The following is a 143,364-nucleotide window of genomic DNA, read 5'->3' on the forward strand; positions in this document are numbered from 1 at the left end:
ACTTTGCTATACAGTAGAAATTGATGGAACATTGTAAAGCAGCTGTAATAAAAAATTTTTTAAATTTAAAAAAAGATAATCCTGATCCTAAGTGGCCCACATAAGCAAATAAAGAGATTTTTTTTTTTAATATTGGGGGGAAAAGGGAGATGAATATTGGGAATAATTAGCAGACTTACCCCGTAATTTAAATTCCAGCGATGAAACCCAACCTCCTAGACACCAGTACTCACATAAAAGATCTAGCAGGCTGAAATTAAAGTAACTGAAATGGGGGCTTAAAAGTATTTCTTACAGTGTCGAGGTAAGTATTGAGAATTTCTCTGGTATTTTTGGTTTTTCCCACCCCATTAATCATTATGTCCTGCTGATTGTACTTAACATATGAAAAATATCTAACATTTTTCTACCATCAGAGCTGTAGTGGATCTTCCTTATGTCCAATCTGGATTATTGCAATAACTAAAAATATTGCACGGGTATTTTCCATTCAGCTTTTTTCTGATACCTCTCTCATCCCCACACTACATCCAATATTATCTGTATTTCTATCAGATAGAACTTTCTAAGGCACAGGGTTAGTATGACTGAATAATTAAATTTTTAATTTTATCTAGTTTTAATTAATTTAAATCTGAATTTTAAAAAACTGAAGCAATGTCAAATATTTTCCTGTTACTGACAACTTTATTGTTTTGGTAAGGGTACATTTCACTTTAGTCACTGCATTGCATAGATATAATTTTTTTATTTTACTGTGCATATTGTGTATATGTTGTGTTTAGCATCACACATAAACACATCACTGATCTAGTTGGTATCAAGAAATTGATATGTCGGAGTTTACTGATGGCTCAGTGGGTCAAGGATCTGGCATTGTCATTGCTGTGGCTCAGGTCACAGCTGTGGTATGGGTTTGATCCCTGACTCAGGAATTTCTATGTGCCATGGGTGTGGCAAAAAATAGGTATGTTTATTTGAATATTTTATGAAGACCATGAGTTACACTGATATGAAGGAAATAATAATTGGTAATTAAAATAATTATATTAGTATTCTAGGTTTAAAAATATTTACAGATTTTTTTTAACTTAACATGGAAGCATACTACTGATGCAGAATCAATGTAGATAAGTACTACGGCCAGAATAGCAACGAGTAAGAGACTAGAAGAAAATATTCTGTGAATTTCATGACAAATGGCAATTGCAATTTGCTATATCAGAACAACAACAACAAAAAGCTGTTTGAGTACATAAAAAGTATACTTAATTATTTAATAAAGTGGAAAATGTGAGATATTTTCATCAAAAATTCTAGTAAATTCAGTAAGAAATTTCATCTTGATAAGCAAATAAGAATAGATAAAATTAGTTGCCTAAAATCTGAATTAAATAGGCAATGAAAACTTTACGTAAAATTTTAAACATAATCTGAACTTATAACTTTGGCTATAAAATGGCTTTGGGTCTTGCACAAAAGAGAAATCAAATTTTAGGTGAAAAGAGAGCAAGATAAATGGTTATTTTAATTATGGAGATTTTATTATGAGAAAGAACTAAAAGTTATATTTTATAAAAAGCAAAAAATTAATTAAGCCACCTAACAACTGCCTTTAGAATATAAGATCTTTCTGGAGTTCCTGTTGTGGCTCAGCAGTAATGAATCCAAAAAATATCCCTGAGGACACAGGTTCAATCCCTGGCCTTGCTTAGTGGGTTAAGGATCCAGTGTTGCCATAAGCTGTGGTGTACATCACAGACATGACTCAGATCCCATGATGCTGTGGCTGAGGTGTAGGCTGGCAGCTGTAGCTCCAATTTGACCCCTAGCCTGGGAGCTTCCATATGCCATGGGTACAGCCCTAAAAAGCAAATATATGTATATGTATTCAATCACGATTACTTTATGGAACTTTTGAAAGAGAAAAACAATACATTTATCTTATGTTCTTTGCCAATGCTCATTGGTTGAATGATGAAAGAGTTTTACAAAGATTTACCATATTTTGAACTTTGAGACAAAAAACCTTGCCAAATATTTCATAATCAAAGCCCCCCGCATATCAACTGATTTATGTTTTCTCACCAATATCACGCTGCATTTGCAAAAACAGAATCTGAAACTTTAAGGAAAGGAAAGCCGTTTTCTCTGACCTAGATAAAAGGGTAGGAACATTTGTTGAAATTTTTAATAAGTTAATAAAAATAGTTTTACATATTTTCTAGGTAAATCAACATAGAAAATATTTTCACTGCAATCAATACCATTGCAAAAATATGCTTTCAATGAAGAAATAGGAAATCTTAGTAAAGAAATAGAAAGTATTAAAAAGTACTAAATAAAAACTCTAGAATTGAGAAACACAGTATCTCAAAATAAACATTTGATATATTAGCTTAACAGCAGAACTGAGAGGACAGAAAATAGAATCAGCGAACTTGAAGACAGAGCAATAGCAATTATCCAATCTCAAAAACTGAAAAAAAAAAAAAAGATTGAAGATAAATAACAGAGCCAGTGACCAGTAGGACAGTATCAAAAGATTTAACATATGAATGCCTGGAGTCCCAGAAGGAGAAGAGCAGAAAAAAAAAAAACATTTGAAGATATAAAGGCCACATTTTTCTGAAATTTAGTGAAAGGTATAAGTGTACAGATTTCAGAGGCTCAGCGAACCCCAGAAAGTATGAACACAAAACTTTACCTAGACACATCATATTCAAAATGAAAACTAAAGATAATGAGAAAATCTTGAAAGCACAAAGAGGGAAATGACACATTATGCACAGAGGAAAAATAATTCACATGACTTCTCATAACCTATGGAGGCCAGAAATCAGTGACATATTATCTTTTTTAAAATATATATATATATAAAATCCAGCATTCTATAGCAAGAAAAAAAATCCTTTGAGAATAGGGATTTCAGTAAAAAAACAGACCAACAAACAAAAAAAAAAAACTATGAAAATTCATCACCAGCAGATATGAACTCCAAGAAATCCTAAATAATTCTTCAAGTTGAAGGGAAGTAGTTCCAGATGGAAATTTAGATCATTGAGAAGGAGTGAAGATCATGTGAAAGGATAAATATATGAGTAATATAAAAGATAAGGGTTTTTTGGTCTTAATTTCTTTAAAAATACACAAGACTATTTAAATTTCCAAGTGGAGTGATGGTGTGGCTTTCCCTGGATGACTTCTTAATTGAAAAAAAAAAAAAGTACAGTACAGTGGAGAGAGCTGGTGGTAGTTAATACATGAATCAAGAGATAAAACCTAGCTTCACTTGTGTGCCACCTGTTCTTTTATAATATTGAGTACACAATATTATCTTTGAAGTTATCTTGTCAAAAATGTTTAATCAGAAACGTAATCAATCCTCTAGACATAAGACCCAGTTCTCAATAAATATGAAGGATACAGAAACATGTTAGGCCCATCTGGAGAAAAATTAGGACAATGCAGAATGTGCAACATTATATGAGTTACTTCTCCTGAGTCTTCAAAAAGTTTAAGTCACAAAACAGGTGGAGGATAAGTTCTTGATCAGAAGAGACTCAATAGCCATAACCATATAGAATGTATGAGCTTAGTTTGGTTTTGGCCTTTTAAAAAAGCCAGCACTTTAAACAACTAGAGAAATCTGTGAATGGACTGAATATTAGAACATTATAAGTGTATTGTTAATGTTTTTTAGGTGACAGTATCTTAGTGGTCATGTAGAAGATAATCTTTAGGAAGTCTAGGAGTTGTGTGTGTGTGTGTGTGTGTGTATATATATATAATGTACATGTATATGTATATATACACACAGTTTCATATATATGTATGTATATATGCATACATGTGTATACATACACAATGTGGTAATTATGATACATGTAAATCTTTATATATATATTTTCATATGAGAGCAGGAGAGAGGATATACTGAATCTAGGTAGAAGGCAAACAAACCTTCATTGCACCACTGTTATACCTTTTTTTTTTTTTTTTGTCTTTTTGCCATCTCTTGGGCCACTCCCACAGCATATGGAGGTTCCCAGGCTAGGGGTCTAATCGGAGCTGTAGCTGCCAGCCTACACCAGAGCCACAGCAACGCAGGATCCGAGCTGCATCTGCGACCTACACCACAGCTCACAGCTACGCCAGATCATTAACCCACTGAGCAAGGGCAGGGATCAAACCCACAACCTCATGGTTCCTAGTCGGATTCATTAACCACTGCGCCATGACGGGAACTCCTGTTATACCTTTTATGTAAACTTGCAATTTTTCAAAAACATAAAGAAAACTTTTCCAATTCAACACCTGTCTTTGGCTACCCAATTGTTAATCTCTAATTTCCATGAATTGTATGGAATGTAGATGGTACATTATCTGTATTAAAGAAATTACTGTCAGAAAATTTCTTCCAACCACTTTCTAGTTTTTCAATAGCTACACTCTCAATATGCAACAAAGGCATAGGGTTTCTTCCCATTATTAATCTTCAAGGGGATGAGCTTTGAATTTGTTTCTTGTTTAATATATGCTATGGAATTTTGTCCAGAATGAATTATCTGAAATGAAATATGGATGAGTGATGATAGAAAGATTTTTAGTATATGCTCTTAGGGTCTTTACCATAACATCATTAGGTGGTAGAAGAATGACAATGTTAAAGGATATGCCATAGCTAAAGACTTTCTGACTCTCATTACATTAAGAATTTCTCACCAATGTGGAATCTTTGATGTTGAGTAAGTTGATAGCAACGAGTAAAGGCCTTCCCGCATTCCTTACATTTGTGTGGCTTCACACCAGTATGAATTCTCTGATGTTGAGTAAGTCGATCACTACGGTTAAAGGCCTTACCACATTCTTTACATTTATAAGGTTTTTCACCAGTATGAATTCTCTTATGTTGAGAAAGACCTGAGATAGAACGAAAGGCCTTCTTACATTCCTTACATATATATGGTTTCAAACCAGTATGGATTGTCTGATGATAAATTAGTTGAGAATTAAGTCTAAAGGTTTTTCCACATTCCTTACATTCATAAGGTTTCTCCCCCGCATGAATTGACTGATGTGTTTTAAGGTCTCCAACACGACTGAAGGCTTTCCCACATTGTTTACATTCATATGGTTTCAAATCACTGTGAATGATTTGATGTTGAATAAGGTATGAATGGAGCTTAAAAGTCTTCCCACATTCTTTGCATTCATGGGGCTTCTCACCAGTATGAATTCTCTGATGTTGGGTAAGTTGAGAGCCTCTGCAGAAGGCCTTCCCACATTCCTTACAATCATAGAGTTTCTCACTACTATGAATTCTCTTGTGTTTAAGAAGGCTTGAGCCCCTACTAAAGGCCTTTCCACATTCCTTACATTCATGAGGCTTCTCACCAGTGTGACTTCTCTGATGTTCAATAAGTAGATAGCTGCGAACAAAGGCCTTTCCACATTGTTTACATTTATATGGTTTCTCACCAGAATGAATTTTCTTATGTTGATAGAGACTTGAACGATGACCAAAGGCCTTTCCACATTCCTTACAGATATAGGGTTTCACACCATGATGAATTTTCTGATGTAGACACATATGCCGGTACAATCGAAAAGTTTCCCCACATTCCTTACATTCATAGGGTTTCAAACCAATATGAATTTTCTGATGTTCAGTAAGGTGAGAATAACGTCTAAAGGCCTTTCCACACTGCTTACATTCATAGGGTTTCATACCAGTATGAATTATCTGATGCTGAATAAGCTGTGAATAAAACCGAAAGGCCTTCTCACATCCATTACATTCATAGGGTTTCAAGTCAGTGTGACTTTTTTTATGTCTAATAAAATGCTGGAGAACTACAAAGGCCTTTCCACATTCCTTACATTCATAGGGTCTCACATCAATGTGGTCTCTCAAATGTTCAGTAAGGTGTGAATATTTCTTAAAGCCTTTCCTACATTCCTTACATTCATATGACTTCTCTCTAGTATGAATCCTCTGATATAGAGGATGTGATATATGTTTTTTGAATATCATTTGACTAAAATATCCCACATTAGGTGCCTGTTTTCTCTCCAATTCAATTCTGCTCTCTGAATGACTTCTGAAAATAAACCTCATAAGGTTGAAGGTTTTGCTTCTTTTTGTTGTCTCCCAGTGGTATGAATTTACTTCATAATTGCTTTTTTCTGAAGATAATTTGTTGCTCTCAGTTGTGAAATCAAAGTCTGAAAGATAATGAGAAAACAAACAAATGCTGTTTTTCTTGGAACAGAGAAAATGTAGTAAGAATAATGATAAATTCACAAGTATATCCATTAGAAGTAACAGGGTCATAAAATTGTAAAATAAATACTGATGAAGTTTTTTAAAAGCAAGAAGGCTTCAGAAAATTATGAAAGTTCACATGAAAATGTAAGGTTTGTGAGCAGGCAAAGAAAAAAAATCAGTAGTTTTCATATTTAGTTGTGGATCAGGATTACCAAGGAAATTTACATATACTACTCTTCAGGACAGCCACTGAGACTGAGTGAATCAGAATATACGAGTAGGTCCTGGTCATCCACCTTTTTAATATTCTCTTCCAGATGACTCTCTATGTAAATTTTCTGATTTTTGTGGAAATTCATTCCATCATTTATTCATTTATGTACTTCAGAGCCAATGATTTTTCTCCCCAGATCTCAAACATGTTTGTGGACCCCAGAATCTCTAGTGGACACAGCCAATGGCCTATGGTGCCCAGGGAATGCAGCAGCCCTGGCTGAGGTGTGTCCTGGGCCACAAGGAACAGAGGGGCCTGGACTCCCAACCTCCCTCACTGTCTGCACCTGAACATACTGGGGTCACAGACAAGTCCTAACTCTGCTTTTTTTTTTTAAGTCAATGAATTTTATTACATTTATATTTGTACAACAATCATCACAACCCAATTTTATAGCATTTCCATCCCAAACCCCCAGCCCATCCCTCCTCAACGTAAAATTTCAACAGTCTGCCTTTATCTTAGAATGAAATTCAAGTGCATAACAATGAATAAGAAGACTGTCCTATTTCTACAAATTCAGTTCAACCCCTTGACCTCTTTGTTCCCTATATCCGATCACACTGCATCTTTTCAGCTACTAGAACATATCACAACTTTTTCCATTGCTGGGGCTTCACACAGATGCCCTACCTTTCAGGAATCCTCTTAGGTGGCTTCTCTAAATGACTATCTCCAGGTGTTGCAGGTTAGAAGTCAGTTCCTTAGAAAGGCTGGCTCTGCTAAGTAAATTCATATCCTTTATTTTGTATTCCAACACCTAATTCTTTGTCTTCCTGGTGCTTTTCTCTATTACATATTTACTGTCTCATTTGTTTTACTACTTATTTTCTTACTCTAAAACTCAAGTATGTATTTAAAATTTCTTTCAACCATCACTGGAAAACAAGTTTAGCACAAGGGTAGTATTAAACAATTAGCTATAGAATAAAATATTGAATTAAAAAGATAACTTGGATAAAAAAGGTAAATAGGATGAAAATCAAAGTCACTGGAGAAGGGAACTGAGTAAAAAACCATCTACTTTCTAAAAATTATGTAACAATTACCAACCATCTCTAACTTTAATCTCCCACATCTTATTATAGCAAAATATGCTTTCCTCTGTCATTTACCTTACAGATGAAAAAAAGGCTCATCTAGACCAATTCAGTCAAAAATATGAATGGAAAAATTGATGCCTGATCATTCTGTAATTGCTTGTCCCCTTAAAACTATACATGTCTTTACCACTATTGTGTAATGCATCCTGTGCATGATTGTTTCTGTTTTGAATCTCAAAGTTATGTTTTTCTACCTTCATCAGGGTAATTTTACTATTATTCATCCACCGTACAGATGCTCAATCTGTTTTGTTTCTAAGTGCATTTCCCAAATTCTCCCCTTGATTCCTTTATAGCCAAGGCCAATCATTCTTGAATTTCTCAGAAATATATCTCAGTAATTTTTCAGAAATTATATCAGATGGTATCATTTTTAAAAATTTTTTATTTTTTCTTCTTACGGCCACACATGTGGCATATGGAAGTTCCAAGCTAGAGGTCAAATCGGAATTGTAGCTGCTGGCCTATGCCACAGCCATAGCAACACGGGCCCTGAGCCGCATCTGTGACCTACACTGTAGCTCCAATTCGACCCCTAGCCTGGGAACCTCCATATGCCGTGGGTGCGGCCCTTAAAAAAAAAAAAAAAAGGCAAAAAACCCCAAGGATATTAAAAGAGCTATTATATATGTACTCTATATTTTCAAGTCTTTTTCTAGTCATCTCTTACTTTTCTTTGTTAGACTCAAAATATAAGAGGTCATGGGGAAATTTTCCCCCAAATTCTTTTATTTTCCCCTTCAGTATTTAATTTACTTTTTTTTTATTTTTGAAGTTTTACTGAAGTATAGTTGGTTTACAAGGTTGTGATAACTTCTGCTGTACAACAAAGTGATTCAGTTATACACACCCCAGATTCTTACATGTTCAAACTTTTGCACTTATACTGTAATGACAAACCATCCTGGCCTGAATCTTCCAATTTGTGGGAAGATTCCTAATGACAAATACAGTTTCTTTAGCGCTTGTGAGACTTTTCACATTTTCATTTTCCTTGAGTGGAGAATTTTGTAGAATAAAATTTTATAAGTTATTGCATTTGATTCTTCAGTTTTTGGCATAATGTTTATCAAAATAGCATCATATTTTTAAGGTTTAATGGTTTGTAATTAGGTCTCATTTTTTTTCCTTACATAGATTTTTTTTTCTTGATTTGTGTTGCCAGAGTTGCACCAATTTTATTACTTCTTTGAAATAACCAAACTTATAGTTGTGACTTGCTCTTGTATAGGTTTGGTTTTTATTTCATTAATTTCTGTTCTGTACTTTTTTATTTAATTCCTTCCATTTCCTTTAAGTCTACTATGCTCCTCTTTTCCTAACCTATCAAATGGATGATTAGCTTATTAATTTACAGCATTTCTTCTGGAAATAAAATAATCATTGGGAGAGGAAGTTTAAAATCAAAATGGATAGGCCAAGAGCCATTAAAGAATTAATGGACTGGCCCTGAGGATCTACCACCATGTTTTCACTAGAGAAACTCACTGATTCTGAGGACAGTGATAAAAAGCTGTTACCAAAACTGAAAACCAGCAGTGACCCAGCTTAATCTCTGCTATTCTGTTAGATTCATGGAGGAAAATAAATACTCTCTGGTAGAAGATACCATTATCTGGACTCTTTTCAGTTCTTTTATACACAAAGTCCAGGACACAATCACTATTACTAGAAAATTGAAGAGGCATTAATATATGACAAATAACAAGAGAAAAAAAGAAACAAAAGAAGTAGCCCCTTAGATGATACCAAAAAAAAAAAAAAAATGAAGGCATATAGGAATTCTAAAATAACTATTGATTAAAATGCTCAAGTAAACAGGAGTTCCCGGTGTGGCTTAGCGGAAACAAATCTGATTAGTATCCATGAGGATGCAGGTTTGATCCCTGGCCTCGCTCAAGGGGTTAAAGATCTGGCATTGCTGTGGCTCTGGTGTAGGCCAGTGGCTACAGCTCCGATTTGACCCCTAGCCTGGGAACCTCCATGTGCCATGGGTGAGGACCTAAAAAGACAAAAAAAAAAAAAGTTTAAGAAAATAGATGAAAAAACAGTTATAAAAAGACAGTGAATAAAAGAATGAAGAGTACAACAGATAACTGGAAGTTATAAAGACAATCAAACTGAATAAAACAATATGTGATATGAAGAACCCTTCTTTAAAAGCAGACACATCACAGAAGAATAAAAGTGAGCTGCAATACAGATCAACAGAAAATAACGCAATGTATACATCTAAGGATAACCTGACCCCCTTGCTGTACAGTGGGAAAATAAAAAAAAAAAAGAAAAGAAAATAACAGAATAGAAAATTAATACATGATAAAACTGTGAGATAGGATCAAAAGATCTAACATATGTATAACTGGAATCCCAGAAGAAAGGAGAGAATGGTCTAGTATTTAATAAAAACTGAACAAAGACCTCTGAGTAGAATCTATCAAATCACTGAAAGCCAACATTTCCACTATTATAAATGCAAAAAAATACTCAGAAACAAAATAATCTTGATTCTTTCTACCACTGTAAATATTACAAAGGCTCTTTGTAATAAAGAGAAAACCAGGACTTTATGTTATCTGTTTTCCATGTAGGTGGATCAGCAATTAAAATATGATATTTACATACATTCTGAACATACATATGAAATTTAGGGTTTGGGGTTTTTTTTTGCCAGTAGTTATGCAGTAAAAGTCCCAGAATTCAATCCTGTGGTTATTTCGAAAAGCTATAGGAGGATGGAACAAAGGGAAAATGGAAGGTAGATTAAGGGTAGGAAAGACTTAAGTGCGGAATGGAGATGCCCACTTCAGTCTCACCAAGCTCAAACTAGTCCTTGGAGAATATGGAGCAGAAATGTAGCTGGTTTCTTGGCACAGAGCATAAAATATATAGTAGAGAAAGTGGATATTCCAGATAGCAGATTCTACATCCTGTCAGGCAGATGTCCTTACCCAGTGATACCAAGTTAGTATAATTCTCCAACATCACATCTCTGTATAGATTCCTCTGATCTGAGTTTAGGCATTCCCATTCCTCCTGAGAGAAGTCTATGGCAACATCACTGAATGTCAGTGGCACCTGAAATGACAAATCCACGTATTATTTGTAAAGGTAAACAAAAAAAGTTCAAGGCAGTATATTGAGTTGCAGTAGGGGATGATATATAGAAACAAGTAGCTATAGTTAAAGATTATGACATAGTTAGATTAAAAAATTAGCATATCTGAAGTAGAATGCCTATGTGGTCTTGAAGCATCCTATGGGAGCACAGAATTTCTTTAATGATATAGAAAAGCTGAAGTATCCAAATGTATGAATGAAGGAAGTAATGACTGACCCAGTTAAGTGAAATAGTACATATAAGCACATTACCTCCTGCTAAGTATTTAAATCATAGACTTTTTTTTTTTTTTTTTTTTTTTTAGGGCTGCACCTACAGCATATGAAAATTCCCAGGCTAGGGACGGAGTCAGAGCTGCAGCTGCCAGCCAACATCACAGCCAGAGCAATGCCAGGTCCAAACTGTGTCTGCAATCTATACCACAGCTCATGGCAATGCCAGATCCTTAACCCACTAAGCAAGGCCAGGTATCAAACCTGCATTTTCATGTATACTAGTCAGGTTCATTACTGCTACAACAGGAACCCCTAAATCACAGACCGTTAATAAATGTAAGTCCTTACATCTTTTCACTTTGAGGAATTGATTTCTTCCTGAAAAATGAATTATAAAATCTCTTCCAGCCAAAATGAAATAATAGGGCTTAGATATACCTTCATAATGATGAAAAATAACTAAAAGCCTGGACAAAATTTTATGAAACATGGTTTGTTTTCATATTTGGCTGCACCCTGGCACATGGAGTTCCCGGGCCAGAGATCAGATCTAAGCCACATTTGTCACCTATGCGGCAACAGCCAGAGCCTTTAACCCACGGTGTCGGGCTGGGGATCGAACCTGCGTCTGGTGCTGCAGAGACACCACCCATCCTGTGGCGCTGCATCAGGAACGCCTAAAATATGATTTTCAAGACAGAAAACACTGGGCAGTGGAAAACTGTGATCCCTGAGGCAAGTAACAACTGAAGTGATCTTTGTAATCGCCCTAGATTACCTCCAAAAGTAAACTTCCTAATAAACTAAAAACTGACCATTTTAAATGTTGATGAGGATGAGGGAAAAAATGGAACACTCATACAGTGCTGGTGGTAATGTAAAATGATACAATCGCTTTAAAAATAGTTCACTGGTTTGTTAAAAAGTTAAGCATCCATATGGCCCAGCCATTCTCCCCCTAGTGCTTCCCCAAGAGAAATGAAAATATGTTCACACAAAGATTTGAACATGAAGGTTCATGGCAGCTTTATTTGTAAATTCCAAAAGTGGAAGGAACCCAAATGCCCATCAACAGAGGAAGAGATAAACACATTGCAGTATATCCTGAGAGCAGAATACCAGTCAGCCATAAAATAGAATGCATGGCATAGGTGAATCTCAAAATAAATACACTGAATGAAATAAGACAGACCAAAAAAGAGTATATAATGTATGGTTCCATTTACGTAAATTATGGGAAGGGAGAATCAAATATAAAGAGGAACGAGAAAGATTTTGGAGTGATAGATATGTTCATTATCTTTTTTTTTTTTTTTTTTTTTTTGCCACACCTACGACATAAGGAAGTTCCCAGGCCAAGGATCAGACCCACACCACAGCGGTGGCCTGAGCCACAGCAGTGGCAATGCCTGATCTTAATCTGCAGAGCCACCAGGGAACACCAGTATGTTCATTTTGTTGACTGTGGTGATGGTTTCACATGTCAGAACCTATCAAATTCTATACTTCAAATATGAGTAATTTATTGCCAGTTATATTTCAATACAGCTGCTTTGAAAAGACAAAATATATACATTTAATGATATGTCAAATATACCTCAAAAAAGCTTATGAAGTTTCTTAGAGTTTGTATAAAATTAATTTTATCACTATTCTCATTGTGGCTCAGCAGATTAAGGACCTAACATAGGGTCAGTAGGGAGGCGGCTCAGGTCCAGTGTTGCTGTGGCTGTGGTGTAGGCCAGCAGCTGCAGCTCCAGTTCAACCCCTGAGCCTGGAAACTTTCATATGCCATGGGTGAGGCCAAAAAGAAAAATTTTACTTTTTTTTTTTATCTTTTTGCCTTTTCTAGGGCTGCTCCCATGGCATATGGAGGTTCCCAGGCGAGGGGTCCAATCGGAGCTATAGCCGCTGGCCTATACCACAGCCACAGCAACGCAGGATCCTTAACCCACTGAGCAAGGCCAGGGATCGAACCCGTAACCTCATGGTTCCCAGTCGCATTCGTTACCACTGAGCCACGAAGGGAACTCCAAGAAAATAATTTTATTGAGACAAGTTTATTACATGTCAGATTATATCATAAGTATTTCCTTTATTCTGACAAATTTGTTTTCATTTAGTCCCTAGGGCCATTAGACATCAGGTTTAATCTTTCCCAAAGTATTAAAATACTACTTATAATAACACAAATATGTAGAGTATTATACTATTATAGTATTTAGGCTGGACACAAATCCTAACTTCTTCCCCACGGTTCAGTATTAACCGGAGGTGGTTCTAAATGACCTTCTTTTCTACAGTCTCTTACTGAACTTCTGGTTCTTGAGTTAGAACACACTCATGTAAGATGATCCAAAACAACAATGAATCACTCAAGACCAGAAATTCACTTCCACTACAAAATGGACCTCAGAAACCTATTCATTTCTCAGTGATTCCTTAGCTGGAAACCCCCCTCTCTCTAGACAGGTATCAATCCCATTTCAGCCCAAACTTAAAAGCTTTTCTTTCACTTAGTATGAGAATCTCTACTTCCATCCATGTTGCTGCAGATGGCATTATTTTGTTCTTTTTTATGGCTTAGTAGTATTCCATTGTGTATATGTACCATTTCTTCTTAATCCATTCATCTGTCTGTGGACATTTAGGTTGTTTCTGTGTCTTGGCTATTGTAAGTGATGCTGCAATGAACATAGGGGTGCATGTATCTTTTTGAATGAAAGTTTTGTCTGGATATATGTCCAGGAGTGGGATTGTTGGATCATATGGTAGTTCTATATTTAGTTTTCTTAGGTACCTCCATATTGTTTTCCATAGTGGTTATATATTTGTGTTGTATCTTTTTTTTGTCTTTTTTAGGGCCACACACATGGCATATGGGGTTCCAGGCTAGGGGTCAAATTGAGCTACAGCTGCAGGCCTACACCACAGCCACAGCAATGTGGGATCTGAGCTGCATCTGCAACCTACACCACAGCTCAAGGCAATGCCAGATCCTTAATCCACTGAGCGAGGCCAGGGATTGAACTTGCATCCTCATGGATGATGTCGGGTTTGTTAACCGCTGAGCCACGACAGGAACTCCTGTGTTGTATTTTAGATTCCACATATAAGTGATATCATATGGTATTTGTCTTTCTCTTTCTGCCTGACTTCACTTAGCATGATAATTTCTAGGTCCATCCATGTTGCTGCAAGTGGCATTATTTTGTTCTGTTTTATGGCTGAGTAGTATTCCATTGCATGTATATACCACATCTTCTTTATCCATTCATTTGTTGGATAAAAGCTTTTTAAAGCTGAAGTCTCATGCCACTAAGACCATTTATCACCAAATTCTCCCTTATCTACCTGGAAAACTGAAGAAAGTTCTCTTTTCTTGGGTCAAATAGGACCACCATTTCTATATAATGAAACTAAAAACCTAACAAGGGAAGCTCAAATACTTCCTTCATGGAACTTCACCCATTCACTGCTCCAACACTGCCCTCAAGAGAAGACTGAATAAGTAATTTAACAAAAAAGTGAAAAATCAGTTCAAAAATAGGGAGCAAATATGGAGTTCCCATACTGGCTCAGTGGAAACAAACCCAGCTAGTATCCATAAGGATTTGGGTTCAATTCCTGGTCTTGCTCAGTGGGTTAAGGATTTGGCATTGCCACAAGCTGTAGTGTAGGTCGCAGATGCAGCTTGGATCTGGCGTTGCTGTGGCTGTGGTGTAGGCCAGCAGCTACAGCTCCAATTTGACCCCTAGTCTGGGAACTTCCATATGCTGCAGGTGCAGCCCTAAAAAGACACACACACACACACACACACACACACACACACACACACGAAAGGAGCAACTAGGGAGGGCACCAACCTCTAAAAGGGGATAAACTGACATAGGTTCAGAGTTACAGCTTTCCTAGGAAGGAGGGTTCAGGATAAAGAATGAAAATATAACCTGAATTAAAAATCATAATATTTCAGGATAAAGGAAAAGACATCCACTTACCTGGGCCATGGCTTTAGAACTGCTAATCCTTCTAAGAAGTTGAGTCCAGAGAAGCCAGAGCTGAGGGAGGAAAAAGAATCCTTGAGACCAAGTGTAGCTCAGAACTCCAAAAATTCTTGAAGGTAAGAGAGGCTTTCTTTTTTCTTTTCTTGTCTTTTTTTTTTTTTTTTCTTTTTTCTTTTTTTGGCCACACCTGTGGCATGCAGAAGTTCCCAGGCCTGGGATCAAGTCTGCACTACAGTAGTAACCAGAGCCATAGCAGTGACAATGCCAAGTCCTTAACCTGCTGCCCCACGAGGGAACTCCAGCCTTTCTTTTCTCTTATTTATTCCTGCTTCCTGCCATCCTTGCCCACCCTCTGCCCTTTCAAACACACAAACACATGCCAGGAGATATGAGACGGAATCCAGGCAAATCCATGCAAGCTACACAGTGTGGATACAGAACAGAGGCTCTCTTACAAACAAAGCAGGATACAGACAGGCCCCTCTGGCCTACCTCTCCTTCTGACTGGGCCAGATGTACCCAGCCTGGGCTGTCGTCCTGAGTAGATCCCAATCCTGCCCTACCTTCCAAGGTTGAGACCAGGCCATGCAACACAAACCTCAACAACCTTCACGGCCTTAAGGTGAACCTGGGTTCTGCTAGATAAAAGGCAGACAACAGTAGAGACCAACCTAGAGATCTCGACCACCGTAAAACTGCCTGCCCGTGGGAAGCCTGAACTTGACTCCCAAGATCCTCTGGGCTGACCAACCTGGGCTTCCCTATCAGGATCCATTTTTGCTTGTTGGCACGAATCACTGCTTCTTACCCCTCTCCTGGGCTTCCCACCCATCCAGTATCCACAAGAGAGGAGTGAATTCATGCTCACTGAGGCTATAAAGCAACACATAGATTTTTGCAAACTTCTATGGGATAGGTGCCTTATACACACTAACATTTAATCCTGAAATCTACTTATTAACTCAGTTCAACAGATGAGGAAATAGAAGCTTAAAAAAGTAAAGATATTTTTCTGTGTCACAAACAATAAGTAAGAGTGATGTGTTTTGAAAAACGTTTTTATTATGATAAAGTCAACTTTTTTTTTTTTTTTTGTCTTTTGTCTTTTGAGGGCTGCACTCGTGGCATATGGAGGTTCCCAGGCTAGGGTCCAATCAGAGCTACAGCTGCTGGCCTACACCACAGCCACAGCAATGCCAGATCCGAGCCGTGTGTGCAACCTACACCACAGCTCACGGCAGTGCCAGATCCTTAACCCACTGAGTGAGGCCAGGGATCAAACCCATGACCTCATGCTTCCTAGTCGGATTTGTTTCCACTGCACCACGATGGGAACTCCAACTTTTTTTTGAACTGTTGTCTCTGACCCCCCCAGTTTTGCTCTATTGTGTGAAACCTGAGTATAAGTAATTAAGACATCAACATGGATGCAGCTAGAGATTCTCATACTAAGTGAAGTAAGTCAGAAAGAGAAAGACAAATACCATACGACATCACTTATATGTGGAACTAAAATATGACACAAATGAACCCATCTACAAAACAGAAGCTGACTCACAGACACAGAGAACAGAATTGTGGTTGCCAGGGGGCAGGAGGGAGGGAGTGGGATGGACTTGGAGTCTGGGGTTAGTAGATGCCAACTATTACATTTAGAATGGATAAGCAATGAGGTCCTGCTCTATAGCACAGGGAACTATATACAGTCTCTTGGGGTAGAACATGATGGAAGATAATACGAGGAAGAGTGTGTGTGTATATAGATGTATGACTGGCTCACCTTGTACAGCAGAAATTGGCACAACACTGTAAATCAACTATACTTAAATTTTTTTAAAAAGAAAATATTAAAAAAAGACATCATCTGTCACAAGATTTACTAAAGAAATGTTTTAAAGCAATAAAGACTTATCATCAAACTATTGCATTTGGAATGGGTAAGCAATGAGATCCTGCTGTATAGCACAGGGAACTATATCTAGTCACTTGTGATGCAGCAGGATGGAGGATAATGTGAGAAGAAGAATATGTGTGTGTGTGTGTGTGTGTGTGTGTGTGTGAGACTGGGTCACTTTGCTGTACAGTACAAAACTGACAGAACTGTAAACCAACTACAATGGAAAAAATAAAAATCATTAAATAAAGAAGAAAAAAGATGTATCATTTTTATAGCTATACAGCTGTTAGGGTTTTTTTTCTTTCTGCACCCATAGCATGCATAAGTTCCTGCCCTGGGGACTGAATCCCCATCACATCAGTGACAACGCCGGATCCTTAACCCGCTGAGCCGCAAGGGAACTCCAGCTGCCAGATTTCAAAATGTTGATGCACCACGTATGGGTAAGGGAGAAGCACATTCCCATGCTGTCCTATAGACCTGTGAAAACTGCATGCAACGGAGACATTTGCATAAGAGGAAAAATTAAGCATAAGAAGATTTTAATGATGAAAGGCTATTTCTGAGACTCCATTCAAAGGAAATTAACTATAAAACGTGCCTACAGGTGTGTAAAGGAATGTGATGACAGACACTCAATATAATAGGAAATAAAGTAGATGCTAAAAATGATTGTGCAGATTACTGGTTCCAAACAGGGGGTGATTGTGCCCCGGAGGGCACGCCCGGTAATATCTGGAGACATGTCTGGGTGTCAGAGTGTGTGCAGGGGTACGCCTGTATCTAGTGGGAAGAGATGGGGAGGGGCGCTGACCATCCTGCAGTGCACAGGAAAGCCCCCCACAAAGAATTACCAAGACAAAAAGTGCCGCAGCCCCAAGGTTGAGAAGCCCTGATATGGACTTGCCAAAGGACAATAACATAATCCAGAGTCTCTATAATATATTATCCGCACTGCCAGTATACGATTAAACCTGACAAGGCTTTCTCTGTTGCATAAACCTGACAAGGACACTACAAAAAAGGAAAATTAGAGCATAACTCTCTCATGAACCCAGAGTCAAGCATATTAAAATATCAGCAAGGAGAGACCAGTGGCATCAATGACCACGAGAGTTATTCTAGAAATGCGAAGGCCACTTAATTTTCAAAAGGCCATCAATGTTATCGTCCAACTTTAAACATAAAGGAGAAAACCATTCAATCATTATATTAGATAGAGAACAACCATTTGATAATATTCAACATCAGTTTGTGATAAAAATTCACGGCAACCTAGGAAAGCTTCTTTATGGGAGTTCCTGTTGTGGCTGAGCAGTGACGACCTGCACTAGATCCATGAGAACTCGAGTCCGGTCCCTGGCCTCGCTCAGTGGGTTAAGGATTCAGTGTTGCCATGAGCTGTGGTGCAGCTCACAGATGCTGCTCGGATCTGGCTTGCTGTGGCTGTGGTGAAGGTGGGCAACTGTAGCCCCAATTTGACCCCTAGCCTGGGAACTTCCATAGGCTGTGGGTGTGGCCCTAAAAAGACACCCCCCCCCCAAAAAAAGAAGGAAACTTCTTTAATCTGGTGAAAGAGATTTACAGAATAAAACTGAGAGGTGAAGTATGGACCACATCCTTCTGAGGTCAGGAACAGGCAGGTGTCTACGTTTACCACTTCCAATCAACTTTATGCTAGAAGACCTGTCCAATATCATAAGAGAAAAAAGCGAAATGAAAGCTATGAAGATTGGAAAGAGAGAGGTAAAGCCTGATTTTGTACATAGAAAAAAATTCAGTTCTACAAGCTATGAGAATTAGTATATGAATTTATTAACAAGTTTGTTGAATAAAAGGTCACAGTATAAAACAAATAATTATATGAAAGCAAAGCTATTGAAAAAGGAAGTTTTAAAAATCTCAACAGGGAGTTCCCTTGTGGCTCAGCCAGTTAAGGATCCTGCATTGTCATTGCAGTGGCTCTGGTCGCTGCTGTGGCCTAGGAACTTCTACATGCTGCAGGTACAGACAAAATAAAAAAAAAAAAAAAAAAGAGGGTGTTCTCGTCGTGGCTCAGTGGTTAACGAATCCGACTAGGAAGCATGAGGTTTTGGGTTCGATCCCTGGCCTTGCTCGGTGAGTTAAGGATCCGGCGTTGCCATGAGCTGTAGTGTAGGTTGTAGATGCGGCTTGGATCTGGAGTTGCTGTGGCTGTGGTGTAGGCCGATGGCTACAGCTCCGAGTTGACCTCTAGCCTGGGAACCTCCATATGCCATGGGTACAGCCCTAAAAGGACAAAAAACAAAAGACAAAAAACAAAACAAAACAAAAAAGAATCCCAATGGCTTATAAAAAACATAAAAAATATAAAACACTATGGAATAAATCTAACAAAAGAGGTGCAAGACTTTTAGACCAAAAACAGTAAAACAATGAAAAACTATTTAAGAAGAATTCAGTGCATGGGAACATATTTCATGTTCATGAATTAGAAGAGTCAGTTTTAAGATTACCAATTCTCTCTAAATTGACCTGCTGATTCTGTGCATCTCCAAACAATATCAGCAGCTTTTAAGAGAATTAACAAACTCATTCAAAAATTATATGCCCAGGAAGAGCCAGGGCAATCTTGAAGGAAGAAGGTGTTGAATGCATATCACCAGATATCGAGACATAATAATAAAGCTACTGTAATTAAAACAGTGGGACTGACACAAGACTGACAAACAGACCAACAAAACAGAGAGCCCAGAAAGAGATCTGTACATATAGTCACTTTTTTTTTTTGTTACAATAAAAATGTGACTGCAGCTTAGAGCAGAAAGAATAGTCTTTTCAACAAAGGGTGCCTTGGCTAGCTGTGTGGAAAAAAAAAAGTTTTGACCCTGATCCACCAATACAGATATACATTCAAGATGGATCATAGCCTAAATGTGAAAACTAAAACCATACAGGTGCTAGAAGAAGAAACAGGAAAATATCTTCATGATATTGGGGTAAGCAAAACTTTCCTTTTTTTTTGGTTTAATTTTTATTTCCATTTACTTTAGACTGAGAGAAAAGTTGTAAGAGTAGTACAGCGAGTTCTGTATATCTCTCAGCCTATTGTGAACACCTTGGCAATGATCAAAAACAGGAAATTAACATGGGTACAGTACTACAAACACCATATCCTGTGGAAATAGCACCAGTTCAGCCCATTAAAGTGGATCCAGGATCCTATACCTGACCCCACATGCATTGGGCTGTTATTTCTTAGTCTCTTCCAATTTCCACAGTCTTTCTTATGGTAACAGTTTTCAATTGCTGCCATAACAAATTACCACAAAATTTAGCTTAAAACACACATTTGTTATCTTACAGTTTCTGTGGACCCGGAGGCCAGACACAGTTTCACTGGGTGCTCTCCTCAGGCTGGTCTCGTAAGTTGCCAACAACATTCAGAGGCTCAGCCAGGGAAGAATCCACTTCCAGGTTCATTCAGATTGTTGGCAGAATTCATTTCCTTGCGGCTACATGACTGAGGGCCCCAGCTTTTTGCTGACTGTCAGCTGGAGGGTGCCTTTAGATCCCAGAGGCTGCCGGCAGTTTCTTGCAATATGGGCTTCTCCAATATTGCTGCTTACTTCCTGAAGCCCTCAAGGAGAGTCTCCAGGTGGCCATGATGAAGTCTTAAATGACATCATGTAAGCCCAGTGGTGATGTCCCATTATTTTTGCCATATCAAGTAACCTAATCACAGCGGTGACATCTCCTCACCTTTACTGTCCTCTATTGGTTAGGAGCAAATGACAGGTCCTGCCTGCCCGCCAAGGGAAAGGACCATACAATGGCATAGACACAAGCAGGCAGGAGTCAGGGGAGGTCACCCCACAGTCTGTCCACCACACCTATCTTCATGACCGCCCCACTTTGGAAGAGTACTAGTCATTTATATTGTGCAACATCCCTCCGCTCAGTTTGTCTGATGTTTTCACAACTGGAAAGAGGCTCTGCAGTACCGCAGTGATGCGACGTCCTCACTGCATCACAGGGAAGGGCTCACGATGTCCGTGCTCTCTCACTGATCACGTTAACCTCGTCACTTGCTGCCGCCGCTTTCCGATGGGTTTCCCTGCGAGAAAGATACTGCCTTTCCCTCTGTAGTTAATAAGAATGGTGGGTGGTGGGAAATACTTTGACACTTGGCAAATCCTTTTTCTCTTCAAACTTTCACCCTCTGATTTTAGCATCTATCAGTGGATCTTGTCTGAAGCAACTATTACTGTGGTGTTTGCCCAATGGCCATTTTCTGTGTCCCTCTTCTATATTTAACAACTGGACTTTTACTGTAAGGAAGTTCTGTCCCTTCTTCCCCAGGAAAAGATGTTTTAAACGGAACAAAAATACAATAACCATAAAAGAAAAAGATTGGTAAATGAGCTCTGTTGAAGTTAAGGTCGTCTCTTCATTATAAGATACCGTTAAGAAAGTGAATGAGAAGCTACAGGCTAATAAAAGATACTCCCTTTGTCTGTCTCTCTCTCCTCTCTCTCTCTCTCTCTCTCTCTCACACACACACACACACAAAGAACACAAAGAACTTTTCAAAATACACCTAAAATTCCTACAAATCAAGAGGAAAAAGCCAGGCTAAAAAATGGACAAAAGATCTGAATAGACACTTCATAAGAGAATGTCAAAATGGACAGTATTATATGAAAAGATGCTCACACCATTATGTACCAGAAAAATGCAAATTAAAATCACAATGAGAAACTCCCACACATGCATCAGAATGGCTAAATCTAAGATGACTGACAAGATTAAGTGTTGGCCAGTTCAAGAAGTAACTAGACCTTGCGTACATTGCAGAGTGTAAATTAGGTTAACCACTTCCACCCCCGAGTATATTCCCAGGAAAAACAAGAACAGGTATCCACAGAAAGACGTGTACAAGAATTTTCATAGATGGTTTATTCATAACAGTCAAATACTGGAAACAACTCATTACAAGAAGCCATCAACAAACTGTGGATTGTGGTAAGGTGATGCAATGGAATACTACCCAACATTTGGGTGGGGGGACCTACTGATTGACAAAAAAAACCCATGAATGAATCTCAAAAGTACAATTTTGGACAAAAAGGGTAGCAGATACAAAAGATTCCATTTATGTGAAGTTCAAGAACAGGCGAATCTCATCTTGAGGGACAGAAGTCAGAATAATGCTGACTTCTTGGAGGGGAGGGTGGTTCTAACTGGGAGAGGACACAAGCACATCTTCCGGGGGCTGAGGGGGGGGATAGAAATGCTCTGTGTCTTGGTCTGGGTGGTGTTTTCAAATGTAAAGATTCATTAGACTAGGAGTTCCCATGGTGGTGCAGCAGAAACAAATCTGACTGGTATCCATGAGGGTGCAGGTTTGATCCCTGGCCTTGTTCAGTGGGTTAAGGATCTGGCATTGCTGTGAGCTGTGGTGTAGGGTGTAGATGCGGTTCAGATCTGGTATTACTGTGGCTGTGGTGTAGGCCCACAGCTGTAGGTCTGATTCAACCCCTAGCCTGGGAAACTCCATATGCTTCGGGTGCAGCCCTGAAGAGACAAAAACAACGAAAAGATTCATTACACCATATACACAGCTAAGATATATGTATTTCATTATATATGTAATATAAGTTCCAACCAAAAAATGATAGAGACCTTTATTTGATGATGAGTAAAAGCATTATATTTCAAAATGTTCTCCTGGTATAGCAAGTAAAACATGTATAAATATATGCATGTGCACGGAGGGAATGGATAAAAAAATCTATAGTAAAATGATTACATAATTGTCTCTTCATTTTGAGCTTTTCTATATTTTCTGAATTTTTTTCTTTTTTAAAATGTATTTATTTTTGGCTGCACCTACGGCACATGGAATTTCCCAGGCTAGGGATCAAACCTGTGCCATGGTGCCAATGGCAGCACCAAATCCTTAAGCTGCTGTGCCACCAGGGAACTTCCAATTTTCTGAATTATTGTATGAGAATGTATTACTTTAATGACAAAAATTATACTAGACTCATCACTCTCTTTGAGATTGAGGGTGAAAAAAAAGAGATCTGAATATGGTGATATTTGGGGTATGATGAGATTTTTTTTTCCTCCAAGGGCTTAAGGTCTTTGAGTTGACCATCTCAAATTGGAACGTCAAGGTTCTGTGTCCTTTTTTTTTGGCTTTTTTGTAGGGTCACAGCTGTGGCATATGGAAGTTCCCAGGCTAGGGATCCAATCAGAGCTACAGCTGCCATCCTATGCCACAGCCACAGCAACGTGGGATCCAAGCTGTGTCTGCGACCTATACCACAGCTCATGGCAACACCGGATCCTTAACCCATTGAGCGAGGCCAGGGACTGAGATACTAGTCGGCTTCATTACTGCTAAGCTACGACAGGAACTCCCGCTTCTGTGATTTTTGAGTATTACATCCCTATATAAGTTCCTCTGAGAGAGCATGGTTGTCAATACTGAACCAGTAAAGGGCTGTTGCCATATTCCCAAACAGCACTACCCCTGAAATTACAAGAACCTGAGTTCCCATATGGCCCTGAGAAATTGAAAGAAGTGAAGTGGATCAAGACATGGCAGTGGAAAAGCATGGAGAGCAGGCATGTTCAGCATTCTGAGCTCAGTAATTAGTTAAATGTGTAACAGAACATCCATGTGATGGAAGATTTTTTTGAACCATTTTTTAAAAGCGGAAGTATAGTTAATTTACAGTGTCACCTTAGCTTCAAGTGTATAGCAAAGTGATTCATTTGTACGTGTATTCTTTTTCAGATACCATTCCATTACAGGTTATTACAAGACACTGATATACATCCCTGGGCTATACAGTAGGTTCTTGTTATTTACCTGTTTTATACATAGTAGTGTGTATCTGTTAATCCCAAACTCTTCATTTTACTCCCCTCTTTCCCCTACGGTAACCATAAGTTTGTTTTCTATGTGAGTCTGTTGCTGTTTTGTATATAAGCTCATTTATCATGTGATGAAATACTAAGCAGCCATTAAATGCTAAGTTTGAGAAACTGTTAAGGGAATGAAAATATTCAAAATATTGTGTCAGTTAAAAAAATAAGTTGGAGTTCCCGTGGTGGCTCAGTGGTTAATGAATCCAACCAGGAACCAGGAGGTTGCGGGTTCGATCCCTGGCCTTGCTCAGTGGGTTAAGGATCTGGTGTTGCCATGAGCTGTGGTGTAGTTTGCAGACGTGGCTCGGATACCGCGTTGCTGTAGCTCTGGCATAGGCTGGTGGCTACAGCTCCCATTCAACCCCTAGCCTGGGAACCTCCATATGCCACAGGAGCAGCCCCCAAAATGGCAAAAAGACAAAAAAAAAATAGGTTACAGGGAGTTCCTGTTGTGGTGCAGTGGGTTTAGAATCTGACTGCAGTAGCCTAGGTGTGGGTTTGATCCCCGGCCTGGATCAGTGGGTTAAAGGATCCAGTACCGCCACAGCTGTGGTGTAGAGGTCACAGCTGCAGCTTGGATTCAATCCCTGGCCTGTGAATCTGTTTCTGTTTTGTAATAAAGTTCATTTGTATCATTTAAAATTAGATTCCATATATAAGTGGTATCACATGATATTTATCTTTCCTTGTCTGACTTATTTCACTTAGTATGATATCTCTAGGTCCATCCGTGTTGCTGCAAATGGCACTGTTTCATTCTTTTTTTATGGCTGAGTAACATGCCATTGTAGGAGTTTCCGTCATGGCTCAGCAGTCATGAACCCAACTAGTATCCAAGAGGACGTGGGTAGGATCCCTAGCCTCACTTAGTGGGTTAAGGATACAGTGTTGCTGTGAGCTGTGGTGTAGGTCAAAGATGTGGCTTGGATCCTGCATTGCTGTGGCTATGGTGTAGGCCAGCAGCTACAGCTCCAATTAGACCCCTAGCTTGGAATGTCCATATGCCGTGGGTACAGCCCTAAAAAAACAACAAAAAAAATGCCATTGTATATATATACCACATATTTTTCTATCCATTCCTCTTCTGATGGACAATTAGGTAGCAAACTGTTTTTGAACAAGGCCAGCAGGTGATGCACCTGCCATTTGAGAACCAACGTGGTCCTTTTAAAAATAGCTGCTGTGGGGTTTTTTGGTTTTGTTTTTATTTCTCTTCTAGCCACACTCACAATACATGGAAGTTCCCAGGCCAGGGATCCAATACCAGATCCTTCAACCCACTGCACCAGCCATGGATTGAACCCACACCTCCATAGTGACCTGAGCCGCTGCAGTCAGGTTCTTGCCACTGTGCCACAGCAGGAACTCCAACAGTTGCTGTGTTTTTACTGAAAGGTTTGATTTCATTTTGATCAGTGCCCAGTACCTGAACCAACCCTAATTTGTTTGCCTATAGAAATGTGTGTCTGTGTAAACTAGAGACTTTGATGCTCTGTGTGTATTAATGGGAGTCTCAAGGCTGCTTCCTAGTATATGTTCCCAATCGATAGGTTTATTTTGCTTCTTCTTCTTCTTCTTTTTTTTTTTTTTTTTTTTTTTTTTTTTTTTTTTGTCTTTTTGCCTTTTCTAGGGCCGCTCCTGTGGCATATGGAGGTTCCCAGGCTAGGGGTTTAATCGGAGCTGTAGCCGCCGCCTACACCACAGCCGCAGCAACATGGGATCCAAGCCACATCTGCAACCTACACCACAGCTCACGGCATCGCCAGATCCTTAACCCACTGAGCAAGGCCAGGGATCAAACCTGCAACCTCATGGTTCCTAGTTGGATTCATTAAGCACTGCACCACAATGGGAACTCCAGGTTTATTTTGCTTCTGAATCTGTCCTTCTAGCCACAATGTCCTGCAAACAGCTGTTGAGACATTTTGTCACATTTAATGTTATTATGCATTTACCATCATTAGAATAAAACCTCTAAGGTGTAAAATCCATTTTCCTTCACAGGGTTCTCATAATTTGATCATATTGAGGCATCACTGCTCTAGACAGAATAATATCTCTTCTCTCAATTCCCAAGGCAGCTCACCTCAATTTCCCGAGTGGAATTTGAGATCCTCTATCTTGCTTATTCCTGTTTTTTTCATGTCTTTACTGGATAACAAGTCATTTGAAGATAGCAACTACACCTTTTCATCATTATATGCCAATGAGTACAAGTATAAATGTCTGGTATTTGACTCAAATTTCAAACTAGTAAGTTCATCCTTAGCTTAGGACTGTAAAAGGACATAAAGACCTATGCATAATGATGTTCATTAAAGACTAGTTTAGTACATTAGTTTTTAGCCAACAATAGAAACATAATAGCTAATCGTAGAACATGGGTTAAATTAATTATGGAGAGAAGGGCTTGGGGACCCTGATAAGGGTGATTCATCTGCATGGCCCTGCAATTTATAGATATGTCACTATTAGGCAGGACATTTCAGCAGAAGGAAAAGATGGATTCATGCCTTTAAAATTAAAGTGTGTTTTATGAATAATGAGGAAACAACTCACCTGAACTTAAACTTTTAGATGTGTAACAAAAATTCTTTCCTCTCTCAGGATCCTTTTTTAAATTTAAGAGACCAGCAGCACTGGGAAAAAAGAAGGCAATCATGAGCCATCAGGATTTTCTTGGACTGCATATTCATTTACAAAACACCCTCCCTCCATGACCAGACCCTCTCACCCAGGCCATCACACACAACCAGATGGGAGTAGAAAGGGGAGTGGAACAGTGTTGACTTTCCCCAGTATAAGAGAGGCCAGGGTCATTGATGTCTAGTTCACAGTAGGTTCCTAGGGCCAGAAATGCTGTGGTTGTGAAACATACAGCCGGACCCCTTGGAACTTTCAAGGGGGGTCCTTCCAAGGAGGGAATCCTACTCCTGGGACCTCATCATCAAGTCTTCCCAAAGGCCTGTCTTGGGGCTTCAACCAACTTCAGGAAATCTCATCTCATGATCGAATCTGTGTCTTCTCGCTGGGATCCTCCATTATTTCATTCTAAACCTCAGCATCTGGCTTTCACCCTTTACCGGGTTCAGACCCCAAGTGGCTGTGAGGCGAGAGGGCTGAGGAATCTGCCGAGCTAGAGCCTGGAGTTCCAGTGACAGCCCTCACGGCCACACAAACTTCGCTCATCCATATGCCATGCAGTTAAATAACAACCTCCCAGTTAAATAATGACGGGCACATCGTCAAGAAGACACGTCTACACACACCCACACACTCTCCGCAGGCATAAAAATCTCTGCTGCTCAGGCAGACAAGGGCCCGAGGCTCGAGGCCCGACACGCCCTGTCCGCTCCCAAAGCATCCTCGCCTTGAGCACCTGTCCCCCCAACCGCGGGTTCCTGTCAGCTGCAGTCGGGGATTGTGGAAGCCTTCGCCGATTTTTATCTATGGATATGATCTACTTACCACGTAGGTACCACAGCTGCTCGGCCACCGGAAGAGGACCCGGGGACCGAGGTTGCTGTCAGCCCGGTGCCTTCTGGGAAATGCAGTCCCGCCCGCAAGGGCCTGGCGCCGGAGACCCGCGGTGCGCAGGCGCAGGCGTGTGGCTGCGCTTCGCGGAGAAAGACCAGAATTCGGGAGGGTGGTGGTTTCCGGTGGTCCCGCGTGGAAGGGCGAGTGGGATCTGAGTCCAGGCGGTAGGAGGCCGAGCAGGCGCTGAGGAACTTGAGAGTCTCAAACCTGCGTGCAGGAGGAGGCGGCAGGCTCCTGGGTGCGGCGGTCCCCTGGGTATGAGCTCTGTGGACTTGAATCTTTCATTCCCCACCAAGGTAGCATCAGCACCTGCAGTAGCGCCGGGAGCACAGCTGGCGTTAAGTGTGCATTTGTTTAAAGAAAGGACGCCTGGGCGTGTGTAGGTGTTGGCGTTTTCATTCTCGGTGACATTGTGGGACCCATTATAGGTCTGTAACCATGTAGATGGGGTTGTGTTTTTGCTTGTGGTTTGTTTCCTAGTGTGGATATGAAAATGGTTAATGTTTCAGATTTTGAGATATGATAAAACTTGTTAAGCACCCTTCCTCCCCACTCCTCCATCCCCACCTGAAATTCTTGTGCCGTCACTTGTCTTTCTCTCCTTTGGAGGCCAGGTGTGGCAAACTTTTGCCAAAGGCATATTAGAGAAGCCGACTCATCCAGTAGACACAGTAGGAAAAATGTCTAGGGCCCACAGTACTTTTAGGGGCCCATAAAAAAGTCTTTTTTTTTTTTTTTTCCTTTCTAGGGTCGCACCTAAGGCATGTGGAAATTCCTGGGCTGGGGGTGGAATGGTTCTTTCCCTGGCTGTCTGGGCACCTTGGGAATGAAGTTTGAATATGTGTTTTAGTCTCCTAATAAAATTTTCTTTCCCAGACTCTTTGGGAATAGGTAGTAAAAAGTTTGAGTGTTTTTGTGACTATTGAATTATGTAATAATACATTTTTGAGGTCCACGAGACTCTGACTTTAGTTATGAGATTATATGTTTTTATCTGTGAGTATGACTTAAAATTAAGGTGAGGTTTTGGAAGATATGCTTTTCTTATGTGTGCTTTCTGTGGATATTGTGAATGTGGATCACTGTGTGAACAGGCTTATTGACTGAGAAACTGCATGACTCTGAACTGAATATGTGTGATTTTAATTATATGAATATAGAACCCTGTGATAGTATATCATTGCATATGTTTGTGAGTGACTATAAGCCACTTTACTCCTCTCAACAGTGAAAGAGAGAAATGTTGCATCTTTTTGGAGCAGTGACTTCAAGATTTGGATAAAAAGGATTTCTATTTATCTGGCAAATCATTTGTGTTTTTTGTTTTGTTTTGCTTTGCTTTGCTTTGTTTTGTTTTGTTTGTTTTTTGCACCTGCAGTGTATTGAAGTTCCAAACTCATAGGCACTTTCCCACCCCAGAGGTAGCCATTACTGCAACTTCTGTTATAGATCAATTTTACCATTTTTTTTTTTTTGGTCTATTTTTTTAGGGCCACAGGTGTGGCATATGGAGGTTTCCAGGCTAGGGGCTGAATTAGAGCTACAGCTGCTGTTCTATGCCACAGCCACAGCAACACAGGATCCAAGCCGCGTCTGCGACCTACACCACAGCTCACGGCAGTGCCAGATCCCCGACCCACTGAGCGAGGCCAGGGATCGAACCCACATCCTCATGGATGCTAGTCAGATTTGCTTCCACTGAGGCGCAATGGGAACTCCATCATTTGTGTATTTTATATTTGATCGGATAGGTGTTTTTTTTTTAATAGGAATTTTATTTTATTTTTTATTTATTTTTTGGTCTTTTTGCTATTTCTTTGGGCCGCTCCCGTGGCATATGGAGGTTCCTGGGCTAGGGGTCGAATCGGAGCTGTAGCCACCGGCCTACGCCAGAGCCACAGCAATGCAGGATCCAAGCCGCGTCTGCAACCTACACCACAGCTCACGGCAACGCCAGATCGTTAACCCACTGAGCAAGGGCAGGGACCGAACCCGCAACCTCATGGTTCCTAGTCGGATTCGTTAACCACTGCGCCACGACGGGGTTTTTTTTCTTTTAAAGGAGAATACAAATGATCTTTTATTTTTTTTCAAATAAGAAAGAATTCAAAGCCATATGTTCTATATGCAAAAGTTTGCCACTTTTGTATTCATCTTAGACACCCAGAGGTAAGCTTCCATTCTTCTGTGCCGTGAAGGAATTTTTAGTGGATAAGTTTGGAAAGCCTTTAGCTACAGACATGATTTACACCTGGACAAGCTTTTTGGCTTAGGGCAGAGACTAAAGAGTCATGTCCTGATTTCTGCATCAAGCAATATTATTACTTCGGTCTCTGGAGAGAAAACTGTGACTCAGAGAATACTTGTTTAGATCTGTTGAATTTGTCCATCAGAGAACTACCTGCCAAACTTCAAATTATAGGTAATTAATACATTGTTTTATGTATATTTCAATGAAATGCAAAATTAGATTTATATTTCCTATGTAAGACTTACTGCTGTTAAAATATAGCAATTTTGAATGGCAGAGTGGCCATTGTCAGTAATAATAGTTATATCTTTGGTGTTCCCATTTTCACATTGACTTTAAATTTTTTTCCATTTTAAATAAAATACTAAATATTAAATATATATCTAATATATAACTAAATACTTTAGTATGCATCTCCTAAAAAATAAGGATATATGTATTTATAAATAAATTCCTAATAGAATTACTAGGGCAGAGGTTATATACAACTTTTAGAATCTTTCCTCAAGAAAACTTTGGGGGAGTTCCTGTCGTGGTGCAGTGGTTAACGAATCCGACTAGGAACCATGAGGTTGCGGGTTCGATCCCTGCCCTTGCTCAGTGGGTTAATGATCCGGCGTTGCCGTGAACTGTGGTGTAGGTCACAGATGCGGCTCGGATCCCGCATTGCTGTGGCTCTGGCGTAGGCTGGCGGCTACAGCTCCTATTAGACCCCTAGCCTGGGAACCTCCCATATGCCACAGGAGCGGCCCAAGAAATGGCAAAAAGACAAAAAAAAAAAAAAAAAAAAAAAAAAAAAAGAAAACTTTGGAAAAACAGTTGTATAACATAAGCAGAGAGATGGAAACTCTAAGAAAGATTCCAAGGGAAATGGTAGACATCCATATTCATAGCCACATTATTTACAATAGTAACATAGTGGAAGCAACCCAAGTGTCCATTGGTAGATGAAGAGAAAAGCAAAATGGTACCTATGCATATGGTGGACTTTATTATTTAGCCTTAAAAAGAGGAAATTCTGACACCTGCTATAACATGGATGAATCTAGAGGACATAAGACTAAGTGAAATAATTCCATCACAAAAGGTAAATACTGTATAAATCCACTCATATGAGGTACCTCAAGTAGTCAGATTTATAGAGACACAAAGTTGAGTGGTGGTTGCCAGGTCTATGGGAAGGAGGAATGAGAGGTTATTATTTGATGGGCATATTCTCAGTTTTGTAAGATGAAAAGAGTTCTGGAGATGGATGGTGATACTGGTTGTACAGCAGTGTGAATATACTTAACATCACTGAACTGTACACTTAAAACGGTGAATTTTGGAGTCCCTGCTGTGGCACAGTGGGTTAAGGACCTGGTATTGCCACACCTGTGGCATAGGTCCAGCAGTGACTCAGATTGAATCCTTAGACCTGGATCTTCCATATGCCACAGGTGCAGTATAAATAAACAAACAAATAAATAAATAAATAAGTTGTATGTAATGTGCATTTTACCACAGTTCGGAAAAATAATAATGAAAACAAATGCCTGAAATGAAAAACACTGTGATGGAAGTAAAGAATGCCATTGATGGGATCACCAATGGACTGGACATGGCCAAGGAAAGAATCCCTGAGCTTCAAGGTATGTCAGTAGTAACTTTGTAAACTGAAATCCAGAGAAAAACAATGACAAAAAGATAAGTGGAGGAGTTCCCATTGTGGCGCAGTGGTTAACAAATCCGACTAGGAACCGTAAGGTTGCGGGTTCGGTCCCTGCCCTTGCTCAGTGGGTTAATGATCAGGCATTGCCATGGGCTGTGGTGTGGGTTGCAGACGCGGCTCGGATCCCGCGTTGCTGTGGCTCTGGCGTAGGCCGGTGGCTGCAGCTCCGATTGGACCCCTAGCCTGGGAACCTCCATGTGCCGCGGGAGCGGCCCAAAGAAATAGCAAAAAGACAAAAAAAAAAAAAAAAAAAAGATAAGTGGAACAATATTTTAAAAACTTGGGGATAAATATAAAAAGTGTAACATATGTAAATAAGATTATAGGGAGGAGAAGAAGAAAGAGAAAAAAATTAATTACTACTGCCTAGGGATTTTCCACAATTAATGACAGACACAAAACTACAGATCCAGAAAGCTTAGGATAAATGTCAAATACGACACCTAGGCATATCATATTCAAACTTCAGGAAACCAAAGAAAGAGAGAACTTTGAAAAAGGAGCTAGAGGGTGTGAATAGCAACTGACCTATGGAGATGCAAGGATAAAAGTTAAATCAGGCTTCAGAAAACATGCAAGAAGAAAATGGAGTGAAATATTTAAGTGTTGAAGGAAAAAATTACAAACCTAGAATCCTATATCCAGTGAAATTATCCTTCGAAAATGAAGGTGACTTCCTCAGACTTCCTCAAATAAGCAAAAATGAAGAGACTTTGTTGTCAGGAAATCTACCTTGCAAGAAATATTAAAAGTAATTTATAGATAAATAATATAGGTGACGGAGTTCCCGTCGTGGCGCAGTGGTTAACGAATCCGACTAGGAACCATGAGGTTGCGGGTTCGGTCCCTGCCCTTGCTCAGTGGGTTAAGGATCCGGCGTTGCCGTGAGCTGTGGTGTAGGTTGCAGACGCGGCTCGGATCCCGCATTGCTGTGGCTCTGGCGTAGGCCGGTGGCTACAGCTCCGATTGGACCCCTAGCCTGGGAACCTCCATATGCCGTGGGAGCGGCCCAAGAAATAGCAACAACAACAAAAAAGACAAAAAGAAAAAAAAGAAAAATAGGTGACAAATTCTAATCTCTATGAAGAAAAGAAGGAATAAATGAAGATAAACTAAAATCTTTTATTTTCTTACTCCAATTTATCTAATATATAACTTTATTCAAAGTAATAATAACAGTGTGATTATAACATACCAATAAATGAAATGAATGACAATATTGTTATAAGAGTGAGAGGGAAGAATTGGGAATACTGCATTATAAGGTACCTGCACTACCTGCCATTGAGTTTGATACTGAGGCTTCTGGACACAAATGTTCAGGACATCAGTATTTATAATAGCCAAAAAGTGGAGACAAACCAAATATGCATCAAATGAAGTTACGTATCTATACAATGGAATATTATTCAATGCTAAAAAAGAAATGAAATACTGATACATGCCATAACATGGACAAAACTTGAAAACATTATGCTGGGTGAAAGAAGCCAGTCACAAAAAAATCACATGTTATATGATTCCATTTATATGAAATATCTAGAATATGTAAATCCATAGAGCTAGATAGATTATTGATTGCTTGGGACTGTGGTTGGGCGGGGTGGGAATATAACTAATGAGTTTGGGACTTTGAGGAAGATGAAAATTTCACAGTTAGATTGTGGATGCACAGTTCTGTGGATATATTAAAAACTATTGTCCACTTTAAGTGGGTGTATGGTATGGTATGTTAATATAATCAAGCTGTTTTTTTAAAAGAAATTCATTAAATATAAAAAAGAAGATAGAATCGATGAAACCAAAACCTGGTTCTTTGATAAGATCAGTTAATTGATAAACTAATCAACAAACTGGGACAGGAAAAAAAGGAAAAGACATAAATTACCAATATCAAGATAGAGTTCCTAAAAAAAAAAAAAAAAACAGGAGTTCCCATTGTGGTGCAAAGGAAATGAATCCAACTAGAGGCCATGAGGTTGCGAGTTTGATCCCTGGCCTCACTCAGTGGGTTGAGGATCCACCGTTGCCGTGAGCTGTGGTGTATGTAGGTCACAGATATGGCTCAGATCCTGCGCGGCTGTGGCATAGGCTGGCAGCTATAGCTCCAATTGGACTCCTAGCCTGGGAATATCCATGTGCTACTGGTGCAGCCCTTAAAAAAAAAAAAAGGATGGAGTTCCTGTTGTGGCTCAGCACTAACAAACCTAACTAGTACCCATGAGGACAAGGGTTTGATCCCTGGCTTTGCTCAGTGAGTTAAGGATCCAGCGTTGCGGTGAGTTGTATAAGTCACAGATACGGCTCAGATCCTGCATTGCTGTTGCTGTGGCATAGGCTGGCAGCTGTAGCTCCAACTCAATCCCTATGCCACAGGTGTGGCTCTGAAAAGCAAAAAAAAAAAAAAAAAAAAAAAAAAAGACTGGCAGAAATGACATCAGTACAGATTGAACAGATATTGAAAGAATCGTAAGGAAATATTATGTAAAACTTCATGGTAATATATAATCTGACAACTCAGTTAAAATGGACTGATTCCTTAAAAAGAAACCAAGTATTCAAAAAAGGAATAGATAACTTATATAGCTGAATATTTATTAAAGAAATTGAACTTGTAATTAAAATCTTAGTTCTTGCAACAAACCTCTAGGCCCAGATGTCTTCAGTGTTTGATAAAGATTACCTAGAAAATACATATAATTTATAAATGCTAATACTAATTACTAATACTTATAATGTTTAATATTACAATAAAATATTTACTAAAATAATATTTAATAAAATCAATAAATATTAAATATTTAACAAATATAATAAATTTAAAGAAATATGCAATATTTATATATTTAATAAAATCTGAAAAACACTATTAGAATTTTTAAATTAGTTTAGCAAGGCTATATATCAGATACCAGGTCAATATACAAAATTTAATTGTATTTCTATGTACTAGTAGTATTTATTCAATTTGAAATTGGAATAAAAATACTATTTAGAGTAGACATAGGTATACAAAATACTGTTATAAATACAACAAAACATGTGCAAGGCCTGTACTCTGAAAAATATACATTACAGAAAAAGATAAATGGAGAAAAGTCATGTTCATAAGGATTTATATTGTTCAGAAGCCATTCCCCCCCAAATTAGCTAGTCTCAATACATTCCTATCAAACTTTCTGAAGGCTTTTAAAGTATTTCTTAATATGGTGATTCTAAAAATACTTGGAAATGCAAAGGATTTTGATAGCCAAAACAATTTTGAAAAGGAAGAAATGTGTAGTATTCACACTAACTTCAAGAATTATAACAATACATTCAACAAGACAGTGTGGTATTTGTGTTAAAATAGACATGTAGATAAACAGAACAGAAGAGAGACTCTGGAATTGACCCACTAAAAATGTGACCCCTAAATAAAAAAACACTAACAAATTGTACTTCATCAGATTATAAATATTTGCTCTGCAGAAGAACCTGTTTTTTTGTTTTTGTTTTTGTTTTTTTGGCTGCACCTGTAGCAGATAGAAGTTGCAGAGCCAGGTGACCCAAGCCACTGCAGTGACAACATCATATCCTTAGCCTGCTCTGATACAAGACAACTCCCCAAAGAATCTGTGTTTTAAAAGATAAAAAGGCAAGCCACTGACTTGTAAACATTAGCAAAACCTATATCCCATAAAAGTATTGTAATCGGAATACAGAAAGAACTCTTATAACTCAATAAAGATATAAATAACCTACTAAAAATGGAGTTACTTCAATAGAGAGTTCACCAAAAAGATATTCAAGGGAGTTCCCGTCGTGGCGCAGTGGTTAACGAATCCGACTAGGAACCATGAGGTTGCGGGTTCGGTCCCTGCCCTTGCTCAGTGGGTTAAGGATCCGGCATTGCTGTGAGCTGTGGTGTAGGTCGCAGATGCGGCTTGGATCCCGCGTTGCTGTGGCTCTGGCATAGGCCGGTGGCTAGAGCTCCGATTGGACCCCTAGCCTGGGAACCTCCATATGCCGTGGGAGCGGCCCAAGAAATAGCAACAACAACAACAACAAAAAAGATATTCAAGTGGCCAGTAGACAACATTAAAGGGTATTAATCATTAATCATCAATCATTAGGGAAATCCAAACTAAAACTGCAATGAGATATCTTTACACACCTGCCAGAATGGCTAAAGTTATAAAGACTGACAACACTAAATATTGTCTGGAGCACTTGTAAATCTTACATGATTTTGGTATTGCAATCTTGGAAAAGAGGCTAGCATGTTCTTATGAAACTAACTTTGTTAACATTTACCATGCAAACATACTTTTACCAAGCAATTCAAGTCAAATATTTACTTAAGTTTGAGGGCCATGTACGTCAAACCCAGTGCTAACATCAGAACGCTTTTGCCTCTAAGATCAGGAACAAAACAAGGATGCCCACTCTCAACCTACTCTCAATATGCCTATTCAGCATAATAATACAAGTCCTAGCAGAGCAATCAGAAAATATAAAGAAATAGAAGGCATCCAAATCGAAGAGGGAGAAATAAAATTGTCTTCCTTTGGAAAGACAATAGATATAATGTCTTAGAGACTCCACTCCAAAATGGTTAAACTAATCAATGAATTCAGAGAAGTTGAACAATAAAAATTAACATAAAAATCTGTTGCTTTTTATACATTAATGACAAAATATCTTTAAAAGAAAACAATTCTATTGACATCAAAATAATAAAATTTTAAAAATTAAACAGTAAATTTAAATAAGGAGATGAAAGACTTGTATACTGAAAACTCTTAAGACTTTGGTGAAAGAAATTAAAGGCACAGATGAACATAAAAATTATCCCATGTACATGGATAAGAAGAACTAATATTGTTAAAATGTTCCTACTACCCAAAGCCATTTGTAGAATCAATGTAAAATCAAAATTCCAACAGCATGTTTCACAGAAAGAAACAATCATACGTCATATGGAACCACAAAAGACCACTAATAGCCAAGGCAATCAGGAGAAAGAACAAAGCCTGAGGCATCCCTCTTCCTAATTTCAAACTATGCTACAAAGATATAACAAAACAAGGAGTTCCCATCATGGCGCAGTGGTTAACGAATCCAACTAGGAACCATGAGTTGGCAGGTTCGATCCCTGACCTTTCTCAGTGGGTTAAGGATCCGGCGTTGCCGTGAGCTATGGTGTAGTAGGTCGCAGACACGGCTTGGATCCCGTGTTGCTGTGGCTCTGGCATAGGCCAGCAGCTATAGCTCCAATTCAACCCCTAGCCTGTGAACCTCCATATGCCGTGGGAGTGGCCCAAGAAATGGCAAAAAGACAAAAAAAAAAAATGCTGACATAAAATTAGACGCATATACCAATGGAACAGAATTGAGAGTCCAGAAATAAGCCCCTGTATGTGGTCAATATTTGACAAGAGAGTCAGAAACACTTAATTAGGAAAGTATAGCCTCTTCAAAAAAATAGTGTTGGATAGGAGTGTCCGCCGTGGCTCAGTGGTAATGAACCCGACTAGCGTCCATGAAGACGCGGGTTTGATCCCTGGCCTTGCTCAGTGGGTTAAGTATCCAGTGTTGCCGTGAGCTGTGGTGTAGGTTGCATAAGCAGCTCAGATCCTGTGTTTCTGTGGCTCTGGCGTAGGCTGGTGGCTACAGCTTTGATTTGAACCCTAGCCTGGGAACCTCCACATGCCTCCAGCATTCCTAAAAGAAAAAAAAAATGTGTTGGGTAAACTGGATAACCACATGCAGAAAAATGAAATTTGACCTCTATTTTAAATCACAAAAATTGTCTTGGAATGGATTTGAGACTTAAACATAAGACCTGATGCCATAAAACTAGAAAAAAACACAGGGAGAAACTCTGATATTGAACCAGGCAATGATTTGTTGTGTATGACATCAAAAGCACAAGCAAGAAAAGCAAAAGTCAACAAGTGGGACTACATCAAACCAAAAAGCTTCTGCACAGCAAAAGAAATAATTTTTAAAATGAAAAGTCAACTTACAGAATGGGAGGAAATATATTCAAACCACAATGGGTTAGTATCCAAAATATATAAAGAAGTCATACAACTCGATTACAAAAAACTCCAAATAATCCAATTTAAAAATGGGCAGAAGAACTGACACCTTTCTAAAGAACACATCCAAATAGTTACCAGGTACATAAAAGATGCTCAGCATTACTAATCATCAGGGAAAAGTAAATAAAAACCTCAATGAGATGTCACTTCACACATGTTAGAATGGCTGTCATCAAGAAGCTAAGAGATGGGGTTTCCTAATGGTAAAGGGTTTGGTGGTGTTACTGCTGTGGCTCATGTTCCCTGGCCTGGGCGTTTCTGCATGTCACGGGCAAGATCGAGAAGAAGAGGGGGAAAGAAAGAGAATATGATAATCACAAGAGATAACAAGTGTTGGTGAGTATGTGGAGATAGGGGAACACTTGTGCACCATTGGTGGGAATGTAAATTGATGTATCCGTATAGAGGTTCCTCAAAAAATTAAAAATAGAATTCTCATATGATGCTGCAAATCTACCTCTGGGTATATATCCAAGGTAAATAAAAATAGGAATCTGAAGAGGTATATGCGCAACATTTATTTCAGCATTGTTCACAATATGGAAACAACCCAAGAAAGAGAAACAACCTAAGCCTTCATCAACTGATGAATAGATAAGGAAGTTGGGGCATTTACACAATGGAATATTATTGAGCCATGAGAAAGAAGGTCATGCTGCCATTTGCAACAACATGGGTGGAACTTGAGGGCATTATGCTAAGAGATAAATCAGACAAAGATAAGTTATTGTATATTACTCATACGTGGAATCTTAAAGGCATATTCATAAAAATAGTAGAAATGATGGCCATCACAGGCTGGAGGGTGTGGATATTGGGGCTATGTTTTTTAAGGATACAAATTTGGACCTAGTAGATAAATAAAACCTGGAGAGCTAATGCACAGCATAGTGGTTATAGTCAACAGCACTATATTATAAACTTCATACTTGCTAAGGGACTAAATCTTAATTTTACTCGCACTGAAAGGACACTAAAAAGACAAGAAAATTGGATGAAGTAATAGAAGTGTTAGCGACCACTAAGGTGGTAATCATGCTGCAAGAAATATATGTATCAGATCAACATGTGTATACCTTAAACTTACACAATGTCAATTATATTTTTTAAAGTTTAAAAGACCAAAATTATGTGATAGGATTTCTTAATTGGAACTCAAAGAATAATTCTTAAAGATAATTATATGCTGTGAACCCCACCCTATATTATAATATTTTCTCCAATTCCCTAACAATGCAAGAAAACCAAAGCAAAGGAAAAGCGGGGAATTTTGCTGCTTCTGTTTCACGTCGCATTTTTATGGCTGCATCTTTTCTTTGAGTTTTTGATCAAGGGTGAATCCAGGTGCAGGTAGCAAAGATTTCATTACTGCTCAGCCCTTCCTTTTTCCGATCTCTATTTTTATCTCACACATAGCACGACTTTAAAATTATTTTCTGTTTATTTTTCCATTCATATTTCCAATTTGTCACAGAACAGTGAGAAAAAGAAAAGGCAAGCCAAGTTTTACAAGTCCCGGATGGCTTATTTAGACTCCACCTGCTAATTCTAAAGTAAAACTGTTGACAGGCGGGAAGCTCGGCCCTACAGAGGATTCTGGGATGCGTAGTCTGGAAGCTTCCTGTGATTGGGACGCTTCAGCTCCGGGAGAGCACAGACATGTTATTTGCTCCTTTGGGAAACAGGAAATTATATCTTCCAGTGCTTTGTGTGTTTGGAGGCACTCCGACTGTGGGAGAAAAATACAAGTCTTGCTCCTTTCGTGGATTCTGGGAAATTCGATTTAGGCCGTTAAGGTTGGAGCGGGTACTTCCGCCCAGGGGGCGGGGCAGCGGCTCTTGTTCCTCTCGGGAATACTGGGAAATGTAGTCCAGGAGCTCCGCGAAGTCGGAGGTATTTCCGCTTCAGGAGATTGAGATTGCGGCCTTCTCGCCGGGAGGTGAGTGATCTCTGGGATCTCGCGACCTCTTTTAACTTTTCTGACCTGGTCCTGGCTTCACCCGGGCCTGGTCCTTGGTCACAGGGCTGAAAAGCCTCGCCACTGGCGGACGGCGGGGTGGAGGGGCAGGGGTGGCCGCTTGACTTCCCCTCGTCAGTTTCTCTGTGTTTGGGGCGGTTCTCTAGTCCTCGGGTTGTAGGCGGACCAAAATCAGCAGAGTTTGACGGTCCCCCGGGCATTTTGCTGTCCAGCCCGCCTTCCCCAACACCTTCCACACGCTGTTACTTCCAAACGAGATAACACCGGATGAGAATTTAATCTTTCTGTACTTCTGTTTTCAGTAATAAGGGATATTACAAATACCTACCTTAAGCAAGTTAAATATTTGAAACACACCAGGCGTGTGGCAGGGTGTTAGCTGTTAATGTTGTTATAGTCAGAAAAGCATCCCTTTGGGTGGAAGGCAGCTCCTCGATGTGCCACTGGCTCTTTCTCATCCCTGCAGGAAAGGAGGCTGTGCCTGTACGACTTCTGACCCGTTTTTAAAGAAAGAGTGTGTCACCCACAGATACTCTCTGTGGTTTTTCCAGGACCACAGACAAGTCGTGGTTATCTCCCAGCCTCCTTTCCTTCCCCTGCCCTGACTTCTGAAAGTGGAGAGGGGCTGTAGACTGGGGAGGGGAATGAGCCCAGAGCTCCTGGCAGCAGAGCCCCACCGCGTCAGGACTTAGCATTTTCCTTTTCTGTTCCTAGTGGTAAGAGGTGTTTTATTCATTAGTAAATGTTTCTGCTACAGAAGTGCTCAGTTACTGTTACATAGCAGTGAAAATATGTAGATCATATACAAGGGCTGAGCAATAGTCATCATATTTAAACATCGAGTCCTAAGAACTTATAAATAAAAGTTAGCACATTAAACCTTCACAAGGCCGTATGAAGTGGATACTGTAATTGTTACTTCTGTTTAACAGGTGAGGAAATGAAGACAGCATAAGTTATTTAAGACCAGTGGGATTTGAGTTTAGAGCTTGTTTTTTTTGTTTGTTTGTTTTTGTTTTTGATATCGTTCGGTATCTTGGTTCCCTGGTTTAGAATCCCATAATTGGACTTAGGAAAAAAAAATAGAAAAACAATCTATCAAAATATTCAACCATAGGAAACTGGCTACAGAGGAGACATTTGGGATCAAGTTGTGAACATAGGTTAGAATTTTAGGAGTTCCCATCATGGCGCAGTGGTTATCGAATCCGACTAGAAACGATGAGGTTGCGGGTTCGGTCCCTGGCCTGGCTCAGTGGGTTAACAATCCGGCGTTGCGGTAAGCTGTGGTGTAGGTTGCAGAAGTGCTCGGATTCTGGGTTGCTGTGGCTCTGGCGTAGGCCGGTGGCTACAGCTCCGATTCAACCCCTAGCCTGGGAACCTCCATATGCCGCGGGGAGCGGCCCAATAAATAGCTAAACACACAAAAAAAGAATTTTATTTCAGAGGATTTGAAAGCAAGGTTATTGAGTGGATTTGAAAGCAGGGTTAGTGAGTTTGGGTATCTTTATAACATTTTGAAAGTATTCTTATTAATCTTATTTTAAATAATATTTATAGTTCATATTCTGATTATAGAAGAAATGCACATTTATTGCAGAGAATTTGGAAAATGTAGAGATACGACATAACGAAAAACGTTAAGAATCACATATAGATGCATGTGTTGTAATATATAGGATGTATGGCAGGACATAGACATATAAGATATAGATGATCATTAACATTTCAGCACATTTCTGTTTCGCAGTTTTTCAGTGTGTGTTTATCTATGTTTTACAAAATCGTTGTCAGACTATTCATATCCTTAACTCTTTTTCTTTTTACAGCCGCACCTGAGGTAGATGAAAGTTCCTGGGCTAGGGGCTGAATCAGAGGCAGTTTCAACCAAGCCACAGCCGCAGCAACACCGCATCTGAGCCACACTTGTGACCTATGCAGCGGCTTGCGGCAATGCTAGATCCTTAACCCACTGAGTGAGACCTGCATCCTCACAGACAAGGGTGGATCCTTAACCTGCTGAGCCACAGCAGGAACTCCTTCATATCCTTAACTCTTTTTTTTTTTTTTTCTTTCTTATTTTAGGGCTGCAAGTGTGGCATATGGAAGTTCCCAGGCTAGGGGTCAAATGTCACACCAGAACTACAGCTGCTGGCCTACACTACAGCCACAGCAATGTGGGATCCAAGCCTTGTCTGCAACCTACACCACAGCTCATAGCAACGTCAAATACTTAACCCACTGAGCAAGGGCAGGGATCGAACCCACATCTTCATGGATACTACTGGGGTTTGTCACCACTGAGCCACAACAAGAACTCCCCATATCTCTAACTCAATTCTGGAAATTTCCAGACAGCCCAGAGTGTAACATAAGGAACTTTTATGTAAAAATCACCCAGGTCCAGTTCTTACTAATCTTGCTTCTCCCTCTCCCCATGCACACCTGTTATCCCACTGAGTATTTTATTTTATTTTTATTTTTTATTTTTATTTTTTTTTTTGTCTTTGCATCTTTTCTAGAGCCACACCTGAGGCATATGAAGGTTCCCATGCTAGGGGTCTCATGGGAGCTGTAGCCACCAGCCTACGCCAGAGCCACAGCAACGCGGGATCCGAGCTGTGTCTGCAACCTACACCACAGCTCACGGCAACACTGGGTCCTTAACCCACTGAGCAAGGCCAGGGATCAAACCTGCCACCTCATGGTTCCTAGTCGGATTCGTTAACCACTGCACCACGACGGGAACTCCCTCCCACTGAGTATTTTAAAGCAAACCCAGATGTTGAGTAAGTAGGACTGAAACATTATTATAAGTGCTTTATATACAAAGACCAAGGGAGGGGAGATTGTATTAATTTGCTAAGTCTGCTGGAACAAAATATCACAGACTGCATGGCTTAAGCAACAGAAATTTATTTTCTCGTGGTTCTGGAGCTAGGAGTCCAAGATCAAGGTGTCAGCAGATTTGGTTGTTTCTGAGATCTTCCTCCTTGGTGTTCAGATGGCTGCCTTCCTGCTGTGTCCTCGCACAGTCTTTCCTTTGTGGGTCCAGATTTCCTCTTAGAAGGACACCAGTCAGATTGATTGAGGGCTCACCCTAATGGTCTCCTTTGTACTCAATCACCTTTTTCAATGCCCTGTCTCCAAAGACAATTACATTCAGAGGTCCTCTGGATGAGGACTGTGAGTTGGGGGCTGGGAGTCACAATTTAGCCCCTAACAAATATTAACTATAAGATTTTCGCACTTGGCAACTAGGAGAATGTGACTTATATGAGAAAGTTAGAAAGGGTGGCAGTTAGGGAAGGAAAAATAAATTTCGTTTGCCCCCTTGGCATTGCCCTTGACATTGGTGATGACTCTTCGTTTCATCTCTCTCTCCTGTCCGGCCACATCGATCTGTGTTCCATGGACCTTGTCGTATTCTTCTCGGAGTGCCCAGCACGTGGTTGGCAGAGCAGAGGAATTCAGTGAGTAAGTGTAATTCATGTAGCTGCCCCACGGGGCGCCACAGCCTGGAATTAGAAAACAAAATAGAAACAGTTGGTAACCACAGGCCTTGTCTGGTCCCTCACATCCTTTTGGTGAGCTGGAGACTCCGCCACCCTGTTCAGAGGGTTTGAAAGTTGGTTACCATCACGCTTAATATCACACTCTAAAACCAATTTCGTTAGAAACAAATCCGTTTTTTTAAAAATTGAAGTATAGTTGATTTACACATGGTCCTAGTTTTAGGTGTACAGCAAAGCGATTCAGTTATGGATAGATAGATTCTTTTTCCGATTCTTTTCCCCTATAGGTTATTACAAGATATAGTTCCCTGTGCTAGACAGTAAGTCCTTGTTGTGTATCTGTTGCATACAAAGTAGGGTATATATGTTAATTCAACCTCCTCAAATATCCCTCCCCTCCTTTCCCCTTTGATAACCATCAATGTGTTTTCAAATTGATGTTAATGTTCAATTTTTTGTGTATCACACAGGGATCATGACAGGGATGATCAGCACAGCTAACAGTAGCGCTGCATGGGCAGCGAGCGGACAGGCGCTTCTCTAAAAAAAAAAAGCTAACATTTGCTGGGTACCTCTTGTGACTCAGCGAATTTCCAATGTTCTCTGTGCACCCACTCATTTATCTTTTGTGACAGTGCTATTATTATTATTCTCATTTTTGGGGGCCCTCCCCACAGCACGTAGAAGTTCCGGGGCCAGGGATCCATTGCATGCCACGGTAGCCATGCCCGAGCTGCTGCAGGGACAACGCCGGATCCTTAACCCCTGGAGCACAAGAGAATTCCTATTATTCTCATTTTTGTAATGAAGAAACAGGAGTTCCCCCATGGCTCAGTGGGTGAAGGATCTAGTGGTGTCACTGCTGTGGCTCTGGTTGCTACTGTGGTTCAGGTTCAATCCCTAGTCTGGGAACTTCTGCATGCTGCGGGCATGGCCAAAAAAAAAAGAAGAAACAGTCACAAATAATTGAACAAATGCCCTGGTGGCACAGTTAACAAGGGGCAGAGCCAGGATCACCCCTCAGCAGCTGGGTTTGAAAGCTCACTTTGGCGCTCTGTGAAAGGTGACATTGGGCCGGTTACTTAACTTCTCTGTGCCTCAGTCTTCTTACATCAGGTAACCACAATATTAATACAATTTTTGTGAAAATTAAAAGAGATAGGATATGAAAAGTGCTTAAAAGTTTTGTGAAGATTAAAGGAGATATGATATGGGAAGGACTCGAAAGAGTGCCTGGCACATCGTATATCCTCCCTGGATTACAGCCTGGAGTTGTCCTTCATTTGTCACAGACGAGTGTGCAACATGAGAAAGGCAGTGAGCTATTAAAAGGGCAAAGGATATTTTAAAGTATTCTTTTCTCCCCCACCTTCTCCTTTTAATACATCAATTCCACCATACAGATGAACAAAAATGAATAGTTTCTGTACTGCCCATGGCTAAAACTTATAGCTACCATTATCTGTGGTCTTCTGAACCTAGTGAGTCTCTGGGAGATGATTATATGGTTTCAGTTGCTTTTAAAAAATCTAAGGAGTCAACGAATCCAAGTAGCCTCCATGATGCTATTTGATTCCTGGACTCACTCAGTGGATTAAAGATCCAGCATTGCCGGGAGCTGTGGTGTAGGTCACAGATGTGGCTTGGATCCCACGTGGCACAGATGTGGCTTGGATCCCACGTTGCTGTGGCTCTGGTGTAGGCCAGGGGCGGCTGCAGTTCTAATCAGACCCCTAGCCTTGGAACCTCCATATGCCGCGAATGCAGCCCTAAAAAGACAAAAAGACCAGGGGAAAAAAAGTCTAAGTCTGCACCATCCACTACAGTGTCCTTTGGCCACATGGGACTTTTGAGCTCTTCAGATGTGGCTGGTGCTGCTTGAGATGTGCTCTAAGACAAATGATGGGCTTCACTGAAAAAGAACATGAAGTATCCCCGCTGATTTTTATATTGATTGAGGGTGAAGTGACAGTATTTTGGATCTATTGTGTTAATTAAAATGTATCATTAGGAGTTTCTGCTGTGGTGCAGTGGGTTAGGAATCCGACAGCGTCTCAGGCCACTTTGGAGGCGCAGGTTGGATCCTTGGTCTGGTGCAGTGGATTAAAGGATCTGGTATTGCTGCAGCACAGTCCCTGACCTGGGCACCTCCATATGCCATGGGTGTGGCCATTAAATAAATAAATAAAAAAGCATGATATATTTTTAATGTAGTCAAAATTAAGCCGATACGCTTCTTTTTACTTTTTTTTTTTTCACGTGGTTACTGGAAACATTTAAATTACACTTGTAGCCAGCATTACATTTCTGTTGGACATTAGTAGTCTAAATGGAAGCTTTCTCGGAGTTCCTGCTGTGGCCCATCAGGATTGACAGCATCTTGGGAGCCCTGGGATACAGGTTCGATCTCCAGCCTGGCACAGTGGGTTAGGGATCCAGCATTGCCACAGCTGTGGCTTAGGTTGCAGCTGCAGCTTGGATCTGATCCCTGGCCCAGGAACTCCGTATGCTGCAGGGTGGCCAAAAAATAAAGAGTAAATGAAAGATTCCTTTTTCCCTCTGAGGATTTGCCTCCAGGGGCCTTTACAAGTCGCTCTCGCCTCTTTGACTTCCAAGGGCACCTTACAATGGAGAGAAGCAGGGAGCTTGTCATCAGGAGGCCTCAGTGTCAGACCGAGCCCCAGCCTTGGCTCCATTGATGTTCTTGGGCACTTCAGATAACTCCTTGGAGGCAGAGGCAATAATGCCACGGGTTCCCTAACGTTGGTCACATTAGAGTCAGCTGGGGAACTTGGTAAAACCTATAAAGACCCAGTCCTTTGACAAACTCAAACTCCTTTAAGTTTGGGCTTCTGTGTTTCTCTTTTTTATTTTTTTTTATCATTTATTTATTTATTTATTTATTTATTTTTCTTTTTGTCATTTCTAGGGCTGCTCCCGCGGCACATGGAGGTTCCCAGGCTGGGGGTCGAATCGGAGCTGTAGCTGCCGGCCTACACCACAGCCACAGTAACGTGGGATCCGTGCTGCATCTGCAACCCTACACCATGGCTCACGGCAGCGCCGGATCCTTAACCCGCTGAGCAAGGCCAGGGATCGAACTCGCAACCTCATGGTTCCTAGTTGGATTCTCTAACCACTGAGTCATGACGGGAACTCCTTTGTTCTTCTTTTTTAAAATTTATTTAGTTATTTCTTTGGCTTTGTTGGGCTGCACCTTCGGCATATGGAAGTTCCCAGGCTATGGGTCGAATTGGAGCTGCAGCTGCCGGCCTACACCACAGCCACAGCAACGTCAGATTTGAGCCCAGTCTACGACCTACACCATAGCTCACAGCAACACGAGATCCTTAATCCACTGATCGAGGCCAGGGATGGAACCCTTGTCCTCATGGATACTAGTCAGGTTTGTCACCACTGAACCATAATGGGAACTCCCCTTCTGTGTTCTTTAATAGCTTCCTTGGTGATTGCGATGCTCTTCCAATCACTTTCTATTTGCCTGGTTTAGGAAGGAGGAATCTGTGTCCTAAATAGGATGAGATGGTTGAACCTGTGACACTCACGCAGATGAGGTTGGCAGCAGTTTCCTTGTCATACATTCATAGCCTGCGGGAGGACGACACTGCCTGCTAGGCAGGGGCACCCAGGGTTGCACTCTGGAGTAGCATGAAGCAGCAGGGGCTCTGGGAGGCAGGGTTTGTAGTGAGCAGAGGGTAACGTGACCGTTGATTCCTGCAGGGGACTGTGATTGGCTCGTTTGAATAATTTCACAACTGGCACGGAGGTGAAACCTGGGTGCAGCTGGTCCAGCTGATGGGTTGAATTGAATCAGGTCTTAATTCATACAGGTGGGAATTCCCATGGGTGGCACAGTGGAAACGAATCCGACAAGCGTTCATGAGGATGTGAGTTCGATCCCTGGCCTTGCTCAGTGGGTCGGGGATCCGGCATTGCCATGAGCTGTGGTGTGGGTCGCAGATGCGGCTCAGATCCCGTGTTGCTGTGGCTGTGGCTAAGCCAGCAGCTGTAGCTCCAATTCAACCCCTAGCCTGGGAACTTCCATATGCCACAGGCAAGGCCCTAAAAAGCAAATAAATAAATAAATAAATAAATAAATAAAAACTTAAAAATAGTTTGTAAAAGTGATCAAATGACAACATGGAGAGGTTAATGCTGTTGAGGAAGAAGGTTTTTAATATCTTCCTCCCTGGAGTGAAAGGCACAGCATCCCACATGGAGTCACACAAAGCCTGTTGCATGCAAGGGTCAGGAAGCAGAGAGAGCACCTGGGACTGTGCCTTTATGACGACAGTGGCGGGAGGTAACCAGTAGGTGGAGGCCTCCCCTATTGAGCACACAGTGAGCACAGGCAGGTGGGGGGCAGTGATAACATGACTCTGCTGTGCCCTCACAAGGCGGCTTGCAGGGAATTTGTAAAGAAATGTGGTCGAAGTCTGGGCTGTGATTCAGCAGACTTGTGGAGAGGTTAGGAAGGGCCGGTCAGACAGCCAACAGAGAATCTAAAAACATAGTTAAGAGATGTAAGGGAGCTGGCTGGATGCGCTGCCTTTCCCTAGGAAAGGGCCATATCTGGAGAGCGCAGGGGAGCTCGCCGCTAGGCCTTCCGGGCCCTGTGAGGCTCAGGGCTGTCAAGGCAGCACTGGAATTTCAGGCCTTCAATACCGACACACACTAGCATTGGGGAGCCACTGCTTATTGGTCAGGGTCACGGGCCCCAGTGTCATTTTGCCTGAGTTCATTGCCTGGTGCAGTGTCTTGACTGGACATTGAAATCATAGCCTGGGGTGCTGGGAGGGACGTGCAGACGTGGATGTCAGCAACCCACTTCTACAGATTCCGATTTAGTTTGTTGTGAATAAGGCTTAAGCATTTTTTTTTTAAATTTCCCTAAGAGTCTAATATATTGCCAGAGCTGAGAACTACTGTTCTCATTTATTAGGTTCTGGGTGAAATGTTTTTGTTTGTTTGTTTGTTTTGTTTTTGTTTTTGTTTCTTTACCAAGCCCATGGCCTGCAGAAGTTCCCAGGTCAGGGATTGAACCCACAGCGCTGCAGTGACTTGAGCCCCAGCAGTGACAATGCCGGATCCTTAACCACTAGACCACCAGGGAACTTCTGAGTGAAAAATCTTGAGTCTTCTGTTGGCTACTGGTTAATCATAACCAGGTTACTTAACTTCTCTGTCCCTCAATTTCCTTATCTGTAAAATGGGGATAATTGGAGTTCCTGTGGTGGCTCAGGGTTAATGAATCGACTAGGAACCATGAGGTTGCGGGTTCAATCCCTGGCCTCGCTCAGTGGGTTAAGGATCTGACTTTGCTGTGAGCTGTGGTGTTAGGTCAAAGACGCGGCTTGGATCCCGCATTGCTGTGGCTGTGGCGTAGGCTGGTGGCTACAGCTCCGATTGGACCCCTAGCCTGGGAACCTCCATATGCCTTGGGAGCGGCCCTGGAGAAGGCCAAAAGATAAAAAAAAATAAAATAAAATGGGGATGATTGCTGTCTTAATTTGAAGAGTCGTTATGAGGATGAAACCAGATACCACATGTAAAGCGCTCATGTAAATGGCACCTTGGTAGGTGGTGAGTCAACCGCTGTAAACATCAGCTGTGATCATTGATGTGGGGAGTGTTTTATGAAGGGCCTGGATCTTCTAGTGGGTAAAGTTAGGTGCTTAGAGTTGGCTTTGGTGCGCCGTCTGATCCTAACAAACCTTGATTCTAATCCCATTTGTTAAAATCCCACTGCAAGAGAAGCTTGCAGTGTTTACCTTCTTTAATTTTTTTGCCCTCAGGTAACAGAGCATTCTTTGAGGTTAGTAGAATGATTTGAAGGTGAAAACCTCCAGTCCTTAGTCTGTCAGAAAGTTTTCTAGAGGGCTGGTTTTGACCGATGCCACTCAAATTGTGATCCAGGAACCACCACCACCATCCTGGCATTTTATTAGAAATGTGGAGGAGTTCCCTGGTGGCTCAGTGCATTAAGGATCCAGCATTTTCATGCCTGTGGCACCAGTTTCATCCCTGGCCTGGGAATTTTTGTATGCAGCCAAAAAAAAAAAGAAAAGAAAAAATGTCAATTCTTAGTCCCTCATCCTTGATCTCCTGATTTAGAGTTTCTGGGGGTGACACATAGGACCCTTTATCTTGGCAGGGTCTGCTGTTGAGCTGTGGAACGTGAAAATTTGAGAAGCACAGGGTGAGAGAATAGACTCATGACTTTTTTTTTTTTTTTTTTTTGTCTTTTTGCTATTTCTTGGGCCGCCCCTGCAGCATATGGAGGTTCCCAGGCTAGGGGTTGAATCGGAGCTGTGGCCGCCAGCCTACGCCAGAGCCACAGCAACGCAGGATCCGAGCCACGTCTGCAACCTACACCACAGCTCACGGCAACGCTGGATCGTTAACCCACTGAGCAAGGGCAGGGATCGAACCCGCAACCTCATGGTTCCTAGTCGGATTCGTTAACCACTGTGCCACGACGGGAACTCCCTGACTCATGACTTTTGAACAAACTATTTTCTGTTTCCCTCCAACTAAATTGCTCATCCTTTAGATACCTGCTTGGCTGTCTGCCTCTTAGCTCAGCGCTTTGCTCAGAAGCCTTCCAGGACAAACGCTCTGTCTGTAGTGGCCCCTCCCTCCATCTCTTCTTACCCTTTATCCTGCCTTCTTATTCTTAAAAGTGTTCTCACTGTGGCTCAGCAGGTTAAGAAGCTGACAAGCACCCATGAGGATGCACATTCGATCCCTAGCCTTGCTCAGTGGGTTAAGGATCTGGCATTGCCACAAGTCATGATGTAGGTTGCAGATGTGACTCAGATTCAGCGTGGCTGTGGCTGTGGCTGTGGTGTAGGCCAGGCCGACAGCTGCAACTCCGATTGGATCCCTAGCCTGGGAACCTTCATGGGCCGTGGGATTGGCCCTAAAAAGAAAAAAAAAGAAAAAAAAAAAAAGGAGGTCGTGAATCTTGGTGTGGCCCTCCTCACAGGCTCTCTGGCCCCCGCCTCTTCCCCCTCAGAGCTCCCGTCTGCTGGGAGAGCATCTCTTTCCAACACAGAAGGAGTCCTCTGACTCACTTCCTCACTCCTTTCCTGCTTTCCTGCTGACTTGCTGATAAACAGGGACTCACAGCACCATGGGTTGAGTCCTGTCTTCCTGTCCGTCTTTTTCTGCCTCTTGTTTGTGTTCACGTACAATCGTGGCATGTGTTCCCTTGAGGTTTTTCCGTGATTCTGCTTTTCCGACTGAACCCAGTCATCCAGGAGTTCCCATTGTGGCGCAGTGGAAACAAATCCAACTAGGAACCATGAGGTTGTGGGTCTGTCCCTGGCCTCGCTCAGGGGGTTAAGGATCCGGCGTTGCCATGAGCTGTGGTGTAGGTCACAGACACGGCTCTGATCTGATATCGCTGAGGCTGTGGTGTAGGCCCACTGCTGTAGCTCCGATTTGATGCCTAGCCTGGGAACTTCCATGTGCCACAGGTGCGGCCCTAAAAAAACAAACAAACATAAAAACCCGCAGTCATCCTACAGGGCTTAGATCAAGCCCCGCTGATGTAGAACCTGCTCCGTATGAGTGTGGCCCTCAAGACCCATTACTTGTGCCTCCAAAGCGCCCCACTCACTAGCCCGGTACTGTGCAGCGTGCGGCTAGATTGCTGGCGTCCTAATCACTAGACTATCAACAGCTCGAGTAATTGTATCTTTTTAGTCTGATTTCCATAAATGTTCATTGAGTTAATAAACTCATTTTTTAAATAAAGAATTAACAAGTCAATCCTATCTAGTGCTAATCATGTAGGCAATGAAATATTTGCTGTTCTTCTCTCTCTCTCTCTGTCTCTCTCTCTGTCTCTCTCTCTCTCTCTCTCTATATATATATATATATATATTTTTTTTTTTTTTTTGGCTGTGCCTGTGGCATGTGGAAGTTCCTGGGCCAGGGATTGAAATCATGCCACAGCAGCAACCAGTGCCACAGTAGTGGCAACACCAGATCCTTAACCCGCTGAGCTGCCAGGGAACTCCCCATTCTCAATATTTTGATGGACACATTTTGTGGATTTTGTAACAAGAGTCCTTTTAGGCATTAACTTTGAAGAGTGGAAAGCACCTTCCTAAAATGGTAACAGAGGCCCTTTTCTTTCCAGAGATGACCTTGCTCTTGCAAATATTGTGAAAGACCGAGAGGAAAAACATGGAAATAAAACCCCTCCTTTCCAAATCCTCTGTAGTGGGACCAGTCTCAGGATTTTACATCCCGGAGAGACCTTCGACCAATGAGTCTGGCCTTTCCCTGTGCCTCTGCTGGAAGGTGCCTGGGTGCTGGGCTCATGACATTGACATTGTCACTGACAGTGACTGCTGAGTGTTTACTGAGCAACCACTGTGCTCCTAGCACTGTTTTAGGTTCTTGGAATGTAAAGCTGAGTCAGTATTAATCACAAGACAGACAGTTGATTGACTAATTATCCCCTTTCCCCAGCGGTGATAGAGCTCTCTGTAAAACGCTTCTCACTGAGCAGAAGTCACCAGGCAAATGTAGAGTCAGCACAAAGTGAATTGCAAATTCTGAAAGGGCGTTTTTTTCTAAGATTGGAAAGGTGTTGTGTGTTTTTTGTCTTTTTTTTTTTTTAGGGCTGCACCTGTGGCATATGGAGGTTCCCAGGCTAGGGGTCGAATCGGAGCTGCAGCTGCCGGCCTACACCACAGCCACAGCAATGCGGGATCCAAGTCATGTCTGCAACCTGAACTTGCGTCCTCATGGATACTAGTTGGGTTCGTTAACCACTGAGCCATGGTGGGTGGGCACTCCTGACTGGAAAGTTTTACACTACCCTTTTCTGTGCTACTCCTTCTGGAGTAGGACTGATCATGATTAATAAGGAATAAATTAACCAGTAATTAATTACTAATTTACTAATTGCTGATTAGTTAATTAGTAAGTAACTAATAATAATCTCTTAATATGGGTATTTCACTTGAAATTTCTATTCGCCTCCCAATCAATCATACCCTGGGAGCCACAGGGAGAACTTGTGTTCGGGCCACCGTATGTGGTTGGGCTGGTCATTCCCAGGGGCTCTTGGCCAAGGTGTGAGCAGCATCTGGAATCCAGTCCACCGCCTCTGCTCATCAAGCCGTGTGCGGCTGCAGTCACCCCAAGGAAGGGCTTCCTTGACTCTTTCATATTAAGCAGCCACAGTGAATGTTTCAGCCGCTGCGGAGTCTTCTCTGTTTTATGTGTAGTCACTTGGACCAGCTTTCCTGTGACGTTGATGTTGTTATTACTCCTGTCATCATCCTCATCCCTAATTTATGGATCAGACACTGGGACTAAGTAGTAGCAGGTTGGAAGTGCCAGTATGCGAATAGTGGTGGTCTGATCCCAGAGCCTCTACAGCCAAACCAGCTCTGTTCTCCCCTCCTTCAAGCAGATCCTCTGGCTTCAGAATCATTTCTCGGTCCTTTATCCCTAACTCTCAAGATCTCATTTCTCTTGGTTAAATTTTGTTGCTGTTGTTAAAGTATAGTTGATTTACAGTGTTGGGCCAATTTCTGCTGTACAGCAAAGTGACCCAGTACTACATATTAGATCTCATTTCTCTTTCTGTGAAGCCTCAGCCTCCCATCTGTTTGTTTATTTTTTTCTTTAGACGCAGCAGAGAGAGAAGATACTGAAGTCTGGCTCTGGTGTAAGGACCGGATTCAAGTTCCAGCCTTGCCTCTCGACCTCCCCAAGCCTCAGCTTCCTTATCTGTTACGTGGGAACAACAGTCATCATTGTCATCATGTATTGAGAACTTGCTACAATGCCAGGTACAAGGCCAAGAGCATTGCATCATCAGCTCATTTATCCCCTGCAGTAACCCTGTAACTGACACTCTTTTTTGCCTCTCCTTGTGATAGCTGAGAAGAGGCACAGAGACGTTGGTGACTGGACAGGAGTCACACGACTACGACACCGGTAGCTTCTTCACAGGTGTGTGGCAGGTGCCTCATGAAACAAAGCGTTCAAATGCTTCTCAAGGTCTCTAACATGTGCTTTGAGTGCTTATTTCATGTGAAACATTGCTGTTTTTGTTGTTTTTATCATTACAATAATTACTATAGCTTTTTAGCCTAAATGTATTGATTACCTAACTTACTGTCAAATCACAAGATTTTATTAACTTTTCTTCATGATAAGAGTCTTTTTAAGGCCCCACTGTTAACACAGTCAAGTTGGAAAGATCTTTTGTCTTTTAAAAAACAGTCATCCAAAATGTCAAATTCAGGAGTTCCCGTCTTGGCTCAGCCGAAATGAATCTGACTAGCATCCATGAGGAAGCAGGTTCGATCCCTGGCCTCACTCAGTGAGTTAAAGATCTTGCGTTGCTGTGGCTCTCGTATAGGCTGGCAGCTACAGCTCTGATTTGACTTCAGCCCCTAGCCTGGGAACCTCCATATGCCACAGGTGTGGTCTTAAAAAACGAAACAAAACAAAAGTCAGATTCATAGAGAGAGTGGAATTGTGGTTATCAGGGGCCAACAGGAGGGAGAATGGAGAGTTCTTATTTAATGGGTATAGAGTCTGAGTTTGGGATGGTGAAAAAGTCCTGGAGATGGATAGTGGCGATGGTTGCACAACAGTCTGAAGGCAATTGAATCTTAATGAGCTCTCCCCCTCAAAAATGGTTACAATGGAAAATTTTAAGTTATATATACATTTACAAGAAAAAAAATTCATCAAAGTAATCTTAAATATTACTGCAAAGGCATCAAGATTAATGTGACAAACTAAGAGAGAGGAACAGATATTTCTGAGGTTAAAGGTGATTTTTGGAGTTCCCATTGTGGCTCAGCAGGTTGAGGACCTGACGTTGTTTCTGTGAGGATGCAGGTTTGATCCCTCACCTTGCTCAGTGGGTTAAAGATCCAGTGTTGCCACAAGCTGTGGTGTAGTTCACAGATGCAGCTCAGATCCAGTGTTGCTGTGGCTGTGATGTAGGCTGGCAGCTGCAGCTCTAATTCAACCCCCTAGCTAGGAAACTTCCAGATGCCCCAGGTACGGCTTTAAAAAGGAAAAAAAAATAAAGGTGATTTTTATACAACAAAGCAACAACCTCTTAAGCCTCCATTGAAACTATTTATGAAAACAGGTTTTATTTTTTTAATTTTATTTTTAATTTTTTGGGTACGCCTGCTGCATACAAAAGTTCCCAGGCCAGGGACTGAACCAGAGCCACAGGTAAACTCCAAGCAATGCTGGATCCTTAACCCACTGAGCCACCAGTGAACTCCAAGGTCAGGTTTTACGTTTCTGAATATTGCCTGCATTTCTGCAGAGAAATACCCTGAAGGTGTTCTTTGAGCTTTCAGCCTATCCACAACAGTCCTATGAGCTAGGCATTGTTAATCCCTGCATTTCACAGATGGGAGAACTGAGGGACAGAGATACTAAGAATTTGTCTAAGATTTCATAGCTGATATATGGTGGACCCGTGAACCTGGACATTTGGCTCCAGAGATTACTCTTTTTTTTTTTTTTTTTTTTGTCTTTTTGCCATTTCTTGGCTGCTCCTGCGGCATATGGAGGTTCCCAGGCTAGGGGTCGAATTGAAGCTGTAGCCACCGGCCTACGCCAGAGCCACAGCAATGTGGGATCCGAGCCGCATCTGCGAACTAGAACACAGCTCACGGCAATGCCGGATCCTTAACCCGCTGAGCAAGGCCAGGGATCGAACCTGCAACCTCATGGTTCCTAGTCGGATTCATTAACCACTGAGCTGCAACGGGAACTCCGAGATTACTCTCTTAACCTAGGTACTCTCTCTTTTTTTTTTTTAGGGCCCCACCCGCAGCATATGGAAGTTCCCAGGCTAGGGGTCAAATCGGAGCTACAGCTGCCGGCCACAGCCACAGCCACAGCAATGTGGGATATGAGTCATGTCTGCAACCTACACCACAGCTCAGGGCAGTGTCGGATCCTTAACCCACTGAGTGATACCAGGGATTGAACCCATATCCTCATGGTTCCTAGTTGGGTTCATTAACCACTGAGCCACGACAGAAACTCCCTTTTTCTTTTTCTTTTTTTTTTTTTAATCTTTTTGCCATTTCTTGGACTGCTCCCACAGCATATGGAGGTTCCCAGGCTAGGGGTCGAATCGGAACTGTAGCTGCCAAGCCTATGCCGCAGCCACAGCAACTCGGGGTCAAAGCTGCGTCTGCAACCCATACCACAGCTCGTGGCAACGCCGGATCCTTAACCCACTGAGCTAGGCCAGGGATCGAACCCGCAACCTCATGGTTCCTAGTCGGATTCATTAACCGCTGAGCCACTACGAGATGGGAACTCCCTTAACCTGGGTGCTTTCAATTTCCACACTCCCTAGAATCAGAATCATATCCTGAAGCCTTTGCAGACTTATAGCAGAGCCACCATGTGTGGCTGGGCGGGTCAGTCATTGCACAGGGGCTCCTGGCAGAAGGGGTGAGTGGCATCTGGAATCCAGCCCAGGCTTTGCCCATCAGGCCACCTGAGGGAGGGGCTGCTGTTTCGAATGAAGCCACCGTGTGGGTAGGTGCCACCCTCCGCCAGACTCTGACAGCCTTCTTCTCCTTCCCCTATTGTGCCTTCCCAAGACTCAGCGCGTCCCCAGAAGGAGGAGGACAAAATGACCAAGTTCAAGGTGAGTTGGGCTTGCCTTTCTAGGCTTTAAATTGTTACCTTATTTCCCAGTGAGTAGGCACATCCTGATTCGCCTTTGGGGAACTTCTTCTTATGCCAGTGATCACTACTTTGTTATTTTCGTGTAGTTTCATTTTTGTTCTTCTCTTGCCTTTTGTAATTTCACAAATAAGAGTAGAATAGAAAGTCGATTGCAGTGAAAAAAACTCCCACTTTACTATTCTTTTTCTTACAAACCGTCTTCATTTTCCCATACTCTTTTTTTTTTTTTTTGTCTTTTGTCCTTTTAGGGCCGCACCCACAGCATATGGAGGTTCCCAGGCCAGGGGTCTAATTGAAGCTCTAGCCACCGGCCTACGCCAGAGCCATAGCAACAAGGGATCCTTAACCCACTGAGCGAGGCCAAGGATCAAACAAACCCGCAACCTCAGGGTCCCTAGTCAGATTTGTTTCCACTGTGCCACGACGGGAACTCCTCCCGTACTCTTTACTTCATATGTATTCATAGCTGTAGATCTGTAATCACTGGAGTAGAGTTTAAATTCTCAAATTATACCTTTTATAATTAATATTATATTCCCCACATCTTTTCTTATTTTGTTTTACTTTAAAATTTTTGTTTTCTTTTTTTGGCCACCTGGTGGGATATGTAGTTCCTGCGGCCAGGGATCAGATCTGAGCCATGGTTGCAACCCATGCACAGCCGTGGCAATGCTGGATCCTTAACCCACTGTGCCAGGCTGGGGATTGAACCTGCATGCCATTGCCCCACAGCAGAAACTCCATGTTATTTTAATTTTTAATTGAAGTACAGTTGATTTCCAATGTTGGGATAATTTCTGCTCAACAGCAGAATGAGTTATATGTGCATGCTTTTTTATGTTCTTTTCCATCGTGGCTTATCATAGGATATTGAACATAGTTCCCTGTCCTGTTCTGTAGGATTTTGTTGTTTGTCCATCCTATATATCATAGTTTGCATTTACTAGCCCCAAACTCCCAGCCCATCCTTCCCCAACCCCTCCTACCCCTTGGCAACTGCAAGTCTGTTCTCTATGTCTGTGCGTCTGTTCCTATTTTGTAGATAACTTCATTTGTGTCATATTTTAGATACCACATGTACATGATATCATATCATATCATATGTATGTATGTATCATATGATATGCCCCACATCTTTAATGGCGACATCATATTCCCTTGAATTTTTGTACTGTGTGTGTGTGTGTGTTTGCTTGCTTGTGTCTCATAACTTTTACCCATTCATGGATATTTAGGTAGTTTACAGTTTTTACTTTTTTAAAAAACATTGCAGGAGTTCCCTTCATGGTGCAGAGGAAATAAATCCGACTAGGTTGCAGGTTCAGTCCCTGGCCTCACTCAGTGGGTTAAGGATCCGGAGTTGCCGTGAGCTGTGGTGTAGGTCGCAGTTGCAACTCTGATCTGGTGTTGCTGTGGCTGTGGTATAGGCCAGCAGCTGTAGCTCCAATTTGACCCCTAGCCTGGGAACTTCCATATACCATGGATGCAGCCCTAAAAAGCAAAAAAAAGTTAAAATAAAATAAAGTAAAATAAAAAACATTGTAGTAACAGTTTTCCTAATATAACCCCTTTCCTCAAAAAGGAATTTGGAAGAGTTCGCCATTCTTTGGTCTAATGTTCTAAGAACTCTAAATTGAAAAAGTAGGTTTGATGTGCGGTACCTTGGGTATTTTGTGTACAGAATATTCAGATATAGCAGTACACCAGCATCTCTCTGATGCTTCACACAGAAGAAGGCTAGATTGTCTCTTACTCGTGTCTGAGTTATATCATGTACTTGTTTTATTTATATTTTTTATTTACACATTAATTTTATTAAAGTAATACACATAATTTAAAAAGTACAAGAGGATGGAGTTCCTGTCGTGGCTCAGAGGTAACGAACCCGACTAGTATCTATGAGAGTACAGGTTCCATCCCTGGCTTTTCCCAGTGTAAGGATCTGGCATTGCCTTGGGCTGTTGTGTAGGTTGCAGACGCGGCTTGGATCTGGTATTGCTGTGGCTATGGTGTAGGCCAGCAGCTACAGCTCCAATTCTACCCTAGCCTGGGAACCTCCATATGCCATGGGTGCAGCCCTAAAAAAGGACAACCCTCCCCCCAAAAAAAGAGAGACAAAAGAAAAATTAAGACAATATTGAATCCACGTAATTCTTCCATCACAGGCAATTTTGCCCACAGGCAATATTTGAAAACATTTTTGGTGTCACAGCTTGGGGCACTACTGCCATCTAGTGGTAGAAGCCAGAGATACTGCCCAACATCCTGCTTTGTACCCAACAGCCCCCACGGTGAAGAATTATCTGGCCCCAAATGTCAGTAGTGCCAAAGATGAGAACCTGTGCTGAACGCAAAGCTGTGGTTGAAATATTTATGATATACATGCTAAAACCAAGCAAAAGCTTGGAGTACCCCTGTGGCTCAGCAAGTTAAGGATCCAGTGTTTTCGATGATATGGTGCAGGTTTAATCCCTGGCTGAGGAATTTCCACGTGCCTCAGTCACAACCAAAAAAACAAAAAACAAACAAACAAAAAACACTTAATATCTCCAATAGGAATGTCACAGTGTCCTCAGGTAAAAACCCAATTGGAATATGAGCAAAGAACATTAACAGGAAAGGTTCTGAAGAAGAAAATAAAGATGGCTAGTAAGTATGTCAAAATGTGATGAGCTTATTAATTTTCAAATAAGTACAAATAATCCAAGTAAGTTATTTTTTGCTGATAAGATTGCCTAGGATTTTAAAAGATGGTTACATTCAATGAGTATAGTAAGGGAGAGTCAGAGATACTTATGTTCTCCTAGAGGAAGGATAAAATAGGGAAAGAGGTGAAAGAAAATCTGTTGTACATGATAATTTTGAAAGCATATTCTGGAGTGGCTCAGTGGTTAATGAATCTGACTAGGAACCATGAGGTTGCAGGTTCGATCCCTGGCCTCACTCAGTGGGTTAGGGATCCGGCGTTGCCGTGAGCTGTGGTGTAGGTGGCAGACACGGCTTGGATCCCACGTTACTGTGGCTGTGGAGCAGGTCAGAGGCTATAAGTCCGATTAGAGCCCCAGCCTGGGAACCTCCATATGCCACGGGTGTGGCCATAGAAAAGACAAAAAGACACACACACCCACATACACACACAAAAGAAAGAAAACATATTCTTTGATATTGCAGTTTCCACTGTTTAGAAATTTTATCCTAAAAAATAATTATATGAGGAGTTAATATCTATATAGAAGGTTGTTCTTTTCAGCCTTTATGAAAAGAAAGAAATCTAAAACATAAATGCATTATCGGGCTTGTTTAATATACAGTATTACAATATTATGGTAAAACTGACTCTGGTCTCTTCAAATCTAGAACCACTTCATATACAGCCTCCCCACTACTTTCAGAGCTGCCCTTCCGCCAGGAGACCTTTGTTGCAAGATTCAGGTGGAGTGTTTTTGGTGTTGTAGGAGGCAGTGACCTTCAAGGACGTGGCCGTGGTCTTCACGGAGGAGGAGCTGGGGCTGCTGGACCTCGCCCAGAGGAAGCTGTACCAGGAAGTGATGCTGGAGAACTTCCGGAACCTGGTCTCTGTGGGTGAGAACGGGTGCCCTGTGACTGAACGCCAGCCCCCTGCAGTATTTATGTGTCCTTGGATGTGCAGGGCCTTGGAACTCTTGAACTGGTTTCCAGTTTTCTCATCAGCATAAGATACAGAGATGGCATTTTTCTAGTCTTTCTCCCCTGACCACAGTCAGTTTATAAATGAGCTGTAAATTGACCACATGATTGCTGTCTAGTTTTAGCCCTTTAAAATTGTGGTTGTCTCCAGTTAGTGGGTCATGACATTCATGAGGGAGTTGTATTGGCATTTTCTGTTTTTCTTTTTAGGAGTGCACCTGTGGTGTATGGAAGTTCCCAGGTTAGGGGTCAAATCAGAGCTGCAGCTGCCAGCCCATGCCACTGAGCAAGGCAGGGATCGAACCCGCATCCTCATGAATGCTAGTCAGGTTCATTTCTGCTGAGCTGCAATGGCAACTCCCTTCGCATTTTTTAAATGAAATAAATGTGGGTAGAAAATATGCCCTGTTGCCAAGAATAGTGTGAGAAATGGTGGAGAGGATGTAATGCTAGAAAAATAGACATTTTTCCCCCAGGAACTTACATCTACACATCCTCAGGTTTTGCATAAAATGTATTTCCTCCCACAAGCTGTAATTAAAAGTTGAGAAAACACCGATTTTGAAGTCCCGAAGATGATGTATGGGAACCACAATTTTTAATAACTTGGGCCTCTAATGTATTCATTTGAAATGTTTGTCCTTGCCTTTTCACAGGGCGTCACTCCTTCACACCAGATATAATATCCCAGGTGGAGAGAGAAGAAAAGCTTTGGATGATCAAGTCAGCAACCCCGAGCTATTGCTCCTCAGGTGAGGGCCGTGCCACTCTGAGTCTGTCCTGCTTCTTGTCACCTGCACAGCTATGACTCTGGTCCACGTCAATGCCTAAACTGTGGATTTCTGTCCCAATCTTCGTACTGCTCTCTCATCTGCTTTGCTTGTTTACAGATAATTCTGTCCTCAAAGTGATTCTTTTCAATTCAGATCTTGTTTCTCTCTTCAGAACTCTTGTAGCTTCTTACTGATTCAGAATAAAATTTAGGCACTTGAAGTGGCTTATAATGTCCCGTATTCCCATCAGTGTTATAGCCTGCTTACAAAAACAAGTCTTTCTCTGGCAGGTCTATATATTGACTCCTACTTGAAAAGTGGGAAATTTTACATGTATGGAAAGAGTACAAAAATTTCAGAAGTGGTGGTCCCTGGTGGCCTAGTGGTTAAGGATCCAGCATTGTCACTGCTGTGACACGGGTTTGATCCCTGACCCAAGAACTTCTGTATGTCATGGGCGCAGCCAAAAAAGCAAATTTCAGAAGCAGCCAATCCGTAAGCCCCATGACCATTTCTATACCTTGGCTTTTTTTTCCCCTCCCAACTGGTTCTCGCCGTGACTTCGTGATCATAATGATCTTCTCATCAGCAACATCCCCTGCATCTAGTGAAGTCTTTCAGCTTCCCAACAACATTGCTGTATCCAATTCCTTCTCCTCCCCACCCCACCTTTTTTTTTTTTTCTTTTTTGGCCACCCCTGCAGCATATGGAGTTCCAAAGCCAGGGATCAGATCTGATCCTGAGCTGCAGTTGTGACCTTAACCCACTGTGCCAGGCCAGGGATTGAACCTGTATCCCAGGGCTCCAGAGATGCCACCAATCCCATTGCACCACAGTGGGAACTCCATCTTCCTTCTTACTTTACAAAACTCTTCTACTTCCCCACTGCCCCCCCCCCTTTTTTTCTGGCTGTGGCATGCAGAAGTTCCCAGGCCAAGGATCAAACCCAAGCCATAGCAGTGACAGCACTGGGTCCTTAACTGTCAGGCCACCAGAGAACTCCAGAAAGCTCTTTTACTTTTGTAATGTGGCTCAGACTCTCAGAAGGAAGTCAAACTGGGATTTATTTATACATTCAACATATATTTATTGATCACTATGTCAGACAGTGTTCTGGGAGTGGTGATAAAGCCATGAACAATATGAAGTGCTTATCCTCGTGGAGACTGCATTGAAGTGGGAGAAGACATAAAGTGAAACAGATCAAGGGCATTTATAGTATGCTGGTGGGAATATGTGCTGTGTGAAAAGAAAACAGGGTAAGGTGAATGGAGATTGCCTGGACTATGGAATGGATAGCGAGAATTCACTACAAGATATTGGTGGTAAAAGAGGCCTCACTGATAAGGTGTTATTCGAAGAGGCACCCGAAAAGAAGTTAATCGCAAGCTATATGGCTAATCGGTGAAACAGAGTTCCAGGGAGGACATAACTTTTCCTGTCCCATACTACTTTGAGAATCAGTCCTGTGCCCTTTTTATTTCCTCCTCGCAAGTTCTTACTCTGTTGTAAAAATTACCTTCTAATTTTTCACTCTTTCTTTTTCCCCTTAGAGGTTTTAGGAACTTTATTGCTATGAAGTTTTAGAATAATGTATGTTATTGCAGTAAACCTCTCCACTCATCTTTCTTCCTGAAGACAGGAAGCAAAGGACCACTCTTTGCTTTACTGTGTATGTTAGGCCCTTAGGTAGTAAGGTTATTTTCTCCCAAACATGTTATCTTTCCAACCTATCCGGTGCCTCAAAGTCTCCTAACATTGGGATAAACTTCCAATAAAATAAAGCAAAGGTTTTCCAACATTGCCTGGGGACATCTCTCAATACTTTATCTGTAAGGATCTTTCTAGGCATTTTGGTCAGATGTGCATGCAATAGGCAGAATTATGTGGCAGCTATTTATCAGATACCTACTACAGCAAAGACGGTAAGGCTTTTAGCAAGATGAAGCATCATGTTCATAAAATATTCCCTAGGAGGTATTTTCTTGCTTAGTAGCCACCAAATTTCTAACTTGTATTTCACCTATGAAACTTAGGATTTTAGATGGACCCCATTGCTGTGAGGTGAAGGGGACCCTGGTGGACTACCTCTTGGTTTCTGGAGGGGCATGTAAATCAGAGAACATGACACATAATGTTAAAGAAAAACGAAGCTTTTCTTGGTTCAATAAAGTCTTTGGACGTGGGCCCAAGTTTATAACCTTGACATCTCTGCAGAGTATGAACATGTCTCATCTCTAAATTCTGTCCTTTTAGGAGATAAGAATCTCAATAGCATGGAAACCCTTCAGGAAATTGGATTAAGGTATCTGCCACATGAAGAGCTTTTCTGCTCACAAATCTGGCAACAGGTTATAAAGGAATTAGCCAGGTGTCGAGATTCCCTGGGAAATATTAAAGTAACTGGCTCTCAGTTGGAGAAACAAGGTGACACGCTCTATAAAGATGAGTTTGATAAAGACTTTAATCGGAGTTCACACCTTCAAGTTCACCACAGAGACCACACTAGAGAAAAACCCTCCAAAGGGGCAGAGTGTGAGAAGGGTTTCATAAGGGGTTCTCAACTTCAAATTCACCACACAGCCCCTGTAGGAGAGAAGCCCTATAAATGTGAAAAGTGTGGAAATACCTTCCGTCGGCTTTCAAGTCTTCAAGCCCATCAGAGAGTCCACAGTAGAGTGAAATTGAACAAATATGACTCATCATGTAAGGGTTTCAGTCAGAGATCATATCTTCGTCATCATCAGAGAGTCCCCAGTGGAGAGAGTCCACACAGATATGAGGAATGTGGGAAGAATGTTGGGAAAAGCTCACATTTTCAAGCTTCTCTGATAGTCCACACGCTAGAGAAACCCTATAAATGTGAGGAGTGTGGGCTGGGCTTCAGTCAGCGCTCCTATCTTCATGTCCATCAGAGAGTCCATGCAGGAAAGAAACTTTATAAATGTGAAGAGTGTGGAAAGGGCTTCACTTGGCGTTCACGCCTACAGGCTCATCAGCGAATCCACACTGGGGAGAAACCATACAAATGTGATGCATGTGGCAAGGGCTTTAGTTACAGCTCACACCTTAACATTCATTGTAGAATCCACACAGGTGAGAAGCCCTATAAATGTGAGGAGTGTGGGAAAGGCTTCAGTGTGGGTTCCCACCTTCAAGCCCATCAGATAAGCCACACTGGAGAGAAACCATACAAGTGTGAGGAGTGTGGGAAAGGCTTCTGTCGGGCCTCAAATCTTCTGGACCATCAGAGGGGTCATAGTGGTGAGAAACCGTATCAATGTGATGCCTGTGGAAAGGGCTTCAGTCGTAGCTCGGATTTTAACATTCATTTCAGAGTCCACACGGGAGAGAAACCCTATAAATGTGAGGAGTGTGGGAAAGGTTTTAGTCAGGCCTCAAATCTTCTAGCCCATCAAAGAGGCCACACCGGAGAAAAACCATACAAATGTGGTACATGTGGGAAGGGCTTTAGCCGGAGTTCTGATCTCAATGTTCATTGTAGAATCCACACAGGAGAAAAACCCTATAAATGTGAGAAGTGTGGGAAGGCCTTCAGTCAGTTCTCAAGTCTCCAAGTGCATCAAAGAGTCCACACTGGAGAGAAACCATATCAGTGTGCAGAGTGTGGGAAAGGCTTCAGTGTGGGCTCACAGCTTCAGGCCCATCAGAGGTGCCACACAGGAGAGAAACCCTACCAATGTGAGGAGTGTGGAAAGGGCTTCTGTCGGGCCTCAAATTTTCTGGCTCATCGTGGTGTCCACACAGGAGAGAAACCATACCGATGCGATGTGTGTGGTAAACGCTTCAGACAGAGGTCATACCTTCAAGCCCACCAGAGGGTCCATACTGGAGAGAAACCATACAAGTGTGAGGAATGTGGGAAAGTCTTCAGTTGGAGCTCTTACCTCCAGGCTCATCAGAGAGTCCACACTGGGGAAAAACCATACAAATGTGAGGAGTGTGGGAAGGGCTTCAGTTGGAGCTCAAGTCTTATAATCCATCAGCGAGTCCATGCTGGTGATGAGGGTGACAAGGACTTTCCCTCATCAGAGAATGCATATGGCGAAGAAGCTGTATAAAACTACATGCTTTAATATCTCAAATGGGTGCTAGAATAGCCCTGTCCTAGAAGGCAGAACATTTGTTTTATGAAAGAGTATTTCTGCCTAAGCTTGACACATCACAGTGGTTGGGTGACCACATGGCAGAGGAGCCTCATGAGAGTGGAGACATAAGAACTTCATTCAGAACCGTGACATTTAGCAAGTACTAAACACATGAGAAGCTGAAAAAGAATGAGTCTGATCCCGAGTTATCCAAAAGTACTAAGACAGAAATGCCAAATTTCTTCCACTAGAATAAAAGCTCCCAGAGGGCAGGGACTTTTTTAGATTGCCAAGTCCACTCTCCTTCTGTGCCTAACACACTGCAGGTGTCCAGTAATGTTAAGTGAGTAAAAGGGAGAACAGTCACTTTTGAAATTTTCATTCAGTTCCTCTCTTAAAAACTTCTGTAAAATTGTACTCAGAAAAGGAATTCTCCAAGGTTTGGAGGACATTTAAATTAGACACATGGGCCCATTTTCTCAGCCCTATAGGTCCTGTGAACTAGTGTTTATCAAACTGAAGGTTGTAACCCATTGGTGGGTCCAGAAGAGTCACTTCACCAGGTTGCAGCCAGCACTTTTGTATGCTAACGATTCTTGAGAGATGTAATTTGCATGCGGTCACATGCATAACTTTCATGTTTACAGCTTCATGAATTTTGATAAATGTATCTACCTGTGTAATTACGAAGGACAATATATACAATATTTCTATTAAACCAGGATGTTTCTTTGTGTACATTTCTTGGTGTCCCATCTCCAGTGACAAGAAGTATTATGATTTCTATACCATATATTAATCAAGTCTCTCTGTTCTTGAGTTTCACATGTGTTCAGTATGTACTCTTATGTCGGGATTCTTTTCATCAAATATATGATCATCAGTTCACAGAAAGCAGTTGACAAAATTCAATATCCATTCATGATAAAAATTGTTCAGTGAGATAAAAGTCATCTATGAAGATACTATAAGCTAATGTTCTTTTTTTGTTTATTAAGGAATAATTTATATGCAGTAAAATCAACTCTTTGTTGGGTTTTGCTGTGTTTTGGCAAATGCTTACTCTTGTATTACTACCACCGTAATTAAGACATTGAATAGTTTGCACCCCCTGCCCTGAAATTCCTTTCTGTGCTTTTTTTTTTTTTTTTTTTTTTTTGGTCAAGCCCTCTCTCCATGACCCACACCTCCCTCCACCCTCAACGTTTTGGCAACCATAGATGTGTTTTTTGTCCCAAAAGTTGACCTTTTCCAGAATGTTTTATAAATGGAATCATACTGTATGTAACCTCTGGAATCCTGCTTTTTTTACTTAATGCTGCTGAGATTCATTAATCTGGATAGATGTTTTAATGATCATTCATTTTATTGCTGAGTGGTAGTCTGTTGTATGGGTTTGCTATATTTTGCGTATCCATTTAGAACTTGAATATCGAGTTTCTAAATTTTAGCAATTCTGAAGAGAACAACTATAAATATTTGCATATAAGTTTGTGCCTGATCACGTTTTCTTTGTCTTAGTAAATACTTGGGAGTGGGATTGTTGAGTTGTAGGGGTATGTGTCACTTTATGAAAAACAAAAAAAGGTTTCTAAAATGGGTATGCCATTTTTCATTCCCACCATCAGTGCACACTAGGGTTTGTCTTTACCATTTAAATGGGTTTATAGCACTGTCTCATTTTTGTTTTAATTTATATTTCCTTAATTACTAAGTTGAGAATCTTTACATGTGAATGTTTGCTAACAATATACCTATTTTCTTTGGTGAAGTATTTTGTTCTCAATTTTTGAGAGTTTTTTATATGTTCTGGACACATGTCTTTTTTATTGTTGTTTCCACACCTGTGGCAAGTGAAAGTTCTGGGGCCAGGGATTGAGCCCATCCCCGAGCCACGAAAGTGACAACACCAGGTCCCCAACCTGCTGTGTCACAGGGAAACTCGTGGACACCTGTTGTTTGTCAGTTATGCGTCTTCAAATATTTGTGTGCTTTGTATTTTTATTCCATAAAAGTGTTTTTCAGAGTGAAAGTTTTTTTTTTTTTTGAAGGTCAGTTTTTGTCTCCTATGGATTGTGTTTTTTTTGTCTTTCAGGTATAAGAACTCTGCCTAATCCAAGGTCACAAAGATTTCCCCACCGCCTCATTTTTTTTAAGGCCCACACCTGAAGCATATGGAAGTTCCCAGGCTAGGGATCAAATCAGAGTTGTAGCTGCTGGCCTATGCCACAGCCACAGCAATGTAGGATCTGAGCCGTGTCTGCCACCTATGCCACAGCTCACAGCAATGCCAGGTCCTTAACTCACTAATCAAGGCCAGGGACTGAACCCACATCCTCATGGATAATAGTCAGGTTCATTCCCACTGAGCCATGAGGGGGAACTCCTCTTTTTCTAATCTAAAAGTTTTATGGTTTCAGGTTTTGCATTTAGGTCTGTGATCCATGTGATTTAACCTTTGTGAAATGTGAGATCAAGGTCCATTTTTTTGCATATGAACATACAGTTAATGATCCTTTCAGCATCAAATTGCTATTGCACTTTTGTAAAAAATCTATTGCTCTTACATGTGTGGGTCTTTTTCTGACCGCTCCTCTATTTAGTTCCATTGATCTATATGTCTGTCTTTTGCCAATATGTAACTTTTATACAATAAGCCCGGATATCAGATAGTGTGAGTCTTCTAACTTCAATCTTTTTTCAAAATTATTTTGGCTATTTTTTTTTTTTTTTGGCTTTTTAGGGATGCACCTGTGGCATATGGAGGTTACCTGGCTAGGGGTCCAGTCAGAGCTGCAGCCACTGGCCTACACCACAGCCACAGCAACTCAAGATCCAAGCCTCATCTGCGACCTGCACCACAGCTCACGGCAATGCTGGATCCTTAACCCACTGAGCGAGGCCAGGGCTCGAACCCACATCCTCATGGATGCTAGTCGGGTTTGTTAACCTCTGAGCGATGATGGGAACTCCTATTTTGGCTATTCTAATTTGCTTTCCCATGACTTTTAGAATTAACTTTGTGGTTTTTAAAAATAAATTCTAACTCTCCAAATTTTACAGGGATTGCACTGTAAAATATGCAGAGAGAGATGAGTTTGGGGAGAATTGACACCTTAGCAATATTGAATATTCTAAACCATAGGTGTGGTATTTCTGCCTATTTTTAAAGGACTCTTTTGACTTCTTTCTTCAGTAATTTGTAGTTTCAGCACATATTGTTAGATTTATGTCAAAGTACTCTGATTTTTGGTCCTCAATTAAATGGGACTATTTTTCCATTTTTCATTTCCAGTTGTCAGTTGCTAGTATATAAACTGATTATTGTATGTTAACCTTATATCCTGCAATCTTACCAAACTTGCATACTAGTTAAAGTAGCTCTTCTATAGATCCCTTGGGATTTTCTGTGTAGAGAATCATATTACTTACAGAAAAGTTCTTTTTTTCCTTGCCAATTGTTGTGCATGGTACAGCAACTCCACTATGATGTGAGGAAACCCCTTCCCCCACACCGCCCAAGGTTAAGTTTGGATGATGAAACTCATGACAGTAGTCCTTTGGTATGATTAAAAATAGAGGGGAAGACTGTCCAGGAAAAGATCCAGAACACAGAGAAGGAATATTCAGTTTTCAGGCATTTTATAGAGGGGAGGTCCTGGCCTGCATGAAGTTTAAAAGAGGTGATGGAGGGTGCATGTGCTTTGGTGGTGGTGTTTGAACTTTATCAGCATTATGAAGGAGACAATGGACATAGACAGAAGGTAAGGCTTTGGGGTTGCTGGCACTACATCCAACATCCAAGTTTCCTGTCGTCCTCACAGTTCACTCCTGGCAACCTACCAGGTATTCCTGTAAATAAACTTCTATTTGAGAGAGGCCACGTTTGCAAAATTGACCCAAAATAATTAGGACAGCAGTTACTATGATAGCTTCCTGAAAGATAAGGTAGGTGTAGATAATGTTAATCCATCCAGGAAAAAGAGCCAAGAAAAATAAGTGGGGATTCAAGAAATCTCTTGGAGAATTTTAATAATTAAAACCACTGACTGTTGGGAGTTTCCTTCGTGGCTCAGTGGTTAATGACTCCGACTGGGAACCATGAGGTTGCGGGTTTGATTCCTGGCCTTGATCGGTGGGTTAAAGATCCGGTGTTGCTGTGAGCTGTGGTGTAGGTCACAGACATGGCTCAGACCTGGCGTTGCTGTAGCTGTGGTGTAGGCCAGTGGCTACAGCTCTGATTAGACCCCTAGCCTGGGAACCTCCATATGCCATAGGAGTGGCCCTAGAAAAGGCAAAAAGACAAAAACAAAACAAAAAACCATTGACTGTTTTGGATTTGTTAGTTTATCTGTTGAACTGTTCTGAGACTTTCTGTATTATTGACCTACTGGCAGCTAGAAGTTCCCTTCAAGAGTCTAACTTAAGATGCCAGTAAATTGTCTAGTGCAATATATTACCAGCTACCATAGCAGCTATGGAGATTTATCTCTTATCAAGGGCTTCCAAATCTTGGGATCTTTAGTATATGTGGTCTGCCAGGATTTGTGACATTGTTTGGCTATGTGTACTCTTATGGAAAGGGCGTGTATCAGTCCATACATGTGGAGACTATAGTTTCAATAGCTGTACGTAATATCAGTTGTTGATAGAGGCCAAGAAGGACATGGGGTTTGTGAAGGGAATATTCACAAATGAAATGTGGTGAAGGTGAAGGAGTGCTAGGAAAAGTAAAGGAGCTGGAGAGTGACCAAAGAAGATGGTGAGTAGTTGTTACGGTTAGCAAGGAACTCCAAGCTACACAATTCATTGTGTAGGTGATTACTCAGGCTGGGGTTCCCAGTAACAAGCCCAGCATTGTTGGAGTTTTATCTTTTGAGTAACATGTTTTGTAACTGTTTTATAGATACTGTCCAGCAAGTGGAGGAAAGTAGACGTGGTATGGTGATGCAATAGTGGAGTGTAAAGGATGGATTGTTGGACAGACAACTGGAGTTGATATGGTTTCGGGTGTCATAGCGGAAAGCAGTCAACATGCCCAGGACTCAACTGTTAATCATGGTAGGAGGTGGAGTGTTAGATCTTTGTGTGCTTAGAAGTGGGGCAACAGTGCATGTTAAGTTGGCTAATACGCAGGGTACTAGCTTGTGCCAGAGGAGCAACACATTAAGAAGGAATAGAATGGGTCAAGCACAAATCTAATCAGCTGGGCATTCCTTGATGCACTGGAGTAGGTAAACAGGCAATGGTAGATCCCTGTGTACTTCATCAGGGCCTGGGTATGTTTAGATAAGAAGGGCCTGCTGATAAGCTTCTTTTAGGAGTTCCCTGGTGACCTACAGGTCAAGGATCCAGCATTGTCACTACTGTGGCCTGGGTCACTGCTGTGGCACAGGTTTGATTCCTGGCCAGGAAACTTCCACATACCAAGGGTGAGACCAAAAAAATAAAGCTTCTTGTAGAGTGAGCTTACATTGTATAGGAGAGGAGAATATGGAGATTGCAGAGACTTCCATAAGGAGAGAATGTGGAAGCTTCAGTTAAGTAATCAACAATAATGTCGGCATTGCCTAGGTCAGGAACAAAGTGTAAGCAAGACTGTATAGATGGAAACTTTGGGGATAAGGCAGAAAGTGAGAAGAAAGGGCAGTTGGGAGAGTTAAAGGGGCTGCAGGAGGAGATGCAAATTGATCAGAAGAGCTGTATGTCAGAGTTCCCACTGCGGTTCAGCAGATTACTGAGTGTCAGCTGCATCGGACACTGTCTCTGTGAGGACATGGGTCCCATCCCTGGCCTCACTCAATGAGTTAAGGATCCAATGTTGTTGCAAGCTGCGGCATAGGTCACAGATGCAGCTCAGATCCAATGGTGCCATGGCTGTGGTGTAGGCTGCAGCTGCAGCTCCATTTCGGCCCCTGGCCCAAGAACTTCTATATGCTCAGGTGTGGCCATAAAAAGAAAAAAATCAACCAAACAAAAAATGAAGAGCTGTATTTTGAGCTTGGAACAGAGGGAAAGTCAGATCATTATTTAATGGGCCCTGGCATGAAATTATGGTAATAGAACATCTTGTAGTGTCAATAACAGGGTTGGAACTGAAGTCAATTGTGCTGAAGTCATCATTTGGGGTACTTTGGGCTCCTGAGCTAAGATATTCATCCCTGTTGCTGTGCTGTCATCTGAGATTGACTTGTGGATAGAGACTTGAGTTGTGGTAGATGATGGAGACTCCTAAGGTGGGGTCTGGGCTAATGCCAAAACCTCAAGGCAAAGTTCTACATTTGAGAACTTACTGCAAGAGTAACTGAAAACCAAGATATGATCTGAGGCACATTTGACTATATGTCATATGTGGCCACATATGCATCACATGTAGACTATAAGTAGCTTTACAGGTACAGTTTTGTCTTCTGTCATTTTTGCCTGTGGTTGTTATTGAGTAAATACTTATGGGGAAGTTGTGAAGTGATTGAATACCCAAACATGTGTAGATGACAGAAGAGTTTGGCATTGAATTGGAGTAGGGTGAGTGAAAGGAAGCCCAAGGAGTTTGGCATTCAGCTGGGCTTCAATGTTCAGCACAAGTAGAGCCAGAATGTGCCACAATGACATACTTGTGCCTTTGATGTGTAGATCTCAGCATGCTGGGGATGCTTGTTTATTATGGTGTGAGTCATAGGTAATATCTGAGATCCTGTAGTGGCTCCCCCTTGCCATAATGGGCTTGAGCTAGAGCTGACATCCTATTTGAGGATGTTTGCACTGGGAATTTAAGATCTGCTTACACTTGTTGGAAGTCCTACACAATTGTAGGTGTGGGACCAGGTACCAAGACATATTTTCTGCAAAAAGAGATGTGCTAGCCAACCCTTAAAACTATCCTTTTGGGGAAGGATAGCAGGTTTGGTAAAGAGTTTTCTTGTAGCATATACAACAGCTTTTTTGGGGGGGGGGGGCATGGGTCCTCAATTCTCAATGGATTTCATTCTATCATCTGCCCTAGAACGGGGTGCCTTCTCAGTGGGTTGTCTCATGGCCTTTTCTGGTGACTCTTCCTCTTCTTATAAGGTTAGCAGTTCTATTAGACTAAGGCCCCAATCCAATGATCTCATTTAACCTTAATTACTCCCTTAAAGACCGTACCTCTTTAAAGATCCTACCTCCCTTAAAGATCCTGACCTATTTGTACAGTTACATTGGGGGTCAGGATTTCAACATATGAGAACTTACTGCAAGAGTGGTTAAAGACCAAGGTATGATCTGAGGCACATTTAACTATATGTCTTAGTGGCCACATATGAATCTTGGAGGACTCAATTTGGTCCGTAATAATGTGTGAATAGGAAATAGCCTCAAACAGCCCAATCTCTTTTTTTTTTTAATCATATATAATTCACATAACTTAATATTCACCCTTGTAAGTAATTTTTAGTTTTTTTTTTTTTTGGTTGTGCCCCCCCCCGCCAAGTTCCCAGGGCCAGGGATTGAAACCACACCACAGCAGCGACCCAAGCCCCTGCAGTGACTAACGACAGATCCTTAACCCATTACACCATGAGAAAACTGTGTTGTAATACGGTTTTAAACTAAAATGTTTTGACCAACAGTTCTGCTACGTAGATTTCCAATAGTGCAGCTCCCTGAGCCTTCATCTCTTGTGCATTCTTCAGAGAATCTTAAGTTCACCACTGGAGTCTGAAATAAATTTTCCAATAATATATTAACTGGGTTTGTGTTCCAATAGGCACAAAACAAGTAGTGGCTTAAACAACATACAATATATACTTTTAGGGTCGCAGCCGAAGCTCCGAGCTGTGTCTACCACTTACACCACAACTCACAGGCAATGCCCGATCCTTAACCTACGGAGAGATACCAGGAATCAAACCCACATCCTCATGGTTCCTAGTCAGATTCATTAACCACTGAGCCACAAAGGAAACTCTCCTAATATATCAGACTTCCCACTAGCCCCCAGTAGGAAACCATCTTACTGCTCAGGAGCTCCACAATAGAAACTTCGTCCCTAAGGGTATTGTGGGAACTGCAGTCCAACGTCTCCGAAGCGTCTCCAGTACTTCCGGTGGAGAAGGATGGGAACTCGGGCTGTGTTCTCCTCTGGTTTTCTGGGAAATGTAGTCCACAGTTCTGTGGCGACTCTTACACTTCCGTACAGGCGCAGCAGCGACAAGGGAATTCTGGGAAGGATATCCCTATCGTAGCCTGGGGGCGGGGTTTCAGTCACTTCCCTTCCGGGTGGTTTGGTTCTCGCCTTTTCTTTGGCTGTGGTGAGTTGCTTTCGCGTTTTGCGACTCTTCCCAACTTCCCCGGTTAGCGATCTAACCCAGCCATTAATTTTGTGTGGAAGCGCTGCGTCAGAGAGCGATGGCTTGAAGGCTGGGTCGTGGGCAGTGGTTCCTTTGGGCAGAGGCTGAGGGGTGGGAGGATTGTACCTGGCCTTGGACGGTCTCCAGGGCTCTCGCCTTGAGGGCGCACCTTCTTTGTCTCCCTCAGTAGAACACTGGGTGAATGGCTTAATTTTTTCTGTCTCTGATGCTTTCCTGTAAAATTGCAATGACATTACTACTCTTAAAAAAAAAAAATACTCAGCTGAGTGAATTTGAAGATTTAATTGGCTTTTTACAAAAGTTGATGTGTTGAGCAGCAACCAGTCTACTAGGTAGAAGGGTTATACAAAAAGGAAGACTTCGTTTAGGCAAAGAAATTAAGAAAAGAAAAGATTATTTTTAGGTCAGGCCGTCTTCTTTTTAGGGAGAAGGTTAGGGCTTTATCATGCAGGTTGCCTCTTCTTTGGGGAATAGAGAAGGACTTTGTAACAGATGACCTCATTAATGTCGACCATAAAATAACAACCTTAAGGCTACATTTCTGAGGAAAGAGGAAACTGCAGTTAAGTCTTGATTTGCTGTCGTTGAGGAGAAGAGAGGGCTAATGACTCCATTTGGGGCTTGTTCTTTCTTTTTTAACACTATTTTCCTAATACAGTGGTTTGAGAGTTAAATTAGGTAGTTTAAGTAAAAGTACTGATGGAGAAAACTTTTCACATATTGAGATGTGGGGACAGTCGTTTTGGCTTACACATGGCTGGGCCTGAACTTTGTGTGAGGTAAAGCAGCCTACCTCATGGCCTGTCAAATACACACAGCACATCTGCTTTAACCATTAAGGTAGAAAATATCCCTTTTAAAGATAAGGATAAATAACTCCCTTCCTGTGTAATCTTTTTTAACACTCCCTTGAAGATAAGCTTCCCTTCTCAGATGCTGTGCTCATGCTGTGTTGATGTATTTGTACTAAATCTGTCCCTTTTGAAATCTTGAAGGAATGTTCCTCTGTCATGATCGATATATATTCTTTGTGCTGATATAAGACTGTTCTGAAAATCATGCCTCAACAAAACAGTTCCTCAGAGCTACTGAGAGGCTGCCTCCCAGGCTATAGTCCTCAATCTGGCTCTAATAGAAGTCTTTCCTATTCCTTATTATAAATTGATTATTGGTTCTTTGCACTGACCATCTTAAAACAGTTTTGCCACATGGTACATGGTGGTCTCTTGTTACTCGTACTGTTTCAGTGGGGATGTGCTTTTAGTTCCCTGAAAGCCATGAATCCTAATGAGGTAAAAGCTCTAGCTGCAGTGCCCACTGATGCTTCTCTCTGATCCCCATAGGAAGCTAGGTAGTCCCAGATCCCTTCTAAAGACTTATCCCAAACCATTTCTGTCTAGAAAGGAGAAGGTTGGAGGAGAGTGCAGATATCTTTGATTTCTCAGGGATATAGACATAAGCCTGGTATTTCAGAGCCTTCTTTTCTTCCCCACACCTCTCAAAAGCATGTCTTTTTGCAGCACTGTCACTAAATGGTTATGTGTGAAAATTGTTGATATTTTCCAAACTATTTATGGTGAGTTGAAAACACCACGGCCTAACTTCTGCCAGCTATCATTTTTTTCTTGCCATTTTTTCCTTCATGTTTCTATAATAACTTCTTTTTGAAGAATTTGAGATTACACTAGACATGATATCTCTACATATTTGTGTATATTTTCTAATGTAAAAGGAAAAAATGTTGGATTTCTCCTGTGGCACAGCAGGTCACAGGGGAGCTCCAAACAGGCCACAGACCTGGTGTTGTCACTAGAGCGGCTTGGGTCACTGCTGTGGTATGGGTTTGATCCCTGGCCCAGGAACTTTCACATGCTGTGGGTGTGCCCCCCCCCCCGCCCCAGAAAAAAAGAAAAAAGAAAATGTTGCCTACTCTTCCTCTTCTGCAGGGACCAAGTCATTAGCCCCTGAAGTTGCCCACTGACTGCATCTAAGGGGGAATTCAGGATGGAGAAAACAGGAAGCATTCTATGCTTTGGAAAAGCAGCCCCTAGATAGTTAAGACACATATCTAAGGAAAACATAAATTAGTTTCACTGATGCTCAGTGGATAGGAGCCTCCTGGACTTCTTGGTCTCTGTAGGCATATAAATCAGATCCCATGGTACGCACCCAAGGGACATAGTGGACATTCTCTGGGTTTATTAAAATCTCATGTTTTCCAACCTGGAAATCTGAAGACACTGGATAAAGTCTTTTTTTTTTTCCCCTTTTCTAGGGCTGCTTCCCGTGGCATATGGAGGTTCCCAGGCTAGGGGTCCAATCGGAGCTGCAGCCGCTGGCCTACACCACAGCCACAGCCGCATCTGCGACCTACATCACAGCTCACAGCAATGCTGGATCCTTAACCCACTGAGCAAGGCCAGGGTTTGAACCTGCAACGTCATGGTTCCCAGTCGGATTCGTCAACCACTGCGCCACTACGGGAACTCCAACGGAGTCTTTACTTGCCCACATTTATGCATTCTTTGTCTCGTAGGAGGCAAGATCTAACACGAGATGGAAACTGTTCCAGAAAAAGAACTACATGAAGAACTTATTGCTGGCAAATCTGGCAACAAATTGCAAGTGACAGCCAGGTTAAGACTCCATGAAAAAAAGTTATCAGTTCCACCCCGACAAGGTGATTTTCCTAACTAGGTTGGAGCAGGCATATCTTGTCACAATTAAGAGGTTTCTCTCTCGAGTATAATTTGCAGTGGTCACTAAGTGTTGATCTACGACTGAAGCCTTTTCCACATTGCTCACGTGTGAATGGCTTCTCTACAGTGCAGGGAATCTCTGATGAGTTTGCAGACATGAACGCTGACGAAATTCATACTTAACATCATTTTCTCCCATGTGACATCTGATGAATGCAGAGTGCTAAACTGTCAAAGAAGTGTTTCCCACACTCCTGACATGTATGAGAATTCTCTCCTGAGTTTAACTGTTGATGAAGATCCAAGTTGGAAAAATCGCTGAAGAACGTTTACACTCATTTCCTTGGAAAGGTTTCTTAGGACTCATACTTCTTCCCTCACACATTACACCAACTCATCCCTATTAAGCGGGAGCTAGCTCATCTACATCCTGTTTGTCCTCATGTGGCCAGAGGGTGGCCAACACCTCAGCTCATCACTTGGGGAGCTGGCAACACTGGGGCAATGGAGCTGACAAACCCTTGCATTTCCACCATGCCGTACTATGTTTCCTTCATGGCCCTGCTCACTGGGCCAAGCTGTAAGGCAGATAACTGGTGCATTGTACTCTATTCCCATGGGATTGATAATCAGTGCATAATAACCCACTCCACCAGCATCTCCTTGGCAAGTTCTATTTATGGACATGTGGCTTGTGATTGGCAGTTGGTTCACTGCCAGTGGCATCTGTCCCAGAAGAATATAAAACTTTGTTCACTGAAGCTTCAGATATAATAGCAAATCTAATATTCATCGGGCATGTGCTAAAATGCTTATTTACTTCATCCAGGAACACACCAGAGGTTTGACAAGTTGGGCTTATTGTTTGTTGCAGTGAGACTACACCCATCAAGGGGAACCATGAGATGTCACAAAAGGGTGTCACAATCTATTCTAGGATTTGGGCTCTGGTCGGGTGTTTTGGGAGAGGGCCTAAGGAAACATGGCTCACTGTAGATTGGATGCTGTCAGAAAGTAGCAATTTGAAGACCTAGTAGCTCAAGTTTTTTATTTTGGGAGAGTAGCTGAGAACAAAGAAATCTTGGAATTCCTGTCATGGCGCAGCGGAAACAAATCCGACTAGGAACCATGAGGTTGCAGGTTCGATCCCTGGCCTGCTCTGTGGGTTAAGGATCTGGCGTTACTGTGAGCTGTGGTGTAGGTCATAGACTTGGCTTGGATCTGACGTTGCTGTGGCTCTGGTGTAGGCTGGTGGCTACAGCTCTGATTCAACTTCTAGCCTGGGAACCTCCATGCCATGGGTGCAGCCCTAAAAAGACAAACAAACAAAACAAAAAAAAAAACAAAAAAATGAGGAAAATCTCTAAGTGGTAAAGAAGTACCTCTCTTTTAGACAAGAGGGGCATGTTTGGCATTATACAAGTGGCACAGTGACCTTGTTTTTGTCTAAACAAAATTATAAAGGGTCCTTGTTTTGTCTCACTACCGTGGTCTCAGAGAAACTTCTTTGAGGATGATATTCTGATTGATGTCCCAAAGGAGAATAATGTTAGCCTAGTTGTGAGTGTCACACCAGCTTCCTAATGTCAGGGGCAGTTTTGCTTTCAACTCTCAGTTCATTCAGTGAAGCATTATATAGCCAACATTTGGAAAGAGATTTTCAGTGCTGATATTAGAAAATGTCTAGCCTATACTGAGTTTAACATGGGATTTCATTAAAAATGTATATGATGATACATATATGTATGTTTACAGGGAGAAAAAAAACTTACCTTCAAGGGGAAGGAGTCTAGGTGCTCCGCCCCCCCCCCATTTTACTTTATGCTATATTTAATTAGCTTTCAGTAACATGTGCTTTTATTTTTTTATTTTTTATTTTTTTGTCTTTTCTCCTTTTCTAGGGCTGCTCCCACAGCATATGGAGGTTCCCAGGCTAGGGGTCCAATCAGAGCTGTAGCTGCCATCCTACGCCAGAGCCACAGCAACACAGCAACACAGGATCTGAGATGCATCTGCAATCTATACCACAGCTCATGGCAACGCTGGATCCTTAACCCACTGAGCAAGGCCAGGGATCGAACCCGCAACCTCATTGTTCCTAGTCAGATTCGTCAACCACTGAGCCACGACAGGAACTCCAACATGTGTTTTTAAATTACTATTGTAATAAAGATACTTTAACCAGAAAATATAAAGGAAAAACTCTTAATACAAAACATCTTCCCTCACCAGTAGACTCCTCACTGCTCTAACATTAAATCATAGGCTTTGGGAGTTCCTGCTGTGCACAGGATTGGCAGTGTTTTGGGATTCCTGGCCCTGGCACAGAAGGTTTAGGATCCATTGTTGCTGTAGCTGCAGTTTTGATTGTAATTGCAGCTTGGATCTGATCCCTGGTTTGGGAACTCCATATGCCACAGGGTGGCCAAAAAAAAAACAACAAAAAAACAAATCATAGGCTTTGGGAGTCAGCCTTGGCATTGGGAGTCCAATGCCAAGATTTTCAGCCATTGTTAATGCCGTTAATTAAAGGTAAAGAAGTAGCCTTAGCCATTAATGTACTTTTTTTGTTTTGGTCTTTAGGGCAGAACCCTTGGCATATGGAGGTTCCCAGGCTAGGGGTCCAGTCAGAGCTACAACTTCTGCCTACACCACAGCCACAGCAGCGCAGGATCCAAGACTTGTGTGAAACCTACACCACAGTTCATGGCAATACCAGATACCTGACCCACTGAGTGAGACCCAGGGATTGTTTCTGCTGCACCGCAGTGGGAATTCCAACAATTTCTTAACTTCTCTGAAATTTAATGTTTTCACCTCCAAAGTAGGTATTGTAATAACCTCAATAAAGGAAAAGCAATTTTCCATAAAAACAGGCTCCCACTTTGGCCCTTTCAAGTTGTTTTTCCTGCCAAACCAGTGATACCACAGGGTCTGGAGTTGGGTTAATACCTTCTTCGTTCATTTTTCCACCCAAATCATTCTACCTCGCCTATTCTTTAGCCTTATACTGTCAGATTATACTCAAATTACTCTCCTTTTAATCACCTACCGTCCCCTAGTCATTCCTCAGTTAATTTTTTGAAGGTTTTATCTCCTCACTTCCTCCCCCGCCCCCCCTCCCGTGCCAACAATACTGCTGCCATAATTGGGAGGATTTCTACTTCAAAAAGTCGTGTCTGTGGAATACCTTCGCGGGACGACTCAGGAGCAGACTCTTACTACCACCACGGAAGTCGGGACTGTGGGATTCTTTCCGCCCTGGCATCCTGGGAAGTGGAGGCAAGAAACTTCCTGCGCCCCCAACACGTCTACCTGGAAGGTGAGACTCCCGATGGTTTTCCTTGGTATTCTAGGAAGTGTAGTCCAGATGCTCCGCGTAGTCGCTTGCACTTCCGTGGGCGTGGGTGGGAGGAGGGTGGTGCCTGGTGCATTCTGGGAAGTGTAGTCCAGATCCTCTGCGCACCAATTGCACTTCCGGGGGTCTGATGCATTCTGGGAAGTGTAGTCCAGCCGCTCCGCGAACTCGTAGGCACTTCCGTTCCCCGAGTGTTAGTTTGCTGGTGTTTTCTGTGGGGGCGGTGCGTCAGTTCCGAGTCTAGCTGGCCCTTCTGAACTTCCTGGATGTTTGCTCGGGAGCCGCAAGGACTTGACAACAGATTTAGGGGAAAAGAATCTTTGGCGGAGAGCACAGGTACCCAGGCGCAAGGACAGCGGTGTGTATTCCCTACTCAGAGCCTCTGTGCATTGAGAGTCGTCTCTTTACCCAGATAGGGCACGAACTCTAATTGCGTATCCCCAGGATTGAGAGTTCTCCTGCTCTCAGCTCGCCCAGTCCGCCTCCCTACACTTTTCACGCACCCTTCTGTTTCCTTGCGTTGGGAGTTAATCTCCTGGTGCCTCTTGTTGCTTTTCTTTAAAATATTAGGATATTAGGACTTTCCTGATACAATCGTTTGGGGACTTAAAAGAGATGGTACAAATTGACGTCTTAACTAGTACCTGGCACGTAGTGAATTAACATCTCTTCTTGATGTTAATTTACCCTGGAGCGGTTAGGTCCCCGGGTTAGGGTCAGAGATCCAGCTTCAGTGATTCTTGCCCTTCTGTCTTTGCCTGTGTGATGCTGGATAATCCCGGACCTATTCTGACTTTTTTGGAGGGAAAGGTGAGGATTGCTTCCAGATTGCTTGAAGGGAGGGGAGGCTTTAACTTTAATCAGAGACGGGGACTCGATCGTCGCATTCCACAGCGTTCTTTCTTTCCCCAGCGTGATTTCTCAGAAAGGGCTGCACTGAGGTAGAAGGAGTGACTCCTGGGCTACTGAGAGCAATGCCCGGAGTAAATGAAACTTGACATCCTTTTTTTTTTTTCCAATGGTGGGCACATCAATCAGAGGATATATAGAACGTGTAATTGGACATGGGTATTGTTGGTAATTAACTTCAGATTTCTGGCTGCGAAGCAGTGGGTTAAGAATCCGTAGTTGCCGCAGCTGCAATCCCTGGCTCAGAACGAGGGTGCGGCCGTAAAATAAAATTTTAAAAAACTAACTTCGATGATGAGGGCTTTGCACAAGTAAGTATATTATGCCACATCATGGCTCCGTGAAGAAACATTGCATTTTCCCTATTCTGTAAAATGGGATTGAGACCTAGGGAGCTGTACATTATTTGCACATAGTCACCCACCAAGTAGGAGGCCAAGTTGGGGTTGGAATTCAGGCAGCCTGAGTCCAGAGCTTGAGTTCAGAATCTCTTGGATGTAATTCTCCTTAAGCCTTAGGAACTAGGTGGAATCAGGCACCCTAGCTAGGACTTGGTTGTGAGGGACCTTAAAATCTAATCAAATGGGCTTAGACTTTTCAGTGAGTTTTTACAAACTTTATCAACTATTTTGTTTTGCTTGGTTTTCTGGAGTTTTTTGTGGAATTTTTTTTTTTTTTTTCATTTTAGGGCTGAGTCCATAGCATATGGAGGTTCCCTACACAGCAACGCAGGATCCTCAACCCACTGAGTGAGGCCAGGGATTGAACCCGCAACCTCATGGATCCTAGTCAGGCTCATTAACTGCTGCCACAAAGGGAACTCTTGTTTTGCTTGTTACAAATGATATTTCTTTTTTTGTCTTTGTTTTGTATTTTTATCTTGTATTTTTTTGGCTGTGGCATTCGGAAATTCCAGGGCCAGGGATTGAATATGCCACAACTGTGGCCTGAGCCACTGCAGTAGCAACACTGGATCCTTAGCCCACTGTGCCACCAAGGGAACTCCCAAATACTTTTTTTTTTTTTTTTGTCTTTTTGTCCTTTTTTAGGGCCACACCCACGGCATATGGAGGTTTCCAGGCTAGGGGTCTAGTCAGAGCTGTAGCTGCCGGCCTACACCAGAGCCACAGCAATGCCAGATCTGAGCCGCGACTGTGACCTACACCACAGCTCATGGCAACACAGGATCCTTAACCCACTGAGTTAGGCCAGGGATCAAACCTGCAACCTCATGATTCCCAGTCGGATTCGTTTCTGCTGCGCCACGACGGGAACTCCCTGAATACTTCTTATTCTTGTAGAACTGTATCATTGTGGAATATTCAGGAATTACAGAAACATGAGAGAAAACAGTTTTTTTAATTTACTCATTCATTCAGGGTGCAAAGATAGCAGCTGTGGAGTTCCCATTGTGATTCAGCAGTATTGAACCTGACTAGTATCCATGAGAATTTGCTTTTGATCCCTGGCCTCACTTCGTGGGTTAAGGATCCAGCATTGCTGTGGCTGTGGTATAGGTCGGCAGCTAAAGATCTGATTCCACCCCTCGCCTGGGAACTTCCATATGCCTTGGGTGTGCCCCTAAAATGACCAAAAAATTAAAAAAAAATTTTAAGATAGTAGCTGTTAAGTTTCTAATGCATTTCTGTTTAGTGGGGTTTTTTGTATATTTGTTTATAAAAAAACATTTTTTTGTTGTTGCACCCACAGCATATGGAAGTTCCTGGGCCAGGGATGGAATTCAAGCTGCAGCTGTGGCCTGTGCCACAGCTGTGGCAAGTCTGGATCCTTAACCCATTGTGCCACAGCAGGAACTTCTACAAATTTTTATCATACCTTTCTTATTTGTTTTAATTATGGCAATTTCCAAATACTGACAAGAAAGAGTGAACTAATGAACTTCCATCGTGATCATCCTTACTATTTTTGTTATTATTGTTATTCCTATGATTATTTCCTGATTTTAAAAAATGTTTTATTTTTATATAGTTTTAGATCTATAGAAAAGTTGCAAAAATTGTGTAATAGCATAAGGACCTTACCCAAATTTACCGGTTGTTTACATTTTGCCTTTCTGCTCTTTGGCTCCATCAGCCAAATAACACCAGCAATGTACCTGTATTCAGTGACAGCTTATCTTAGCTTTCTGCATGAAGAAAGCCCACATACCATGGGTAATCAGGAGGTGTCTTGATAAGAGGGATTTAAGAAAGGCTGATAATAGGATTTTAGCATCACAATGGTAATTTAGACGTTATACGAAAGAGCAGTGTTCATCTATTAGATATCTATTAAGTTATTACTAATCATAGTTAATAGGCAACACAAGATAATGCCAGATAGCCTATTAGATAACATACTGCTCTATGATTCACAGTCTTGTATTATTCTGTTTGTCATGAAAAGTTTTCATACCCAGTTTTACCCTCAGTTCAAAGGCCAACTCTATGCCTTGCCTTAAGTTCTATATTTTTTTATAAACTTTTTATACATGTTTATCATATTTTTCTCAATGTTGTTCTTTAATGTAGAATGATTCCACAGCCTTTTTTTGTTGTTGTTTTCCATATTTCTGGGGAGTCTAGAGGCAAGTTATTTTGGAGAAAGTCCTTCATTTGAGGTTCATCTGATATACTCCATGTTTAGGTTCATTATGTACTGTTGGCAGGGATTCTGCAGAAGTGGTCAGGTGTCCTGTTCTTGTCACTGCCACATAGTAGGAGCCAGAGGATGTCACTTCGCCCCTGTATTGGAGAACTCAACTTTGTTCACTAGGCTGAAGGGATGGATATCTGTCAGATTTCTCCATTGTAAAGTTACTCTTTTTTTTTTTTTTGAAATTAATAAAGCTTTCTTTATGGGGAGTTATATTTATTAGTGGACATTCTACTATAAAGAGAAGTTTCCCTTCCTCCTCTGCTTATTTATTTGTTTAAATATAAATATTAGTAAGGGCTCAGAACCCATAAATTAGTTTGGATGATTTATTTTATTATTATTATTATTATTACTATTATTTACTATTATTACTATTATTATTATTATTATTACTATTATTACTATTATTATTACTATTATTTAGGGCCATATTTGCAGCACATGGAAGTTACCAGGCTACAGCTGCCAACCTGCGCCATAGCCACAACAACCTAGGATCCGAGCTGCGTCTGCAACCTACACCACAGCTCATGGCAACACTGGATCCTTAACCCACTAAGTGGGGTCAGGAATTAAACCTGCATCCTCATGGATACTAGTCAAGTTCATTACCACTGAGCCACAACAGGAACTCCCATATTATTATTATTTTTCAGTGGCCGCACCCATGGCATATGGAAGTTCCCAGGCTACAGATTGAATTCAAGCTGCAGCTTGGGCAACACTGGATCCTTAACCCCCTGTGCCGGGCCAGGGACTGAACCTCCCCCTCTGCAGCAATCTGAGCTGCTGAAATTGGATCATTAACCCATTGAGCCATGGCAGGAACTCCTAGTTTTACTAATTTAAATGACCTGTAGATTAGCAAACGTTTACTTTTACCAGCTTGAGGTATATTGTACATACCATAGAATTCACTCATTTCAGGCACACAAATCAATGATTCTTAGTAACTTTGCTAAAGTAATTTTTAGTACTATCCCCATAATTCAGCTCGGAACATTTTCATTTTCCTACCCGGATTCCTCAGAGACCCAGGCTACCACTAACCTACTTTCTGTCTCCATAGATTTGCCTATTCTGGACATTTCATATAAATGGAATCATGCGCTATGTAGGCTTTTGTTTGTCTACTTTTGCTTTCCACAGTGTTTGCATGGTTCACCCATGTTGTAACATAATCAGTATTTCATTCATTTTCATTGCTGCATAATATTCCATTGTGTGGAGAAGCTAGTTTGTCTGTTCACACTTTGGCCAACATTTCGGTTGTTTCCAGTTTTAGGTTACTATGAATAATGCTGCTGTGAGCATTCTGTGCACATTCACAAGAACGTCTGTGTGGGTGAGTGGTGTTCCTAGCCACTCTTTCCTGTCTTTCTTCCGCCTTCCCATACACTCTGCCAGGCACAGTTCTGATCTCCCAGGATCTATGTAACTCAGGACTGTGCCCATCCCCAGACGGAGGAGGAAAAATGACCTCGGTCAAGGTGAGTAGGGCCCGCCTTTCCCGATTTTGAACTTCCATCTCATGGCTAAGATTGTTGCATGTTCTTCTTTGCGAGACTCAAGCAGAACAGGCATGGGAGGGCCCATCTGCTCCTGGTTCTTTTTTTGTCCCTTTTGAGTTTTCTTTGCATTTGTTTTTAGTTTTTATTTTATTGTAGTGTTATTTATTTTATGAAGTAGAAAAATTACTAAAAATGAACAGCTCTGCCACTTTACTACTTCTCTGCAGACAAATTGTCTGTTTTCATTTTCTCTTACTCTTTTCCTCACATTCATAACTTATTCATGGTATCCAGCTAATTTAATTAATTAATTAATTCATTTATTTATTTTGCTCTTTAGGGCTGCACCCACACCATATGGAAGTTCCCAGGCTAGGAGTCGAATTGGAACTACAGCTGCTGACCCACAGCACGGCCACAGCAACACAGGATCCAAGCTGTGTCTGCGACCTGCACCACAGCTTACAGCAGCGCCAGATCCCTGACCCACTGAGCAAGGCCAGAGATTGAACCCATATCCTCATGGATACTAGTTGGATTCATTTCCTTGGCACCACAATGGGAACTCCCTGATTTAATTTAATTTAATTTTTTTAAGTTTTTTATTTTAAAATAATACTTAATTGAAGTACAGTTGTTTTACAATGTTGTGTCAGTTTCTGCTGTAATATCCAGCTAATTTTAAATTTGACTGCTTTTCTTTAATATTATATAATGTTCATTTTTTTGTGAGTACATCCCATTTGCCATTGATTTGATACACCTGTTTGCTTTTATTTTATTTTGTTTTTTACTTTTTTGTAACTTTTTGTTTTTAACTACTTCCCACCTACCCATAGATATTTAAATGGTGTAGGAATTTGTTTTAAGCAACCCAGCAGTGACAGTTTTCTTCCACAAAACCTCCCCCCCCCAAATCATTCCTGAAAAGTCTGTCAAGTTTTTGTCATTACTAGTCTATTGTCCTGTGAGCGCAATGTAGAAAGAAGACACAGTACATTCGATCTGTTGACTGTTTTCTGGCTATAATATCTGAGAAATCTGCAGATTAAGTTTCTCAAAATCCAGACTCACTTTCCACCCATCTTTTTGACCTTCTTGGTGCTGTCCCTTTTCAGGTGGCCTTTGATTTTAAGATTGAGGTGGCATGTATTTGGTGTTGTAGGAGGCAGTGACCTTCAAGGATGTGGCCGTGGTCTTCACAGAGGAGGAGCTGGGGCTGCTGGACCTCACCCAGAGGAAGCTGTACCAGGAAGTGATGCTGGAGAACTTCCGGAACCTGGTCTCAGTGGGTGAGGATGAGCGCCCTCTCTAACCGAAAGTCAGCTCCTTGGTTTGGCTTCATGTCCTCAGGTGTTGAAGGCTTTGGGGATCTTGAATTTTTATTTATTTATTATTTTTAGCAATTTATTTATTTATTTATTTATTTATTGGCCACACTTTTGGCATATGGAAGTTCCCGGGCTAGGAATTGAACCCATGCCACAGCAGTGACCTGAGAGCCACTGCAGTGACAACACCAGATCCATAACCTGATGAGTCACAAGAGTACTCCATCACACATCTTTGTTTTTCTTTTTTGGCTGCCCCTGCAGCATATGGAAGTCCCTGGGCAAGTGATCCAATTCAAACTGCAGCTATGACCTGCACCACAGCTGTAACAAAACTGGATCCTTAACCCACTGCACCACAGCAGGGACTCCTGTCATACAACTATTTTTAAGGGTCATATGACCATAAATTACATTAGCCATCAAGAAAGACATACCTAGTAATATTTTTCCATGCTTCCACTCTTGGAACCTATTTTTCCATTTCAACAGTGTTTAATTAAGGACTAGGTTAACTTTTCCAACCAAAGTTTTCAATTTTTTATTTGTTTCTTTTTTTGTGTGTAGAAGTTCCTAGGCCTGGGATCGAACCTATGCCACACCTGTAACCAGAGCCACAGTAGTGACAAAGCTGGATCCTTAACTCATTGAGCCACAAGGGAACTCCTCAAGGTTTTTCTCTTTTAATATGAGCCATGGCAAGGACCATGTCCCTTGGAGTTCTCTTGTAACGTAGCAGGTTAAGGATCTGATGTTTTCACTATAATGGCTCAGGCATGGGTTTGATCCCTGGCCTGAGAACTTCCACATATTGAGGCTGTGACTGAAAAAAAAAAAAGAAGAAAAAAGAAAGAAACGTCCTTTGTTTGTAACCAGAATCCACATTTCACGTGTTGGTGATTTCTGTGTATCACTTTCGTAGACATTTCATGGGATGACCTCTTTTCTGTTGGTGATGAAGCTCTGATAGTTTCTATCCTGGTTCTTTTTTCTGAATGCTTATTATAGGCTTTTAGGTTTATTTCATAGCTCACTAGAGAGCTGGAGTTTTCGATTTGAAGAACTGGTGTGATAAGCTATTTTATTTCCTGCCAGAGTTTTCCTACATTGCATTTTCGAAGAGACAGTCCAAAAGCTTCAGCAGGAACCAGCAATGGTCTCTCTTGCTTTCTTTTCACCCTAAAGGATTCTGGCCACCTTTGACTTTTTTCTTCCTTTTAGGGCTGCACCTGTGGCATATGGGAGTTCCCCAGCAAGGGGTCGAATCAGAGCTACAGTTTCCAGCCTTTGCCACAGCCACAGCAATACTGGATCCAAGCTGTATCTGTGACCTCTGTTGCAGCATGCAGCAACCCAACTTGAACCCACTGAGCAAGGCCAGGGAGCGAATCCACATCCTCATGGATACCAGTCGGGTTCTTAACCTGCTGAGCCACAATGAAGACTCCATCTTTGATATTCTTATTAACAGCATGTTTGTTGTATCCCTGTCTTTGGGACAGCTTTTCAGCTTCTCAGCAAAACTTACTTCTCTGTCCCTTTGTTATTTCAAATAACTTACTTGAAAGAAATGTTTTCCTCCTAGGACTTGACTTAAACTCTCATTAAAAAAGTCAAACTGGGACTCATTTATTCATTGAACATGCATTTGTAGAGGATTCACTGTACTCCAGACTTGATTCTGGACAGTGGTTATGAGGAGGAAAGTGTAAAATACGTTCCATGTATCAAGTGTGAAATACTTCCTGCTTTGATGCTGCATTATGGTGGGAAAGACACATATTAAACAACAAATGGGAGTTCTCATGTGGCTCAGTGGGTTAAGGATCCAGCATTGTCACTACAGCAACTCTGGTCACTGCGGCTTGGGTTCAGTCCCAGGCCCAGGAACCTCCACATGCCATGAGTGGAGCCAAAACAAAGCACAAATGACTTAGTGTGTTATGTGGGGAAAAGTGCTGTGTAGAACAGGTTCAAGGATTATGGAATGGCCAGGGGTAGATCGAGTGAGGACAGGGTTGATTATTTTACACTGGGTGGTAAAGAGGCCTAGTTGGTGGGCTGCTATTGAGCTGAGGCCTAAAAGACATGTGGAGCCATCTGTGGGTCTGTCTGCCAAGTCTTCCTGGCAGAATCTAACTCCCATTCTAGGGTTGGCTTTCAGAGTTTATACTGTGTCTTCATCTTCCTTCTCCCAGGGTCTGGTTTTGCATAAAAGGTTACCTTCTATGTTTTCACTTTTTTCCTTAGAAGTCTGAATTAGTATCAGGTTTTAGAACAGTGTGTGTTACCTGTTCAACTTTATTTCCCTTTTTTCCTACTGAAGAACACGTGCCAGTGGGAGCTAAAGTTCCATTCTCTGCTTTCACTGTGTTTTTTTCAGTGTGTGACTAGATATTTGCTCCCAGACCAGCCAGTCATTCTAGCCATTCTAGTCACCTCATTAAAGTAACTTTCCAATAAGATGACATAAGGCAGAGTTATAGGGAGGCTGTTTATCATATGTCTCCTGGATCAAAAGAGGAGGCAGCTTTAAAGGGAGGAGAGTGAATTTCTCTTTTGTAAAAATTTCATCACAAGTACTTGCTTTTTTTTTTTTTTTTTTTTTAAAGACTGTTTTGGGAGTTCCCGTCGTGGCGCAGTGGTTAACGAATCCGACTAGGAACCATGAGGTTGCGGGTTCGGTCCCTGCCCTTGCTCAGTGGGTTGACGATCCGGCGTTGCCGTGAGCTGTGGTGTAGGTTGCAGACGCGGCTCGGATCCTGCGTTGCTGTGGCTCTGGCGTAGGCCAGGGGCTACAGCTCCGATTCAACCCCTAGCCTGGGAACCTCCATATGCCGCGGGAGCGGCCCAAGAAATAACAACAACAAAAGACAAAAAGACAAAAAAAAAAAAAAAAAAAAGACTGTTTTGATGGTCAACAGGGACCTTCTGTATAGCACAGGGAACTCTATTCAGTACTCTGTGATGGAGTTCCCGTCATGGCACAGCAGAAAAGAATCTGACCAGGAACCACGAGGTTGCAGGTTCGATCCCTGGCCTCGCTCATTGGATAAAGGATCTGGCATTGCTGTAAGCTGTGGTGTAGGCCAGAGATGAGGTTCAGATCCTGCATTGCTGTGGGTATGGCGTAGGCTGGCAGCTGTAGCTCTGATTAGACCCCTAGCCTGGGAACCTCCATATGCTGCAGGCAAAACCCTATAAAGCACACACACACAAAAATACTCTGTGATAATCTATATGGGAAAAGAATCTGAAAAGGAATGAATATGTGTGTACGTATAACTGAATCACTTTGCTGTACAACAGAAATTAACACAACATTGCAAATCAACTAATCTTCAATAGAAATTTTTAAAAAGAAAAAAATGGTTGTTCTCCTGTGCCATGGGTTAAGGATTCAGCATTGTTACTGCAGTGGCTTCGGCCATTGCTCTGGTATGGTTCAGTCCCTGGTCTGGAAACTTCCACATTCTGTGGGCATGGCTAAAAAGAAAAAAAGAAATAAAATTTTAGAAGCCTGTTTTTTTAAGAACAGTTTGGGGTTCACAGCAAAATTGAGAGGAAGGTACAGAGATACCCCATATATCCATCCCCTGCCCTCCCCACACCCACAGCCTCTTACATTACTGACATGCCCCACCAAATACAACTGATGAGCCTGCATTCACACATCACTATCATCCAGAGTCTGTACTTTACATTAGGGTTCACTCTTGGTGGTGTACATTTTATAGATTTGCACAAATGTGTAACACCATGTATCCATCATTACAGTATCATACAGAGTATTTGCACTACCTTAAAATCCCCTTTGCTTATTTATCTCTCCCTCCTCCAGCCCTTGGCAAACACTGACCTTTTGACTGGCCCCATATTTTTGCCTTTTCCACACATCATATATTTGGACTCATACAGTATGTAGCCTTTTCAGATTGAGTTCTTTCACTTAATAATATGCATTTACATTTCCCCCATATCTTTTCTTGGCTTGATCGCTCATTTCTTTTTAGCACTGAATAATATTCCACTGTGTGAAGGAACCACAATTTATTTAATCACTCACCTACTAAAGGACATCTTGGTTGCTTTCAAGTTTTGCTTTAAAGAAAAGTTACTGCTTTTCCTTAAAGTTCTAGTTGATCATATTTTATTATTTGTGTAACTTTTCTGCCTACATTGTTCTTTTTTTTTTTTTTTTTTTGGCCATGCTCTTGGCATGTGGAAGTTCCCAGGCCAGGGTTACACCTATGTCACAGCTGCAGCAGTGCCAGATCCTTAAACTGCTGCACCTCATGGGAACCTCAATATTCATTTTTTTTTATTGAAGTATAGTTGATTTACAGTATTGTGTTAGTTGCAAGAATACAGCAAAGTGATTCAGTTATATGTATGTGTGTATATTCTTTTTCAGTTTCTTTTCCCTTATAGTTCATTTCAAAGTATTGAAAGAGTTCCCAGTGCTACACAATAGGTCCTTGTTGATTATCTATTTTATACATACAGTAGTGTGTATGTGTATATGTCTATGTAATTAAGTTTTTGACATCTAACTAACACCTAACATAGGAAACTTGTTGTGCACTAATGGGTTCGGTATACTTAGCAGATTTGAGCCAGCTGGACCACTTCTTGGTTCCCACTGGCATGCAAATCAGAGTACATGACACACAATGAAAGAAACAAGACAGACTGAATGTTCCCTGGATTTATTCACATCTTGCACTCTCGCCTAAATGTAAAGTCTTGAAAACACTGAAAGGAGCCTTCAGTTATCCTTATCCCTTCTTTGTCCTTATAGGAGGCAAGATCCAACATGAGACAGAGACTGTTCCAGAAGCAGGACCACATGAAGATCTTTCCTGCTGGCAGATCTGGCAACACATTGCAAGGGACTTAACCAGGTGTCAAGACTCCATGATGAAAAGTTCTGAGTTCTGCAAACATGGTGACGCACCTAGCCAGGTTGGGGCAGGACTGTCTATAATTCACACAGGCTGGAAACCTTATCAGTGTAATGAATGTACAGAATCTTTCAGTGATGTCTCCAAATTTGATTTTCACCAGCAAATACATTCTGGAGAAAAGTCTCATACATGTAGTGAATGTGGGAAAAGCTTCTGTTACAGCTCAGCCCTTCGAATTCATCAGAGAGTTCACTCTGGAGAGAAACGTTATAAGTGTGATGAGTGTGGCAAGGAATTCAGTCAGAATTCACAGCTGCAAACTCATCAGAAAGTCCACACTGTAGAGAAGCCATTCAAATGTGAGCAGTGTGGGAAAGGCTTCAGCCGTAGATCAACACTTACTGTTCATTGTAAATTACACTCAGGAGAGAAGCCTTATAATTGTGAGGAGTGTGGGAGGGCCTTCATTCATGCTTCACATCTTCAGGAACATCAGAGAATCCACACTGGGGAGAAACCATTCAAGTGTGATATATGTGGTAAGAACTTTCGCCGTAGATCAGCACTTAATAGTCATTGTATGGTCCATACAGGGGAGAAACCATATAAATGTGAGGACTGTGGGAGGTGTTTCACTTGTAGCTCAAATCTTCATATCCATCAGAGGGTCCACACAGGAGAGAAACCTTATAAATGTGAGGAGTGTGGTAAGTGCTTCATTCAGCCATCGCAATTTCAGGCCCATAGGAGAATCCATACAGGAGAGAAACCATATGTATGTAAAGTGTGTAGTAAAGGCTTCATTTATAGTTCAAGTTTTCAAGCCCATCAGGGAGTCCATACAGGAGAGAAACCTTTTAGATGCAGTGAGTGTGGGAAGAGCTTCAGGATGAAAATCCATTATCAAGTTCATCTGGTGGTTCATACAGGAGAGAAACCCTACAAATGTGAGGTATGTGGGAAGGGCTTCCGTCAGAGTTCATATCTTAAAATCCATCAGAAAGCCCACAGCATAGAGAAACCTTACAAGTGTGAGGAGTGTGGGCAGGGCTTCAATCAGAGTTCACGACTTCAGATCCATCAGCTGATCCACACTGGCGAGAAACCATACAAATGCGAAGACTGTGGAAAGGGGTTCAGTCGTAGAGCAGATCTTAAAATTCACTGCAGAATCCACACAGGAGAGAAACCCTATAGTTGTGAAGAGTGTGGGAAGGTCTTCAGTCAGGCATCTCACCTTCTGACCCATCAGAGAGTCCACAGTGGAGAAAAACCATTCAAATGTGAAGCATGTGGGAAGAACTTCAGTCGGAGTTCACACCTGCAAGCCCATCAAAAAGTCCACACTGGAGAAAAGCCATATAAATGTGAGGAGTGTGGGAAGGGCTTCAAGTGGAGCTTGAACCTCGACATGCATCAGAGGGTTCATACAGGAGAAAAACCGTATAAATGTGGGGAGTGTGGGAAGCACTTCAGTCAGGCCTCAAGTCTTCAGCTTCACCAGAGCGTCCACACTGGAGAGAAGCCATACAGATGTGATGTGTGTGGGAAAGTCTTCAGTCGGTCTTCCCAGCTTCAGTATCACAGACGAGTTCACACAGGAGAGAAACCTTACAAGTGTGAGATGTGTGAAAAGAGCTTCAGCTGGCGCTCCAACCTTGTAAATCATCACAAAGTCCATACTGGGGATGCATTTTATGAAAACGATGAGAGTGGTAAGAACATCAAGGAACTGTCAGAGGAAAGAAGTTCTGCAAGATGATGTTTTAAGAACAGTCATGTGCAGCCTGAGTTCTTGTAACTGTCAGGTCTGATAGAGAAAATATTTTGGGTTAGTGGGTGTTGAAGCAGTTATTTTCATCAGACCGCACAACAGAGAACCCTTCTGAGTGGTGCAGTAAGGGCGGCTGCATTCAGAACTTGACATTTATCAGATGTCACTTAGGAGATGGTACCTAGAAAGGAAAAGAGTTTGGCCTTTAACGGAAGTGTGAGGATGGGCTGTCAGAATCAATATTCACTAGAATGTGAGCTCCATGAGGCAGGGACTTGGCAGCTGGATCTACACAACCTTAACCTTGAATAGCGCAAATGGGTATGCCCAGTACTTGTATGTTAAATAAACCAAAAGGGGGAAGTGTACAGTATGTGAAAATTGTATCCAGAGGAGGAAAACTGCAAAGTGAAATTGATTCAGGAAATGAACATTTATTGAAATGCAGAAAACATTCAATATTACAATCTGCAGTATTAATATAAGTGTGGGGTGTTAGCCTATTGTAATTGGCTCCTTGCCTTCCAGAGCCTCTGTTCTCAAGTTGGGTTATTCAAGGCCTTCTCTAGTTTTCCAAGGATTGTGTCCAGTTTAAATTGAACTATTTTGTGATTTTTTTTTTCTGACAGTACAAATTGAAAAAATGTTACTACTGTTGCAACAATAGGTGACTGCATATTATACAATTGATTTTTTTTTTGTCTTTCAATGTTAAGGCAGGGTTTACTGTAACACTTTGAAGGTGTCAGGAAAATTGCTTGTCAATAACAAAAAATGTTCTTAGTCGACCTTGAATTTGTAATTGACTTCTAATTCACTGCATTTTCATCCATACTTTGAAATGTTTGCCTTCTAATTACTGTAGCATTTCTTCTGTGAAACCTTCTCAGGTAGGGGCTATGTTATATTCTTCCCCCACAGCCACAAAGCAAATACCTAGAAAACTTGTGGGAATTTGATAAAATTATCAAATGTATTATTGAGGCAAGACTGACATTTATATGCTTTTCGCTCTTGGTAGCTTGGTTTCAGGAAAGGAGTACCTTTCAGAATATATGTTGTACTGTACATCTTTTACCTGGAAATCATAAAATTGGATATTACGGTTATAGATTAAAATACCAAAAAGATGAGCACCACATTAGTGATATCACTGAATCTTTTTTCATGGAAATAGGTATACATCTATAGGAATTTGAATTTTGATATACTCCTATATTAATCTGAAGCCATTAAAATTATGGAAGATATCTGTAATGGCAGGAGAAATACATAACATGAGCTTTGAGAGGTCACAGATTATAGTTTTCATAGTGTAATCAGCCATAAGTTTTTGTGAGTTTGTGTGTATGTGTACATTTGTATGTGTACACACATAAGGTCATGTGTAAAGGGATGCTCTTTGATAGTGGTTTTCCTTGGCAAGGAGGAATATTTTGTGGTATTTTTCTTTTTTTTTTTTTTTCCTTTTTTTAATTTTTTTTTTTTTTTTTTTTTTTTTTTTTTTTTTTTGCTGCACTCATCATATGGAAGTTCCTGGGCCAGGGATCAAACCTGTGCCATAGCACTGACAATACTGGATCCTTAACCCACGAAGCCACCAGGGAACTCCATCCATTTGAATTTCATCTCATGTTTCAGTTTTTTCATTGACCAGTGAGAATACTAAGGCAGTAAATTATTACAGTAGAATTTGGAAAAGTACTAAATAATTATTCCTTGTAGTTAAGACCTCATAATACGATTGTTCTATATTGTCACATGGCATGTAAGAAAATTGCAGTATGGATTCTAGAAGCCAATTTCAAAAAAAAATATTCTCAAATTGTATTGCATATACAGATAAATTGATGAATTTCACCAATCAAAGCTTTATAATTTATGCTGTGCTTTAACTATAAATCCATAACATAGAGCTAGGGGAAAAAAAGGATATGCATACATTGTGGGGGTATTTTTTTAAAAAAAGATTCCCTGTTGAAAAGATGTGCATGAGAGAACATAGCATAATAGCAGAGAACCCTCTGAATGTGGAACCAGGAAGGACAAAGCAGGTTTGGATGACATTCCATACTGAGACACAATGGTGATGTTTTCAGTGTAGTTGGTTAAAGAGCTTTACTCAGCAAGTTACAACTGACCTTTGAACAGGATGGCTTTGGGAAGTTCCCTTTGTGGCTCAGCAGTAACAAGCCCAACTAGTATTCATGAGAATGCAGGTTTGATCCCTGGCCTTGCTAAGTGGGTTAAGGATCTGGCATTGCCATGAGCCATGGTGTAGGTCACAGATGCGGCTCACATCTGATGTTGGTGTGGCTGTAGTGTAGGCCCAAGGCTGTAGCTCTGATTCAACCCCTAGCCAGGGAACCTCCATATGCCACAGGTGTGGCCCTAAAAAGACAAAAAGATGGGTTTGAACTGGGCAAGTCCACTTATATGCAGAGGAATTTTGTAATAGTAAATACTGTGTGTGTGTGTGAGAGAGAGAGAGATGGAATGTGCTAGATATTTACTGAAGTAGATATAGACATGCATAGTAGATACACAAATGTGTATGTGGTGTATATAAGTCTGTGTATCCACATACCTGTTTCAGGCTGGAGCAAGGAAAGTACAAAATATTTCTGGAAAAAGTTTGCTGTGCCAGCAAGTAGGAAGAAGCAGTGGCACATGTTAAAAGGTCCAGGATGAAGAGGCTCACGCTGGGTAAATATGAGCAATTTGACCATAAAAATAAATAATTATTCATATAATGATATGAATTTAAAAAAGAAAATAGGGAGGGAATAAAGTAAGGGCTGCCTAGTAAAATGCCAAACCATAAATATAGAAGAAATGATGTAGTTTAAAAATCATTATTTTTGGAGTTTCCTGGTGACCTAGCAGGTTAAGGATCTGGTGGTGTCACTGCTGTGACTCAGGTCACTGCTGTGGTGCAGGTTTGATCCTTGGCTGGAGAACTTCCACATTCTGAGGGTGGGGCCAAAAAAAATCATCATTTGCAACCGCCACAGAGATTATTGATTCTGGCAAGAATAATTAAGGAATTGTGCAACAGCTGGTTGAAAGTTAATGAGGAACAGGATACTTTAAACCCCAGAATATCTCTCTACAAGGTAGTGTTAATTACCAAAGGAAATATAGTAAGTAGGTATAAATTTGGTGAACACTATCTTAGCACTTTATCAAGAGTCTCCATTGTGGCTCAGTGGCAATGAACCCGACTAGTATCCATGAAGGTACGGGTTTGATCCCTGGCCTCACTCAGTGGGTTACGAATCCAGCGTTGCTTTGAGCTGTGGTGTAGGTCACAGAAAAGGCTCAGATCATACGTGGCTGTGGCTATGAATGGCAGTTGCAGCTCCAATTCGACCCCTAGCCTGGGAATTTGCACATACTCTGGGTGTGGATACGGCCCTAAAGAGAAAAAAAAAAAAATGAACATATACCACAGGTGCGGTATATTTTTCTTGTCTAAAAAGACAAACATTTCAAAAAATATTTAATATTTATATATTTTTGTCTTTTTAGGGCCACACCCATGGCATATGGAGGTTCCCAGACTAGGGGTTGAATCAGAGCTGTAGCTGCTGGTCTATACCACAGCCATAGGAATGCCAGATCCAGGCCGCATTGTGACCTACACCATGGCTTGTGGCAACACCGGATCCTTAACCCACTGAGCGAGGCCAGGGATCAAACCTGTGTCCTCATGAATGCTAGTCAAAGTTTTTTTCACTGAGCCATGACAGGAACCCCCACAAAGATGAACATTATCAGTAATGAAACTGACCAACATTTCAGACCTCCTGATATGATGTACTGAGAAGACACCATGTTGCTTCAGTATTATTACTGCCAAAAATACACAACCAGATCTAATCACTAAGAAATGCCCAAATTGAGAGACTTTCCCGCTTCACAGTTATGTCTACAAGGAGCAAAACTGACGCAAAGTCCCAGCTGCTGCTCTCAGGTGCATCACCACATTTGCACAAAGGCAAGTCTTTCACCTGATTTTCCTTTGTCGACACAACAGTGATCCAAAGGCCATTTCTTGGAAGACCAGGATTCTTCTGTGCATTGACTTTTTTTCCCAAGGACTTCCTGACAGCATTGAGGATTTTACTTAGATTACAAGGCAGTCTAGGGTTATTTACCAAATAATTCTTCCAGCTCTTTGCTCAAGGTCAGACCTGCACTGTGAGTAGATGGTTCTGCCAGCCTCTCAGAGCTCCCTGCCATTTCCCCTCAAATATTTCCCCTAATAAAATATTTGTTCAAGAATTTCCCATTGTGGCTCAGCAGCAACAAGCCTGACTAGTATCCGTGAGGCTGCAGTTCGATTCCTGGCCTCGCTCAGTGTGTTAAGGATCCGGCGTGGTTAGCTGTGGTGTAGGTTAGCAGCTGTAACTCTAACTCAACCCCTAGCCTGGGAACTTCCATATACTGCAGGTGCAGCCAAAAAAAAATGTTCATTAAATTCTCTCTTAGCATCTTGCCATCTAGTTCTTGGAGGACCAGGGCAAACCCCAAGCCTTAGAAATACCCCTTTTGGCTCTTTCTAGTAACCTCCCTTTCTGGATGGTAGCCACTAATTTGAAGTGGTATAACTTCATTTAGCCTGTTTTTTACTTTGTATAAGTGGAGTCATACAATATGTACTATTTTGTGTTGGCTTCATTTGCTCGACATTATACCCATGAGATTCATCTGTATTATTGGGTGTGGACAACTTTGATTCACTTTCACTGGCGGATGTCATTGTAGTGTGTAAACATACCAAAATCTATCTATTCATTCCATTATTGGTGAGTATTGGGTAATTTCCCTATTCTTGGTTGTCACAGTTAGTGGTGATGAGATCAGTCTAGAACACGTCTTATGTGCTCATTTGAGGATTATATCTATGGGTGGAACCAAAGGGTTCAACAGCTCACCCTTGAAGAATGCATGGGTGTTAGGGATGAATCTGAGTCTTTTTATTATAAAGATGTGCTAAAATGTCTCTCACTTTTTGCCTTTTAGTGTTTGTTTGTTTTTGGGTTTTTTGTTTGTTTGTTTCTGTCTTTAGGGCTGTGCTAGTGGCATATGGCTAGGGGTTGAATGGGTACTACAGCTGCCAGCCTACACCACAGCCACAGCAGTGCCAGATCCGAGTCATGTCTGTGACCTACACTATAGCTCACAGCAATGCCAGATCCTCAACCCACTGAGTGAGACCAGGGATGGAACCCGAATCCTCATGGATACCAGTTGGGTTCATTACACCGAGCCACAGTGGGAACTTTTACACCGTGAGCTATGGTGTAGATTGCAGACACCACTCAGATCCTGCCTTGTTGTGGCTGTGGCATGGGTCAGCAGCTGTAGCTCCAATTCAACCCCTAGCCTGAGAACCTACATATGCCACAAGTGCAGCCCTAAAAAGACAAAAGACAAAAAAAAAAAAAAAAAAAGAGAGAGAGAAAATCAGCAAAATTTAATAAAATAAGATTCTACTATACATTTAATACACTAGCAGAACTTATGGTGATGAGTCATCCAAATGAAGAGAAAGTGGTTGCACAAAAATCTCATGTGCAACTCTTTGTAATAGAGTACATTCTGGAGGTCAACCTGCCTATATTAAATTTAAGTATAATTTAAAAATTTTGGGAGTTCCTTGTGGCACAGTGGAAACAAGTTGACTAGTAACCTTGAGGTTGCAGGTTCCATCCCTGGCCTCACTCAGTGGGTTAAGGATCTGGTGTTGCCATGAGCTGTGGTGTAGGTTGCAGACACAGCTCAGATCTGGCATTGCTGTGGTTCTGGCGTAGGCCAGCAGCTATAGCGCCAATTAGATCCCTAGCCTGGGAATCTCCATATGCAGCCAGTGTAGCCCTAAAAAGCAAAAAAAAAAAAAAAAAAAAAAAAAAAAAAAAAAATTGGCTGCACTTGCAGCGTTAGGTATATTTAAATTTATTTATTTATTAAACGATTTTTATTTTTTCTATTACAGCTGGTTTACAGTGTTATGTCAATTTTCTACTGTATAGCAAGGTGACCCAGTCATACATACATTTAAATTTAAATATACACATTTTCTATGAAATAATTTCTCTTGGTTATGTATTCCGAAGAAATTCTCAGATATGTCTATGAACAGAAATGTATGAAGATGTTCGTTTGGTTGTTATTGGCATAGCAGATGGAAAGAGGAGACAGGTAAAATATTGAGCGCAGAAAATAGAATTCTATAAAACAAATGAGATGTACTGCTGAATCTTAAAAATATACTCCTGAATGAAGAAAACAAACACCAGAGTGAATTTTATGACACAATATAATTTATATAAATTAAAAATATATGTATAGAACTGCACATATTTTGCACAAGAACACAATCAAAAGGACGCACAGAAATGAGAATGGTTGCTTATGGGGTAGAAAAGGGACTGGAGAGTGCCATGGGGAAAAGGAGGTGAATAGAATAAAATTAAATTGTTACCATATATTATCATACTATACCCAAGATTTCAGTTTACTTGTAATGGAAAGAAATCTGAGTGCCATGTTGTTGCCTTAAATCAGAAATAGTTCTTGGAAGATGTTTTCCTGAAGGAATTTGGAACATAAAAATATTCCAAAGACACCAAAATCTTCAATTCTTGTTCCATCGACTTACAGTCTTCAGTGTTGCAGAAGCAATAAGCCAAGTCTGAACTTCCACAAGTGCAGGGAACAAAATGTGATTGTCCACGAGTTTATTAACTTCCTGAGATGGATGTTTTTCCGAATCAAATTTCAATTCTCTATTTTAGTATATTCATTTAAGGCTCAACATTTCCCTCTATATATGTGTTAAAATCCCTGGATCCAATTATGAGTTTGACTCTTTCTTTTTATGGTTTTCTCAAATTTCGCTTTATAAAGTACGAATTGAAGTTACCAATTTCTGGTAACTTGAAACTTTTCTCACTATGAAGTGTCCCACCATCTGTTAAATAATGCCCCCCCTTCCCTTTAAATTTCACTTGGTCAAATGTCAGTATCACAAATTCTACAATCTAGAAATAACTTGAAACCTAGGATGATGATATCTCTCAGTAGAAAGGAATTTCACTTGCTTCTGCACGGACTGCAAGATGGTAACAAAACACCTTCTGGGACCGGAAGTCCAGGGCTCCGTGAAGTCCCACGTACTGCAGCTACAGTAAGATCCACAGTAAACGGTCTCCCCCGCGGAATTCTGGGAAATGTAGTCCAGGAAACCGGGTAGTCGCAGGCACTTCCGGCCCAGGACAACGCGGCAGCCATCTTTTCCCTGCTTAGGGAGATTCAGGTCGGATATTCATGACCCTTTCAAACATTCCCGAAACTCTCGTAGGGTCAGCATTTATGGACATTTCCTTTGGGAAGAAAGAGGAGGAGCGGCTAAAAGCGGAGGTTTGAGGGCCGAGGGTGGTGATGTGCGTCCCCCTAGGCGGAGCTTCTTGCCGTTTGGGACGTCCCCGGGATGGGGTGGGCTCAGGTCTTGCTTCTCGGGGTTTGAGGGTCTTCCCGGCTTTATGCACCGCTCGCCCGACCCCCTAACTTGTGAGCTTGCCCTGCCACTTCTTGCGGTACCACACAGGGTGTGTTACTTAACCCCTCTGAGCCGCCGTTGCTGTTTTGCGAAAGGGAAATAAAAGGAACGTGTTGCTAATACAGTGTTGAGGAAAAAAACAGATAGTACAAGTAAAAGGTTTACAATTGCCCGACATGTTGATTGTTCTTATTAATGCTGCCATAATTCTCTCAGAAACACCCGGTGAGAGTCTATGAGCCAGGAAGCTGAATCGTCCTGAACTCTTGGTCCTTTTGAGTGCCTCTTCTTGTGTCGAATTATAGGGCATGGAATCACAATCCTGGTATTTCACAACCTCCTTTCCTTCCCCAGCTCTGTCTCAAAAAGCACTGAACGGAGGAAGAGGCAACAGAGCCCCCGGTGAGTAGGACTTGGCATTCTCCTACATAACGTATTCATATAAGTTGTAGAACGTGCGGTGCATGAGCAATGATTTTAACTAAGCCGTGATCACTCAGTTCCATTCTGAAAGCTTTATACAGATGAACATATTGAGAGCCCCATAGTGGCTCTCTGAAGTGGTACTGGTATTTTCTCTGCTTTAAAGATGGGGAGATGGAAACGGGAAACACAACCTGTTGGCCCAAGCCCACCTAGAGAGTAGGAGGCAGAGCAGGGGTTGGAACCTAGGCAGTCTCAGTCCAGCATCTGATTTTATTAATCTCTTTGTTATATTCTCGTTGAGCGTGGGGAACTGGCTAGAATCATTTGAAAGTAGGTTGGGAAATGACTGTGGGGACCTTGAGAACAAGGTTTAGGCTATTTCTTGAGTTTTTAAAATAGTTTTCTCAACTGGGTCATTTGTTTTATTTTTTGTCTTTGGTCCTTTTCTTTAGGTCCCCACCAGCGGCATTTGGAGGTTCCCAGGCTAGGGGTCCAGTCGGAACTGTAGCTGCTGGCCTATGCCACAGCTACAGCAGCGCCAGATCCTTAACCCACTGAGCGAGGCCAGAGATCGAACCCACAACCTCATGGTTCCTAGTCAGAATCGTTTCTGCTGCACCATGATGGGAACTCCTGGGTCATTTATTTTATTTCAAGGTGGCACAGTGGTTAACGAATCCGACTAGGAACCATGAGGTTGCGGGTTCAGTCCCTGCCCTTGCTCAGTGGGTTAAAGATCTGGCATTGCCGTGAGCTGTGGTGTAGGTTGCAGATGTGGCTCGGCGGATCCGGCGTTGCTGTGGCTCTGTCATAGGCCGGTGGCTACAGCTCTGATTCGACCCCTAGCCTGGGAACCTCCATATGCCATGGGAGCGGCCCAAGAAATAGCAAAAAGACCAAAAAAAAAAAAAATTTACATTATGGAAGTAACATAAGATTATGGAAAATGAAGCTATGTATAGATATGTTGAAAAATTTGTTACTCATAGTTTTAGGATGTAAAGGTAACAATAGTAAATATTTTTGTGCCCTTTTGTAGTTACTCTCTGTGTATATTTCTGTTTATTGGAGGCTGTTTTCTTTAGCACTGATGTTACTCTGCAGTGCTACTCAAACTGCGGTTCACAAACCAGTGGCCTTGGCATCACTTGGGTAGAGCTGCCCTGCCTCAAGCCCCATTCAAGACCTTCTGACTTGGAATTTCTGCATATGGGACCCAGGAGTCTGCATTCCAACAAAATCCTGCAGTCATTCTTGTGCACATGAAAATTCACGCCTAGGAAAGAGTCTTGTATGGAAACTGAAGCCTAGGAAGTTGACCCTGCCAGATGTCACAGATAAACCTGAGCTGGATACACTAGAGCCCTACTCAGTCCAAAGATTTTATTTCCCCACTAATAATTGTCAGCTGTTAGGGTTCCCTGCAAAATCTTGATTTGAGCAGAAGGGGCAGCTGGCAAGTAACAAGTCAAATGGAGGGAATCAGAAATTGTGAAGTTGGATTTTCCCAGGCTTTGGGGAGTGGGTTCATTGCCATCATTTATACCAGAAGATTTGTACCTAAAGTAGGAAAGTCAATCAGTAGTTACCATTAGTTAATCCTGGGTATTTTTGCTATAATCATCATCATTAGAACTGGTGCTATTAGTTTTTAGGGTTTTTTTTTTTGTCTTTTCTAGGGCTGCTCCCACGGCATATGGAGGTTTCCAGGCTAGGGATCTAATTGGAGCTGTAGTTGCCGGCCTACACCACAGCTCACAGCAACGCCAGGTCCTTAACCCACTGAGCAAGGCCAGGGACCAAACCCACAACCTCATGGTTCCTAGTTGGATTCGTTAACCACTGTGCCACAGTGGGAACTCCAGTGCTATTAGTTTTGTTATTACTCTGTTTCCTAAACTTTTTATTTTCATAAAAATAATATGAACTAATATAAAAATAATTTTATTTATTTTCTGTATTTTTTGTCTTTTTAGGGCCACACTTGCAGCATATGGAGGTTCCCAGGTTAGGGAACCTACACCACAGCTTATGGCAATGCAGGATCTATAACCCACTGAGTGAGGCCAGGGTTTGAACCCAAAACCTCATCGTTCCTAGTTGGATTCGTTTTTGCTGTGCCACGACGGGAACTCCAAAATAATTTTAAACTTACAAAGAAAAGTTGCAAAAATTGGATAAAGAATTTTCATGTATTCTTTACACAGAGATATCAATTATTTTTTTGAGTGTTTGCTGTTTGGTTTTTTTTTTTTTGTTTTTTTTTTGTTTTTTTTTTGTTTGTCTTTTTAGGGCTGAACTTGCAACATATGGAGGTTCCTAGACTAGGGGTCGAATTAGAGCTGTAGCTGCTGGCCTACGCCATGGCCACAGCAACGTCAGAGCCAAGCCTCGTCTTCGACCTATACCACAGCTCATGGCAATGCCAGATCCTTAACCAGGATCCTTAACGCAGGATCGAGGCCAGGGCTCCAACCTGCGTCTTCATGGATGCTAGTCAGATTTGTTTCCACTGAGCCACAATAGGAACGCCCCAGTTTGCTCATTTGTAACCAGCCAGAAACCACCAGGAACACTCCTGTATTCAAAGAGCTAAGTTTGTTTTGGCTTATTGAAGCAAGGAAGCCCAGACACCACAGGGTGTCTTTGTAAGAGGCAATCAGGTGGAGCTGCTTTTAGGGTTTTGGCTTGTGTTAGCTGAGTTGGGGAGGTTTTTAGGCAGTGAGGGTTTGTTCTGATTTGGATGCTGTCAAGAAGCAGACATAATTTGATGACTGACTGTTGTCATAATTTGTATCTAGTAGGTGGGAGAAACAAAATCAGACTGAAGTTGTTACTGTTCATGAAGTCGTCACTCATGTTTCCCGTTTGGGGGGGTGGATTGTTTGGTTATTTTAGTCATTGTAGAGTGTCTGTGTTATGGAGCAGCTTGTCTTTTTCTTGTTCAGTACTGTGCTTGTTGATAAGTTGAAAACACCAGGCTCTAGCTGTTGCTGCTATTAGCTGTCAGTGCTATCCAGTTTTTCTCTTTCACAGTTTTATTACGCCTATATGTTGTTTGTTGGCAGAGCCATTTGAGAGCAAGCTGGATCGATCAAAAGGAGATTAATGACATTGATAACACACTGTTATCTAATCCACAATCCATACTTAATTTTTTTCAGTTTTTCCTAACAAAGTCTTCGAGAGCCAGTTTTCTTTCCTAGTTCTGGGCCCAGTCCAGTTTATGCATTGTACTCAGTTTTTGTTTCATTAGTCTCCTTTCATCTAAAATGATTCATTAGGCTTTTTCTTTTTGGCTCTTGATATTTTTGAAGAGTATTGGCAAATTATGTTGTGGCAGATCCCTCTTTTTTGGTTTATCCAAGATTTGTTCATGATTAGATTCAGGCTGTGCATTATCAGCAGAGATGCCACAGAAGTGGCGAGGCAGCCTTCTCAGGGCATCGTATGACACAAACGTCCGTTTGTGGATTTGTCTCAATTGGTGGTCTCAACTCTGTTTCCTTGGTTAAGGTGTCTGCCAGGTTACTGTTTTTCCTTTTGCAGTTAATATTTTGAGGCTATATGGCTATCTTATTCCTCACCAAACTTTCACCAATTTTTAGCATCCATTGATGATTTTCCAACCATCTTTCGTTCTACAGTTATTCGTTTGCATTCCACCATAGGGGGAGCTTTCTCTTCTCGTCTATTTCTGAAACATTCCTTTATTTATAACAATACATTTGTAACTCAGATTCCCTTCTTTTTTATTTAAAATAAGTATGAATTGTCAAGCTTTGTTGTTGCTGAACCTTGGTTTTTATTAGTTTCCTTCACTGCACTGCATACTTGTCAAAAGAATTCTTCCAGGGAGTTCCATAGTGGCTCAGCAGAAATGAACCCGATTAGTATCCATGTGGATGTGGGTTTGATTCCTGGTTTTGCTTAGTGGCTTAAGGATCCGGTCTTTCCTCGAGCTGTGGTGTAGGTTGCAGACACGGCTGGGATCTAGCGTTGCTGTGGCTGTGATGTAGGCCAGCAGCTGTAGCTCCAATTCAACGGCTAGACTGGGAACTTCCATATGCTGCACTTGAGGCCCTTAAACAAACAAACAAAAAACAGTTCTTCCTGCTTAAACAGAAACAACATGTTTTTATACTGTTTGTAAAAATTTGTGTCAATTTCAGTATTGTTGAGGCAACAAAATTATTAGGAAGACAGAGATTTTCAGAAGTCTAAAGACTCATGTGACAGACCAGCAAGCTATGACATCCACGGATCTTACAGTGTTCTGTTGGTAGAAATCACATTTATAAGGATGATTTCAAACTATAAAATATCATCTGCTTTACTACAGTTTCTAAGAAATAAGAAACCCTGAGGGTCTTCTCAGAGCTAGCTTTCTGCCTTAAAACAGTCTCATGAGGTGGGTACCATTGTTCTCCCCCCAACTCTGCCAATGACTGAATTGAGACAAACAGACGTCAATAATTTGCTCAAGATGACACTGCTAGTGAGTGGCATAGCCAGGATTTCATCCAGGGCATGTTAACTCCAAAGCTTACTCTTACTTACGTAGTTTACACCTCCCAAGAGTAAGCTTCCTATGGAAGCTGCAGGAACACTGTGTTGGGGCCACTGTCTGTGTTGGGCACATTGTTCCTTGAACAGCTACTGAGAGGGGTGACAGGGGTCTGGTATCCACTCCAGGCTCTGCTCATTAAGCGGGTTCAGCTGTGGCCACCCTGGAGGCCTGGGTGCTTTGCCAGTTCACAGTGAGCATCATGTGGGTTAAGGACAGTGTCCATTAACTTCCTTCTCCTTTCCCAGTTGGTATTCTTAGGACCCTGCATTTATTCCCAGAAGGAGAGGAAATGAGCACATTCAAGGTGAGTAGCGTTTGCCTTTCTTGCCGTTAAAAACATCATTTTCATATTCAGAGATTGAACCCAAGTTTTTCTCTTTCACAGAGTTAGGACATATGAGGACCTGTTGAGTGTGCCATGTACTTTTTTTTTTTTTTTTAATCCCTGTTACGTTTAATTGGTTTTGATTTTTTTCTTTTTTCTTTATTTTATTTTTCTTTTTTTCTTTCTTTTTGCTCTTTAGGGCTGCACTCGCGGCATATGGAGGTTCCCAAGCTAGGGGTCAAATCGGAGCTACAGCTGCCAGCGTACACCACAGCCACAGCAACGCAGGATCCAAGCTGCGTCTGTAAGCTACACCACAGCTCACAGCAGTGCCAGATCCTTAACCCACTGAGCAAGGCCAAGGATCAAACCCACCACCTCATGATTCCTAGTTGGATTCATTTCTGCTGCACCATGATGGGAACTCCTCTTTTTTCTTTTTTTTTATATGATGACTTCTTTATTTTTTGTTTATTTTCCATCTTTTTTAGAGCCACACCCAAGGCATATGGAAGTTCTTAGGCAAGGGGTTGAATCAGAGCTACAACCTACACCACAGCTCATGGCAACGCCAGATCTTTAACCCACTCAGCGAGACCAGGAATCTAACCTGCATCCTCACAGAGACAATGTGGAGTCCTTAACCTGCTGAGCTACAATGGGAATTCCTTGTTTTTCTTTTATTTCATCATTTTTTATTTCACAAGTAAAAGAAATTAATGGAAATGAAGACCAGCTCCCACTTTACTACTTCCCAGCTTATAAATCAGCTACTTTTATATTTCCTTGATCTCTTCACCATATGTATTCATAGCTCCGTGTTTGTATTTGTAACATAAATACAATTAAAATTGTTTTTCATTTAATACTACATAACATTCCCTTCTAATTGCTTTATCATGTTCCCACAAACCTGTGTATCTATTTTTTTAAACTATTCTTTATTCGTAGACATTCAGTTTAGAACTTTCATTATTTTAGTAGCACCTCAATGACAATGTTGCTGATTTAACAAAGAAATCCATTCTGAGAAATATTGCCCCTTTCGCCCTTAATATACGAGGTATTCAGAATTGAAGAGATATGTTTTATATGTGGCACCGTGGATGTTTTTGATAGAATATCCAAATAGGGCACAGCACAGCAGGATCAAACTGCTGCTTCACACAGAAGAAAAAAGATGTGTAGTTAGGGTCTTTCTAGACCAGAGCTAGATCCTGTGTTCCCCATGCCTGAGTCAGACCCTGTGTGTATTCATTTACTGATTTATTCGTTTGTTTGCTTTTCTGTCATGTATTTTTTTTCTAGTCAAAGTAATACATGACCTCAGTTTAAAAAGTCCAGTGGTACTTAAAGCATTTGTCACCTCATTGACACCTCAGGATAAAGAGGTGCTTGGTTTCATCTTTGTTTTATTTATTTTTTTTAATTTTTATAATTTTTTGGTCTTTTTGCCTTTTTTCTAGGGCTGCTTCTGTGGCATATGGAGGTTCCCAGGCTAGGGGTCGAATTGTGCCACAGCCGCAGCACCGCAGGATCTGAGCCACGTCTGCGACCTACACCACAGCTCACGGCAACGCGGGATCCTTAACCCACTAAGCAAGGCCAGGGACCGAACCCGCAACTTCATGGTTCCTAGTCGGATTCGTTAACCACTGCACCAAGATGGGAACTCCCATCTTTGTTTTAAATATAAAGAAAAAGGGTTGTGAAGAATGAGGAACCAGCTCAAGTTCATCCAGAAAGCCAAGGATGTGAAGTCAAAGGACTGCATTCAAGCAAAAGTCAGAGACAAGAAGAAAGAGTTTTCATTCAGAGACCTGGCAGCCTTGGTTAGTTTCCACATATAATGTTGTTCATTCTCATCTGGTTCCCATCTCAGTGAGAAGGCAGGTGCCATCAAACACTGCCAGGACTAAATTGGTAAATGTTTCTGGGGCACTTGGCAATAATAATTAAAAAGTGAAACTTTTTGAAGTTCCCTCGTGTCGTAGTGGTTAAGGATCTGGCGTTGTCACTGATGTTGCTTGGATTTGAGCCCTGGCCTGGGAACTTCCATATGCCACTGGTGCAGCCCCCCAAAAAAGGTAATACCTTTTTAGTTCAAGATTCAACAGTTAGAATTCTATGGAGTTTACTGAGAGCACCAGGTAAACACACAAAGCTTTCTCCTCTATGCCCGCACTTCTGCTGAGGCTGTGTGGCATTGGCAGGGTGCAAGGTGGGGGCTGGGAATTCTACAGAATGAATTTGAACCAGAGCACCTTCCCACTTATCCTCCTCACCTCAGTGCTGACTCTTTTCCACTTTCCATGAGTGTAAGGTTGTGGTGATATTGTTTGTTGTAGGAGGCAGTGACCTTCAAGGATGTGGCTGTGGCCTTCACTGAGGAGGAGCTTGGGCTGCTGGACTCTGCCCAGAGGAAGCTGTACCAGGAAGTGATGGTAGAAAACTTCAGGAACCTGGTCTCCGTGGGTGAGGACAGCCTTTCTCTGAAGTGTCTTTGTGACCTTGGCATTTCAAGGCTTTAAAGATCTTGAAATGGTTCCCTTAGTTTGGGGCCCAGACTTTTCTAATTCCTATGGGCACAGGAGGATGTTTCTGGTCTTTCTAAACAATATGTCTCAGGTCTTTTTCATTTGTGTTTCACAAAAGAACTGTAAATAGCATACTGCTGTACCTGATCTGTTCTTTTTCACTTTCCACTCCTGTCCCATTGGTAGATTATAAAGCCATGTTTATTGAGCCCTGTATGTGATATGTATATATTTTTTCTTTTTCTGGCTGTCCCGAGGCATATGGAGTTCCCAGACTATGAATCAGATCCGAGCCGCAGTTGCAACCTACACTGCAGCTCTGGCGGTGCTGGATCCTTAACCCACTGTGCTGAGCTGGGGATCAAACCTGTGTCCCCATGTTCCAGAAATGCCACCAATCCTATTGCTCCACAGTGGGAACTCCCTGTGTGTAATCTTTAATGAAATAAAATAGTATAGAAAATATCGCTTCTTAGGAAGAGTAGAACACATTGCAGCAGAAACTCTGGCTCATTGCATGAGTAGTGTGAGAGCCAGCGGGAATAGATTTAATGAAAACTGACATTGGTTAGAAACTAGGTCATTCAGCCTTCACTTAAGTAATACATATATCTACATATGAATCTGGGTCGTTAAACAAATGCTATTTCTTCAGTGGATCATGGTACAAAGTTTGAAAAACACTGCTTTCAATGTCTTTATAGGGCCGTACCTGCAGCATATGGAAGTTTCCAGGCTAGGGGTTGAATCTGAGCTGGAGTTGCTGGCCTATGCCACAGCCACAGCAATGCCAGATCTGAGCCACATCTGTGACCTGCACTGCAACTTGAGGCAATGCCAGATCCTTTACCCACTGAGCAAAACCAGGGATCAAACCCAAATCCTCACAGATACTTCATCAGGTCCTTAATCTGCTGAGCCATGGTGGGACCTCCTCCTCTCAATGTCTTGAATATGCGTTGGGACTCAAATTTTAACTTGTGGCTTTACGAATCCTCAGGACATCAACCCTTCAAACGAGATACATCATGTAAAGAAAAAAGAGAAGCTTTGGATGATGAATTTAGCAACCCAGGTAGAAATTTAGATAAGAACCAAATGATTATGAGTTCTTGTGGATAACTCTCCATCTTTTTTGCTTGTCATAGTCCCTCTGCTGTCCATCACCTGGTCCAAACTGGAAATCTCTTTCCCGGGTAATTGCACGGTCTTTGTGCTCGTCGCCTGCTCCCACCTTTCTCCTCTTACAGTCTGTTCCTAAAGTGGCAGTCAGAATGATTTTTAAGTCAGGTTATGTCAGTTATTTGTTCAAAATTCTCTTGTGGCTTATTTTACCTAGAATAAAAGCCACTTAAGGTGGCTTTTAGAGTCCTCTACAGTCTGCCATTCGTCTCCCATTACCTTTCTGGGTACATCTATTGACCTCCCTCTTGCTGTCTTTTCCATCTACATCGTTCCTCCTGCTGTTTATCAGACCTGCAAAGGATGCTTCTGCCCTGTAGCCCTTTTCTCGTCCTTCTTTTGGCCTGGAATATTCTCTCAGCTATAATCCTCCAGGCCTCTTCACTTCCTTCAGGTCACTCACTTTGAAGATTGTGAGAGGATTGTCCTCTGACCACCCTATGGAAAATAAAGTCCACTCTTTCTTACTTCCTCTTCCCTGCCTTACTTTGTTTTGTATCTATGCACTGATCATCACTCTTGTATATTTTTGTTCACTTGTTTCTCACCTCTCCCTCCTCACCAGAGGGTAATCCAGGAGTGGAGGAATTTTGTCTGTTATGTTCATTGCTCATTGTCCTCAGTGCTTAGAATAATGTTGGTATATGGCAGGGACTCTGTAAATATTTGCTAAATCCATGTTTGTGTTAATGGATAGAGCTATAGCAAGTAGGTGATAAACTAATCAACATGAATAAGGGTTTTTTTTTTTTTTTGGTCTTCAAATCAATTCCTAGCCTAACTAATTTCTCAGGTGCCCATGGTGTGTGTATGTGTGCGTTTGCCTTTCTGTACAAGTTTGCCCTCTTCAGCTTGTACAGACACATGTATAGAACCTGTTATTATAACCAAGCTGATTAAAATGCTTTCTCTGTGGTTTTTCTGGAACTGTTAGTAGCAGAGCATATTCATTTGAGGAGGAAATATTTTTTTGAATGAGGATTCTTATGATCACTTCTAAAGTATCTCTCCCACAGAAGGAAAAAAAATTTTTTTTTTTTTTTTTTAATGGCCAAGCCTGCAGCATGCAGAGGTTCCAGGCCAGGGATTGAATCCACACCACAGCTATGACAATGCCAGATCCTTAAACACTAGGCCACCGGGGAGCTCCAGGAAAAAAAATCTATTTCCTTATCCTTATATCAGGGAGAAAAGGTCTCAGAATATAGCCAGCTGAAGAGTTAGCCTTTCCCCATCTTGGGGGTGGGGGGCGGGCGGGAAATGGCGGAGTCATGCCTATGGCACGTGAAAGTCCCTGGGCCAGGTATGGAATCCAAGCTTCAGCTTTGGCAGTGCTGGAACCTTAACCCACTGGGTCAGGCTGGGGATCAAACCCACACCTCAGCAGCAACCTGAGCTGCTGGAGAGACGTTGAATCCTTACCCCACTGTGCTGCAGTAAGGACTCCTGTATGGGTCACTTTAGAAGACATTTCGGTAATATCACCTTCGCTGCTTGTGATGACTGTGTGTGTGAGGTAACTGATGGTTTCTAGTCTGTTTCTTTAAAATACTTATAATAAACTATGGAATTTATTCCCAGATCACTAATAAACTGGATTTTTCACGTGGAAATCATTCTTGTTAAAGGCCAATGTATTCCATGTCCAAAAATTTTCCATGCTATTTTCAAAGAGATAGCATTTTCCCCTGGCCTCTAAATTTTGACTCCTACTTGGGGTTAGAAAATGTATTAGAGAGGTAGTACAAGTGCCTCAGAAGGGTCCACTGCATAGGTCTTCGTGCCTTTCTTTCACCCCAGCTGATTCTTAGCACCTTTGGTTTTCTCCTCAGCATCAAGTCCCTTTATGTCCCACCGCTTCTGATGCATCCTTTCAATTTCTCAGAAAACCGTTCTTTCTAGTCTTTTTCCTTTTTCAGATACTGTGCTTGTAAAAGCTCTTCTGCTTCTCTGACTTGGTTCTAACTTAAACTGGAAATCAGAATTATGGAGAATCCTAGAAATCAAACTGGGATTCATCTGTGCATGTATTTCTTTTTTTTCTTTTTTTTTTTTCTCTTTTTTTTGGTCTTTTTGTCATTTTAGGGCCACACCAGCAGCATATGGAGGTTCCCAGGCTAGAGGTCTAATCAGAGCTACAACCACCAGCCTACACCACAGCCACAGCAATGCCAAATCCAAGCCATGTCTGCAACCTACATCACAGCTCACGGCAACACCAGATCCTTAACCCACTGAGCGAGTCCAGGGATTGAACCCGCAACCTCATGGTTCCTAGTCAGATTCGTTTCCACTGCGCCATGATGGGAATTCCATGTGCGTGTATTTCTTGAGCCCTGATTAATTGCCAGGCACTGTTAAAGCTGTGAGCATAACACATTGCTTGTCTTTATTGATACTGCATTGTGGTTGGAATGACACGTAGTTTTTGAAAACGATTTAAATAGTTATGTCGTGGAGTTCCCTGGTGGCTCAGTGGGTAGAGGATCCAGCATTGCCACTGTTATGGCTCTGATTACTGCTATAGCCTGGCCCTTGGTCACAGTTAGTAGGTAGAATAAAGAAGTAAATGGTATCTCAGATGGAGGTAATTTTAAGTGAGTTTCATTAATGCTAACTATTTGGGGGTTTAGTGAACCATCTCTTGGTTTCTGTCAGTATATAAACCAGGGAACTTCATTTTTGTTGAAAAAGATAAGCCAGACCATCCTCAGGTTCATTACAGTCTCGTACTGTGTCTTACGTGTAAAATCTTGAATCTTTGAATAAGCTTTTATTTGTCTACTTCTCTGAATTCTCTGTCCTTATAGGAGAAAACAGTCAAAATCAAAGTGAGTTGAGGGCCATTCAAGACAGAGGATCCCATGAAGAGCTTTCCTGTTGGCAAATCTGGCAACAGATTGCAGATGACTTAACCAGATGTCAAGACTCCATGATAAATAGTTGTCAGTTCCACAAACTAACAGGTGATTCCCCCTGCCAGGTTGGGGCAGGATTATCTATTCATATTTCTGGAGATGAGAACTGTATATTAAGTGAGAAAATGAATGGTCCCAGTGGTATTGAAAATCCAGAGTTTGCAACTTTGGGAGTCCAGAATTCTTGGAGGAAAACTTCCTTGACTGAGTCACAGAATTATCACTATAGACACAAGCCCATTTCCATGAAAAATAAGCTATATCAGTGTAAAGAGGATTTTGAAAACATCAATTGGATTTCACATCACCTTGATGGTCATCGAGAACACAAAAGTGAAAACTCTTATAACCATGATGATTATGGAAAAGACAGCATAAGGCTTTCAGCGTTTCAGAATAGTATGATTCACACAGAACAAAAACCTTACCAGTGTGATAAATGTAAAAAAACCTTCACCAGTCTCTCCACCTTTGGTCTTCACGAGCAATTACACTCAAAAGAGAAGACGCACATGTGTAGTGAGTGTGGAAAAGGCTTCTGTTATAGCTCAGTTCTTCATATTCATCAGAGAGTTCATATGGGAGAAAAACGCAGTAAATGTGATGAGTGTGGGAAGGAGTTCACTCAGAGCTCACATCTGCAAACTCATCAGAAAGTCCACACCATAAAGAAACCATTCAAATGTGAGGAATGTGGGAAAGGCTTCAGTCGTAGATCAGCACTTTCTGTTCATTGTAAAGTCCACACGGGAGAGAAACCTTATACCTGTGAGGAGTGTGGGAGGGCCTTCAGTCAGGCCTCTCACCTTCAGGACCATCACAGAGTCCACACAGGGGAGAAACCATTCAAATGTGATGCATGTGGTAAGAGCTTCAGTCGGAATTCACATCTTCAGTCCCATCAGAGAGTCCATACAGGAGAGAAACCATACAAATGTGAGGAGTGTGGGAGAGGCTTCATTTGTAGCTCAAATCTGTACATTCATCAGAGGGTCCACACAGGAGAAAAACCCTACAAGTGTGAGGAATGTGGTAAAGGCTTTAGTCGACCTTCAAGTCTTCAGGCCCATCAGGGGATCCACACTGGTGAGAAGTCATACCTATGTAATGTGTGTGGCAAAGGTTTTACTCTGAGTTCAAACCTTCAGGCACATCAAAGAGTTCACACAGGAGAGAAACCATACAAGTGTGATGAGTGTGGGAAGAGTTTCAGGAGGAACTCTCATTATCAAGTTCATCTGGTTGTCCATACAGGAGAGAAACCCTACAAATGTGAGGTATGTGGGAAGGGCTTCAGTCAGAGTTCATATCTTCAAATCCATCAGAAAGCCCACAGCATAGAGAAACCTTACAAGTGTGAGGAGTGTGGGCAGGGCTTCAATCAGAGTTCACGACTTCAGATCCATCAGCTGATCCACACTGGCGAGAAACCATACAAATGCGAAGACTGTGGAAAGGGGTTCAGTCGTAGAGCAGACCTTAAAATTCACTGCAGAATCCACACGGGAGAGAAACCCTATAATTGTGAGGAGTGTGGGAAAGTGTTCCGGCAGGCCTCAAATCTTCTGGCACATCAGAGAGTCCACAGTGGAGAAAAACCATTCAAATGTGAAGAGTGTGGGAAAAGCTTCGGTCGGAGTTCACACCTGCAAGCCCATCAAAAAGTCCACACTGGAGAAAAGCCATATAAATGTGAGGAGTGTGGGAAGGGCTTCAAGTGGAGCTTGAACCTCGACATGCATCAGAGGGTTCATACAGGAGAAAAACCGTATAAATGTGGGGAGTGTGGGAAGCATTTCAGTCAGGCCTCAAGTCTTCAGCTTCACCAGAGCGTCCACACTGGAGAGAAGCCATACAGATGTGATGTGTGTGGGAAAGTCTTCAGTCGGTCTTCACAACTACAGTCTCATCAGAGAGTTCACACAGGAGAGAAACCTTACAAGTGTGAGACATGTGGTAAGAGCTTCAGTTGGCGCTCAAACCTAACAATTCATTACAGAATCCATGCTGGTGATAAATCCTATAAAACTGGTAGAGGCGGTAAGACCATCAGTTCACACAGGAACAAAATTCTATAAAATGATTTAAAAAACCACCTCAAGTGTCATGTGGATTCTTCCAGTAATCAAATTTTTTAAAAAATCATTTATTTCATTAAAGTCAGTGTTTCAGCCATAGTTCAACATGTCCAAATAGTCAGGAGGCCACACGGCAGAGAATTCTTGTGATATAGTTAGGGCTTCAGCTTGAACTTTGACCCTTATTAAATATTACTGAGGAGAGAGGCCTTAGTATAAGTTTTGTTAGGCCTATGATGGACATGCCAAAATTAATGCCCCTTAGAATGTAAGCTCCCTAAATGTAGAGGCGCTTGTTCTGAATCTACATAGTCTTAACATTGCCAAATACTTTGTGGGTGCCCAATATTTGTTAATGAGAAATTTGGGAAGAAATTATATTGCAGTCACCTCCAAAATTTCATAAAAATTTGTTTTCAGAACGAGTAATGTAAATGTGGCCTTAAAATTAATTCAGGAAGACACAGAGTTTAAGTGTTTAATGAGAAATCCACCATCTGTAATATTAATTTGGCATCTCCTCTTGTGATATGCTCTTATTGTACCACCAGCCTCACTTCAAGTTGAATTCTTATCTTGGATTTTGTCTAGTATTTTGTTAATTATTTTGTGTGTGGAGGGGGGCATATCCGTGGCATATGTAGGTTCCCAGGCTAGGAGTCAGATCAGAGCTGTAGCTGCTGGCCTACACCACAGCCACAGCAACGTGGGATCCAAGCTGCATCTGTGACCTACAGCACAGCTTATGGCAACTCCAGATCCTTAACCCACTGAGTGAGGTTAGGGATTGAACCTGTGTCCTCATGGATGCTAGTCAGATTCATTTCCACTGAGCCACAATAGGAACTCCTGTTTTGTTTTTTGTTTTTGTTTTGGTTTTGTTTTTTGGTTTTTTTTTTTTTGGTTTGGCCTTGCTTGGGGCATGTGGAAGTTCCCAGGCCAGGGACTGAACCTGCACTACGTGACAATGCCAGATCCTTACGTAACTGGCTGTGCCAAAAGAGAACTTCTCTTGTTTTTTTGTTGTTGTTGTTGTTGTTGTTTTTCTTTTTTTTTTTTTTTTTTTTTTTGGTCTTTTTGCTATTTCTTTGGGCCGCTCCCGTGGCATATGGAGGTTCCCAGGCTAGGGGTTGAACTGGAGCTGTAGCCACTGGCCTATGCCAGAGCCACAGCAACGTGGGATCCGAGCCGCATCTTCAACCTACACCACAGCTCACGGCAACGCTGGATCGTCAACCCACCGAGCAAGGGCAGGGACCGAACCCCCAACCTCATGGTTCCAGTCGGATTCATTAACCACTGCACCACGACTGGAACTCCTCTTGTTTGTTTTTTATAGTACAAGTTCAGTTATCATTTGTGACAGTATAGACTCATTGCAAAGTGGATTGTTAATCTTGCAGTACGGAAAAAATTATACTGTAGACTTCAAGAATATCAAGGCAGAGTTTTAAGAATCAGAGCTGCTAATGATTCTGACATACATTTCTTAGTATGAATTGATTGTTGGTTTCTTATTCTCCACATTCATATCTAGGCTTTGGTGTGATTGTTTTCCAAGGGTTTTATTGCAACTTCTTAAGTAGAAAGGCTCTTTAAAGTTAACTACTTTTGTCAAGTTCTCTACCCCATTACTTCCCAGCATGAGGAAAAAAGGAAAAAAATATTTGTTGGAATTTGATAACTTTTTCCTAGCAGCGGATTGAAAAGTTGCTTTTCGAAGAGCAGCTGGTATCAAAATATAGATTGTGAATCTGCTTGATATAGCAATCATAAAATAGGAACTTACAATTAGGAAATTCAAATAGAAAAGGTGAGTAGCACATCAATGTTGTTACTAAATTTTGTAAAAGTAAATCAATAGGAATGTCTTTAAATATATTTTGATATCATATGCCATAACAGATCCATTAAAATTTTGGCTAAGCCCTAGGACAGAAGCATGTAACAGTTGAATGTAGTTTGGGGACATCACATACCCTAGTCAAAACTGTGTGTGTGAGAGAGAGAGAGGGGAAGAGGGAGAGAGAATGTGTCCTATTACCTGTATGGGAATATTCACCCTTAGGTCGGCTGTGGCAAGCAAGATTTTCAGGGATATTTTCCACATTTAACTTCTTTATTTTAAATGTTATTTTTACAGTAACATAGTAAAATTATGTAAAATATAATGTGAAAAATTAGTAAGAACACACTAATCCCTCAACTAAGAAATCCTATCATTATGTGCTATATAGAGCCAAAATTAAGGAATGGAACTCTGGAAATAAATTATAAAAAGGAAAAATTTATATGGTCATTCAAAGATACAGAGTGTTAGTGAGTGTGGTTCTATTTAATGGATTTGAAGTTTAGGCATAAATCCATGTGGCCCAGAAGGTAGTATTTTAATTCCAACAGTAGAAATTTATACATCTTAGTTCTTGTCAGACTTTCTTACTGGGTGAGTGGATGGGTAGCCCAAGGTATGGGCTTGTCCTTTCAAGTGCTTGGTCTGATTGGGGAAGTAGCTGGGTTATTGCAGATACTATGACACAGAAAAACTTGGGCAGTGGGGGAAATGGAATTTACAAAAAGATTGTTGGAGTTTTCTTGTGGCACACCAGATGAAGGATCCCAAGTTGTCACTGCAGTGGCTTGGGTCACTGCCATGGCATGGGTTCAATTCCTGGCCTAGAAATTTCCACATGCTTCAGGTACAACCCCCCCCCAAAGGCTTTTTACCCAATAGACCAAAAAAAAAAATTTTTTTTTTTTTACAAAATAACAGTGATTGGGCAAATCCTGAGGATAAGAGAGTGGAAATACATAAGTTTTGGAGGTAAAATTTATCAAAGATTTCCTAAGGGAAGGATGTGTATAGGGAAGGAAACTTGCATAATGGGAACAAGCTGTTAAGTACAGGTTTGAGTGCCATGTCCTACTATTTAGTCATTTCACAGGTGTTTAACACCTGTTTGGTTACTTAATGGGTTTTACTTAGCAAAAGATACATATAATGTGAGAGGTGGGTTTCCAAGATTGATATTCTAGAGCACATCTTCACATGCTAGGTATGTTAAGTCCCTGCTACCTCAGATTGCATTAGATACCACAAATCCTAGGTCTTTCATCCTTTGTTTTCATTTAGTAGATAGCATAGCCCACCAGCTCTCAAGGTAATTCGTAGTTTACCAAAAGGCCAGGTCTGGCATACTGCCTTTAAAACTTTATTGGAACATAAAAGTTTTCTATGTGCCCATTTGTTGATGTATCATTGTTGGCTGTTTTCCTATTGGGATGGCAGAGTTTAGTGATTGTGACAAGCACTGAGGCCTACAAAACTTAAAATATTTCTGGCCCTTTACAGAAAAAGTCTATTGACCCCTGTGTTAAGCCCAAAAGATTTGTCTCTGTAACTGAAAGACCACAAGTAGACCAGAACTTAGACTTGATTCAGTGATGATTCTAGACAGATATTCTTTTTGATTCTCCTATCTGCCTCTCTTCTTTAGGTTGATTCAAAGAAGGCGGAAACTAGGTTCATCACAGCCAATAAAAGAGCTGCTCTTTCATCTCTCATGTTGAGTAGTTCACTACTCACTCCCAATGTGCATGGCTCCTCTGATCTCGACTCCCATCTACACTAAAGACTAAACCTTTAGCTGTGTGTCCCATTCCATTGGCTTTTGTAGGGCCTTCCCTCTTGATACCATAGGCTCAAAATCTGTTTTTGACCTCTAGGGAATTTTCTGTCTTAGCTTTGACCTTGACTACATTGTCACACTTTGGGGGACTTGTTATATATATAATCAGCTTTTCTCTATAAAGAGGATGCAAAGTCAAATTCAGTCAGTAGCTGAATGGCAACACTGACTCATAGTCTTGTAGATTCTCTTATGTCATAGGACATAAATGGGAAGGAATGAAATCCTGAAAAATTGAGGTAGGAACATATGGGCAAATTCTAACATAACGGAGGTCTCTGACCTCTAAATGTACTTGAGCCTCCTTTGCTATTAGAAGAAAGTCTTCCTCTCCTCTGAGATACTTTCCTTGCAGGGATCTAGAAGCCCAAGACTTGCCTCCACCACCTCTCATTTTTCTAGATCTATGACTCAGACTAGAGTCCTTGCAGGCCATGGAGAGAGTAGCAGGGAAGGGATGGGGACACACAAGATATAAAAGTGTGACCATGAGGAGACACTATACCTGCCAAAATAAGTACTTTTCTAATTTATATCAATAGGAATCTGAGAGATATATATGATTGTGGATTTTATGGGTATTAAGTCAGGTGGAATAATGTAGTGTTGGATTAGGCTGAGCTTGTTTGTATAGGTGCCCACCTATTCCAGACTGCGTGTTAGCTTGAGGACACGAGAATGCCTTCAGCAGTTTTCCGTCAAATAACTGAAGTCTGAACCCAAAGATAGCTTATGCTAAAGGAAAAAATACCAGAACTTTCTAAGTATTTGTAGCAGAGTTTCTCAATTTTGGCACAACTGATGTTTTGGACTGGATAGCTTTTTGTTGGTGGAAGAGGTCCTTTGCATTGTAGGATGTTTAGCAGCATCTCTGGTCTCTACCCTCTAGATGCCAGTAGCATATTTCCTTCCCTGTTAACCTAGTTGTAATAATCAAAAATATCTCAAGATACTGACTGCCACATCTTTCTTGAGATGGGGGTTGGGGGAGAATTTGTCCCTAACTGAGAACCACTGCTGTAGAAGAAAGTATACAAGGACATAGGAATGCCACACTGCTGGAGTGATTTACCAGGTAAGAGCTGTGTCCCACTCTGTGTCCTAGGAGGGCTCAGAGGACACTCCCTTTGCCAAAGAAATTGGTCTGTACAGCAGAAATTGGCACAACATTGTAAATCAACTATAACTTTTAAAAAGAAAACATGGGCTTGGAAAAAAAGAAGAAATAAACACATTGGTGAACAGAGCACTGGAAGAATGGAAAACAGTCTTGGGGAGGTTTTTTGTTAAGTTGTTATTTTGGCCAAAAATAGATTTATTAAGATAGGATGCTTGTGAGAGATGCAAGCGGGCAGTCAAGGAAGCTCTTGGGGAGGTTTGTAGTGACTTCTCTGCAGACCAGAAGTGAGAGAGAGAAATTATGACATCAAATGTGTTCCCTAAATTCATTAAGGAAGATAGTATCCTGGGGCATCATTGGTCAACTGGAGGCACTTTGTGGGCAGAGATAAAATGAGTGTGTTTTTCATAATGAACAGCAAAATCAAAGGGATTATTAGAATGCTTTCATACACAGGAATTTTTGCCTCTGCTTATTTTTTTTATTACTCAATGAATTTATTACATTTATACTTGTACAACGACCATCATAATCCAATTTTATATGATTTCCATCCCACAACCCCAGCGCTTGGATCTCACGTTGCTGTGGCTCTGGTGCAGTCCAGTGGCTACGGCTCTGATTAGACCCCTAGCCTGGGAATCTCCATATGCCACGGGAGCGGCCCTAGAAAAGGCAAAAAGACAACAAAAACAAAAAACCTGTAAACCATTAATCATCCTAGACTTGTTCAAAGTGACTTCCAGCCATATTTTATGGAGGTTGTGCATTAGGTAAGTGGGAATAACCAGAATATGGAGGACTCACTAGACATTAGAGCTCCTGGACACCCCAAATGGCATGTGGCCCACCAGTGAGTAGAGGGCTTTTAAATGACAAATGATGGTTGTCCATATGAGCTGGTCTGAATGGATCCCTGAACTAATCCTACGGTTATTTCCCAAGTTCCAGAATGCAAAGTTGCAGTAGAAATAACCAACAACTAGCAAAATTCCTTACGGTGCAAGGGCTATTTTGATAAGAAAGGACAATTGAACACAACAACTGCCTTGTAAGTACCAAAATAGAAAACCAAAAGCACTATTTTTTTTTCTTTCTTTCTTTTTAGGGCTGCACCTGTGGGATGTGCAAGTTCCCACGCTAGGGGTCAAACTGGAGCTATAGCTGCTGCCCTACACCACAGCCACAGCAATTCAGGATCTGAGCTGCATCTGCAACCTACACCACGGCTCATTGCCAACACTGGATCCCCGACCCACTGAGTAAGGCCAGGGATTTAACCCACATCCTCATGGATACTGGTTGGATTTGTTTCCACCACACCACAACAGGAACTCCCTGTTCATTTTCTATTTTATGAATCTATCATTTTCTTCCATTTACTTACTGTATTTTCTGTTATTTATTAAATTTCTGAGGAGTTCCTGATGTGGTGCAACAGATTAAGGATCTGGCATTGTAGCACCTGTGGTAGTAGGTCACAGCAGGAGCTCAGATTTGATCCCTGGCCTAGGAACTTCCATATTCCACAGGTGTGGCCAAAACAAAACAAAATTCCTGAGATGGAGGCTTTCAATTTCATGAAATTGAAATTGAAATTTTAGTATATGCTTTTAGAATTTCTTCCTGAGTATGCGTTAAAAATTCCCATTTTGATGGTGAATTGTTTTTCTCCTTGTGGTTCTGCCAATTTTGCTTTTTCAAGTTTGCTTTATATTATGTGAAGTTGTTATTCTTGAAATTTGAAATTTAGGAAGCGTTTCTTTGTAGATCTTAATGCTTTTTTCTTCAAGGACTACTTAATAATAATATTTTAAAATCAGAAATAATTTGAAACTAGGATGATGCTCCCTTCTCTAGAGAGGATTTACATTTTGTTTTGTTCTGTTTTATTAGATGCTTGAAGACGCTAACAAAAAAGTTTCATTCGAGGAGTTGCCTTTGTGGCTCATTGGCTTAAGGATCCAGCATTGCCATGAGCTGCGGTGTAGGCTGAAAACGTGGCTTGGATCCAGCACTGCTGTGGCTGTGGTGTATGCCCGCAGCTGCAGCTCAGATTCCACTCCTAGCATGGGAACTTCCATATGCTGCGGGAGTGGCCCTTAAAAAAACAAACAAAAAAGTTTCACTCATCCAATTTCAAGCACTAGATAATCTGGACTTCAGCTTCAGTCTCTACCAAAGACGATCCACTACCGTTTTATCTTTTATAAGGCAGCTCTTTGCGATCTCACCACGGACTCCTCCCTACCCCGACCTCCTCTCAAACCCCTTGAATGTAGATAAAGTGCTACTCCACTTTCAATAGAAGAATGGGAGGAGCCAACAAGGAAGACACCAGCAGCCCCAAAAAGTACAACTTGGCCGTCTTTAGCGCTAACATTGTAGGAATGAATCTGTACCCAGAAACTCACGGTACTCAGACGTAGTTCCGCTTCAGAGGGCGGGGCTGTGGCGGTCGTTTCTCTCGGGCATTCTGGGAAATGTAGTCTGGGGTAGTTACAGCCCAAGGCACTTCCGCTTCCGGATCTCCGTACTAGGGAATTCTGGGAAGGTGCCCAAGGGCTCTCTCTAGTCAAAAGGAGGTCCTTCCGTTGTAGGAGAGCCAGGATCTTCCTTTCGGGTGGATGTGTTGTCGATCCCCGGGACCCCCTCCAGGCTCGGAACTACCCAAGTCTGGGCGGGGAGCCAGCGAGGCCCTGGCCCTCGCCATCGGGAAGAGAAAGAAGAGAAGCCTTGGACTGTTGCAGAACATGGGGTTGCGAAAGTTTGCGTTCTCTTCCGCTGAGCCTCTCGCTCGGAGCACTTGGTGCCCGGGTCGAGTGTCGCCTAGTTTGAAAGTTTCCCGGCGCTCCAGCCGGCTTCCCTCACCTATCAGCCTATTCTGCCACCTCCTAGCGGAGTATAACGTAATGTGAGTTACTTAGTGTCTCTTGGCTTCACTACCCTCATCTCTATAAAAGTAGTGTCATTTAATGGTAGTTCTTTATCGTTTTATACAAATCAACGCATTAGATGACCGCTACAGCCTTATGAGGTAGGCTCCTTTTCCTTTTTTTTTTTTCCTTTCTTTCTTTTTGGCCATTTTGGCCGCCCTGTGGCATAAGGAGCACCAGGGTCAGGGATCACATCGGAGCTACAGATGCGACCTAAGCCGAAGCTGCGGCAACGACGGATCCCTAAGCCACAGTGCTGCGCCTGGGATCAAACCCGCGTCCCAGGGGATCCCAAAACGCCGCCGATCCCGTTGCGCTACAGAGGGAGCTCTCTTTTTCTTCTTCTTTAAAAAAAATAATTATTAAAAAATAATAAATAATAATTATTATTATATAAATTATATAATTATACATTATTAATATAAATATAAATAGAATAATAATTTTTTTAGCAGTTAAGAAATCAGAGGTATTGTTGGAGAAATAAAACATCCTACCAACGCAGAAAGTCCTCTCTACACAAAGTAGGAAAGAAAGCAGTCCTATTACTGAATAAGCATTTCCAGAGTACAGTATTGTAGATAATTTGTGGGAAGAAATTACAAAATAAGAAATTTAACCCTATTTATACGGTCAAACAATGATGAGCTTTTTATACTATTCTGTTTTTTTACCACTCAGTACATAACATTCTCAAGATTAAATGATATCTTGTCCTCCTGTAAGAGGACGTGACTGCCTCATTTGTTACAAATTCTCTGATGAGTTCATTCCTAAATTTGCTTGAAAATCTAGTCGTTGTTAATTGATTTTCTCCGAAGGAATAATGAAATTTATCTGTACTCCTCTGCTAGCAGATTTACGGCTCAGAAAGACACCTCCTTTAAACTCCCTTACATTCAAAAGGAACAAACCTCAGAACTTTTGAAGCACTCCTAGGTTGTAAACTTGGTAAGAGCCTTACTTAGCTTCTGACATGCATATCAAAAGATTAGAGAAAGGCGACCCAACCATTGGGTTTCTTATAGAATTGCTCTAAGAAAAAGGAAACAGGAAAAAAACAGAACTTTGTTCAAGGGAAATCCTTTTTTTTTTTTTTTAATTTGCTCTTAATGAGTTTATCTGATTTGCCCAAGACTTAACAGCTAGTTAGAGGCACAACTATCATTTGAACCAAGGAGTTGCAGCCTCATGTCTGTGGGTGTTTTTGTTTTGTTTTGTTTTGTTTTTTTGTCTTTTGTCTTTTTAGGGCCGCACCCACGGCATATGGAGTTTCCCAGGCCAGGGGTCTAATCAGAGCTGTTGCTTCTGGCCTATGCCAGAGCCACAGCAATGCCAGATCTGAGCTGTGTCTGTGACCTACACCACAGCTCATGGCAACGCCAGATCCTTAACCCACTGAGCGAGGCCATAGATCGAACCTGAAACCTCATGGTTCCTAGTCAGATTTGTTTCCACTGCACCACAACAGGGAACTCCAAGTTTGTGTTTTTAATCTCTATGCTGTACCTTTTTTTTTTTTTTTTAATTGTAGGAAATAGTCTTGTGTATAGTTTAAGGAAGTCTGTTTGCTATTAGGTTTGTGAGGTGGTTTGGGGCTTTGTAGTTTATATCCTCATTATAGGACTGTATGCCCGTATAGAGAGATTAGGAAATATATAAATATAAGAGAGAAAGAATTGGAGTTCTCTGGGGGCTCAGTGGGTTAAGGATCTGGCATTGTCACTGCTGTGGCTCTGGTTATGCTGTGGCATGGGTTTGATCACTGGACTGGGAATTTCTGCATGCTGCCAGTGTGGCAAAATAAGTAATAATAAAAATTACCATAACATCAGGATTTAGAGATAACCACTGTTAATGGTTTTAATGCATTTGCATCGGAGCTGTATTATACATGGTATTTCTTCCTTAAATTTTTATTAAGGCCCAAATATACACAGAGAAAATAGCATAATAAAACCTTCCCCCCACCCTCATCAGCCATCTGCAACCCTCGTGAATGTTTTGCCCATCTTGTATCCATTCCCCTTCTCACACAAAATGCTTTGGGGGAGATTGGGAGGAGGAAGAGCTAAAATCGTTTGTTTTGTCTTTTTTTTTAGGGCCACACCTGCGGCATATGGAAGTTCCCAGGCTAGGGGTGGAATCGGAGCTGTAGCTGCCAGCCTATGCCCCAGCCACAGCAAGGCAAGATCCAAGTCACGTCTGTGACCTACACCACAGCTTGAGGCAAGGCCAGATCCTTAACTGAATGCAGCCAGGGATCAAACCGTCTTCCTCATGCATACTAATCAGGCTCATTACCGATGAGCCACAACAAAAACTACTAAAATAGTTTAAACTGAAAACATCCCCAGTCATGGAGTCACCAGAATTTAAAATCCATTAGCGTAAATTGATATGTGGAGAGCAAAAGAAAGCAACTGTTAATAACTTCAGGATTTTCATAGGTGGCAACCAAGAAGATCAAGTATGTATAGAAGAAAGCTAAGGGACATAGAAACAGTGAGATTTGGAGAGCAATAATTATTTATTTATTTTGGTGGCTTAAAATATAAAGGCTCAATTCCTGCTCATGTTATAAAAGTATGGAACACTTCACAAATTTTTGTGTCATCCTTGCACAGGGGCCATGCTAATCTTCTCTGTATCATTCCAATTTTAGTATATGTGCTTCGAAAGCGAGCACTGGAGAGCAATAATTACGAATTTATTTATTTTTTCTTTTTCTTTCTTTTCTTTTTTTTTGGCTACACCAATGGCACACCGAAGTTTCTGGGCCAGGGATCAAACCCACACCACAGCAGTGACAACACCAGGGAACTCCTGGATTTGGTTTCTTTATTTGGAACTTGACTTGAAAGTCTTCTGTATCTTGGTTTCTGATGTGTCTCTTCTTTAGCTAATGTGCTCCTTTGTTGAGGGAGAATGTCCCGTTCTTTAGAGTGTGCTTAGCAACCAGTGGGAGACTGGCAGATGAAGTTCTTCAGTGTTTGTGGCTGGTGTAGCCACTCAACATCCTGAAACAGGGGCTTGCAGTTCAGTTAGATTTTATTCAGAATTCCTGAAATGGATTTAAGGAAACAATAAAGGGGAACAATAGAACCTTTAGTGATCCTTTTATCTCACTTTCATCGGTTGCAAAATTGACCAATTTTTTCATAGCATTCAAAAGTTGACATACAATTATTGATAATATTTTAGATCATTAAAATATTCTAAATAAGAATGACCACCCATAACAAGTTAGCAAATATTCTTCTCAAAGGATAAACACAGGATACATAAATTAGAGACAGTCAAAATGGATACTAGTTAGGTTCCTCACTGCTGAGCCACGACGGGAACTCCATTCTTTTTTTTTTTTTTTTGGTCTTTTTTTGTCTTTTTGACTTTTCTGGGGCCGCTCCCACGGCGTATGGAGGTTCCCAGGCTAGTGGTCCAATCGGAGCTGTAGCCACTGGCCCACATCAGACCCACAGCAACGCGGGATCGGAGCCGCGTCTGCGCCCTACACCACGGCTCACAGCAACGCTGGATCCTTAATGCATTGAGCAAGGCCAGGGATCGAACCCGAAACTTCATGGTTCCTAGTTGGATTCGTTAACCACTGAGCCGCGATGGGAACTCCTATTTTTTTTTTTGGTCTTCCATTCTTTTTGTATATAAAAAGTATCTAAAAATGCATTATCAAGGCTCTTATCCACCACCCCCCCCTTTTTTTTTTTTTCCTGGTAGGGTTTCTTACAGTCCTTTTAAGATTCTGACCCTTCAGGAGTTCCTGTGATGGCGCAGCAGAAACGAATCTGACTAGAAACCATGAGGTTGCAGGTTCAATCCCTGGCCTCGCTCTGTGGGTTAAGGATCTGACGTATCCATGAGCTGTGGTGTAGGCTGCAGACACGGCTCGGATCTGGCGTTGCTGTGGGGCTGGCGTAGGCTGGCAGCTACAGCACCGCTAGCCTGGGAACCTCCATATGCCGTGGGTGCGGCCCTAAAAAGACCAAAGATATAAAAAAATAAAGACAATGACTCTTCAAATACTTCCTATCAATGAGAAAGAACTAGGGCAGCTGGCATCAGAGAACTGCTTCAGGTCCTCCGAGTGAAGGTGTCTCTGAAAGTTGCTGGCTGAGAACTCCCTGGAGTTCATGTTGTTCCGTTTCCTTTAGAACCTCTAAGTGGGCGGGGAAGGCCCTTCCTTCCCTTGGAGTTCTGGGAAATGTATTCCCCCAACCCTGTCCCGACGCAAGGGTCTGCGGCCCTTGGTTCATGGGCCTTCTGGGAAGTGTAGTTCCGGGGAGCTCGGTAGTCAGACGCTCTTCCGGCCCGGGAAAAGGACGCAGCCACCATCTTTATGGTCCAGGAGGTGAGTCAACCCTGCTCTCCTACGACCCCTCTGAGCCTTTTCGGCCAGAGCGTGGGGACTAGTCGCTACCTAGTCGGCTGTCTTAGGATGGAGAAGTCGCGGCCCCCGGTGGAGGCTGAGAGGCGGCGGGCGGAAGTGTGGATTCCCTTTGCTTTCCTCCTCCGCTTACGACGCAGCGCTGCTACTTCTACCGGTATAATATCTGGCTAGTTGTTATCCGTGCCCACTGCTTTCCTCTATAAGATAGCGAGAGATGGTAACTGCTGGGTGGGGTTGTGATTAGAATTAAGTGAGATCTGTCAACAGCTTAGATCGCCGGTAGCGCTTAACGTGTTGGCTCTTGCTATTGATACAGTTAATTTTCCCACCAGCGCCGTTTTGACTGGACGCCCCAGTAGCAATGCCATGGCCCTTCTGTCATCCATCAGGAGGCCGAGCTCTTCCCGAGCTTTTACTGATCTCTTTTTAGGAAGCACTGAGTCACTCCGCGCTAGTGCTTGGGGATGTCCGCTGCAGTTCTTCCGGGAGACGGACGTAGTCGCGCTGTCCCACCGCATTGTATTCTTCGCCACTCCTGAGTTCGGAGAGGGGAAGGAGGCCCTTTTTGCCCTCTCTCACCGTAGCCCCAGGTAAATATTACTGAAAGCTCCTTCTTGTTCTGGCATCAGTTCTCAGTTAATCCGCAGGTTTCCTTCATTCAGTAAATTATTACTAAGAAAATGTTATTTGTTGAATAAACCTGAGACTGTTTAATCTGCTTGTTAATATGTATGTTTGGATTTCTCTCCCACTTACATACATTTTAAAGATACAAAAATAAAAATAAATGTTTTAAAGTATATATATGATATATAAATATTTCGTTAAAGTACTCTATATATACTTTAAAATATTCTGCTTATTCATTTTGAAAATCTTTAAAGTATTTTTATAATATATATTCAAATTCACTGTGCTATCCATTTTTTTTCCCTCCTTTATTGTCTTCACTTCAGTTTATTCCCTTTTATTTACCCTCAGCTGATTTGGAAATTATATGGTCTTGTATTCTGACTTTTAAAAATGGTATTTGTGGGAGTTCCCGTCGTGGCGCAGTGGTTAACGAATCCGACTAGGAACCATGAGGTTGCGGGTTCGGTCCCTGCCCTTGCTCAGTGGGTTAACGATCCGGCGTTGCCGTGAGCTGTGGTGTAGGTTGCAGACACGGCTCGGATCCTGCGTTGCTGTGGCTCTGGCGTAGGCCGGTGGCTACAGCTCCAATTCAACCCCTAGCCTGGGAACCTCCATATGCCGCAGGAGCGGCCCAAGAAATAGAAACAACAACAACAACAACAACAACAAAAAAGACAAAAAAAAAAAAAGTGGTATTTGTCTCAACAAATACTGAATTTAATCGGCATGTTCACTCATTCCCCCCCAAAAAAAGAGAGACTGAAAATATATTTGAAATTTGATGGTGCTCCCCCTTACCACCTTTTTTTTAATTGTAGGCTTTTTTTTTTTTTTTAAATAACCACACTCAAAATTTGTCATATTGTCCTTGGAAGTTTTTTTTTTTTTTTTTTTTTTAACAAAGATTGTACCAACATGCTTACATGTTTTTTTAGTTGTTGTGGTTGTTTTTCTCTTTTTGCCTTTTCTAGGGCCGCTCCCAGCAAATGGAGGTTCCCAGGCTAGGGGTCCAATTGGAGCTGTAGCTGCTGGCCTACACCAGAGCCACAGCAGCGCGGGATCTGAGCCGAGTCTGTGACCTACACCACAGCTCACGGCAACACAAGATCCTTAACCCACTGAGCGAGGCCAGGAATGGAACCCACAACCTCATGGTTCCTAGTTGGATTCATTAACCACTGAGCCACGATGGGAACGCCTGCTTACATGTTTTCTTACCATTGCTTCCTTCAGGGTTCATTTAGTCATAAATTTTCTTTGTTTCTTTTTTTTTTTTTTTTTTTCCAGCTGTAATGTCTTTGTCTTCTCTTATGTAAATAATCATTTAGATTAATCATCATAGATGTTAAGGTGACGATTTTTTTTCTTTGTTTTGGAGACATTCAGTTGTTTTTTATTTTTTATTTTTATTTTTTGCTTATTTAGGACCACACCTCGGCATATGGAAGTTCCAAGGCTAGGGGTGGAGTTGGAGCTGTAGCTGCCTAAGCCACAGCAACTCAGATCCGAGCTGCATCTATGACCTGCAGCACAGCTCTTGGCAATGCCAGATCCCCAACTGAGCGATGCCTAGGATTGAACCTGCATCCTCATGGATACTAGTTGGGTTCGTTTCTGCTGAGCCACAATGGGAACTCCTGTTTTCCTTGTTTCTTGATTTTTATTTTGTCTCTTTTTCTTTTGTCTGTGTGTGTGTTTTCATCTCCATGCACATAGGATAAAAGCTTTCTACCAATAAGCCTTTTCTGGCTTCACTGAAATAAATCGACTTAAGTGATACTTTTTGGAAAACTAATATGAGTGTGGGTAAAATGTTATTAGCTGGGCAACAAATTGTTAAGAAATTTTAAGTCAGAATTAGAGCTTTCAGAAAATGAAAGTGACTTTAATAGGTGAGCAATTATATATGAAGTCCAGATGCCTTTCAGGTCTCTTTGGTTGTTGTTTTGGCCACATGTGGAAGACCCCAGGCCAGGGATTGAACCTTCACTACAAAAGTGACCGTACTGAGTCCTTAACACGAGGCTACCAGGGAACTCCTTTTTGTTGTTGTTATAAAAGACGTTTGCAAATACAGTTTAGGATGCAAAGAATTATCTGCCTTTTTGCAGGTGTAAGAAAAAGGGACTCTTGGATTTTTAGAATTTTCCATGTACTCATTGAATACTTGGGCTGACCCTCTGGGGGGGGTATGATTTATGATTCTCTTCTTACCCTATTGTTCAGATGACTGAAGCCGGGCACAGAGAGGGGTTTGTAATACCCTCGATGTTACAGGGATGGGTAATTTCATTTCTAGGATTTGGTACTTGACTCCAGAGCCCATTTTTTTTTTTTTTTTTTTTTTTTTTTGTCTTGTCTTTTCTAGGCCCGCTCCCATGGCATATGGAGCTTCCCAGGCTAGGGGTCGAATCGGAGCTATAGCCGCCAGCCTACACCAGAGCCACAGCAATGCCAGATCTGAGCCTCATCTGCCACCTACACCACATCTCGCGGCAACACTGGATTCTTAACCCACTGAGTGAGGCCAGGGATCGAACCCGAAACCTCATGGTTCCTAGTCGGATTCGTTAACCACTGAGCCACGGCGGGAACACCCCACATTTTTTTTTAAACCCACATGTCATTACATTGCCTCTCAGTTCCTTTTTTTTTTTTTTAATTCTAAGAAATTTAAACTTGGCTTGAATTCTCTTGCAAAGTACCACAGGGTATCATTCATCTCATACAACCAATTCTCTTAAAATCCCCTTTCATTACATACTTTTCCTCTGTAGCTCAACGATTGTCCCATTCCCCACCCCCCATTCTCTTTTCCCTCTCTCAGTTCTTCCTCAACCAGGACCAGCCCATCTCCCCCTTTAACCTTTATTGTAAGGATACTGAGTTTGGTTGTGCAGGTTGTTTACTGTCCAAGCTGACGTATCTGTCGACAGCTGTAGTCTAGGCCAAGCTCTGCTTTCCATGCTGTATGTGGCTGCAGAGACCCACATGGGCTCATGGCAGCCCTGGCCTGCAGCTCATGGCTTCCTTGTCCCTCCCCAGTTATGCCTTCTCAGGACTCTGACCTTCTCCAGAAGGAATGGGAGAAAATGACCAAATTTCAGGTAAGTAAGGCATAACTCTCTGTCTCTTAATTGCTTTATGCGGGGAAGCGGGGGAAGGGGTGCTTACGGCATATGGAAGTTCCCGGGCCGGGGCCACATCAGAACTGTAGCTACCAGCCTATGTCACAGCCAAGTAATGGCAGATCCTTAACCCACTGAGCAAGGCCTGGGAGCAAACCCACATCCGCATGGATACTGTTCGGGTTCATAACCTGCTGAGCCACAAGAGGAAGTTCCCTAAGTTGGGATTTTATTTCTCAAATAGGCACATCTTTTTTCTCTTCGTTGGAAAGGTTAATGGAACACAACACATCTTGGGTGCATGTTGTGTACCAGACTTGGTGTGTGAGTGTTTTACCATCTTTGTGATTTCACAAAGCAATCTTTAAAAAAATTGTAGAGGAGTTCCCATGGTGGCACAGCAGTAACAAACCCGACTAGTATTCAAGAGGATGCAGGTTCGATCCCTGTTCTTGCTCAGTGGGTTAAGGATCCAGTGTTGCCATAAGGTGTGGTGTAGATCAAAGATGCAGCTCGGATCTGGTGTTGCTGTGGCCATGCTGACGTTGCTCTGATTCGACCCCTAGCCTGGGAACTTCTACCTGCTGAGGGTGCAGCCCTAAAAAGACAAAAAAAAAAAAAAGGATACTCCTGGTAGCTCAGCAGGTTAAGATCCAGCATTGTTGCTGCTATGGCTTGGGTTCCTGCAGTGACACAGGTTCTATCCCTGGCCTGGGGGAAAAAAAAATGCTCAGGCATGGCCAAAAAAAAAATGAATAGGAATGTCACAAAAAAAGGGAAGTAAGTTTACGAAGTCAATAATGATCATCAATAACTAAATGTGGAGAGTTGCCTGGTGGCACAGTAGGTTAAGGTTCTGGGATTGTCACTGCTGTGGCTCAAGTCACTACTGTGTGTCCAGGAACTTCCACATGCCGTGGGCACAGCCAAAAAAAAACTTTAAAAAACCCTAAAACTAAATGTGTGCAAATATGAATAAAAGCTTTCTGTTTATTCTGCTTAGATTGTTGAAGAATTTTTTGTTTGCCTTTTTAAGTTTTATTGAAGTATAGTTGATTTACAACATTGTGATAATTTCTACTGTAAAACAAAGTGATTCAGTGGTATATATACACATACCCATTCTATTTCAGATTCTTTTCTCACATAGGTTATCACAGAATTTTGGGTAGAGTTCTCTGTGCTATACAACAGGTCCCTGTTGGCCAAACATTCCATATACCTCAGTGTGAATATGCCAGTCCCAAACCCCCAATCTGTCTCTCCCACCCTGAAGTTTTTTTGTTTGTTTGTTTCTTTTTTTTTGTCTGTGCCTGTGGCATGCAGAAGTTTCTGGGCCAGGGATCAAACCATAGCCACAGCAGTGATGATGCCAGATCCTTAACCTGCTGTGACACCAGAGAACTCCAGAGATTAGGAATTGTGTCCTATTTGGCCAGTCTAGAGATTCAAGAACATCTGTACCCTCTCACATGAAAGGTGAACTGGAAAAACCTTTTGAGAGGGCAATCTGCCTTTCAGAAATTTTACAGTGCATGCTTTATGACTTTGCAATTGCTGTAACTTGGCTAAGCTCTCTGTAAAAGGATCTTTGCAGCTTTGATTATAAGCGAAAATCTGTAGCTAATTGTGCTTTATTTGGATTGATTAACACTAAACATCAATCCTAGGGAATACTGTACTAGGGTAGTCACAGTTGGAGTGAAAGAGATTCTGATGACACTACTTGTTCCCATTCCCGAGCACTTGTCATGAGCCAGGAGCCCTTGTGAGTGGTTTACAGACATTCACTCATCTAATCCTTTTGCGCTCTTTTGTGACACCATTATACAGAAGAGGAGATTGAGATAATGAGAGGTGAAGGAATCTGGCCAAGGGCCTGTAATTAAAACCTTGAAATTTGAACTCGGCCTGTGCCTTCACCGTCTCCACGCGCATGCGGCAGTGGGTGGACAAGGCTCTGCCTTAAAAGTGCAGAGGAGGAGCTATGTGCCTGTCCTGTAGCAATGCTGAAAGCCTGTAAACTTAGCAAACAATAAACAGTGACGCAGTGGGGAGGCAGGGAGGCAACGTCACTGTCACTGAGAGGGACAATGGTTGGGACTGAAAACTCCTGGGAGTCTCTCCAAATTGATAACCGATTTTGGGGTAATTTTTATCCTTCTCGATGCTGCCCTTCTTCCAGTGGAGGTTGTCAGATTTAGGTTACTGTGTGTGGTGTTGTAGGAGGCAGTGACCTTCAAGGACGTGGCCGTGACCTTCACCGAGGAGGAGCTGGGGCTGCTGGACTCCACCCAGAGGAAGCTGTACCGGGACGTAATGCTGGAGAACTTCCGGAACCTGCTCTCAGTAGGTGAGGACGGGTGCCCTCTGACCTGAACCTCAACCCCGTCCCCCCCCACCCCCAAGAGTCCCTGGTGCTCTGTTGTTGAAAGCTTTGAATCTTTTCAAATGGTTCCCTGACCCTTGGAGCTGCAAGTTTTTCTAATCCGCAGGTTTTTCTTGTCCCTCCCTGCTAAGGCAGAATTCTCTCCAGGGGTGATTTTGCCTCCTTGGGGACATTTGGCAATGTCTGGAGACACTTTGGATGGTCACAGCTGGGGGAGGGGTGCTCCTGGCAGCTAGTGGCTGGTGATGGTTTAAACCTCTTACTGTGCACAGGACAACCCCACCACACGGAATTAGCCAGTCCAAAAGATCAGTAATCCCTCAGGTGAGAAATCCAGTTTTGTTTGTTTTGGCCATGCTCTTAACATGTGGAAGTTCCCCAGGCAGGGATGGAACCCACACCACAGCTATGACCAGCGCCACAGCAGTGACAGTGCCAGATCTTTAACCCACTGAGCCACTATGGAACTTCAGGAAAGCTAGTTTTAAATGAGCTGTAAATGGGCAGCTTAGCTTCTCTGCTTTGTCTTTCAAATACTATGGTGCGTCGTGGAGACAACTTAGTTCATTGTACTAGCATTTCTTTTTTTCCCAGTGAAATAGAATAAAATAGAACAAGGACAGAAACCATCAGCATCTCTTATCAAGTCCTCCTCACATTTCAGCACAAACGTCATTTGCAGTAAGCGGTGTAGGAAATATGATGTAAACAGACATTGGCTAAATCTAATTTTATCTATGTATGTAGACACAAATTAGGTTGCCACCTAAATCAATTAATTAATTAGTCTTTTTAGGGCTGTACCCAGGGCATGTGGAAGTTTCCAGGCCAGGGGTCAAATTGGAGCTGTTGCTGCAGGCCTACGCCATAGCCCTAGCATTGCTGGATCCTTAACCCACTGAGTGGGGCCAGGGATCGAACCTGTGTCCTCAGGGATTACCAGTCAGGTTCGTTACCACTGAGCCACAATGGGAACTCCAAAATCCTTATATTTCTGAATAAAGCATTTACTCGTCCTCACTTCTGAATGTGGCTTTTTCTTGCAGGCAGCAAGAATCCAAATGAAATGGAGACTCTTCGAAAAGTTGCATTAAAATACCTTTCACATGAAGAGCTGTCCTGCTGGCAAATCTGGAAACAGGTTGCGGGTGACCTAACCCGGCGACTTCAGAGGAAGAGTTCCCAGTTACCGCAAGGTGGCTCCCTCCATGTTTTTGAAAATGAGCCCCACATAATGAATCATAAAGGCGATAACTCCAGTTACCTTGAAGATCAAGAGTTTTTGATTTTGAGAACCCAGGATTCTCATGGGAAAACATATCTGAGTGAGTCACAGAGTCAGAGTGGAGGGAAACATAACCTCCGTACATGTGCAGCCTCTGTGAAGAAATCACCACTCAATGATGGTGTTAGAACTGACACAGAACAGAAACCCGCCAAAGGAGAGAAACTGCATCCATGTGGTGACTGTGGGAAGGGCTTCAGCTACAGCCCTGTGCTTCCAGTGCCTCAGAGGGTTTACACAGGAGAGGAAGGCTGCCCTCTGCAAGCTCGGCAGAAAGTTCCCCTGGGAGAGAAAGTCAATACATGTCCCGAATCTGGTGATTGTCTCAGGAACAACTCCTTTCAGTCTCATCCCACGGGAGAGAAGTCCTTTCGGTGTGACAGTTGTGGCAAGGGGTTCAGCAGCAGCACGGGGCTCATCATCCACTACAGGACGCACACGGGAGAGAAGCCTTACAAATGCGAGGAGTGTGGCAAATGCTTTAGTCAGAGTTCAAATTTTCAGTGCCACCAGAGAGTCCACACTGAAGAAAAACCCTACAGGTGCGAGGAGTGTGGGAAGGGCTTCGGGTGGAGCGTTAACCTCCGTGTTCATCAGCGGGTCCACAGGGGAGAGAAACCCTACAGGTGTGAGGCATGCGGGAAGGGCTTCACGCAGGCCGCGCATTATCACATCCACCAGAGGGTCCACACGGGGGAGAAGCCCTACAAGTGCGATGTCTGCGGCAAGGGCTTCAGTCACAATTCCCCCTTGATATGCCACCGGAGAGTCCACACTGGCGAGAAGCCGTACAGGTGTGAGGCGTGTGGGAAAGGCTTCACCCGTAATACGGACCTTCACATCCATTTCCGAGTCCACACCGGGGAGAAACCCTACAAGTGCAAAGAGTGTGGGAAGGGCTTCAGTCAGGCTTCAAATCTGCAGGTCCACCAGAACGTCCACACTGGGGAGAAACGGTTCAAGTGTGAGACGTGTGGGAAGGGCTTCAGCCAGTCATCCAAGCTTCAGACCCACCAGAGAGTCCACACTGGGGAGAAGCCCTACAGATGTGATGTGTGCGGTAAGGACTTCAGTTACAGTTCAAACCTTAAGCTGCACCAGGTCATTCACACCGGAGAGAAGCCGTATAAGTGTGAGGAGTGTGGGAAGGGCTTCAGTTGGAGGTCAAATCTTCACGCGCATCAGAGAGTCCACTCAGGCGAGAAACCCTACAAATGTGAGGAGTGTGACAAGAGCTTCAGTCAGGCCATAGACTTCCGTGTGCATCAGAGAGTCCACACTGGGGAGAAGCCCTACACGTGTAGCATCTGTGGGAAGGGCTTCAGTCAGTCCTCTGGTCTCCAGTCCCACCAGCGGGTCCACACTGGGGAGAAGCCGTATAAATGTGATGTGTGCGGAAAGGGCTTCAGGTACAGTTCGCAGTTCATATACCACCAGCGAGGCCACACTGGCGAAAAGCCTTACAAATGCGAGGAGTGTGGGAAAGGCTTCGGGAGGAGCTTGAATCTTCGCCATCACCAGAGGGTCCACACAGGAGAGAAACCCCATAAGTGTGAGGAGTGTGGTAAGGCCTTCAGTCTCCCCTCAAACCTTCGCGTCCATCTGAGTGTCCACACGAGGGAGAAACTGTTTAAATGCGAGGAGTGCGGGAAGGGCTTCAGTCAGAGTTCACGGCTTCAGGCCCACCGGAGGGTCCACACGGGAGAAAAACCATACAAGTGTGCCGTCTGTGGTAAGGACTTCACTCACCGTTCCCGGCTCACATACCACCAGAAAGTCCACGCTGGCAAGAATCTTTGAAAAGGAGAAGTGTGTTAATGGCTTTAGTCAGGAGACACACCTTCAGGTTTTTGCAGCGACCACACAGGTGATGAACCATGAAGTATCGAGAGTGGAGAGGGCTTCCTTCAGATGGACTCTTTCTAACAAATCCATTAAAATGATGCCATAGCCATAGGGGAGGAATCGGTTGTAACCCTCTTGGTAAGATCCACTTGATATAAAGGATCTTTCAAAGTGAATATATGCCTAACACTAATATGTGAAAAGGATATTTGCCATAGACTATTGAGTTCTGGGGGGGAGGTCAAAGAGTTCGGGATTATTTTTCCTTCGGCTTCCATTTTATACTTATTTACAGGGACCCATTTTTACCAAAGCTGTCAAACTTATGAAAAATGAAATGAATAAAATTACTGATGATTTCCTGTAGCCAAGAATTTGTAATATGGTCGTTTTATTTCATATGACATATTGGATTAAAACTAAGGAATCGATCCCCAGAGAGGAACCTTTGATCTTGGAAGTAAATACTATCTGCTGCAAATGTATATAAAAGAGTGTTCATTGCATCCTTGTTTATAATAGCAAACAAATAATCAGGTGGGTTACCAAAGTCTTTTATGATTTGTTGATCCAGTGGAACTCTGTGCAAACATCATATAGGAGAGGGTAAACCTGTCATTATGGGTGGTGGAAGAGGTCCCGAATACGGTAACCTGGAGAAAACATAGCACGTGATTTTTCTGTGATCTCATTTAAAAAAAAAAAAAAAAGTAGGTTTTATTTCTACCTATCTCTAAATGAGGGGATTTTGCGTCATATACATTTTTATATTTCTTTAAATGTATTGTTTTGAAATAATGTGCCACTTTTCAGAAGTTTTCTTGGGGTGCAGTGAGCTAAAGATCTGGCTTTGTCACTGCAGTGGCTCAGGTTGCTGCTGTGTGCGGGTTCCATCCCTGGCCCGGGAACTTCCATATGCTGTGGGCATGGCCAAAAATTGTAATAACTCTGTCTGCTAGTACCGAACTCCTAAGTTACCCCTCCCCTATTCCTTTTCTTCTTTGGTAGCCATAAATATGTTTTCTGTGTCAGTGAGTCTGTTTCTTTTTAGGGGGGAGAGGGAGGGCTTGGGTTTTTTTTTTTTTTTTTTTTGTCTTTTGTCCTTTTGCCTTATCTACAGCCGCACTTGCGGATATGGAGGTTCCCAGGCTAGGGGTCGAAGCAGAGCTGTAGCCGCCAGCCTACGCCAGAGCCACAGCAACACGGGATCCGAGCCGCATCTGCAACCTACATACACCGCAGCTCATGGCAATGCAGGATCCTTAACCCACTGAGTGAGGCAAGGGATCGAACCCAAAACCTCATGGTTCCTAGTCGGATTCGTAACCACTGCGCCACAACAGGAACTCCTGGATTTTTTTTTTTTTTTTTGACCACACCCTCAGCATATGGAAATCCCTTGGCCCAGGGATTGAACCTGTGCCACAACAACGACCTGAGCTGCTGCAGGACAACTCTGGATCCTTAACCCAGTACTCCACAGAGGAACTGCAGTCTCTTTCTTTTTGTTCAGTAAGTTCCTTTGTGTCATATTTTAGATGCCACATAAAAGTGATGTCATGTGGTATTTGTCTTTCTCTTTCTGAAATACTTAGTAGAAGCCATCTCTAGGTCCATCCATGTTGCTGCGTATGGCATTATTTCCTTCTGTTTTGTGGCTGAGTAGTAATCCATCGTATGTATGTACCATTCATCTGTTGGTGGACATTTAGCTTGCTTCTGTGTCTTGGCTGTTGTATATAGTGCTGCTAGGAACTTGGGTGTGCATGTATCTTTTTGAATTACAGTTTTGTCCAGGTATATGCCCAGGAGCAGGATCGCTATATCATATGGCAACTCTTTGTTTAGTTTCTGAAGGAAGTTCCATACCATTTTCCACAGTGGCTGCGCCAATTTATGCTTCCACCAACAGTGTAGGAGGACTCCCTTTTCTTCACAGCCTCTCCAGCATTTGTTATTTGTAGACATTTTAGCAATGGCTGTCCTGACTGGTGTGGGGCAATACCTCATTGTAATATTGACTTCCATTTCTCTAATAGTCAGCGGTGTTGAACATCTTTTGATGTGCCTGTTTGCCATCTGTATAAAAAAATTTTTTTTTTCTTTTTGGCTGTGCCCATGGCATGCAGAAGTTCCCGGGCCAGGGATCAAACCCTTGCCACAGCAGCAACCTGAGCCACAGCAGTGACAACACCAATCCTTAACCTGCAGAGCCTCAAGTAAACTACAATTAATTCTTTAAGGAGTTCCCATTGTGGCTCAGCAGGTTAAGCACCCAATGTTGTCTCTGTGAGGATGTGGGTTTGATCCCTGGCCTCACTCAGTGGGTTAAGGATCCAGTGTGGCCACAAGCTGTGTGGCATAGGCCAAAGCTGCAGATCCAATTCAACCCCTACTCCAGGATCTTCCATATGCCACAGTGCAGCTGTAAAAAGAAAAAAAATTTTTAATAAGTTCTGACCATATATGAAGTATTATGCTATTATTGTCCAAACTACAGTCCTAAAAATAGATGATATTTATTTCTGGTTTTGCAAGAAAATTTAGGCTGCAAGAAGTTAAATACTTTTCCCAAGACAAGGTTGTAATGGTTTAGTGAAGAGAATGAAGGGATTAAAAAGGTGATATGAGGTGACGTTGGAATGATGGATATGTTTGCTACCTTGACTGTGGTGATGGTTTTCAGGATGCATTCATATGTTAAAACTTTAAAAATTGAAGACTTTAGGGAGTTCCTGTTGTGGCACAGTGGAAATGAATCCAACTAAGAACCGTTAGGTTGCAGGTTCGATCCCTGGCCTCACTCAGTGGGTTAAGGATCCTGTGTTGCTGTCAGCTGTGGTGTAGTTAGCAGACTAGGCTCAGATCTGGCGTTACTGTGGCTGTGGTGTAGGCTGGCAGCTGTAGCTCGGATTAGACACCTAGCCTGGGAACCTGCATATGCCACGGGTGTGGCCCTAAAAAGACAAAAGCCAAAAAAAAAAAAAAAAAGGAAGACTTTAAATACGTATAGACTCCTCCTCCTCCTCCTTTATCCAGGCATCCCAGGAAATCTCTGTTAACACACTAGTTGAACACAAACTAAAGGAATAGAGACTTACAGATCACATAAGAGTTTTTAAAAGTTTAGGAAAGTCATTGTATTTATTTCCTATGCTGCCATAATGACATACCATCAACTGGGGAAACTTAAAACACAGAATTTTATTCTCCCAGAGATCTGGAGGCTAGACATCAAAAAAATCGGGCTGGGAGTTCCCGTCGTGGTGCGGTGGATAACGAATCCAACTAGGAACTGTGAGGTTGCGGGTTTGATCCCTGGCTTTGCTCAGTGGGTTGGGGATCTGGCATTGCCGTGAGCTGTGGTGTAGGTCGCAGACGCGGCTCGGATCCCGCGTTGCTGTGGCTCTGGTGTAGGCCAGCAGCTACAGCTCTGATTTGACCCCTAGCATGGGAAACTCCATATGCCGTGGGAGCAGCCCAAGAAATGGCAAAAAGACAAAAAAAAAAAAAAAAAAATCGGCTGTATCAGTAGGGCCATGCTCTGCTTCCTTCCTTCCCCCCTGGTGGTGACCATTGAAACTTGCTGTTAACTTGTATTTTTCTCATCTTTTAAGGACACCAATCATATTGGACTGGGTTCACCGTACCCTTGATTACATCTGCAAAGGGCCTATTACCAAACAAGGTCACATTCCTAAGTATTGGAGTTTAGGACTTCAGTATATTTTTGGTGGCCCACAAGCCCTTAATAGTCACTGAACAAACACACCATTACAACCCAAAGCAAGCACCGAAAACAAACTCTGAGCAGAAGGAAGAATCTAATTTCAAGAGATAATACATCACAATATTCAACATAAAATTCCACAGTATGATAAACAAAAATTATCACCCATTCAGAGGAGAAATGAACCAAAACTGTCCCCAAGTCCAAGTACAGTAGTTGAACTTAACTAGATAAATTTTAAATCAACTTTTTTTTTTTTTTTTTTTTTTTTTTGGCTTCACTTGCACTTGCAAGTTTCTGGGCTGAGGATTGAACCCATGCCACAGCAGTGACAATGCCAGATGCCAGATCGTTAACCCACTGAGCCACCGGGGAACGCCTAAGTCAACTTTAGCACTTATATTCTCAAAGTGCTAAAGGAAACTATGGACAAAGCATTCAAAGAATCCAAGAGAGATGTTCTTTTTGGTGAAAAGCCTTCCTCCAGGAGCCTACCTAGAGTTGCCTCGTTAGACCAAATGTCATGCTTATTGTCCAGGAGAGTATAAGAATTTGGGGAACCATGTGTCAGGAAAAGAGTCAAACACCAACCCCCCCCCTTCTTCTTTTTATTTATTTTTTGGTGGATGACAGTTAAAATCAACTTTGAAGATAATGTAATCTTAAAAGTCTATATTGCCTTCCACCTAATTTAGTTATTCTCCATATGTATATCTGGTTGTTCTTATACCAGTTACTGAAATTTTCTCTTATTCCCCACTACTTTGCAGTGCCACCTTTTGTTTAATTTTTATTTTTATTTTTTTAAATTTTCCCACTGTACAGCAAGGGGATCAAGTTATCCTTACATGTATACATTACAATTACATTTTTTTCCCCACCCTTTGTTCTGTTGCAACATGAGTGAGTATCCAGACAAAGTTCTCAATGCTATTCAGCAGGATCTCCTTATAAATTTTTTTTTTTTTTAATGGCTGCACTTGTGGCATATGGAAGATCCTGGGCCAGGGGTTGAATTTAGCCACAGCTGCAACCTACTCTGCAGCTGCAATGTCAGATCCTTTAACCCAATGCTCCCCACTGACTGGGGATTGCACCCATGCCTCTGCAGCGACCTGAGCCATTGCAGTCAGATTCTTTTTTTGTTTGTTTGTTTTTTGTCTTTTGTTTTTTGTCTGTTGTTGTTGTTGTTGTTGTTGTTGCTATTTCTTGGGCCGCTCCCGCGGCATATGGAGATTCCCAGGCTAGGGGTCGAATCGGAGCTGTAGCCACTAACCTACGCCAGAGCCACAGCAACGCGGGATCCGAGCTGCGTCTGCAATCTACACCACAGCTCACGGCAACGCCGGATCGTTAACCCACTGAGCAAGGGCAGGGACCGAACCCGCAACCTCATGGTTCCTAGTCGGATTCGTTAACCACTGCACCACGATGGGAACTCCCTGCAGTCAGATTCTTAACACACTGTGGGAATTCGTGTAGTGTCACTTTTTAAGAAAATCAGTAACCTATACATGATTAGATGGATGTCTTGGCTTTCAATTTACTTTTTTTTTTTTTTTTTGCTGTTTAGGACGGCACCCACAGCATATGGAGGTTCCCAGGCTAGGGGTCAAATCGGAGCTACAGCTGCCGGCCTACACCACAGCCACAGCAACATCAGATCAGAGCCGAGTCTGCAACCTACACACAGCTTACCGAAACGCCAGATCCTTAACCCACTGAGCAAGGCCAGGGATCAAACCGCAACCTCATGGTTCCTAATCGGATTCGTTTCCGTTGCGCCACAATGGGAACTCCAGGCATGTCCATTATTTTTATTTTTTTGTCTTTTTGCTATTTCTTGGGCCGCTCCTGCGGCATATGGAGGTTCCCAGACTAGGGGTCGAATCGGAGCTGTAGCCACTAACCTACGCCAGAGCCGCAGCAACGCGGGATCCGAGCCGCGTCTGCAACCTACACCACAGCTCACGGCAACGCCGGATGGTTAACCCACTGAGCAAGGGCAGGGACCGAACCCGCAACCTCATTGGTTCCCAGTCGGATTCGTTAACCACTGCGCCACGATGGGAACTCCAAAGGTTGCTTTTCATTCTTGTGAGTCTTTAGCATTTTTGGAATGAATAGCTCAGACCAAGTAAACATTGTCGGGGACCTAGGTGTATCCATAAAGGAAGGAAACCAATAACATCAAAACAAAAGCAAACGCTCCTTTTCTGCCTTTCTTCCCTGTATAGCCACCATTTCCTTTTTGTTTGTTTGTTTGCTTTTTTAAGGGCCGCTCCTGCAGCATATGGAGGTTTCCAGGCTAGGGGTCGAATCAGAGCTGTAGCCACTGGCCTACACCACAGCCTATACCACATCGCGGTATCCGAGCCGCGTCTGCGACCTACACCACAGCTCACCGTAACGCAGGATCCTTAACCCACTGAGCGAGGCCAGGGATCGAACCCGCAACCGCATGGTTCTTAGTCGGATTCCTTAACCACTGAGCCACAACGGGAACTCCTTAGCCACCATTTCCTTTTCAGTCACGCCTATAAGTAATGTAACTAAAAAACAAACAAAATTTTAAAAAACAAGGAGGACGCTAATTGCGCCTGCCTACTGACAAAACTGAACCATCTTATCATTCATTCATTCATTCAGAGGCATGACCTTGCTGAGGATTCTGGGAATTGCAGTCTGGCAGCGCCCGGTAGTCAGTGCCGCTTCCGCTCTCGCTGGGAGGAGCTGTAGTCTTTGTTTCGCTGGGGGATTCTGGGAAGTGTGGTCCAGGAGCGGCGTAGAGGGCGGCAGTTCGGTGAGAGGAGTGAGAGGCTGCGGTCGTCAGTAGGTTCCGGGAGGTGAGTCCGTGCCCAGAACTCGCCTGTCTTCCGAGCCTGCTAGGGTGTGGGACCCGCAGGGGCCGCCCTCCTCCTCAGAGAATAGAGGCCGAGGAGGGCCGGGGTCACGGTTTTCATCCCCTTGGTGTCTGGGGCGGTTTGTGCGCCACCGGTTGGGGGCGGGCCGGGGGCGCCGTCTTGGGTTTTCAGAGTCTCCCAGACGCTGGGTTTCCCTCGCCTCCCGCATCTCTGCCCGCTCTGCCGTCTTTTAACGATATGATCTTCGTAGAGTTAATTTCTCCGTTTCTCCTCTGTAAAGTGGAGTTAATGGTAGTACATTCCTAGCAGATGCGTGTGAGATTCGGGTGAAGCAAATAGAGGTAGAAATGCTTAGAACTGACTCTTGGCACCTGTTAAAGGGCAGTCAGTTGTCCCCCGTCTTTCTTTCAGGGAAGAGCTCAGTCCCTGAGAGCCTCTGGGAGCCCCAGCTGGGTTCTGGGCGGGTTCTGAGGGCCAGCTGCGAGCCACTGGCTTTTCTCTGACCCGTTTGGGAAGAAGGGTTTCTTTTCCCCCAGAATTCTCAATGACTCCCCCCTGCACTTTTTTTTAAAGGAAGGAGTGGGTCTCAGCCCCAGCTGGTGCCTGGGGATGTCTGCTGTGATTTATCCTGAGGACGACACCACCCCCACCCCCACCCCCATGTCTACCATCTCTTGTTTTGTAAAAAGAAAAAAGCTTTTGCTTCCTAGGCCTTCCCGGAGTTTGGAACTGGGAGCAGATTTAATCATAAAAGTGGGAATATGCGGAAACAAAGGAAAACAGTCAAGCAGGACAAAGTAATAATGGTTCAGCGATAAAGTGAAGAAGGACCTTTATTTCCCCCTCAAAGACTGTAGATAATATCCCGAGCCACATCTTTGAGTTGTTTTGCAGACAGTAAACCCCAAACAGGTGGGAAAAGTAACCTCATGCTGATCACCAACATGGAGACCCCAGAGAGGTTGGATCCTGAAACATCACCCTGTTACCACACCGTTAACCCGCCAGAGAATTGTGCCCCAGCTGATCCCTCACCTGGTGACCCTCACCCTCACACTGTCTTTAAAAACCTTTTCCTGGAGTTCCTGTTGTGGCTCAGCAGTAGCGAACCTAACTAGGGTCCATGAGGACTCGGATTCCATCCCTGGCCTCGCTCAGTGGGCTAAGGATCCGGCATTGCCATGGCTGTGGTGTAGGCTGGCAGCTGCAGCTCTGATTGGACCCTTAGCCTAGGAACCTCCATGTGCCACAGGTATGGCTCTAAAAAGGCAAAATAATAATAATAATAATCTCTTGCTATTTTTATGATATTATGTCTATTTTGATTCTAGAAGTAATTTGTGCTCATGATAGATAATTTGAAAAATAAAGCCAAAAATTATCCATAATTCCAGCACGTGGTGACAACTGTAACCATGTTCATGTATTTCTCTTTTGCTGTTTCTATGTCTGTGTAGTTTTCTATGCTTCTCAAAAATTGTATCATCTTGTAGTACTGTTATATTTGGTTACTAGTAATTAAGAACATTTTCCAAGCACAAATGTAGAGGAAAGAATATAATGAATTTTCACATGGCTGTCAACCCTTGTCAACCTTTAGCCGTCATATGCTCTTTGTGAATTTTGTTATATGATCCCCCCTCCTTTTTTTTTCTTTTTTGAATATTTTAATACAAAATCCAGACCTTGAGTCAAGAGGATTTATACTAGATTATGATAAATATGTGGAGGTCATAGGATGGAGAACATTAATAATTCCAAAGTTTTCACCTGGTAACTAGGAAAATAGTGGTTAGTGAGAGGCCCAGGGGCCCCAAAAGAGTGGCAGTTAAAAGACGGTGATGGATTTGTGTGCTCATTTGGAATTTAATTTGCTCTTGGTTGCCAGTCAGTCTAGATTCCTATGTTGTGGGGGACCGTGTTATATTCTTTCTAGTGTGCCCAGCCCTGTGACAAGGTTTGCAGTGAAGTTTGTGGCTGGTACAGGTGTTCAGTTGGTAGCTGGATACAAGGGCTGCTGCTCTGAGAAACTTTTTAAATGCATGAAAATGGATTAGGTGACCAAACA

The 143,364-nt window shown here is 42.1% G+C and overlaps 5 protein-coding genes, 1 long non-coding RNA gene and 2 other non-coding genes across 47 annotated transcripts in view; 5 read left to right on the top strand and 3 right to left on the bottom strand.

The window, feature by feature from the left end:
• Positions 1 to 3,345: 3,345 nt before the first annotated feature.
• ZNF404 (zinc finger protein 404) lies at positions 3,346 to 27,325 on the bottom strand. Its single transcript, XM_005655939.4, has 5 exons — positions 27,278 to 27,325; positions 26,369 to 26,448; positions 14,986 to 15,045; positions 10,600 to 10,726; positions 3,346 to 6,228 (listed from the first exon to the last, which is right to left on the bottom strand). The coding sequence occupies exons 3-5, from the start codon at positions 14,992 to 14,994 to the stop codon at positions 4,706 to 4,708; spliced, it is 1,659 nt and encodes a 552-aa protein (XP_005655996.2). The 5' UTR covers positions 14,995 to 15,045; positions 26,369 to 26,448; positions 27,278 to 27,325; the 3' UTR covers positions 3,346 to 4,705.
• A 126-nt stretch (positions 27,326 to 27,451) lies between these two features.
• Positions 27,452 to 76,018, top strand: ZNF45 (zinc finger protein 45). Of its 21 annotated transcripts, none has more exons than XM_021094491.2 (9): positions 27,452 to 27,601; positions 31,104 to 31,228; positions 42,821 to 42,852; positions 52,567 to 52,729; positions 52,820 to 52,892; positions 55,538 to 55,584; positions 59,081 to 59,207; positions 59,948 to 60,043; positions 62,322 to 64,892. In XM_021094491.2, exons 6-9 carry the CDS (start codon positions 55,570 to 55,572, stop codon positions 64,145 to 64,147), a joined length of 2,064 nt encoding a protein of 687 aa, XP_020950150.2. In that variant the 5' UTR covers positions 27,452 to 27,601; positions 31,104 to 31,228; positions 42,821 to 42,852; positions 52,567 to 52,729; positions 52,820 to 52,892; positions 55,538 to 55,569; the 3' UTR covers positions 64,148 to 64,892. The 21 variants fall into 21 exon arrangements, with proteins under 21 accessions (XP_020950150.2, XP_084817151.1, XP_084817152.1 ...); XM_084961025.1 differs by having other exon boundaries at positions 42,821 to 42,848; XM_084961026.1 differs by lacking the exon at positions 42,821 to 42,852.
• On the bottom strand, positions 70,188 to 78,641 carry LOC110260999 (uncharacterized). Its single transcript, XR_002344679.2, has 3 exons — positions 78,412 to 78,641; positions 72,169 to 72,735; positions 70,188 to 71,869 (listed from the first exon to the last, which is right to left on the bottom strand). It is a non-coding gene; the product is annotated as an uncharacterized LOC110260999 (long non-coding RNA).
• On the top strand, positions 78,403 to 92,810 carry LOC146402382 (uncharacterized). 7 transcript variants are annotated; one of them, XM_084961041.1, is made up of 4 exons: positions 78,403 to 78,543; positions 83,426 to 83,491; positions 84,823 to 84,949; positions 89,790 to 92,810. In XM_084961041.1, the coding sequence occupies exons 2-4, from the start codon at positions 83,438 to 83,440 to the stop codon at positions 91,655 to 91,657; spliced, it is 2,049 nt and encodes a 682-aa protein (XP_084817167.1). In that variant the 5' UTR covers positions 78,403 to 78,543; positions 83,426 to 83,437; the 3' UTR covers positions 91,658 to 92,810. The 7 variants fall into 7 exon arrangements, with proteins under 7 accessions (XP_084817167.1, XP_084817166.1, XP_084817169.1 ...); XM_084961040.1 differs by lacking the exon at positions 78,403 to 78,543 and adding an exon at positions 78,805 to 79,389; XM_084961043.1 differs by lacking the exon at positions 78,403 to 78,543 and adding an exon at positions 78,805 to 78,937 and having other exon boundaries at positions 83,426 to 83,636.
• A 6,149-nt stretch (positions 92,811 to 98,959) lies between these two features.
• Positions 98,960 to 113,277, top strand: LOC100737582 (uncharacterized). The gene is given in 7 exon segments (XM_084961006.1): positions 98,960 to 99,097; positions 99,542 to 99,638; positions 104,478 to 104,536; positions 106,906 to 107,032; positions 108,095 to 108,169; positions 111,087 to 113,246; positions 113,249 to 113,277. Coding segments are annotated over 7 exon segments (2,640 nt in total). The 5' UTR covers positions 98,960 to 99,004.
• A 10,319-nt stretch (positions 113,278 to 123,596) lies between these two features.
• Positions 123,597 to 123,703, bottom strand: LOC146402383 (U6 spliceosomal RNA). The gene has a single exon (XR_014808714.1). It is a non-coding gene; the product is annotated as a U6 spliceosomal RNA (small nuclear RNA).
• Positions 123,704 to 125,347: 1,644 nt separating this feature from the next.
• ZNF227 (zinc finger protein 227) lies at positions 125,348 to 135,073 on the top strand. Of its 7 annotated transcripts, none has more exons than XM_084961016.1 (5): positions 125,348 to 125,576; positions 125,853 to 126,012; positions 129,101 to 129,162; positions 131,369 to 131,536; positions 132,619 to 135,073. In XM_084961016.1, the coding sequence occupies exons 4-5, from the start codon at positions 131,503 to 131,505 to the stop codon at positions 134,655 to 134,657; spliced, it is 2,073 nt and encodes a 690-aa protein (XP_084817142.1). In that variant the 5' UTR covers positions 125,348 to 125,576; positions 125,853 to 126,012; positions 129,101 to 129,162; positions 131,369 to 131,502; the 3' UTR covers positions 134,658 to 135,073. The 7 variants fall into 7 exon arrangements, with proteins under 7 accessions (XP_084817142.1, XP_013844112.1, XP_013844113.1 ...); XM_013988658.2 differs by having other exon boundaries at positions 131,410 to 131,536; XM_013988659.3 differs by having other exon boundaries at positions 125,348 to 125,383.
• A 6,123-nt stretch (positions 135,074 to 141,196) lies between these two features.
• Positions 141,197 to 143,364, top strand: part of LOC102167273 (uncharacterized) — a 22,774-nt gene continuing 20,606 nt past the window's right edge. For all 8 annotated transcript variants that reach the window (XR_014806316.1, XR_014806317.1, XR_014806314.1 and 5 more), the window contains exon 1: positions 141,197 to 141,278. This is a non-coding gene — a transcript (uncharacterized LOC102167273). The remainder of the gene's footprint in view (positions 141,279 to 143,364) is intronic.

Source organism: Sus scrofa, chromosome 6 (genome assembly GCF_054392235.1).
Source record: "Sus scrofa isolate SSC_HxYL_T2T_F1_AM1 chromosome 6, Sscrofa_HxYL_maternal_Yorkshire_Landrace_v2.0, whole genome shotgun sequence".
Taxonomy (NCBI): domain Eukaryota; kingdom Metazoa; phylum Chordata; class Mammalia; order Artiodactyla; family Suidae; genus Sus; species Sus scrofa.

Excerpts from the sequence above, each read along its gene's own strand:
- ZNF404 (XM_005655939.4), bottom strand. Across the intron at positions 6,229-10,599 it reads TACTAACTTGGTATCACTGG|ACTTTGATTTCACAACTGAG; the intron begins GTAAGGACATCT and ends ATTATCTTTCAG.
- ZNF45 (XM_021094491.2), top strand. Across the intron at positions 59,208-59,947 it reads CCGGAACCTGGTCTCTGTGG|GGCGTCACTCCTTCACACCA; the intron begins GTGAGAACGGGT and ends GCCTTTTCACAG. Across the intron at positions 60,044-62,321 it reads CCCGAGCTATTGCTCCTCAG|GAGATAAGAATCTCAATAGC; the intron begins GTGAGGGCCGTG and ends CTGTCCTTTTAG.
- LOC146402382 (XM_084961041.1), top strand. The coding sequence starts at position 83,438 with ATGAATAATGCTGCTGTGAGCATTCTGTGCACATTCACAAGAACGTCT. Across the intron at positions 83,492-84,822 it reads TCACAAGAACGTCTGTGTGG|GAGGCAGTGACCTTCAAGGA; the intron begins GTGAGTGGTGTT and ends TTGGTGTTGTAG. Across the intron at positions 84,950-89,789 it reads CCGGAACCTGGTCTCAGTGG|GAGGCAAGATCCAACATGAG; the intron begins GTGAGGATGAGC and ends TTGTCCTTATAG.
- ZNF227 (XM_084961015.1), top strand. The coding sequence starts at position 129,055 with ATGGCAGCCCTGGCCTGCAGCTCATGGCTTCCTTGTCCCTCCCCAGTT. Across the intron at positions 129,163-131,409 it reads AGAAAATGACCAAATTTCAG|GAGGCAGTGACCTTCAAGGA; the intron begins GTAAGTAAGGCA and ends GTGGTGTTGTAG. Across the intron at positions 131,537-132,618 it reads CCGGAACCTGCTCTCAGTAG|GCAGCAAGAATCCAAATGAA; the intron begins GTGAGGACGGGT and ends TTTTTCTTGCAG.